Here is a 135383-nt window from a genome sequence, read left to right as displayed (position 1 = left end):
TGGATTTCGTTCCCTGGGCAAATTTTGGGGTCATGGGTGTTTTGGAGAGAAAAAGTTTCGATCTTTGAAAGAATGAAGGAGCGGAATTTAGGAATGAGGGTTTCGGAGAAAGAGATACGCATTTTAAGAGGATGAAGAGAAATCTTGGAAAATATGTAAAATAATAATTAGGAATTTTTGAAAACATTAAAAAGGGAAAATGAAAAGATAAGAGCGTTCAAGAAACGGTTCCCAGAAAAAAAAAAAAAAAAATATATATATATATATATATATATATATATATTTGAATAGCATTCCAAATTTTAAGGAATAAGCATAAATTAATTTTTCAATAAAATAAATATGGAGAGAATAAGGCATACCTGATTTCTTGCCAGTCATAGAACTTACCCGCCAAAAATAATCAAATCTTGTGAAAGATATCCAAATGACCTTGTTTGGAGGTATTATCTAGAGATCCTTCTTAAGCACTTTGTTCAAACGGGTTAATAATGCCTAATTCATTGCAAATGAAATCAAAAAAATTATTTTCTAATGGTTTAGTAAAAATATCTGTTAATTACCACCCGTGGTGGCGGCGTAGTGGTTGGGCGCTGGTTCCTTTCACGAGAGGTCCAGTGTTCGAATTTTTGCGTCGTCTGCCTTGTTGGAAAGGAACCCACGACTTACCCGAGGAGCAAAGGTGGTGGTAACTCTACTCCCTCCAGGGTTTACTCCACCACGAAGCGGCGCACGGAAGCTCCCTGGGTTACCAAAAAAAAAAAAAAACATCTGTTAATTGATCTTTCGAATCAATAAACTGAATATTAACATCACCGTTTTGAACAATGATAGTTGATCTCAATATGCTTTACTCTGGAATGCAAGATAGGGTTCTTGGTCAAATTGATGGTGCTAGTGTTGTCACAATTGAGTCTTCAACACCAAAATCTCTCAATTGTTGCTTCATCTCAAGGATCTAAGCACAGCAACTTATGAGTGCCATGTAATCAGCTTCAGCTAATGATAGAGCTACAATACTCTACTTCTTAGAGTACCAAGATACCAACATATTGCCCAACATCTTATATGTTCCAAATATACTTTTTCTATCTATTTTTCTCCTTGCATAATTTAATATGAATATCCAGACAAAATAAACTTTGACCTCTTTGGATGCCAGAGTCTAAGAAAGGGGTAAGTGTTGACGTATTTAATAATTCTCTTTACAGAAAATAAGTGTGATTACCTTAGGATTTGATTGAAATCTAGCAAACATGCCAACACTGAAGAGAATGTCAAGTTTAGAAGCTGTAAGATATACTAAAAGATCTTATCATACTTCTATGCAACTTTTGATCAACCTTGTTAACCTTCTCATCTTTGTCAAGCTTTGATGAGCAAGACAGTGGTGTTTCTATCTTTTCTGAATTTTCCATCTTGAACTTCTTCACAAGTTCTCTGGCATACTTTTTCTTGAAAGATGAAGGTGCTATAATTCTCGTTTTATTTGAAGTCCAAGAAAAAATACTCATTTCGAACTCATGTTGCATTAGACTCGAGAATTTCTTGTATAGACTTTCATTAGAAGATCCAAAAATAATATCATCAATATAAATTTGAACTAATAAGATATCATTGACTTCTCTTCTTACAAAGGGTGTAGTGTCCACATTACCTTTCTCAAAACCATTTTGGATGAGAAAGTTGCTAAGCCTTTCGTACTAAGCTTTGGGAGCTTGTTTTAGATCATATAATGCTTTCTTTAATCTGAAGACATGATCAGACTTTCTAGGTTCTTCAAATCCAAGAGGTTGTTCTACAAAAACTTTCTCTTTGATGAAACCATTTAAGAAAGCACTTTTCATGTCCATCTGAAAAAGTCTGAAATCATGAATGCATGTGTAAGCAAGTAAAAGTCCGATGGCCTCTAACCTTGCCACTAGAGCATATATCTTATCATAGTCTATTCATTCCTCTTGAGAGTAGCCCTTGGCCACAAGCTTTGCTTTATTTCTTGTGACTTTGCCTTTGTCATTTAGCTTATTTCAAAATACTCATTTTGTTCCAATTACTAGATGATCCTTTGGCCTCGACACTAACTCCCAAATTTCATTCAACTTAAACTGAAAAAGTTCCTCCTACATAGCTCTTATCCAAGTTTCATCTGAGAGAGCTTCCTCAAACCCTTTCAACTTAACTTTTGAAATGAGTACTAAAGTGTTGATTGTATCTTTCAGCGTAGATCTTATTATGATATTATCCTTGATGTTCCCATTGATGAGATCATTCGGGTGGTTGGATTTGTGCTTCTAGTATTTGTTGTATCTATCATTAGATTTTGGAATTTTTTCTGCATTAAATTGCTTCTTAGGCTCATCAGATGTTTGAACTTAAGCTTTTGATTCCGGTATCTTTTAAAGCTCTTACAATTGCTAAATAGACTTGCTGTTGAGGAGTTCTAGAATCTTCTGGAGAAACTTGATTATTCTCATCAAATTTCATATTGATTGATTCTTCCACCGTGTGAGAGTTTCTATTGTACTCTTTGAATGCCTTGTTGGTGGACGAATATCCTAAGAAGATTTCTTCATCTAACTTTTCATTGAACTTTCCAAGCCAATTGTTAGCATTCTTAAGAATAAAACACTTACAACCAAATACTCGAAATATAAGATGTTTAATTTTCAGCATCTCAAAAGCTCGTAAGAGGTTTTATCTAAAGAAGATCCGAGAAAAATGCAATTTATAATGTAACGTGCGGTAGAAATGGCTTTTGCCCAAAAATATGATGCAATTTTTCTTTTGATTTAAAAGAGTTCTTGCTATTTCTTGTAAAGAAAGGTTTTTCCTCTCTACAACACCATTTTACTCGGGTGTGTAAGGAGTCAAAAATTGATGCTTGAAACCATTTTTTTGTTGTTGCAAAAATCAGAAAAACTTTTATTTTCAAATTCACCCTTGGTTTGTTTTGATGCAGGAAATCATGTAACCTTTTTCATACCCTTTTTGCAAATTTTGAAAACTATGAAAAAGCTTCATGCTTACGTGTGATAAAGAAAACCCAAGAATACCCAGTGTAGTCATCGACAATGACTAGATAAAACCTTTTTCTCTGAAGGCTCTGAGTTCTTGTTAGTTCAAAAATGTCCGTATGAAGAAGCTGCAATGCATGTTTAGTAGTGACATAATTAATGGGTTTAAAGAAACTTCTCGCCTGTTTTCCAAGAGCACAGACTAAGCAAATCTCCAACTTTTCAAATCTAATGTTCAATAGCCCTCATACAAGTTTCCTTGTTGACAGCTTTAAGATTTGTTGATGCTAAGGTGCCAAAGATCTAACTTGTCCTTGATAGATACCAGACATTGTATATCATCATACTTTATGTCTAATATATATTCATGCCTTCTTCCAATAAAGGATTGCTTGTTATCTTGACTAATTCCGGAGCACTTGTTCTCTTGGAAGCAAATTCTGAAGCTGACGTCACATAGCTAACTGATGCTAAATAGGTTGTAATTCAGCCTCTTGACTAGTGAACCATCTTTTGTTGTAAGACTTCATATTCTAATTGTGCTTTTGCCGATTATCTTTCCTTTGTTGTTCCCATTGAAAGATACACTTCTACCATTGTATCTTGAAATTTCAACAAACTTGGATGGATCTTCTATCATGCTTACTCATCCATTATCTAGGTACCATTTATTATCCAAGTACCATTTATTTCCCATTTTCTTTGGTACCTGCAATCAACAAAACAAATTCAAGCTTTCTTTAGTACCCATATTTGTTCAGGTCCTTTTCGATTAGAAAGTTTAGCCATATTTAGAAAATTTCTCCAAACTGGTCTCCAACCTTTTGGGCAATCATTTTCAAAATGATCCAGATTCCTATAGATTGAGTACTTAATGAAATTTCAACCAACAGATTTTACAAATTGTTTTTGAAAATGGTGTTCGTAAACTGTTTTCAAAGGTCTTTGTCTTACTCTCTATCTCTCTTTATATTTTGGAAAATTGTTTTGAAGATCATTTGTGCTTTTGCAACCCAGACTAGACTTGTTGTAATAAGGTATTCGAATCAAAAAAATATGTTTTAAAGTTTTTGAACCTATGGAAGATCTTTTTGTTACATTGAAAACTTCTTTTCAAACGCTCATTTTCTTTCAAAACAAGGTCTTGATTCTCTTGAGATTTGGAAAGATTTTTCTCGAGAGTTTCAATCCAATCCTTTTGAGAAAGATCCTATTGTTTCAATTTCGAATTTTTCTTTTTCAATTCAGAAAATCTTGCCAAGTGTAGCTTTATAATCAGAGTATAAATCATCTATGTAATTTGAGACTTCTTTAGGTATATTAAATTTGTTTACCTCAATTTCATCTTCTGATTCTAAATTTGCCATCAGATATATGTTAGCATATTCTTTATTGCTTTCTTCACACTATGTGTCACTCTAGGTCTCAATCTACAGCGCTTTCTTACCTTTCTCAAACTTGTTTTTTCTTTTTCTTTAGAAGAGGACAATTTGGCTTGATGTATTTTCTCTTCTTACATTCGAAGCAAATCACATTCTTGTTATCTCCTCTTTCACTGAAGTTCTTTTTTTGATCATATGATCTGAAAGGTCTTTTTCCCTTTGAATTATCTTCCTTTTTCTAGCCATCTTGTGAAATTTCTTCACCATAAGAGCCATTTCCTTGTCATCTTCTTCATCATCCTCTAAATTTGTATCATCAAAATCACAGTTAGATTTCAACACAATCATTTTCTTATCTCTAGATTCTCCTTCCCCATTCACAGTTCCACTTCATACAATCGAAGTGTTCCCATGAGTTCGTCTACGAAAAGTGGTGAGATCCTCTGAGTTTCACGAATGGACGATTTGATATTGTTCCATTCCTTGGATAACCCGCGTAGGATTTTGTTCACTTTCATGGGATCCGGTACTGGTTGTCCTTGTTGTGCTAGGTTGTTGATGATGTCAGTGAATCTGCTGAACATGGCAATCATTGATTCATTTGACTTCATTTTGAAAGATTCATACTACCTAAGCATAATGTTTATCTTGGTCTCCTTGACTCAGTTAGTGCCTTCATATGTCACCTGTAACCTATCCCAATTTTTTTTAGCGGAAACACATGCTGATATGTTCTTATATTCCGTAGGAGATAAAGCACAGTATTAAGAATAAACTACTTTAGCGTCTAAAGCTTCTCTTTTGAATAATTCTATCTCAGACATGGCTTTGACTTTTGGCTTTTTGCTATCCGTATCCTTTCTTGAAGAAGAAGCTTTGGGCCTTACATCCTTCAAAACTACATCTCACTCTAAGGGATCCTTGGATCAGATGAATGCTTTCATTTTATTCTTCCAGATGTTGTGGTCCTTTCCATCGAAGTATGGAGGCCTTGTATCACTTTGTCCTTCCATAAGTCTTGGTGCAATAATGCCGACCATTGAAAGATCGTCAACTCAGAAGTAATGAAGCACTTCAATAGAGAGTAACCGAGCTTTGATACCACTTGTTAAGGCTAGATGGATCACTTAGTCCAAAGTAAAATAAATTTAAAACGTGATTGCAATACAACGACAACCAACGACAAACCGTTCTATGATCAAATTTTATCGATGTACAATGTATCACAAAATATAAATAGAAGTTTAGGAATAGATAAAATTGCACACAACAAAGCTACATTGGTTCAACGTTTACAAGCCTACGTATACTCTCCTACACTGACAGTTGATTGGCTAGATTCCACTAGAATGAATCTGTCAAATATTACAAAGGCTGAGTACTTCCGACTTAAGTGAGTGTAGTCACTCTTTAGATCTAACACTCTAACAACCTCTAAAAGATTACATAGTTTAGCTTACAAGAAAAGCAAATTTGTAAGATTAAAGATCAAGGAATTATAAATTTTGAAATTTTAGCTTCTTGTACCCTTTCAGCATCAAGGCCTTCTTTTATAATCTTCATTGTCCACGCTGGTCGTTGGACAAAACCTCAGAGGATCGCTCATCTAATCTACCTGTTGGACTTGAACATTGTCAAAAGATCTATACGCTTCAAGGTTGCCAAAATTGAAGTCTCATTGATTTTACCGCCCATAAGAAGAGTGCTTCACTTGGAAAGAATATTCGCCTCTCGTAGATTGATTTATCCAAATCTTACTATATTTCACATTTAAGGATTTGATTTGATAAACTTTCTTCTTGGATAAATCTCATATATTTAGCAAAGACTCCACTAAATTACTAGACGTTGTGCAAAGATTACTTTCCCGATCAATATCTTCAATCAAATAGTATCAAATATCAAGGATATGATTTTCTCCATGAATCTTAATCTAATTCTCTTAATCTGATGAGTAATGTTTGATAATACTCATTAGAGTTTCCACCTCAAAAATCTTACCACAAAAATCAAAGAACGATTAAAGAAAGTTTTGTTAATCATCAAAACTAATAAATAAATTTTCCTCAACAATAAGTTGTGGCATTCCATATCCTTTACATCCATGAAGAAGATGGAATCCTCTATGAAGAGTAAATGGGAAAGCATGAGGCTATACCTGTAAGGACCCAAGAGCTACGACTGTATACTATTGTCTGCTTTGGGCCTTTGGCCCTTACGGTTTTAAAACGAGTTACATAGAATAGAAAACTCAAGCCTTATAAACTAGCCTAGTACTCCCCCCCAAGTGATATGGGACAGGAGACATGTGCCTAACTTCTTGGGTCACTTGTTGGCGTAGCCTCCCCTGCTATCTCGGCCACGCCCTCAGGGTCGCCACATTAAATTTAGTCTAATTCCTTGGAAGCTCTAGTCATCAATTGTTTTTTTTTTTTTTTTTTCATGAGTGAGGAAAATGCATTTGCCACAATAATGAATAAATATGAGGACAAAGGGTCTCTCTGGCAAAGACCCTCTTTAGGGCTTAAAAAAGGAAGGGGTTTCCCATTAAACTTGACGCTAAGAGAGGCGACGGAGTCAAATTGCACAATCCAAGAAACCCATCTTGCACTGAAACACATCTTTATCATTAAAGCTTCTAGGCAATCCCATTTAACTCTATCATAAGCTTTCTTCATGTCCAGCTTTAGAATGGCGTGAAATCTATTTTTCCTCTTCTTGATTCTAAACTGGTGGAGGACTTCTTGTGCCACAAGAATATTTCCTTGTATCTATCTACTACGACGTAAGCACTTTGTTCCGATGCTATCAAATTAGGGAGCCAAGGCTTTAGACGGTTTGCTAAGACCTTGGATATAATTTTATAACTAAAATTGTAAAAGCAAATGACCTGAACTTGTCAATCCTTTCTAGGTTTGGGTTTTTGGGGATGAGAACAATGTGGGTTCTATTCAGATTTGGGTCGAGAGAGCTGGTGTCAAAGAAAGACCTCACCATATTATGCACATTGTGCTTGATGATTTCCCAATAATGTTGATATAATTGTTCATTTAAATCATGAGGTCCCGGTGCTTTCCTGGCACCTGAAAAGTTGCATCCTTAACCTCTTGCAATGTTACACTTCTCAGTAGATTCTGATTCATCTAATCCTCCATTAGGGTGAGACACTAATCAAGTACTGGCTGGAAGTTACTTATAATAGATAATATGAATATATTTGTATACGTCACTCATTTGACATTGTTTACAAAAACCATCTCTTTCACCGAGAGGGATTGATTTGGGAGAAAGAAGAAAAAAGGGAATCAATCTTGACAAGATGGGCTTGTGCTGATATGTGAATGATGGAAGCTATAAGGACAAAAGGTAACCGTTGTTTATGGATGCATTTGGACTTGGCCAGCAGTTTCTTTGCACTCCAAAGGGCTAGATGCTTATAAAGATTCATGTGTAATTGACTATCTGAGGGAACCAAACTTTTAGCTAGGTTGAAGTTTGATTTCCTCTGAACAAAAATCAATCAATTAATTGAGAAGTCACACGAGCAATCAATTTATTTAACCCATGAAAAAAGGGCGGGGCGATTTCGGCGCGCCACAATAATTCATAATAAACATGTATGCATATGTGGCTACTGACGTCACACCTAAGTATAGGTTATTTGTACCTTATGTTTGAATGACTAGGGCCACAAAAAAAAATCATTTTCTATTCAAACGAGACACTCATTTGATTATGTCAAAATAAAAAGATGGGTCATAAAGAAGACCGGCTTTTCATTATGTCTGAAAATCAAAGATGGCCAAAACTAGAATGTCTCTTCAGCTAACCAAAGAATGGCTTATTCCCAACTTGCAATCTTCATTTTTGCTCTTATTTTTAATTACCACGTTTTGCCAATCAGTACTCACCCAAGTTGGTTTCTTGCGTAAGTGGAAAATAACTATAGCAACAACATGGTTGGTAAAAAGGCTAGAAAGCCCTTTGAGTTCAATGCATCTGATATTGAAGAGATTAATCAACATCGAAAGGAGCTTAGGGCCGTCTTCTTTTTGTCATTTAATTACTCAGGGAGAGGCTAAATTCCGCGAGCCGTAGTTGACTTTTTGACCGTGCCTGTGCACCTAACGTTAGATGAAACGCATGATCTAACCTGACCCTTGGCGCTTATTGGTTCGAGTCACTTTCTAGCTTACGTGGGTTGGGGGAGTAATCTAATATCGTGTTGAACGACAAACAAAGGTGCCAAGCGAGACAGGATGGATTCCGAACGTTTTAGGAGGAATCTTGCGGAGATCAGCGACCGCGGAACGATCGGAACCGATTTTTCCCGCCTGAAATTGATTAGCAGAAGAAGCGTTCGGTAGGGATAAAATATGTTGTTGGAAAGATGCTTTCGGTTGATGGAAAGTATTGAAAGGCGAACAGACAAGAAAGAAATCGGTGGATAGACGATATCCAACTGAGGCAATAATGATTTGGGGACGTTGAGGTCGTCTTGAAATTCCTATCAGTCTTTGCTCATCATGTTCAGCTAGCCTTATTCTAAAGTTTAAGAATTTGTCGTGCTAAAGTGCCAAAGTCAACAGTGATGACGGAAAATGCCTGAACTTCATTGTTTGGGACAATGATAATTGAAAGTTTTAAATGGGTCAAGAGAATATTAACAGCTCACGAGTTGAGACAAATCGGGCATATTTTCAATAATCAAAAACATCTGTTGAATAAGACAAGCATCATAAGAAGCTTCTGCTTTAAATATTAAATCACGTCTTCATTCAATAATTTAAACTTTATTTAACAATTTAAACTTTTAAAATAGTTAAAAGTAGTCCTATAAAATCTCACTGTCAAACCAATGAAACCTACCTCCAGCAATTATCAAGTTGATAAAATATTGGGTAGAGCTGTGAGTCTAGCATGGCAAAATTTGAGTCCATTCATGGGTCGACATGTGTCACATTTGGGCTGACCGTCAAAAACCTCTGTAACTTGCATCTCTCTTCAACTTATTTTTTTTCCTTCTTTTTCTTTTTTCCTTTTTTCTTCTTCTTTTTCCTCCTTTCACTCCGCAAGAGATACAACGCCTCAACTCAGACCACTGTCAGCTTAATCACGTGAATTGCCTTCCACCATCACCTCACCACCGTCAAGCTTGACCAATGAACTTGAGCCTCAAATTTCGGATCTTAGCTTGAGTGAGCTCTAGATATGGAGCTCTAGATTTGCAATCTAGAGCTCAGCTTGACCATGAATCAATAGACTCAAGGTCAACCAAGGTCGGCATAGGTCGACGTAGGCAATGGATGAGGCGAAGGCACCATTTGTCAATGCGGCAGAGGGCCTCGAGCTCCTGGCTGAGGCAATACCGATACGGAGGGCGCAGGAGGAGTTGGACAGGAGGCAGCGATGCTAGAGGTCGGATAAGAAGTGGGCGAACATGGCAGCAAAGATGGAGACGACGCGCCTAGAGAGCATTTTGAAAAAATGAGGGAGGGCTTTGCTCTTTTCCTCAGAAATACAGAATAAATAAGAGGGAGAGTCATACAATTGGAGAGGGAGAAGATGAAATACTAATTGAGGAGAGAGACAAGTTGCGGAGGTCTCTAACAGTGAGCCCAAATGTGACACATATCACCCAAAATATGAACTCGGATTTTGCCACGCTGGTGACACGGCCCACGGACAAGCATGATCCAAGATCGTCCGTGAGGGACCGTGTCACGCACAAAGGGCTGCCCGGAAGCAGCCCACAAACGACCCATGAGCAGAACGAGCGGAAGGCCCATGCACGGCCCTTGGGCGACCCCTGAGCGATGCTCGAGTGGCCCGTGACGGTTCAGGCTGGTCGCGTGTCGACCGACCCGCAACCCCGATCTTGCTTCGACGCACGCCCATGATCTGCCCAAGGCCCGACGCGCGACCCATGGACTTCCCAAGGGCTGCCGGGTGCGAGACCATCGAGTAGCCTTCGAGTAGTCTGTTGTATAGCTTGTAATGATTATACGGATTCAAAATGGACCGTTGGATCGGAGGGACGATCCACGGCCGAGATGCGACCCACTCTTGTATAAATATGGATCCCTCTCCCACAATGTAATCAGTTCGTTCACAAGCAATATACACTCTCTTTGCCCATTCGGTTCTTGTGTTCGAGCAAGTGTGTGTGTGAGGCTGACTTGGGATCACCGATCCTAAGGCCGCGCGGTGTTTGATCGACCGAAATTGATCGACCCGTGCCAAGTGGTATCAGAGCCATCATTTCCAAACGAAATGGCCAATCCTCGCGCTGATGTTCCGATCGTTCAAGACAATGAGCGTGAAGATCGTGGGCGTTCAGCCAGGAGGGCTAACCGGTCGAGAAAGGCCCGTGCTACCTCGTGTGCGAGGGATCCGAAGAGGGATCTGGAAAACCGTCTGACGGCCATAGAGGAGACCGTCACAGACGTCCAGGCGTTCACGGACGACCTGCACCAGACCATTGAAGGAGCGGAAGCTGGTAGGGAGGAACTCTTGGCCGAAGTGCAAGAGCTCCAAGCCAGCATGGGAGAGCTCCGTGTCGAGGTGCAAGGATCCTTCATGCACGAGCTGCAGCAGCGAGATGAGACTTGGGAAGTCGCGATGGTGGCCATAAGGGCGGAAATGGCGGAAATGAAGGGCAAGCTCGTGGAGCTTGAAGCAGCACGCGTGAACGGGGTGATCACCGTGCAGTCCCGTGCCGATGCACCCAAACTAAAGGAGTTCAAGGGCTCCGGGTGGCAAAGGACGTGGACAACTTCTTGTGGTACATGGAGCGATACTTCCAGACCACGGGGACAACCGACGACGTGATCCGGGTAAACACTGCAGCCATGTATTTATCTGATGATGCGCTGTTGTGGTGGAGACGTCGGTCGGATGGTAGGAATATCGAGCCTATCGTGACCTGGGCTCGGTTCGTCGAAGAGTTTCGGCGAACCTACTATCCCGCTTATGCGGAAAAGGAAGCCCGAGGGGAACTCAAGCGCCTGGAGCAGAAGGGCGGAGTTCGTGAATATGTGAAGCGATTCTCGGAGCTGCTGCTCCAAATCCCGTCCATGACCGAGACGGAGGCGTTCCACCAGTTCATGGGCGGACTCAAACCTTGGGTCAAGCAGGAGCTCAAACGATGCAATGCAACGGACCTCACAACAGCTACTTCTGTGGCCGAGTCCCTTGTTGAATACAGGCCGGCAAACACCACCAAGCCCGACTTTCGACCGAGAGAAAAGACCACTGGTGGGGGAGATCGAGGCCGGTTCCCTCGACCAAATGCTGGCAGGCCACATCCGACTCCTCATAGGAATCAACCCGAGTCGAGCAACGCAAGGTACCAACAAAAGGCACGCACATACAAGTGCTTCTTTTGTGACGGTCCCCATATGGCTTGGGATTGCCCGAAGAGGGGAAAGTTGGCGGCCCTGTGCAAGGAGGACCAGCCACGAGAGGAGGCGCGGTTGGGATCGTTGCGGATCCTTGGAACGATCAAGGCCTCCAAGAAGGCCAAAGAACCAAAAGGAATGATGTTCGTAGACGTCAAGATCGGGGGTACCACGATGAGCGCACTCGTGGATACCAGGGCGTCCGATCTGTTCATATCCAAAGAGGCCGCGAAGAAGCTGCATCTTCCGGTCGAGGCGAATGAGTCCGGTTGGCTCAAAACGGTGAATTCCAGAGAAGTCCCGACCAGCGGCATGGCCAAGGGCGTGGAGTTTCACCTAGGTCCTTGGACCAGCAAAGAAGATATCGAGGTAATCCCCCTTGATGACTACGACTTCGTACTCGGTTTGGGATTTCTCGATCGGATCAATGCGGGTGTCATGCCCTTCGCGGATTGCATATGCATTCTGGACAAGCGGTGCCAATGCATGGTCCCGATCTATCGTGAATCGGGACGCGATAGGAAGATGTTGTCGGCCATGCAGCTTGCTAAAGGGCTGAAGAAAGGCGAGGCGACCTTCCTAGCGGCCTTGAAGGAGGAGGGCGCGGAGGAAAGCTCGGTACCGGAAGAAGTATCCCGAGTCCTCGATGCCTTCCAGGATGTGATGCCGCCCGAACTGCCCAAGAAGCTGCCCCCTCGGAGAGAGGTCGACCATCGGATCGAGCTGGTACCCGATGCTCGACCACCGGCCATGTCCCCCTATCGCATGGCCCCGCCCGAGTTGGAGGAACTGAGGAAACAGCTCAAAGAGCTGCTGGATGCTGGATATGTGCGCCCATCTAAGGCCCCGTTCGGTGCCTCGGTCTTGTTCCAAAAGAAGCACGACGGATCCCTCCGTATGTGTATCGACTACCGGGCATTGAACAAACTGACCGTCAAGAATAAGTACCCGATTCCCCTTATTGCTGACTTGTTCGATCAGCTCGGAGAAGCCCGCTGGTTCTCCAAGCTCGACCTTCGATCGGGGTATTATCAAGTGCGGATTGCTGAGGGGGACGAGCCAAAGACAGCATGTGTGACCCGCTATGGATCATACAAGTTCCTTGTCATGCCATTCGGCTTGACCAATGCGCCGGCTACGTTCTGCACACTCATGAACAAGGTACTACACCCGTTCCTTGATCGGTTCGTTGTAGTTTATCTTGATGATATAGTAATATATAGCCGGACGCTTGAGGAGCATGTTGAGCATTTGAGTCGAGTTTTTCGGACCCTCCGAGAGAACGACTTGTATGTGAAACGTGAGAAATGTGCCTTTGCACAAAAAGAGATTCCGTTCCTTGGGCACATCGTTGGGGGCGGACGTGTGCGGATGGACACGGCCAAGATCCGTGCCATTGTTGATTGGGAGCCACCAACCAAGGTGGCGAGCCGAGATCCTTTCTTGGTCTCACGAACTACTACCGGCGCTTCATCCGGGAGTATTCGCGTCTCACCGTGCCACTCACGGATATGCTGAAGAAAGAAAGGCCGTGGGAGTGGACGGATCGGTGTCAAGAGACGTTTGAGCGGTTGAAACGAACCATGACCAAAGAGCCGGTACTCATGCTGCCCAGCTACACCAAGCCATATGAGGTGGAGACCGATGCTTCTGATTTTGCCATCGGGGGTGTCTTGATGCAAGAAGGTCATCCAGTGGCCTTCGAGTCCCGAAAGTTGAATGATGCCGAGCGGCGATACACGGTCCAAGAGAAGGAGATGACCGCGGTGGTGCACTGCCTTCGCACATGGAGGCACTATATCTTGGGGTCCCGGTTCGTCGTGAGGACCGACAATGTGGCTACGAGCTACTTCCAAACTCAGAAGAAGCTCAGCCCGAAACAAGCTCGGTGGCAAGACTTCCTGGCCGAGTTCGATTATGTGCTGGAGTATAAGCCCGGAAAGTCCAATTCCGTGGCCGACGCCTTAGCGGGAAGTTCGAATTGGCCAATGTGGTGAGCAGGCCCGATTGCCCGTGGGTTGATCGTATTAAGGAGGGGCTGAAGCATGATCAAAGAGCCCAAGCCCTCCTTCAATACGCACAAAAGGGCTTGACGAGGATATTTTGGCTAGAGAATGGCCTCCTCTACACCAAAAGACGGCGACTCTATGTGCCGCTCCACGGGAAGCTTCGGAAGGAAATCTTAAAAGAGTGCCACAACTCCAAATGGGCGGGACATCCAGGGATCCACCGCGCCATGGCGCTCGTTGAAGATCAATACTTCTTGCCGCACATGCGGGATGATGTGGAGACATACGTGCGGACGTGCCTTGTCTGCCAACAAGACAAGATAGAGCAACGGCCTCCCGCGGGGCTCCTTGAACCGTTGCCCATCCCGGAACGTCCATGGGAGAGCGTCTCCATGGACTTCATTGTGAATTTGCCCAAGTCCGAAGGGTGTCGGGCTCTCATGGTTGTGGTAGATCGCCTCTCCAAATATGCGACGTTTGTGCCAACCACGATGGAATGCCCAGCCGAGGAAGCTGCCAAACTGTTCCTCAAGCACGTCGTCAAATATTGGGGTGTTCCACGCACGATCGTGAGCGATTGCGACTCTCGGTTCACCGGACGGCTTTGGACCGAGCTCTTCAAGTTGCTGGGGACGAGTCTTAATCTCTCCACCAGCATGCATCCGCAGACCGACGGACAAACTGAGCGAGTGAATGGATTGCTGGAGATCTACCTTCGGCACTATGTGAGCAACACGCAAGCGAACTGGGCACGACTGATTGACGTGGCCCAATTCTCTTACAACTTGCAGCGGAGTGAGTCCACGAGTCAAAGCCCGTTCGAAATTGTGACCGGGCAACAGCCGCTCACGCCAAGCGCAATCGCTTCGGGATATCGAGGAAGTAGCCCGGCCGCATACAAACTCGCTAAGGAATGGGGTGAGCACGTGGACTTGGCCCGGGCATGTCTGGATAGGGCCGCGAAACGAACGAAGAAATGGGCTGACCGAAAGCAACGGCATGTGGAGTTTCAGGTCGGAGACTTGGTGCTAGTCAAGTTGCACCTCGTCCTTCGGTACAGAAACGTGAACAAAGGGCTGATCCGTCGCTATGAAGGCCCATTTCGAGTGATACAACGGATCGGAAATGTGGCGTACAAATTGGACATACCGTCCAAGTTCAGGCTCCACCCCGTGTTCCATGTGAGCATGTTGAAGCCGTTTCACGTGGACGAGGATGATCCGGATCGGGGCACATCACAGCGAGCGCCCCTTGGGGTGAAGACCTCCTATGATCGGGATATTGAGTGTATCCTAGCGGATCGGACCATACGGAAGAAGTATCGGGCACCAAGGAAGGAGTACCTCGTCCAGTGGAGAGGCCTTCCTAAGAGTGAAGCAAGCTGGGAACCCTCCGAGGCTCGTGGGAATTCAAGGGGCACATCGAAGCCTTCCATGCCACGGACGCGACGAGGCGTCGCCAGATTAGGTGGGGGAGAATGACACGGCCCACGGACAAGCATGATCCAAGATCGTCCGTGAGGGACCGTGTCACGCACAAAGGGCTGCCCGAAAGCAGCCCACGAACGACCCATGAGCAGAACGAGCGGAAGGCCCATGCACGGCCCTTGGGCGACCCCTGAGCGATGCTCGAGTGGCCCGTGACGGTTCAGCTGGTCGCGTGTCAGACCGACCTGCAACCCTGATCTTGCTTCTGACGCACGCCCATGATCTGCCCAAGGCCTGACGCGCGCGACCCATGGACTTCCCAAGGGCCTGCCGGGTGCAGACCATCGAGTAGCCTTCGAGTAGTCTGTTGTATAGCTTGTAATGATTATACGGATTCAAAATGGACCGTTGGATCGGAGGGACGATCCACGGCCGAGATGCGACCCACTCTTGTATAAATATGGATCCCTCTCCCACAATGTAATCAGTTCGTTCACAAGCAATATACACTCTCTTTGCCCATTCGGTTCTTGTGTTCGAGCAAGTGTGTGTGTGAGGCTGACTTGGGATCACCGATCCTAAGGCCGCGCGGTGTTTGATCGACCGAAATTGATCGACCCGTGACACTGGCCTCAAAGCCCTACCCAATATTTTCTCACTTCCTTGACTCACTAAACTCGAGAGGGACCATCGATTAAGGCGCTCGGATAGGTGTTCTGGCTCCTGGCACAAGCTCCATCTCACGATCCACCGATTCACGAGGTGGGAATTCCTTCGGAAGTTTATCTCGCATCGTAGATTCATACTCAAAAGTAACGCTTCCCTGATCTCTAAGGTGGGTTCTTTTCGCTTCATCCGTGCTCAAGTTGAAGTCCCGAGATCATCATTGGGTTGCTTGCTTGGGTCACTGTCATGTCTCGACCTACGCCCTTGGGCGAGCGCAATGCATGGTCCATCCCCCATGAAAGCAAAGAGTCCACGAACCGATTGGCCAAGACACGTGCTTGTCTCGAGAACTCGATCCCATGAATGATCGAGAGAAGTCATGCAAAGTGCATAGCCGGGAAAGCGAGCATCCCTCTCCACGGTATTGGCACATACCATTTTGGCCAAGCTGGGCACGTTCATGGCCTTGCTCACACTTAATGGAATCTTTATTGATTTAATTTCTTTTCTGTTCTTTTCTTTTGTTTCCATGCCGGTCACTAAGCTAGGGTCATGAAGCCATTGCTGGTGGTGGGCGAGGGCCGCAACATCATTGCCAGATCTATTAAGGCAAGGGTCTCGCGGCCCTTGCCCAAATCCAATAAGGGTTGCGAGCCTTGCTTGCAGCCGGCAAGAGCTTCATGGCCCTCACCCATGGACCGGCTAATGCTTTACTAAACCCATACCATTAACTTTCAATTACTTCCCAAACCCTTCCGAATTTGTTACAGGTTTCGATACAACACCCCCAAAGGTTCCCATAGAGTACCATAACCAACAATAGTATTCTGTAATAGCCATATTCCTATGTTAAATATATAAAACAAACATACAAATTTACAGAAGCCAGCATCGAATCAAAGCTCATGCATCATAAATCTCCGATTATAAAACTACAAAGTCCGAAGTACAATATCGGAAGAATTTAAGATCAATTAAAATGGTTGAAGCATACGTGGCTTACCCTCTGTTCTAACGCACCTGCATGGCTAACTCCATTCCCTTTCTCTCATCATCTTCGATCCGATCGAAGAAGACAACAGTAACCCCAGAAGCTGAATGACGAAACAATTGACAAATCAAGCGACAAAATCTCCTGAACTGATCACCCATTGACTTGGCCATTTGTGATCGTAGCTCGGCCCTTGAAGTTGTCAAGATATCCATCAATGGAAAAAGCAACTAAACTAGCCATTCAGATTCCGACCATAATAAAAGAAAGAAAACTACCCATTCAGTGGACGCTTTTGACCTTTGCAAACATGCCTCATTCTCTCCATTCTCTGTCATCTCAATCACCATTCAGGTGTCAACTCTTAGTAAGTAAAAAAAGTGGAGCGGCAGTCCTAAAACTTCTCCCTCCAGCACCATAGATATTAGATTTCCCTTCTTTTATAGATAAGTTTACTTTATTTTTATGAGTAGGATGATTACTCACTCCAGCTCTGCTAAACTGAATTTGGGCTGTTGGTGGCGATTTCCCCGCGTGGAAAACAAAAGAGCTGACTGGACTATCCTGTGGCTGAGCCCGGGCGTGCGTTTGCTCACCGTGGGCCCGACATGGGGCCCAGCTTTGGGTAAGCCGGCATTGCACGCTTAAGGCTGTGCTCATCTGCATGCAAACTGCACAATGTAAGCCGAACCTGCCCCCTCTATAAATTCGCGCGCCCTCCGATGATGCCGCTTCCAAATCTCTCCTAATCCCAACAGATTTGACCTTTCACGGGAGGGAGAGAGAGAGAGACATTATACTCCTACAGAAGAAATTCTCTGATTAGTCGCTGTGTTCTTGCTCCTAGGTTAATTCGATGTCTGAAGCTGGAGGCGTCGCTTCCCTCCTTGTACTCTTCTTCCATGTCCTCGTGTTTTCAGGTAAGACGTTAGCCAACTTCAAGATTGTTCTGTCCAATGTTCACCGTCACAAGACTGTTGAATTTCTCATTCTCCCAAACTTGCAGGTGTTGTGGATTCAGCAACCTTCACGATCCTCAACCAATGCGCCTACACCGTCTGGCCCGGCATCCTCTCCAACGCCGGCACCCCGCAGCTCCCCACCACCGGGTTCGCCCTCCAGCCCGGCCAGTCCAACGCCATCTCCGTGCCCGCGTCCTGGTCCGGCCGCCTGTGGGGCCGCACCCTCTGCGCCCAGAACGCCACTGAGGGCCGGTTTGTCTGCGTCACGGGCGACTGCGGCTCCCCCACCGTCGAGTGCTCCGGGTCGGGCGCGGTGCCCCCTGCCACGCTGGCGGAGTTCACCCTCGATGGCGCGAACGGGCTCGACTTCTACGACGTCAGCCTCGTTGACGGCTACAACCTCCCCATGTGGGTGGTGCCGCGGGGCGGGAAGGGCGGGAACTGCACCGCCACGGGCTGCGCCGCCGACCTGAACGCCGGTTGCCCCAAGGAGCTCCAGGTGGACACCGATGGCGGCGGCGCCAGCGTGGCTTGCAAGAGCGCGTGCGAAGCGTTCGGGGACCCGCAGTACTGCTGCAGCGGGGCCTACTCGACGCCGGCCACGTGCAAGCCGAGCGGGTACTCGGAGTTCTTCAAGCAAGCGTGCCCGACCGCCTATAGCTACGCGTACGACGACGGGACCAGCATATTCACCTGCGCATCCGCCGATTACGTCATCACTTTCTGCCCTTCGCCGTCGTCTAGGTAAAATTCTCCTTCGCCATCCGTCATACCGCCGGCTTACATACTTTGACTTTGGAATTCCTGTCTTTACGTAGCTGTCATGAATTTAAGTGGAAAATCCTTTTGAAAAAGTGTAATTTCTATATACAAAAACCAAGTTTAGACCGATCTTCTGACTGATCATCCCGTGCAATGGTTGTTGGCGGCAGTGTGAAGGCGGCAGGCGATCCAGCGCCAACGTCCAACTCATCGGCCCCTGCAGCATTGATCGCGTTGCAGACCTCCGCATCCAACCGCACGAGACTGAGATCCCGGCCATTTGTCGCCCCGATGGCTTTGGCGGCAGTTTGGCAGTTGTTGCAACTACTTTCTATCTGATCATCACTGCTTGCGGATGGCGACGTACCGCCGGCATCCGACTCATCAGCCCCCATGGCATCTATCACGTCGCCGGCCTCTATATCGGACCACACGAGATCGAGACGCCCCGCCCTTTGTTGCCCCGGTCGCTTTGGCTGCAGTTTGGCAGTTGTTGCAACTACTTTCTCTCCGATCATCACTGCTCGCTGACGGCGGCGTCCGGCCGGCCGTTTTACTTCCGACTCCTTTTTTTTATTTTTCGGGTGGGCCCTTCCTCCTCTCGGAGGCCCACAACAGTTTTGGCTGGACCGTACCAGTTATTTCAATGGACGGCCCAGTTCGGAATCAAAACGTCGCCGAAATTGTCGTTTATTCTTATTTTTATTCGAAGCCGGCAAGATAAACGGCCGGTGAAATTTCGTTTTATGTGAATTTTTTATTAGGAGTTGGTAAAATATTCGCAATTTGGTGGAAGATGGGATGGGGGCTGGCTTCATATGCACGTAAGTCCTGCGTCATGAGTCACGTTTTCTCTTCACAAGAGGAACACGCCTCGGCTCGTGGTGCGGTCAATTCTTGGCCTTTAATTTATAAGCGTTGGTTCGGAAGAGTAGAGCGAGCGACAATGATTACTAGGCCGAATTGTAATATATATTGGTTGTTTATTTTCTGATGTTACCATTCTCATTATTATATATATATATATATATATATATATATATATATATATATATATATATATATTATCCGTCGATTCAACATGAGTTATCAATTCAGAATTTCCTTTCGGTGGCGGCGGCACTAGTAATGTGTAGACGCAATGATGCTTCAGTTGTCAAGGTGAGAACAGTGTTGGTGCTTGCTTGTGTTTAGTAAGAATGTGTCTAATACCTATAAATAAAAAATAAATAAAAAAGCCCCTCAACTTGCTAGTGCCCTCAGAGGTGGCGGCAGCACTAGCAATGGGTAGACACAATGATGCTATAGTCATTGGGTGGGAACGTTGGTAGTGCATGCCTATGTTTAGTAAGGATGAGCATAAAACCTTAAAAAGAAGAAAACCACCCCTCAATTTTAGGCCCAGTTCAAATTTGGCCATAAATGTTTTTTTGTATCATAAAAAACCCTTAACAATAAGTTTAGTCTCAATTCTACCATAAACAATTTTTTTTATCTCATTAAAAACCATCGACTTTTACTTGAGTCACACATTATCTTCTGTTAACACTCCATCAAATCTTACCCTCAGTGACATGGCATTTCCAAGTTATAGCTCTAGTTTTTATCCAAATTTTGGAATTAAGAAGACATTTTCTAGAGATAAAAGTCAGCCCAAACGACGTTTTCTTAGATATGAAATTTGGTTAAAAACTAGAGCAATTAGGGTTGGCCTTCTTCAATCGCTCATTCTTGTAAGAGAGTTCTCATTGGAACTTTGCATTCATCATTCAATTCTTGTGCTTGGGAGTCTTCCATCTCTCATGATTATAGAGCTTACACTTGGGAGTCTTCCATTTCTTGGTTGTCAAGAGAAATTTTGGACAGAAATTTAATGAGGGCAAATTTGAAATTGTCGATTTTTTATGACACGAAAAAATGTTAAGGGAAAATTGGGACAGGACTTACAATTGGGAGTTTTTATGGGAGAATTACCAAAAAAGTCCTAAACCTATTGTAATTGTGCCAATTCAGTCATAAACTTTTTTTTTGGCCAATTTAGTCCTAAACATTTTACTTTTGTTCCAGTTCAGTCCATCCGGCCAAAATTGGCCGGCCGGTTGACGGCAGCCCGGCCGGTGCCGGCGAGCTTTTTCTAATAATAATTTATTTTTAAAAAAATTATTAATTTTTTTATTAATTTTTTTCCTTTTTTTTCCCTCCTCCCTCCTCCTTCCTTGGGCTCCGCGACCAGCCCGGCTGGCCGATCGTCGGACTAAGGCAATCCGGCGGGGCGGAGGCCTCGCCGAGCGCGACGGCGAGCCCCCTCACCGTCGGCGGGCGCGAGCTCGCCTCGCGCGGGGGCTCGACGTCGCGTCCGGCGAGGGCTTGCCCCACCCCGCCGTCGTTGGGCACGAGCTTGCCTCGCGGTTGCCGAGCGAAGAGAGCCCTCGCCAGATCGGCAAGGGGGCTCGCCGTTGCGTCAGCGGCGAGGGCTCGCCTCGCTCGACGACCGTGAGGCGAGCTCGCGCCCGGCGAGCCCCCTCCCGGATCTGGCGAGGGCTCGCCTCGCCCAGCGACCGCAAGTCGAGCCCTCGCCGGATCCATCCGGGGGGCTCGCCATTGCGTGCGGCGAGGCGAGCCCTTGGATCTGGCGAGGGCTCAACTCGCGGTCGTTGGGCAAGCGAGCCCTCGCCGGATCCGGCGAGGGGGCTCGTCGTCGCGTCGGTGAGGCTTCCTCGCCGGATTCGGCGGGGGCTCGCCCGCCGGATCGCCTCGGTCCGGCGACCGGCTAGCCTAACCGGTCGCGGAGCCCAAGGAAGGAGGAAGAGAGAGGAGAGAAAAAAAAAGGAAAAAGAAAAAAATATTATTAAAAAAGCACGCCGGCGCCGATCGGCTTTGCCACGTCACGCCCCGTCGGCCGGCCAATTTTGGCCGGATGGACTGAACTGGAACAAAAGTAAAAGGTTTAGGACTAAATTGGCAAAAAAAAAAAAAAATTATGACTGAATTAGCACAATTACAATAAGTTTAGGACTTTTTTGGTAATTCTCCCGAGTTTTTATGGGACAAAAGAGAGTGTATAGTAGAATTGTAATTAGACCTAAAGTTGGGAGTTCTTTATGAGACAACAAAAGTTCAGGGTGACATTGAGATTTGACCTAAAGTTGGGAATTTTTTTAAGGTATTAGGCCCCTAAGAAGAACAAGAGATGAAAAATTAAAAAGAAAATGGTAAAAGGAATAGAAAGAAAAAAATAATATATCTCAGCGCTTCAAAAGGACTAACGTAAATGTGACGATCATGGGCTGCAAGTAAAATTAAGATGTGAAATTACCCTCTAAATTTATAGGACACTCATATTCACAAATCATCAGCTAACATCTTATCTTGATGCCAAAACTACACATCGGATTCTATTTTTTTACCCACATTATCGGCTCTAGTTTCACACGAAGAAGTCCAATATAAAAACTCAAGTCGTTAGGTGGAGAGAGATATTATAAATCTTGCATGGCATTGGACTCTCAATTCGTGTGGATTTTTTTTTAATAAAAATAACAATATATGAATTATATAACTTGAAACATCCTCTTATTTTATGTCATTATTCGGGTCATTTTATGTTGAAACTCATTTTCAGCTCGGTGGTTCATATGAAGCTTCGCCTTCCTCTTCCTCGCAATCTAAAAAATTGGATAAGAGAGGTTATTGTGTGGATAACTCGACCCAACATTTTTCTTTTGTATGTTAGAATCTCCAATCCCTACGTCCTAACATAAATAATTTAAATGAAAGGGGATCAAGACATACGGATAGTTCTTACTATCGTGTTGAATTCGAATAACTGATCCTATTGTCGTTGTTCAATAGCTCAGATGTTGTCATCGCGACTATCTCCCTCGCTATTTGTCTCTGTGGAAAAGAAAGAGGCCGTCTTCCAATCACAATCTATGCTCCAAATCGGTTCTCTGCTTGTTTCAAATTACGTTTTTTTATATGTCTAGGGTTTGGCCAAGAAACATCCTTTTTCCTTCCATTTCGTGTCGAAATGGGATATGCCCAAATTTCAAGATGGCATATACTGGCTCAAAATTGTGATCATGATGGACAGGAATCCCTGCTTATCGGAAACCAATTTCCAGGAAAGTGCGTGAGTCCTTTTAAGAGTGATCCACAGCATATTATCTATTTGAAGGTATTAAAAACAGTAATTGTCGAGATCAACGCTGCATCAACGATTGCATAAGTGACAAGGAAGAAAGAGATGTATACGCTTCAAGATGGAGTGGGACGTGGGAGTCTCACCTTAAGAAGTGTATATAGCCAAAGCGAAAGCTTAAAGAAAGCCAGTGAGGACCCCGTTAGGATTTAGTTACGTGGTTCGGATATCTTGTGTCCTATTTTATAATGCCTGACTATTTTCTACGTGACTTGGAATAGAACAAGCTCATCAAGTGGCTCCGTCGCCTTGATGCACTGACAACATGCGACATGCCTGACCGGAGCGATACGTGAGAGGTTAATCACTCAACGCAGCACGTCAGGTGTCACTGTCTCAAGTCTCTATAGGTCGGACTGAGGTATTGACACTGTAATTTTTTGGTGGCCTCCACACCATGAGGGTCTATCTTGTAATTTCATTTCAACCAATCAACCCTGAAACGCACGTGCTACTCCCCCTCATGGGAAAAGTTCTGAAAAAGTTCTAAAAAAGATTACATTTGTACTAATTCAGTCATAAACCCTTTCAATTTGATCAATTTAGCATAAAGATTTTTACAATAGTACTCATTTAGTCGATTTAACTAATTTAGATTGATAATTACTTATATGGACGCCAACCATTCTACACGACACAATCAATATTGACATAAACAAATATCATGAAGTTTTAAATTTTTTTTGAATTTTTTTATTAATTTATTATTCTTCTTTTTTTTTTAATCTTTTCTTTCATTTTCTTTCTTTATACAATCTAAGCTGGCGACCCCTATTTAGTTTGGCCAAGGGCCCCCGCACCCTTGTCAGCCATAGGTGAGGATGTTGAGCCCTCGCTCAAATATAGGCAAGGGTCGTGATGCCCTTGCTTGGTCTAGGCAAGAGCGTCATGGCCCTTGCCCATCACAAGCAAGGGCTTTTGTGCCCTAGCCTGGATTTGGGCAAGGGTCCAATAACCCGAGGTGGTTGCAAAGACCCTCACCCAAAACTTGTTGGCCCATAGTTGGAAAAAAAAAAAAAAAAAGAAGAAAAGAAAGAAAAAGTAAAAAAAAAAATCAAAAAAACTAAAGAAATATTAAAATATTTCCGTCGACCGATCGCATCACATAGGATGACCAACATTTTTTTTTTGATCGGTCCTACTTTATTCCTTCTTCAACATTCACTCTCAGACTTTTGTCATGTTTCATTACAGGACGTAGGAGTCAAAATCCACTCTTGAAACTAAATTGTCCTCACCCCAACCCACATGAGAATGTGGGGATTTGAACCTCCCACCCCCCCTTCTAAGTTGAAAGAGTGGCCACTGGGGTAAACTTCAATAGTTATGATGGCCAACATTCACATCAATAACTTTTAAATCTAATTGACCAACATTCAGTAAGTAAATCTCGAGCCCGTGCTTCCAGCAACTAATCTCATGGATGAGTTGTTTTCTCTTGATGGTATGGAAGAACATTTCCGTGGCATGCGTGAAATCAACACAGAAAAGTCGCATCTTTAATCATCATTATCAAGCAAATCCCAGGATTTAGGTTTGGTCTCTAAATTTAACAAAATACTCGGAAGCACACATCAGGCTTCATTGGTTCTCGAACTTGCCTCCAACCATGTTCATTTCGTACATTGTGTGCAATGGGTAGTGGGTGATTTACAATTTGGTTCTATGGGAAACAAGCATTCCTCACTAGGTGGCACACATATCGAGAAGGATATGAGTTCTTCACAAAAAGTCGAGACCAATCTAGCATATAGTTACACACGCGTCACTATTTGTCAGGAAGTCCCTAGAAAAGGTGAGAACACAATAAGACGCCATATCCATTTTTGTTTGAACAACTCTTTGAAATTAAGTAGTCGAGATGGTTCGATCAATAATAATGTTTTAGATATAAAAACTTATTCAAAAAGCGATTTCATAGATTCACATGGGATGCTTTGATCTGTGCCTACATGCTACATGATCAACTTTTGTAAGCTGGTCCATGTACTCCGACATTGGCCCATGGAAGACGTTACATTGCATGACATCAAAAGGGGAATGGGATAATGCAAAGGACAGAGTAGTCGTTTTTCACGTTGGCTGAGGGTCAATGATGGTCGAACCCGGATTGGGAAGAATTTGAGATGGGCCGCAACATTTATAAAGCCCATTGGGCCTTTCTGGGGGAGAGGGTTTCTAGAAATTGACCAAACTTATAACCATGTTTGGTAACCTTAATTAAGGGCTGACTTAAAAAAAAAAAAAAATAGGACTGACCGAGATAAAGTTTATGGATGGAAAAGTACCCCAAAAAAGAAGTCATAAACCTAGACATCAATTCAGTTTAAACCTTTAAATTAGACCAATTTAATTCTATATATTTTTTACATATCTATCAATTTAGTCTATCCAATCAATTTATGCAAGAAATAGCTAACGCGAATGACGATTCTCCTAAGTGGCATGGCCATCAAGATGTGGACATTTTTAATAATACTTTCATAATTTTTTGATTTTTTTCTTTCCATTTCTTTTTGCGAGTGGAAAAAAAATAAATAAATAAACACCCATTTTAACGCTAGTAGTCACCGACCATACCATGTAGGACAAACAACATTCACATAAGCGTTTTTCAATATAAACTGGTCGGGTAGACTAAATTGGTACCCTTGTGAAAAGATTTAAAACTAAATTGATTTTATTGAAAAATTTATGACTAAATTGATATTACTAGAGTGGGTTTAAAAAAAAAAAATTGTACTTTTTCCCTTAATGGATTCTAAGTAAAAAGTGACTTAATCCGGTAAGTAAGGAAATGCTAGGGAATAAGGATATTAGAAGCACTACAAATTTTTTATGGCACTCACTTTAGTGTCAAAACTTTTCAAGCGATCACTTGAGAATTATATCGATGGAGAAACAATCACCTAAATTCCTCCAACAACAAATTCTGGCAAATTGTAATATATGTCTTTTTACTAAAAATTTTATTCATATGTGGCTTTTCTTATTAAAAAGAAAAGGAAATCAAACGTATCCTTTCTCTCTTTCTCTCGAGTTCCTTAAGATTGTATTTGGCAACTAGGATAAAATTAAAAATACGATAAAATTTATCCAATCCTATGTTTAATGTCTACTAAAGACAAGATAAAGTTGGATATAAGAGGATATGAACTAAATAAAATTATCTCATAAGAGAAGTGGAATAAAGGTAAATATGATTTTTAATATTCATAATAGGAAAATTATTTTTCTCAAATAAAAAACTTCTTAAATTAACAAAATTAAAATTATATTGCAATATAAGTATTATTTGAATTCTAATATAAGAAATTCAAAAATAGAACAATTTAGTTATTTTAATTTAATCTTATTTTTATGTATATATTGGAATTTAATTCTAATTTATATCAATATTTAAATATATATTTGTATTTATTACATATTTTAGGTATTGTAGCATTTTAAGTATATTAGTACCTTTTACTTTTAATAAAATTTTATTAGAGAATGATGGAAGGGGAAGTAAAAAATAAAAAAGAAATTAATTTTGAAAAGATAGAGGAAATAAAATAAAATAGGCAAGAGTGTCAAGAGAGATTTTTACCATCTCCATTTTTAAAAAAAATGGTTCATTTATACTAATATGCCGTTGATATGATACGAATATCTCTGATTTTATTATATTTCATATCTTATCTTGCCTAGTTCTATTCTAGTTAAAATTTCAGATGACCAAATGTAGCCTAAGACAAATTCTCTTTCATAAAGAAATTTCTAGGGTCACCGTCTCAAGTTTTTATAGGTTGGATTAAGATGTCAACGCTGCAATTTTTCAATGGCCTCCACACCATGAGGGTCTATATCGTAATTTCATTTTGACCATCTCAAAATGCATGTACTACTCCCCCTCATAGGAAAAGTTTCAAAAAAGTCCTAAGGCTAATGCATTTGTACCAATTCATACCAATAATTGTTAACATAAATGTCGACCATCAAATATATGACATGGTTGGTGCTGATGTTAACAGTTTTTTTAATATTTTTTCTATTTTTTAATTTAATTTTTCTTTTCTTTTATCTTATCTTTTTTTTATTCTTTCTTCTTTTCACACTCAAGCCAGCGAGGTCATTGTCTGACCATCACCGGCCACTAGCGAGGGTTGACAATTGGGCGAGGGCGACGCCCCCATGCCCTTGCCCAAACCTAGCCTGCCCATGGTTGGGAAAAAGAAAGAAAGAAAGGAAGTGAAAAATAAACAAATAAATAAATAATTCAAAAAAGATCTAGAAATTTATAAATTTGTCAACATTAGTGCCAACTGCACCACTAGGACAGCCGTTATCTACATCAACAATTTCCGGCATAAATTGGGCAGATAGACTAAATTAGTACCAATGTGAAAAAAGTTTATAACTAAATTAATCAAATTGAAAGGTTTAAGATTTCCAACAAAAAAAAAAAAAATTTTAGATTGAATTAATACCAATACAATATGTTTAGCACTTTTTTAATAGCACAACCAAAATATTGAAATGAACACTTACTATAACCTTTATAAGTGAATTTCTTTTCTTACATATCGTTCCTCACAATGTTTGTCTTTTTAGGAGGTAAGTACACTAGAAGTGTCAAAAATTGTGTACGGCATCTATTTTAGTGTCAAAAGTTTTTTTCATATTACTTAAGTGTTACTTTTTAAAAATACGATCACTTAAGTGCCAATTATGAGTTAGGTCATCGGAAATCTGACTTGGTAATATTTTATTAATTTCTCAATCTACGTGGCTCACCGACATGCCTAGTCAGCATATATCCCTAAACGACATCGTTTAAAGTTGTAAATAGTAATCATTTAAATGCCAAAATTTATATAAAGTGATCATTTGAGTGCCAAATTTTGTTTAAAGTGATCACTTCAATGCCAAGCATGCCACGTGGACCGGACTTTTAAAAAAAATTGCCAAGTCATATTATAATTCTTAAATGCCACTAATCAATTTGGTTGGAATTTTTCACCATTGGAACTTAAGTGATCTTTTTTTTTTCTCCAATTTAGTACTTAAGTGAGTCAATGAAAATTTTAGCACTAAAGTGAATATTGTATACAACTTTTGCACTTCTAGTATACTTGTCCTTCTTTTTAGCTAATCTCTAATTTTTGTAATGAGGAGCAAGTCTACTTTAGGTAAATAGATCTCGAGCCCGTGCATTGTCCCAACTAATCTCGTGGATGAGGTTGTTTTTCCTTGATGGTATGGAAGAATAAATCTGGGGCATGCGTGTAATCGACACTAAAAAGTCACATCTTTAATTATCATTATAAGAAAATTCCAGGATTTTGGTTCGATCTCTAAATTTAACAGCATACTTAGAACAACACGACCTTTGAGGTACAATAATAACACTTTTAGTAGGCATTTTTCAGGGTTCATTGGTTCTCGAACTTGCCTCCAATCATGTTCATTTCGTATAGTGTGTGCAATGGGTAGTGGGCGATTTACAATTTGGTTCTCTGGGAAGTAAAGATTTCTCGCTAGGTGGCATGCATATCGAGAACGATCTAAGATCTTCATGAAAAGTCGAGAGCGATTTAGCACATAATTACACATGTGTCGGTATTCATTAGGAAGTCCCCAGAAAAAGTGAGAGCACGAAGACGCCACACACATCGTGTTTTCAACAATTCTTTAAAATTAAGCATTCGAGATGATTCAATCGGAAATCGCTTTACTTTTTTTCGTCAAATCAAATTTTAGAATAATAATAATGTTTGAGATATGAAACTGATTTAAAAAGCAGTTTCGCAGATTCACGTGGGATGTTTTGATGCGTACCTACATGCTACACAATCAACTTTTGTAAGTTGATCTATATACTCTGACATTGGCCCACCGAAAACGTTACTTTGCATGATATCAGAAGGAAAATGGGATAATGTGAAGCACAAAAGAATCGTTGTTTTTCGCGTTGGCTGAGGTTCAACGATGGTCGAACCCGGACTAAGAATAATTTGAGATGGGCCGCTACATTTATAAGCCATTGGGCCTTTCTGGAGGAGAGGGTTTCTAGAAATTGACCCAGCCTAGATCATGTCTGGTAACCTCAATTAACAGCTGATATTAAAAAATTTACCGACCGAGATAAAGTTTATGGATGGGAAAAGTACCCAAAAAAAAAGTCCTCATTCTAGATGCCAACTCAGTACTCAACCTTTAATTATACCAATTTAATTTTAATTTTTTTTTTCACATTGGTACTAATTTAATACATCCGACTAAATTAAACTAAAAATCACCGACGTGAATGGCGGCTATCTTATATAACACAACCATCACTGACAATGACATTTTTAATAATATTTTAATAATATTTTGATTTTTTTCCCTTTCTTTTTGCTAATGGAAAAAATAAAAATAAATCAAAAATTAAAAATTAAAAAAATACCTACATAGCGATTTCCAGTATAAATTGACCCGATGGACTAAATTGGTACTAATATAATAAGATTTAGAACTAAGTAATCCAATTGAAAAGTTTAGGACTAAATTAGTACATTGCAATAGGTTTAAAACTTTTTTTTGTACTTTTTCCCTTGATGGATTCAAATAAGTAAAAAGTGACTATTTGTATTTTTTATGGCACTCACTTTAGTGTCAAAATATTTTAAATGATTTATTTGAGAATTATATTCTGGAAAAATGATTACCTAAATGTCTCTGGCGACAAAGTCGACAAATAGTAACACGTGTCTATTTTACCAGAATTCTTACTCATACGTGGCTTTTCTTATAGATAAATAATAATAATAAAAAAAAAAGGCCAACGTGGCAACACGAACAAATCCCTCTCTCACTCGAGTCCTCTAAGAGAAATCCTCTTTCATAGAAAAATTTCTAGGGTTCTTCACGCTAGTTATCACCTTCAAGACATGAACGAGATTGATGTCTATACGATCAACCGGAGTTTCTCAGCTCAACCATGTCATATATTGAAGTGAAAACGATGCTCCAGATCCCAAGCTCATCGAATCCTCATCCCCTGCTTTAAATGTCTTCCAACACCCACGAATGGCTCGATTTTGGTCTGGCACTCTCCTTTTCGGCTGTTCCGCCGTCGTCCTAATCGTAATTCCCAGCTAGTTTTCCTCCTCCGTCACATTCGCGAAGGCTGGTTCTCCGTAACCGACGTCAACGAATTTCTCTTCAACCAGGACTACTCGCTGCCAGCGCCGCCTCCTTCGCCACCGCGTTCACCGTTTGGATTCCCCATGTTAGGTTCTTAATGAGGTGATATTACCACATTGGGGCAAAATCTCTGAACTGCGTCATCTAGAGTTTAATTACCAACTTCATCCACGTTGGATGTTATATACTTTTGCATGTTGGACTTTCCAGCAATCCATATCGATAATGATACTACAGTAATCATTTTTTACAAGAGTGGTACTTAAGTAATCACTTGCAAAGTTCTAAAATGACGTAAGCGCCATACAAAGACACTTATAGTGTCATTTTCCCAGAATGACTTCATTTTTACCTCTTGACCCGTCCTCAAGATCTATTTTTAAGTAATGCATTGACGCAACATTGTATTATTGGGGTCTTAGAATGGTTTCATGTGATAGTACTTTTTAACGTTGAGTCCGCAAAGGAACATAGACGCGTGGTGTTAAAAGGTTAAGTTATTAGTGAACGACGGGATTGAGATCTGTTCAGTGTCTTTACGCTCCCACAGTGAATGACCTAAAGAAAATCCAAAAATGGGTGAGATAGGTATTAAAATTCAAACTCACCATCTCTTGCAGGGCCATCTCTTCTAAAAGCTTAACCTACGAGAAATTTAGGCAGATTCATTTGGTATCGTCATGAGCAATGAATTATTCATTTCCACGCAACTTATAGAGTGCATGAACTAGAACATATTCTCGAGTTCTTCTAATATCTTCTGCATTGGAATTGCAATAACTATCATGGAGCTAACTAGACATCCTGTAATTCCAAGACTAGCTAGTCTTTCAATAATCAAGAAAATTACGTCTGCTATGGTGAACAAATCACCAGCAAAAGGTACTTTAGAGAAACGATCTTCGATTGGGCTTTGCCAAAGATGCATGTTGTACTTTTGTTCATTTTCCACATCATCAAATCGTTTTGAGCCATCAACTTTCGCAATTTCTTCCCCACTGCCCTACTTGCTTTGTCATCCTCCAACCTAACAGGCCACATTTTGTCTGCTCTAATATGTCAAACCCTAAATTCAATTTTCAATGTGGATAACCATTCTTATCCAAGCTCTCTTCCTAAAATTCAGTTGGGAAAGCAAGAACTGTTTGTGCAAACAAAAGGGATTGGGCAAAATGCTTTCTTCATAACCATCGACATCAACCATAGTGGTCGACGTTTGTGCTTTATCAGGTAAAGAGAGAATGCTGGAGATATATAATAAGAAAAAAAAAAGATTTGATTCTCATTGAAAAGGAAAAAGCAAGGAGAAAGAATAAACATTATCCAGTGGTACTTTACACCTCATAAATGGAATCAATGGGTCCATGATGGAAAGGAAGTATTATTTTACTTTGAATTTTGAAATTAAAGTGAAATTTCGTTGGAGAAAATGAAATCTCATCTCTGTAAATATGGTCTCCTTAGCTTTTCCATATGCGGGTATTATTTTAATTTCGGGTTATTAACAACTGTGGATTTTTTCAGACAATATATGCACTATCACCGTGTAATGAATCCATTGCATCACGAGCATCGTTAGAGAGATACAAGTCGAAATTAAGATTTTCTTACTGACATCAAATGTGTGACGAAAACCTAATTCCAAACGGAGACAAATAGAATAACCTAGGCAATTCATGATTATTGGAAAAGCAAGAGCAGAGTCTGTTAACATTTATTTATGTGCAAAGGTGATGAGGCGTAATTATTCGGTCGGCTAGCTGAGGATTAGACCTATGCTTAAAAATGCTGGGCGGCTATGATGCTCGGGCCATTTAGAATGTTCTTAATGACAAAGCATCATAGCACTATCATGTCAAATTTAAGCGCTACCGAGTCATTTTTTGGCACCTAGCACATATTATCCCCTCTCATTACAAAACTCTTTTTTTTTTTTTTTAAATAATAGGTCCATCGGGAAAAGTACCAAAAAAGTCATAAACTTATTGCATTGGTACCAATTCAGTTCTAAACTTTTTCTAAACTTTTTAATATTGGTACCAATTCAGTCCATCCAGCCAATATTGGCCGGCCGACGACGATGTGGATGTCGGCCGGTGACCAAACGCTAACGTGGCAATTTTTATGATTTTTTTTTTTTTTAATTATTTTTTATTAATTTCTATTAATTTTTTCTTTTTTTCTTTTTCCTTTTCTTTTATGCTTCTTCCTAGCAGTGGCTAGTGAGCCTCCGGTGAGGCTCGCCGCCCACCGGAGGCTCACAGCCCGGGCAAGGGCCGCGAAGCCCTCACCTGGCCGACAAGGGTCGCGGCCCTCGCTCGGCCTCTCCCAAAGGCTGCCGGCGAGGCGGCTTCACTCGGATTTGAATGAGGCTAGCCTCGCCCGCGGCGGCAAGGCCATGGTGGCCATCACTAGGGTGGAGGCGAGGGTTGCGAAGCCCTCGCCTAGCCGGTGAGGGTCGCGGCCCTCGCTCGGCCTCGCCTACAGCTTAGCCTAGATCTAGGCGAGGCCAACCTTCGCCATCGGAGCAGCTGGTGGGATTGCTCGCGACTTTCTGCTCATGGAAAAAGAAGAAGAGCAAAAGCCGGCGACAACGAAGAGGAGGAAATCGAGGTCGGGAGCTAGGCTAAGTTGCGAGTGAGGATGAGCGAGGGCCGCAACCCTAGCCTCCACCCTAGCAATGGCTGCCATGGCCTTGCCAGCCACAAGCGAGGTTGGCCTTGTTGGAGAAATCCTCTTGAAGTGTTTTGAAGTTGACAAAACGTTTCCATCAGTCTAGTCTGAAGGCTTGTAGACTCTGCTATTTAAAGTCTGAAGACCTCTGGACAGCCAGACTCAAGACTCAAAGTCTATCCTCATTGACAGTTTCTAATCCGTTGAAGAAAGGCTATCCAGAACTTGATGGTTCATTAAGGATGTGGCCTTATCGACTGGAGAAGATTTCTTGGCTGGATATGACATAACGGAATCCTTTATTTGATCATAATTGATTTGAAAATTAAGGATCCGATGATTGGCAAAGTATACTTGGAAGGTTCTACTTATGGAAACCGAGATCCTGATTGTATGGACGAACATGATTGATGGGCTATCGACATGTTCCTTTAATAGCTCGAATGATCTTTCTAATTGATTCCGTCCAACGGGTAGATTGGAGGAATTCCTTTGGTAAGTGCCAACGGGTATGATGGCATGAAGGAGTATATAAGGAAGACGTTCCAATTGTTCGAGGGGGTGCACGATAGAAGAATTCCAAAGTCTGAAGCTCATTGTTTCTAGTCAATTCATTTGTTGAGCAAAATCGTGTAAACAAAAGAGAGTCTATATTCATGAGAAACCTTGAGGAAGTGTGGTAGAAAATCTACACTATAGAATCAAGGAAAAGCTGTGCTGTAACTTCTCTTTTGTTCATAGTGAAATCCAGCCGGTGGGCTGTCAGTGCGGAAGAGTGGACGTAAGCTTGGAATAAGCCGAACCACTATAAATCTTGTGTTCATTTCTCTCTTCCCTATCCTTTACTTTACTTTGATCGTATTTTCTTTTCTATCGATTGCCTAGAATTGCTTCCGTATCTCGAGAATTTGTTTGTTCACCTATTCACCCCCCCTCTAGGTGTTTATACTAGCTATCTCAATTGGTATCAGAGCATGTGTACTCACTTTTGTTGAAGTGTTTTACTTGAGTTAAAGATCCATGGCTAGTATGTTGGCTCCGGATCGGTAGAAGGGCAAAGCAATACCAGACCACCTTACTTTGATGGAAAGGATTACAATATATGGAAAAACAAGATGAAAGCATTCCTAATATCAAAGGATCCTCTGGAATGGGACGTTGTAGAAAAAAGAATTATTCCTAAAGCTGCATCTGTCTCAAAAAGAGGAAAAGATGTTGTTGAGTCTAGCGAAATGATTCAGGAAGAGAAAATCAAGAGACAAGCTCTTGATACAAAAGCAATTTATTATTTATATTGTGCTTTATCCCCTACTGAATATAACAGAATATCTTCTTGTGTTACAACTAAAGAAGTCTGGGATATATTACATATTACCTATGAAGGAACCGATTGAGTGAAAGAGACTAGAATCAACATTCTCCTCGGTCAATATGAAGCCTTCAAAATGAAACCAGGAGAATCTATAACGGATATGTTCGGTCGCTTTCTTGAAATCGTGAATGGTCTTGAAAATCAAGGTCAACCAATTTCGATCCCATGAAAGTAAACAAGCTCTTTGCGTGGACTCTCCAAGGATTGGAATCACATAAAGACCTCAATCGAAAGACCCAAAGAATCATGCCACTATCTGTTGATGAGTTGGTTGGGACTCTTCAGCCTTATGAAGTGGAACGAATCAATGAAGACGAAGACCCTAAAGGTAAGAAATCCATTGCGTTAAAATCTAATGATGATTCTGATGTTACAGATTCTGAAGACGATATGAATGATGAGGAACTTGCTCTCATGATAAGAAGATTCAAAAAGCTGAACAGAAAAGGAAGAAGATTCAATCCAAAGAAACAAAGTTTTCAAAAGCAACGGACTAAGTCTATTGAGGATGATGAATCAAACAAAGATGTAGTTGCTTTGAATGTAAGAAAAAGGGACACATCAGACCCAACCTGTCCTCTTCGAGGAAGAATAAATGAAAAACTGAAAGGTACCGAAAAGCTCTTAAAGCTAAAACCTGAGTGATACAGAGTGTGAAGAAAGTGATGATGATTATGCCAATATATGTCTAATGGCACAATCGGATTCAGATTCAAATTCCGAGACAGATTCAGACTTAGAAAGCGAATTTGAGGTAAGTAACTTCAAAATCCCTATTAAGGTTTCAAAGTATATTAATGAATTGTGTTTCAGTCTTAAGACTTCTCTTAAAAGAATTTTCGAACTCAAGAAAGAAAATTTTGCTCTAAAACAACAAGAAAATATTTTGAAAGAAAAAGTGAAAAGTTCAGACAAGAATGTTTCTTCTCTTAAAGAAAGTGAAGATAATTTGTTAAAAGAAAATGCATTCTTGAAAAGAGATATCTCAAATATTTTCAAAAGATTTTCTATAGGATCTCGAGAAACTGGAAAAAATTCTTTCTGTTCAAAGACCTTATTTTAATAAATATGGTTTGGGAATGACTGATGAAACCATTCCTTTAATTGATTTTCCTAAGGTGAAGGAAAGAATCAAACAAAGACCCACAAAAGATGCTTACAAAAAGCATTTAAAAAGAATCTTTGTAAAACCAGTAGGTCGCAATGCTCTCAGATGCTCAAAGTGCAATAGTGCAGATCATTTTGAAAAAGAATGTCCTATAATTTGGAAACCTGTTAAAAAGGTATGGGCAAAAACCGCATATCATACTAACACCAATGGACCCAAGAAAATATGGGTACCAAAGAAGGTTTGAGTTTCTTTTTTAAATGCAGGTTACTATCAAGAAAAATGTAAAATGGTATCTAGATAGTGGATGCTCAAGACACATGACAGGAGACTCAAATTACTTCATAAAGCTTGTTCGAGTAAATGATGGAAAAGTTTCTTTTGGAGGAAACAACAAAGGAAAAATTGTGGGATTTGGAACTGTAAAGATTGGAAATCTCAAAATCAACAATGTTTCCTTAGTGGAAGGGCTCAATTACAAGTTGTTCAAGTATTAGTCGGCTATGTGATACTTGGTTTCAAAATCAACTTTCAAGAGGGAATATGTTCTGGAATTAGTAAAGATTCTACTCGAGTCATTCATGGGTCGAAGACATGGAAATATCTACCTCTTGGATGTGAAACCGGATGAATCACAATGTCTAATCTCAATCCAAGACGAAGCAAACTTATGACACAGAAAACTTAGGCACGTCAATATGAAGCAAATAGCCAAAATCTCAGCAAAGAAGCTTGTTCGTGGTCTACCCAATTTATCATACCAAAAGTCTGATCTATGTACACCATGTATATTAGGAAAACAGGTAAGAAATTCCTTTAAACCAATAAATCAAGTTTCCACTAACCGTGTACTACAGCTTCTGCATATGGATCTATTTGGACCAACCAGAACACAAAGCATTGGAGGTAAGAAATACTACCTAGTAATTGTGGATGATTGCTCACGATTTACTTGGGTATATTTCTTGGCAAGTAAGTCTGAAACTTTCTCTTACTTTGAAAAGTTTGCTAAAAATGTTCAAAATGAAAAATGATATGTTATCTCAAGTATAAGAACAGATCATGGAGGTGAATTTGAAAAGCATGATTTTACAAAGTACTGTGATGAATCTGATCTTCAGCATGTATTATCTTCTCTATATACTCCAGAGCAAAATGGAGTTATGGAAAGAAAGAATAAATCTCTTCAAGAAATGGCTAGAACTCTTTTAATTGAAAATAACATCTCTTCACGTTTTTGGGCTGAAGCAGTTTCTACATCATGTTACATTATAAATAGAGTCTTTCTAAGGCCTATTCTGGAAAAAACCCCTATGAACTATTCAAAGAAAAGAAGCCTATTGTTTCATATTTTCATGTATTTGGATCCAAATGTTTTATACTGAAAAATGCAAATGATCGAGTTGGTAAGTTTGAAGAAAAGTCAGATGAAGCCATCTTCCTTGGATATTCAACCACAAGCAAAGCATACAGAGTCTACAACAAGAAGACTCAAACGGTGGAAGAGTCAATGAATGTTAAATTCCAAGACTCTATGCAAAATGAATCCATTCAGACTCATCTTGAAGAATCTGAACCTACTCCAGACTCTACAAAGTCTAAAATAGCTCAGACTTTGAAGGACCAGCAACAAGTGATTGTTGAAGATTCAAGTGAAGGAAGTGACCATCAATCTGACAAATTAACCAGCAACTGGAAACATAAGTCCAGTCATCCCAAAGATCTTATTATTGGCGACATCAATGAAGGAATTCGCACAAGATCCAAAAAGCGCGAAGAGTCTAGTGATGTGGCTCTTATTTCTAAAATAGAACCCAAAAGCATAGAAGAAGCTTTATCTGATGAAAGCTGGATTGAAGTTATGCAAGAAGAGCTCAGGCAATTCAGTATTAATGATGTATGGGAATTAACTCCTAAACCAAAAGGTAAGTCCATATTGGAGCTAAATGGGTTTCGGAACAAGATGAACGAAAAAGGAAAATTCATAAGAAACAAGGCAAGACTCGTGGCCAAAGGATACACACAAGAAGAATGGATAGACTATGACGAGACTTACGCACCAGTAGCAAGGTTAGAAGCAATTCGATTATTACTTGCTTTTGCTTGTTATAAGAATTTCAGGTTATTCCAAATGGATGTCAAAAGTGACTTCCTAAATGGATTCATCCAAGAGAAAGTCTATGTGGAACAACCTCCTGGGTTTGAAGACCCAAGGAAACCAGATTCAGTATTCAGACTCAAAAAGGCTTTATACTGCTTGAAACAAGCTCCTCAAGCTTGGTATGACAGACTGAGTAAATTTTTAATTGAAAATGGATTTGTTAAAGGTAAAGTAGACACTACTCTTTTCATTAAAAGAAAGCAAGAGTTTTCTACTTGTTCAAATATATGTTGATGACATTATTTTTGGATCATCTAATGAAAGTACAGTGCAAGAAATTCTCTAAGACTATGCGGGATGAATTTGAAATGAGCATGATGGGTGAGCTAACCTTCTTTCTTGGACTTCAAGTAAAACAATTGAAGGAATGAACTTTTATTCATCAAGAAAAATATGCTAATGATATTGTGAAGAAGTTTGACTGGACAATTGCAAAAAGCCGATATACCAATATCAAGCTCCGTGAAGATAGATAAAGATGAAGGAGGAAAGAAAGTCGACCAAAAGTTATACGGGAGTATTATCGGTTCACTTCTTTATCTTACTTGCTTCTAGACTGACATTTTGTTTAGTGTTTGCATTTGCGCCAAATTTCAAGCGGACCTAAAGAATCACACTTAAATGCTGCAAAGCGTATTATCAAATATATTGCATCAACTTCAAGCTTCGGTCTCTAGTATCCTAAAAGGGGGACTTTACTCTTCTTGGGTACTCGGACGCAGACTTAGCCGAATGCGAGTTGATAGAAAGAGCACCTCGTGCACTGTGCCAACTACTTGGAGGCGGGACGGTGTCTTGATTTTCAAGAAAGCAAAGTATAGTAGCTCTCTTTACAGCAGAAGCAGAATATGTAGCTCTTGAAAGTTGCTGTTCACAAATTCTGTGGATAAAACAACAGCTAAGAGACTTCGGAATTGAAGATTCATGCACGGAGATAAAATGTGACAACACCAGCGCAATAAATCTCACTAAAAATCCAATTCTTCACTCAAGAGTAAAGCATATAGAGATACGACATCACTTCATTAGAGATCATGTTCAAAATGGAGAAATTATGATTCAGTTTGTTGACTCAAAGAACTAATGGCGGATATATTTACAAAGCCTTTGGAGAAAAATCAATTTGAAATTATCCGTTCCAGACTCAACATTTTGAGGTTTGAAGAAGTTAAAGTCTAGAGACTCTCAGACTCAGACAAATAAGACTTTGACTGCAAGACTTTGACTGCAAGACTTTGACTGTAAGTTATTCTCTCTCTCTAATCTCATCTTGAAAAGGTACGTTCATCAACTGTGTTGATTATTGTTATCTCAATCGCTATCTTTAATTGACGAAATTATTGCATCGTTTCCTTTAGAAAAAGAAGTTATTTTGATGTGACCATTTTTCGAAAAATGCAGTTATTTTTTAAAAGGCATCCTTTCACTTTCCATTACGACGATTGGCATCCCCTCCTTACGACTGTCATATATACAGTCGGTTTCTCCTCGCTTAACTCCAAAACCCTAAAAAGCACCAATCTTCCATTCCTGTTTTCTTCTCTTGTTTAATCTTCGAAAAAGTTGTCATCTTTCTTGGGAAAGTCAAGCAAGGAATCTTTCAAAAACTAAGAAAGATATCGTCTTCAAGAAAGTTTTCGAGGATCGCAAGTAGGGGACCACGGCCAATAAGTGAGGGGCCTACGCATTTCGATCTCTTGAAGAAGAAGTGTCTCCAAATCGTAGCGAGCCCACAACATTCTCAGCAGCGTCATTCTCCTCCATCTAGTCTTCAAGATGTTGATCATCATCAAAATGAAGAAATCATTGAAGATGTAGACCCTGTAAGAGTTCAAAGGCCCTCTTTTATTTATAAGCTGTATCGTGCTTTAAAAGGGACTGGTACTCCATTGAACTATGTGGATGATTTTCTTAAGGACAAAGGATATGGAAATGAATATATCTTTTTGCGAAAAATGGAAAGTTTGGGAATTGCTCGTAAGGGGGTGGCAGAAGAAACCCTTGCGAATATCCCAAGTGACCCTCGTGATTGGGGATTTAATCCGGTGGATGGAAATGATGATGACAAATTATACGGCAAATTTCAACCAAGAATGGGAGTTGCGGCAGAAAATCGAGGAAAAAGGGGAGAGTTGTTTAGATCGAAGGAACAAAATGATCTATACTCAAAATTGCTTAAGCGTGAGGTGATAAACCCTAGGAGTGTGGATTTTGACTTTCTGGATGTTGTAAATGTGAACTTAAGGGAAAAATTCGGTCATCTTCAACTTGAGAAATTTTGCTCTGACTCCACAGAGGCATATCCTCAACTAACTGCTTATTTCTATTCAAATCTTAGTTTCTTAGATTCGAATAGATTCTCCTTCAGTGTCAAAGATCAAGACTTTGTTGTGGATATGGATATCTTTGGCGAGATGTGTTAGGAGTTGAGAGAGGAAGATATCAACGGATCAAAGTTTCTATTGCTCGTACTACTCGGAACTTGTTAAGGACAGGAGAACAAAGGGAAAGATTTCCTATTCAAGGATGAGTGTATTTAACATCTTGCTGCACAAAATTGTAATCAATTGCCTCAGACCGAAATCAACTTCCAAGACTGATGTCTCAAGTTCAGAGGCAAAGCTAATGTATGCCATCATCACTGGAAAAAGGTTTTCACTTCCTCACACTGTTATGTTCCATATGTATAGAGCTATGATGAAGGACAGAGGACAACTTCCTTATCCAAGTCTTGTGACGAAGTTATTCAGACATCTGAATATTCAGCCTCCGCAAATTCTTTGTACTCAATCATGTGATCATATGGTGGTAGGACTGAAAATGGTGACCAAGATGCGTCTAAAGGAACTAAGCAAGGCATTGGAGAAATTTAAGGAGAAGACTCCAGTCAAATCTCATCAATTCTCTTCTGCAGGAAAAATGAAAGGGAAGGAGCCCATGGATGCTCCATTTAAGAGAAGAAGAGCTCTCCTCGTTGAGGATGAAGATGATGAGGATAACATCACTAACTCTGCAATGGCTTTGAAGAATCTCAGTCGATCTGTTCCAGAGAAAGAGTTAGAACAACAGACAGAAGAAAGAGCAGAGAAAGAAGTAGAGGAAAAAGAAACGGAGGAAAGAGAAGAAGAAGAAGAAGAAGAAGAAGAAGAAGAAGAAGAAGAAGAAGAAGAAAGAGATGCTGAGCAAGAGAGAGTTGAAAAAGAAGAAGAAGAGAAAAGAGATAAAGAAGAAGGAGAACATGAGGAGCACTCTCCACGAAGGCATGAACACGGGGAGACCAAGAGAAAAGAGGAATGTCCTCAAATCCCGCAACCAAAGGAGGGAGTCGGGTCGATCCCCTCCAGATCCAGAGGAGGTTTTTGCCTCTCAGTTTCCTAAGGAAGGTCATGAAGTTTCTTCGCCAAATCTGCGTGATTATGCTGATCTACCATCGTCTGCATTTACTCCATCAGATCGTGCTAATGCCAGTACGCAGACCGACAATTCAGCAAAGTGATGGATATTCTCTTGAAGATGCAAGGTCAGATATATGCATTGGGATGTGAAGTTCAGAACTTGCAGAATGCAGGACAAGTCTCTTCGGGTTCATTAAATGATCAAATCCAAGCCCTTTCTCTTCATATTCAGGCTAATGCTAAGGGTGAGGATGTTGCTCAGCTAAAGGAATACTTTAAAAGGTTGGAAGGCATCGTTCAGTCGATGGGAGATTTTCAGCTTGTTCGTGTTCCCAAGAATCCTTGACTTCATTTTCATCTCAATCTTTTTTATGCTGACAAAAATGGAGAGAGTTGCGAGACTTGAAAAAATTTGAACTTAAATTTGTCAAACTTTTGGTTTGTTTTGTGGTTTGTTTTAACTTGACTTGTGTGTCTGGATATGGACTAAATTTGGGATTTGGATTTGACTGCTTATTATTAACTACTATTGATATCTTATGGATGGCTTTATTGCATACTGGAATAACCTATTTTCTGTGGGTGCAGATTCTAGTGTTATTCATTTAGCCATTTATCTATAAGATATGCATATGTGTTTGAGAAATGTTTTGCGGGTCAAAGTTTTCCAAATCTGCAAGAAAGTTTTGTCACCATCAAAAAGGGGAGATTGTTGGAGAAATCCTCTTGAAGTGTTTTGAAGTTGACAAAACGTTTCCATCGATCTAGTCCGAAGGCTTGCAGACTCGCTATTTAAAGTCTAAAGACCTCCGGACAGCCAGGACTCAAGACTCAAAGTCTATCCTCATTGGCAGTTTCTAATCCGTTGAAGAAAGGCTATCCGTAATCGGATGGTTCATTAAGGATGTGGCATTATCGACTGGAGAAGATCTCTTGGCTGGATATGACATAACGGAATCATTTATTTGATCATAATTGATTTGAAGATTAAGGATCCGATGATTGGCAAAGTATACTTGGAAGGTTCTACTTATGGAAACCGAGATCCTGATTATATGGGCGAACAGGATTGATGGGCTATCGACATGTTCCTTTAATAGCTCGAATGATCTTTCTAATTGATTCCGTCTAACGGGTAGATTGGAGGAATTCATTTGATAAGTGCCAACGGGTATGATGGCATGAAGGAGTATATAAGGAAGACGTTCCAATTGTTCGAGGGTGTGCACGATAAAAGAATTCCAAAGTCTGAAGCTCATTGTTCCTAGTCAATTCATTTGTTGAGCAAAATCGTGTAAACAAAAGAGAGTCTATATTCGTGAGAAACCTTGATGAAGTATGGTAGAACATCTACACTGTAAAATCAAGGAAAAGCTGTGCTGTAACTTCTCTTTTGTTCATAGTGAAATCCAGTCGATGGGCTGTCAGTACGGAAAAGTGGACGTAGGCTTGGAATAAGCCGAACCACTATAAATCTTGTGTTCATTTCTCTCTTCCCTATCATTTACGTTACTTTGATCATATTTTCTTTTCTATCGATTGCCTAGAATTGCTTCCGTATCTCGAGAATTTGTTTGTTCACCTATTCACCCCCCTCTAGGTGTTTATACTAACTATCTCAGGCCTCACCCAGATCCGGGCGAAGCCGCCTCGCCGGTAGCCTCAAGAGAGGCCGAGCAAGGGCCACGACCCTTGCCGACGGCAGGCAAGGGCTTCGCAGCCCTTGCCCAATGGCCGGTGAGCCTCACTAGAGGCTCGCCGGCCACCACCAAGAAGAAGCATAAAAGAAAAGGAAAAAAAAATTAAAAAATTAATGAAAAATTAATAAAAAAATTCGAAAAAAATAAAAATAAAAATTGCCACGTCAACGCCCTGTCACTGGCCGATGTCCACGTTAGTGACGGCCGGCCAAAATGGCTAGATGAACTGAATTTATATCAATATTAAAAATTTTATGATTAAATTGGTCCAATTGAAAAATTTAGGACTGAATTGGTACTAATGCAATAGGTTTAGGACTTTTTTGGTACTTTTCCCTAGTTCCATCATTAGAAGCTTAGAAAGCCACTAGTCATTAGTTCTTATGTGGTCGTGAACATTCTCCAAATGTTTGTGAAGCTTCTTTTGGACAAACAAGCACGTAAATTTTGAATCTTTATTCTGTCTACCACCTGTCGAAAGTACCATTCATACCAAAAGAGAAAAAAAGTGCTAGGGTTATGATTAATATATTTGTAGTTAAGATGAGCGCATGCCAAGAAAATTATTCAAAAAGTCATAAATCTATTTATGGCAATCAATTTAGTATCAATTTAGTTATAAATTTTTTTATAACTTACCAATCGAATTATAAAATTTTTAATTATGTTAATTTAGTCCTAATATTTTTAATGATTTGTCAATTTAATCTCAAACCTTTTAACTATTAGCCTTTTGATCAATTTTGACAGAAACTGCTAACGTAGTAGTCTAGTCATCGCCGAGCATCCTACATGGTATGATCGGCACTAACATAGATCATCTTTGCAATTTTTTTTCTTTTTTTGTTGATCTTATCTTATCTTTTTATTTTCTTTTCTTTATTATTTCTCCCTTCATCGCGAAGATCGTCAACCTCAAGCAAGGGCTGGCAGAGCAATGAGGCCCAATAATGGCTAGCGGAGAGAAAAAGGAAAAGGAAAAAATAAAACAAAAGGAAAAAATAAACATAAAATTAAACAATTGCAAAGATTGTCCACGTCAGTCAATCATGTCACGTAGGACGACGGTGTTAACTCGATCGCCACATCAACAATTTTCAACTAAAATTGGTTGGATCAATTATATTGGCAAATTCTTAAAAGGTTTAAAATTAAATTTACTTAAATTTAAGACTAAACTGACTGCCGTATAATAGATTGATGACTTTTTTGACAATTTTCCTTGTTGGCATCTAAAAAAGATTGCACTTTTTTTCTCAACAATGGGTAAAATGAAAACTTGTGAAGTCTTACATAACATGCAAGATATCATCCAATCAATAAAGTATTGCTTTTTTATGCGTGCACATTTATTAAAATTTATTGTGCAGTGAAAGATAAAAGTGAATGGAGAGAGCAATGTCTAATCTGCAATGAGAGAGAGAGAGAGAGATGCCCTCACTAAGAAGCAAGAAAATGAGAAGAAGAGAAGAAGAGAGTCAAAGGGGAAGCCAATAAGCAACCTTGAATGGGGAAAGTTGTGGACTTCATGTGACAAATCCCTTTGCCTAAAAGCTTTTGCTTTTTTAGTACACGTATAGAGACATCCCCCTTTGTCCTAATGCTATTCAGACATCACCCATGTGGGAATCTTAGAACCTTTACCATAATTTTCCACAGGAAAGAGAAAAAGCTCCACTTAAATTTTCATTTATCTTATGTTTCTTTTTCTAGTAAAAGGGCAAAAAAAAAAAAAAAAAGTAGGCGTAGTTTGACATATTTGGGTCATGCACAATAAACCCAAAAAAAAAAATGATTACTGAACTAGATAATTAGGTAGCTTCACAAGGAGTTTCCCTATCTTTAATCGATGCTATATCCTATTGACATTTTTAACTTAGGATAGCAAAGAGAAAATTGCTTATTTGGATATGAGGCAGTTCTTTCATCTCAAAATTCACGGTGAACGTACATAAAGACCATAATCATTCATTATCTTCAAGGAGACAAAATGTATTAAAAAATAAGAACCCAATGAAAGTTGCTGATAGATGACAAGGCGTTCTATTTATTTAATTTTTTTCATTCTGGCCATGGAAATTAGTTAGAAGGTGCTTGCAAGAAGGGCATTGACAACTTCTTTCTCTATTGGAAATCCATTCTCTATAATTGCATATCATCATTAACAGTTACAAAATACATTCTTTTGGAAGCCGATATAGATTGAATGTCGGGTTTTTTTTTTTTTTCGTTTTGTGTTTCATTTTATTTTTTTTTTGAAAAGGGAAAGATTATAGGGGAACATTGCTTCATACTTTACACGATTTATTGTTGACCTCGGTCAACCATGTCCCTAATCAAACTTTTCAAAGAAGCACGACCGTCCATGTTCAGAAGATGGCCAACGATCTTGTGCCGCGTCACCAGCATTCCTGGACTTCCTCGCCGTCCAAATAGCACGGAAAGTCGTATCATGCACGGTGACTCTTCTACGCCACCAAAATGAAATTGTCACGAGCTTGATTTGAACCTACATTTATGGGATTAAAAGAAAGATTCGTGTGGAAATTTCCTTTCATTCGGATCGTGACTTCTGAAAGGACCTCATATAAATCGCTAATACTAGTCAATGCTATAGATGGATCCCCAAGAAGGGATGCTTGCTGGGTACAATAGCGGTACGACTAGCTAACTTATGATTCAAGCTTAGTAGGAAGGAAAGCTCTTAAAACCATTGCCCTCCTACTTGTGAAAAAAGTACTATCGAGTCAAGATAAGACAGAAGGAAGTCAATATACATTAAATAATATCATTAATTTACTTTCTTCACAGATACAAATTATGTAAAATGGTATTCAAGTTCAATGATGGCATTACACTTTTTATGCTTCCCATTCCTCGAAATTGCGTATCTAAAGATAGAGAAAGATAAAGTGTCAAATTGTTGGTCGGTACCAAATCATATTTTATCTTTATATGTTCAGATTTAAGCAACATGTAAGCTTATAATTATTGACTATGTTTTTCATACATATTGAATAGAGTGTATAGAATGAATCGTGGATTCACGTGGATTTATTTTTTTAATTAATTCATTGTAACAACAGGCTAGCCTCCTCTTATTAAGTATGTGGGGTAGCTGATCGAGAATCTTTGCTTTGATTTGTCTATTTTCAGCTTTTATTAACTTTGTGGAACTTTCCTCTCCTATAAAAGGGTCGAAATGCAGACGATTTGGTTTCTCCCCGCAACTTTTCCCTTTAGCTCCCCTCCTTCCATATTTGCATGCATTCTCCTCCTCATTCTCCCAACACTTTGCCTCTCGTTCGACCTGGCCAGCCTCTCCTGAAATAAGATCCCTCTAAGTTGCTCGTATTATGTAGAAAAATTGCTGATTTTTCTCATAATCATCTACACTTTGGTCCATTTTTGGGATATTCAAATTTTCAGTGGAACAGTAATTTTTCTACAGTTGTTTCTATAGTTGAACACTCTCACTGCTTTAAGTATGGCTGTCATCTCTTCTTGCTGCTTCCACTTGCATGCCCTGTTCTTGGGCCTCTCTCTTGTCTCCACTTTCAGAGGTAAATACATATAAACCCCATATTTTCATAGTGAGGAAAATGTATGAGTTAGGCATGTTTATCACTTGCACAAATTCACTGTCAAACATAAGATTCTATAGAATATTTTGAAGAACCATCTCCAATGTGTATTCATATGTAAATGTGATCTAATTGATCTTCTGGCAATACTGCTATGTTTCTCAGGTGCATCAAGTGCTACCTTCACTTTTGTGAACAAATGCAACTTCCCGGTGTGGCCTGGGATCCTATCCGGTGCAGGCAGCCCCCCGCTGGAAACCACGGGCTTTGAGCTTGCTAAGGGCGAGTCCCACTCCCTACAAGTGCCAGCTGGATGGTCCGGGCGGTTCTGGGGCCGGAGCGGGTGCTCCTTTGACAGCTCGGGCCGGGGATCGTGCGCCACAGCCGACTGTGGCTCGGGCGAAGTCAAGTGCAAGGGAGGCAACGCAGCCCCTCCAGCCACCCTGGCGGAGTTCACTCTAGGAGGGTCAGGGTCTCAAGATTTCTATGATGTTAGTCTTGTGGATGGTTACAATTTGCCCATGGTCATTGATGGCATTGGTGGTTCAGGTAATGCAAAAAATCAAATGCCCCTGATTCTCTTTTTTTCCTTTTGAGTTAAGGCTGCATTATTCTTATCTCATTGCTGGCATGACCCAGTGAGAGGACAGTAGTAGATCAATCCTTTATGCCCAGCTTACTTTTAATGTCCACTTCACAGATTTCAAGTTCTGATTCAGCCAAGTCTATTATTTTTGCCAGGTAAATGCGTGTCCACGGGGTGCACGACGGACCTCAACCGCCAGTGCCCAGCGGAGCTGAGGGCCAGCGGCGGCATGGCGTGCAAGAGCGCCTGTGAGGCCTTCGGGAGTCCCGAGTACTGTTGCAGTGGCGCGTATAACTCGCCTTCCGCTTGCAAGCCATCTCTGTACTCCCAAATCTTCAAGAATGCTTGTCCCAGATCGTATAGCTACGCCTTTGACGACGCCACCAGTACTTTCACCTGTACTGGTGCAGACTATACCATCACATTTTGCCCTAATTCACCAAGGTATATCATCATCTCTCAATAATACTTTGGTTCTCTAGATGACTATTGGATTTACTAATATAGTTATTCACCTTAGTGTAATCTATTCGGTTCTGATTTAATACTGGGGCATTATATGGATACATTCAGAACAACAACAAAAAAATTACAGATTCGTATAGGCGGCTTATGTTTGTATCTTTTCTGACATCATGCCTGGACTTTAGATGTTCTTTTTTCAGTGTCAAATGACATGTACAAAAACAAAAGACAGCAAATCCGCTTTGTCACCAGCTCAGCAATTAGAGAACGATTTGCTTCCATAATAGTCTATATCTTCGAAAAGAACGCACCCCTTAGCACAAACACGGAATTGATAATTACTAAAATGGAATAATTCGTGGGCTCGAGATTATTCCCGTGAGATGGCTTCGGTGGTCATGAATAAACTTGTGAGGTCATTAGCGCATTCTAACTTGGAAATAGGTGATCGTAACGCGCTTTGAGGTTCTCTTGATACCAGCTGAAAAGTCATAGTAGGCTTGCGAATGCTATATTCTGCAGAAGTCGTTGCAATTGACAGTTGATTCAAAAACTCTGTTTCTTCTGCAGCATCAAATCTGCAACGGGCTCCTCTCCCAAAAGCACACAAGCGACAGATAACTCAGCAACAGCCGGGTCCGGACCAGGGTCGGATTCAAATCCAACCCAAGACACAGCATTTACTAATTCATGGCTAGCCAATTTGGCCATAGGCGATTCACCGCGCTGTCTTCCTTCCTCAATTATTGGGATCACACTCACCGTGGCCATCTCTTTCTCCCTCTTGCAGTTTTTGTAGCCAGACAGGAGTCCATAGATAGAGACCAAAGTGAGCTGGCTAATTGCCTTTTGACGAAGAGAAAATAGCTGAATCCATATTGTAAACTACCTACTTCCGAGTTATGCACAACCAATAATTGTAGCTTTACATTTCATCATGTCTTAAAAATATATAAAGCATTTTGTTTGGATGTAAGAACGTAAAGGAGTACGCTCTTACAAGAATTTCGTATACACTTTGTTATACCATCTGCCCAACAACTGATTTTCTCTGACCTGTGATCCATGTGCGAATATATTCTCGTGAAGGCTAAACTTCGAATCAGAATCCACTCTTTCAAAGAAAAGGTGTACCTACCATGCATCTACTCTGCCCATGAGAATCGAACTCTTTCGTGAACTATGTATAACATAGAAGTCCATTTGATGAATCACACCGTGAGGGCCAAAGCCAAGCCGATAGGCAACTCAAAGACGCATTTGAGTTTATAGAATTTCTCATTCCCAACGTAAAATTTTCCAGACATGCTTTCTAGTTTCTGTGGAAACTAAACACTCATTGTACATCAAATAGAGGAGCAAATAGTATATTCCCACCACGACAGAATCACATTCGCTCATCAATTTCCTGAAAGTGATCATCTTTTCGGTAAAAGAACATCGTTACCCTAGAAAAGCAGAAGCTTTACAGAATGATCAAATAAAAATAAAAGATCTTTCTTCCAATCTCATGAAAGGTTTGGGATGCCTAAATGCTATGTACAAGATAACCAGTGATGCTATGATTTAATCAGCCAAACGCATTTAATAAACTGCAGAGAAGCCGTAGCAACTAAGCAATGGATTAATCACAAGACCAATACTTTTGAATCTCTCCACAGATCACTTAATGAACAGTAGTTTCAATGAATTGGTAAAGGCAGGAGGGTGAGAGGACTAGGAATAAGGCTCCTGAGATTCATGCATAATTCTGACAAGTAATGGGTAGCAATGATCTTTCTGATAGCCAGGCCAGGAGTCATCACCATTGACAAAGCCTTGATGACGTTTCCAAATTTCTGAGTCATAGTTCTCTGTGACGCTGAAGCGTAGGCCTTCTTTAGCTATTAAGTACAGAAACTTGTCCAGTGAGTCTCCTCTTTTTGGACTGAGAAGTATAGACTCTGATGGCCCAGGTTGCTTCAATAGGGATTTGATCATCCGAGCAAGGTCAGAGTGAAATTCCTTAAAAAAGGTGCTGCGCCAATGTGATGCCCAACGTCAACGATTTCAAAAGGAGATAAACTTTGGAAAAAAAAAATGAAAAGAGCAAGCTTCTATACATTATGCACAAGGTAACAGTAACACACATGTAGTTTATTCAGGAAATTGCTCACAAATCCTGACAATGCCAGGTCATCAAGCATTGAAAAATATTGAGAACATCAGCAAGTTTATCAACTCTGATATAGGAGAAGGTAGCAGTAGCACAAGATGTCAGGATGTGGAGTAACTCAAGCAGGATTCAGACAAGCAACCATCTTTACCCAATATTAAGAAATACAATCACATTTATACGAAGAACTATACTTTTTATAACATTGGAGTAATGGAAGCATATAACAAATACAAAGGTAATTTTTTGTTACATAAATCAGAATTAGAAACTATTGTAATATTTATAACCAACCAAATATACCGCGAAAGATGATAGAAATTACCAGTCACTAGCAACGATAATGTCGTAACTGTTGGAGATTTCAGAAACTCCCGTCTGATTCCAGTGCAACATCATAGGCATTACTTTTGTTCCACCGAACATTTTCAAGTTGGCATCAATGTTGCATTTGATATCTGGATGATAAGGACCAACACCAACAGTGAAAAAACAGAATGTAGAGATGATAAAAGTCACTTATTGAATTCCGGGAACAAAAAAGATGACAATGATTGATCATAGTAGAGGAGTGAGACTTTTGGTCTTGTTTGAATCAACCATATTAGTGGCAACCACACTTTCAATCAAACAAGTAATTGCCATTAGTATAACTCCTCTCATGCAATATAGAGCATCATAAGATTAGATACATTTCCTTTTTCCTTCTACCCTCAGTTAGAAATTCATCAATCCTTGCTATTGATGGTACTGGAAAAACAAACAAACTTAGGTTGACGCATCATCTCTGTACTACTTCCTATTCTAAATTGACTTTCATTAAATGATCGAACATGTTACTATTGGAAGCACTACTGAGATAAAAATGAAGCAAGCAGTTGTAGGTGCCCGTCAAGTGCTTCCTATTAGTTTTTGTACAGTGAAGTACAAGAGTCATTGTTCGGTTCTTGATAGACTGAAGAAATTCAAAATATTATTTACATTACTGTTTCATATTTGAGCACCATCGGCCAAGAAGGATACAATCAACTACTTGAGGGTTTCCATCAGATATTACCACTTCTGATGCTTCAGTGGCTGCTGCAATGACTAACCCAGCTAAGCCATAGCCTGAACCAAGCTCAATAACTTTTTTACACCTAGAGAATTTCACAGGAAGGCACTTCAAAATCAGTTTCCTGATAAATTCACGAGAAGGAAACAGTTTCAGCAAAGTGGTTTGCTAGCACAGAGGATTACCAACCGGAACATGTCTGCATGTGACAGACAAAAATAAGCGAGTACTTCTTCTGATGGCCAAGAACCTAACATCAATGAGGAAATGGAAGTTATCATCAGTATAGCTATAAAATTAGACTGAAAATGCTCAAAAATCATGATTTTGAGGGAGTCTAGCACTCCACAATGACACTCCAGAGTTGCAGTGCTAAATTTATGTCAGAGGAACAGAGGAAGTCTTCAATAAAAAAATGGAAACAAAACATCAGGTTTGCGAAGTTTTGAATTCCATTACTCTTCTCATTTTTATTCAGTTGCTTCATTGAAACTCAACACTTCTACAACTTCGAGCAAAAATGAAGGCGAAAATGATTGCATAAATGAAATCTGACTTGTAAAACCTACTATCAGAAGACTGTTCATCTTCTTTTCCCTCGTCATTAACGACAAGAAACCTTACTTTGGTGCGCAAACCTCAGGCATTATAAATATCCCACTGATCACATAGAACATGAACTCAAACCTAGGAGGGTAGCTTATTGCACTTGATGTTATGGGGAATTGTACATATGCCGTGCACCTAAAACATATGAACAAGTCCATTCCTAGGGGTTGGAAATTACAATATCAAGTGACTGACAGTATGTCTAACAAATTCATACTTTGTATCGAGCCAGATATTGTCACCATGTCCCTCAGACTATGGACCAAGATCTAGGTGCTTCCTAGGCCACCTACCTTAAATGTATCGATCACTCAAATCACCGCACAAAGCTTTTAATGCAGTCAACACAACATTAATACGTTATAATCCAAAACAATTTGCCTCAGGGCGGCATTCAAACATGATGGATCGCAAACCATTAATCTTTTACCCAGTCTATGATAAGTCATTGATGCATCATAGCTCTTGGGAACAAAACTGAGTTGCAAGAAAAAAAAACCACTCAAGAATCTAGATAAACATTTTAAAGCTAATGGAGTAGAACGAACTCACAAACAAGTCCGGTGTTGTCAACATTATACGTATTGCAGATCTCAAAGTCATGAAGATCAGCTTGATTCTCCAGTCTTTGACTGCATGGAAAATAGAAATTCAGAAACATCAGTTTGCAAAATACTCCTGATCCTCGCTGACAAAGTGATGGCTCCACAGAACTCAATCTTGAGAAGGTTTCACTCTCTAACTAAACCCAACAAGCTACCATCTTCCAATTCATGAGTCAAAGCACGTCATTTCCCACACACTGCATTCTGGAGAAGAACCCAAATAGGTACCAATAGTTCGATGAATTATTACATGACTAGTAGCCAAATCAGGCAAAGAAAAAGTCTTTCTGAAATTTCAGTACCGGGAATGGTCGTTTACATTCATCTGCTAACTACTTCTGTTAATGCCGCTGTATGAGATTACTTCATAATCAAAGAACAATTCGGAATAGATTAGTTAAGAGTCCTGAAGTTGCCAAGCAAATTTCACCAGGTCCCTGCGTTATAATTAGTGCCTTATTGAAGTGTAACTCTTGAGTTTGCAGGAGGATTGCTCCTATGCTTTTGCGCTGCTAAAATCTCTTTACCCGATCGGAAAATCCTCAAGAAACCCAGATGAATATGAAGAGCTCCCAACTCTAAATCAGGGGCGAAACAAATCGAAATCGAGAAGGGAAAAGAAAAAATCCAATCTTTAACGTCAACCACGTAGAGACAGCCTCAAGCAACAACTTTTAACACCCCATCAACGGACAAAAAAGAACAAGACGAGGAATTCAGAGAACTCACGTAAGCAACAGCCCGGGAGAACCATCGACGGGCAATGTGTAGCGAACCACGGCACGTCCCGCTTCTGCCGTCGACGGAGAATCCGGATCGCCCCGTTGGGTCACCGCCTCGAAGGGTATCAAGTTGAAGCCGCGGCGGCTGTTCTTCCTCGAAATGTGATCCGCGTCAGCTCGCGACTGCTCGTCTGAAAGAAAACGAGGAAAAGGGAATGGGTGGGTCAGTCGTTCGAGCGGGATCGCTCCGGCGAAAATCTGTGGGCAGCTGGCGGCGGAGGACGACGGTACCGTCTTGGGGGAGACGACGGTGGGGGAGGAGAGCTCGCCGGAGGATGCTCCATCGCAGGGAAGGAGGAGAAGCCTTTGTAGTTTTCTCCATGGGAGGGGAGGAAGCAGAACCAGCTCTCTATTCTCTCTCTCTCTCTCTCTCTCTCTCGTCACCTGTCTCTTCGTTTCTTGCCCCGCCGATCTTCTAGAATTATTTTTCCATGAAAATGTATTTTATGGAATCATCATCATCAAGATCGACGTTGACAGTCGTTTGGCAGCTTCCCTGCCCCTCCTCGACAGTCCAGATTTTCGTCTTCAAAGTCTAGTGGACATCTTATCCGATCGATGGGACAATTATGGGTGGAAAGTTGAGAAATTTTCAAAATTTTTAAGATTAATATCATAAAAACCATCGAGAACTAATATATCAACCGTAACGTTTTCTGTTTGAAAAATAATTTTTGAATAGAAATAATTTTTTTATTTTATTTTTAGAACAATTTTCGAAAGTATAAGAATGTGTTTGGTAATTACAAAAAAATTTCTACTCTAAGAATAAAAATGTGTTTGATAAACTTGTATAATTTTATTAGTTCTTTTAGTTTTTCAATATTTTTTATTATATTTTTCGTTCTTTTTTTTTTTTTTTTTTTCCTTCTTTCTCTTTGTGGTAGGCCACCGGCAGCTAGCGATCAACTGGGCGAGCTCGCGGAGCCTTGTCAATGGCTGGACGAGCTTGGCCTTGCTAGATTTGCGCGAGGTCGACCTCGCCTGGCCCAGGGGAGGCCGAGCCTCACGCAGCCACGACGAGGCTTGGCATCTACGAGAGCCGACGACGCTCCGATGAGGTCGCCAGTCGCCGGCATTGGTCATGGCTAAGGCCAGTAACCAAAAAAAGGAAAAAGAAGAAGAAAAATAAAAAAGATGAGAGAGAAAAATTATTTCTTGAAATTGTTCTTGGAACAAGAAATAACTTTTTTTTTACTTCTTGTTTATATTCTAAATCTATTCCCGAAAACAAAAACAAAAAAAACAAAAATTATTCCTCGAAACAAAAGAACACCAGAGAACAGAAACAAAAATAAACAAACAGGGCTTTACCTTCCGTTAGCTTCGTTTAAATTTTACCATTAAATTACTAAGTTAGATAAGATGTTGCTATTGACATAAAATAATTTGGAATTCTACCCTTCGTTTATCACGAGTATAATGACTTGTGATTTTTCGTGCTATTAATTCAATTTAAGAAAATTAACAGGAAGAAAATTTATCACATATATTTGTCATAAATATATCAGTTTGAAAGAAAAAACTTGAATTAAAAATTTTCTTCCGAAGTTTCCATTCCACCCCATTTCATGTATTTAAGGTTGCCAAAGTCCCATCAAGATGCTAGCAGCCAAAAGATTTCTCCATACGAGATGAAGATATACCGCACACTAAGGTAACGCCGTCTAAAAAATTTCAAAGATTTACTCAAGACCTGAATTGAATTCACGACCTTATAAAAGAATCACGATCTCTTTATCACTAAACCAACCATCTTAATAACATCTTAGATGTTAATTGAGCTTAAGTGTATTATTGAATTGGATTCTTATTAATGCATGGCAGTCAGAAAAGAGAAAATGTCCCCAAGGCAATCACCCAATACTGGACCCTGACCCAACTCTAGCTCTTCCACCCCAGAAAGGCACATGGTCGATCTCACCAGGCGAAGTTAAAACGAAAGCACCCTATGGGAAGTAGTGCAACTGACTATTTAAGTTCAAGTTTCAAAGATCGTTTTATCAAGCATAGAAAAACTCACACCAATTTGCATCATCCCTGAAAAGAAAGACAAAATTTCTGTGCTCTAAGCTCATGGAAACTTCAAATTACTAAGTACAACAATCTACCGATCCATCACCACTGCAGTGTTGAGCACTAAGGTCCAGGAATCATAAATAAACTTAGTCTAATTCCCTCCTAGTCACAAGCCAACTTTTGTAAACTTCGCCACAAAGAGTCCACTAGTTTGAGAAGTTGAAGGATCAAAGCGCAAAGTCTTGGGTATCCTACCACTCTTGCAGGGCCAACTTGCCGCAGCATCAATCTCCTGCAGCACTGCCAATGGAAGAAGAGCTAAATTGTTGAAAGAATAAAGGCTTTGTTGAAAGAATAAAGGCTTTCCTTCCAGTTTAATATCATTACTTGAAAGCACTTATCACAAAAAGACCACATGTCATCAATAGTCTTCGATTATTTCCCCTTTAACTTTTGACTTCCCCATTAACTTTTCACTTCGGTGCAGAAGGGACTCACCAGCAGATGCGTTTTCCTTGAGGAATTGTTCTACCACATCTTCATTTTGAGCAACTGTCAAACTGATAATAACAAAAACAATTAAGAAATTGGACCAAGGCTGCGTTTTCACTAGAGGAAAAAGATTTGCAAATGTGAAAAACCTGCAAGTGCTGTAGACGAGTGTCCCACCAACTTTCAGCAACCTGAAGCCATTGATTAAGAGCTTTAACTGCAAAAGAAGGATCGTGTGCCGATGACGGATCACAACACTTTATAATTGCTTGTAAAATACCAACAAAGCCCAATTCCACAATTGGAACTTACAGAACTCCATAACGACGCATAAAACAACAGCAAGCAAAGAGCACCAGAACTAGTTTTTTCAAGAAGTTACTCTTTCACTCTATCGTATCCTCAGGCATACCATCAGAAGAAAATTCCAAAGATGTTAGTGCTGTTTTGTATCCTATAACTGAAATATGCAATTTTTCTAATCTTTCCTAAAAGAAATATAAATTTTAAGGTGTGAAAAGACCGAAAAGAAGGAGACACCCAGCCTTGTACCAAACCTAGCAAGAGATTATCAAATTACCTGCAGCAATGTCAGGTTATCGGTTCTCTCCGCATTCAGTACACGTTGTTGAAGAGTTTCCCATCCCCACTGCTCAAACTTCTGAATGTGTCTTATCGAACCATCATGAGTGCATTCTGCATCAACAAGAACCTAAAACCAAGTTGAACCAATTAGTTGCATTAACTAACATTTCATTATAGAGATCAAGCAAAAATAAGGAAAGGAAGATGGAATTAGCAGGTTCAAAGAGGAAACAAAGGATGTAGATACGCTTTGAACCTTGTCATAGCCGCAGTTCAGAAGCTCATTGTCAGACACAGTCCGATACAAGTCATCTTTGATAAGGCCAACAACTCCAGAATGCTTCCCGTAGAATATAATCTCAGGATATTGAAATCCCAGGCGAGACTTGGAAGTAGCACTTTGTCGGGCTTTTGCCGCTCTTTTCCTCTCTTTCCATGGCCTCCTAGAAGTCCATTCTTGGAACGTTTGAGCCTTTTCATTTGTCGTGGATTTGCCTGCATAACACTAGACAGGATAGAACATCAAATATGGAGTCCAACACAGTATGTACTACATGTTCAGGATGTCTTTCAGGTGGATTACATGATTTGTAGGAATGAACCCTAGCAGGAATGACAGAAAACGTTGTTCCGTCAGCAACAAACAATCGGCACCAGTCACCTATGGCATACTTCTGCAGCATTGTTCTACAAGCTGCCAAACGGTGTTCAGAAACATCAACACCAGTGACGGACCCTGAATCGCCAAGAGCATCCAGCATCATGCAAAGTTTAGCACCTGAAAATACAAGTTGAGTCATCGCATCAGCTACTCAATGGAACTAAGCCTGAAACCCAAAAGCATGAGCACGAGCCAGAGAAAGCTTCGAGCGCAAGCAAGCTGCCCATGCACGCAGAATCAGAATAATAATTTCTAACGATAAGTAAGACATTTTGACTCGCTTCTCATTCAAAACAAGGCATACAACTGCATTTATCGGGCATACAAATTGATGACGAGAATAGACGACAAAATTCTCACCGGGAGCAGCGCAAAGATCGAGCACGTGATCTCCCTCAGCGATGCTCAAGGCCAAAACAGCAGCTCCAGAGGCAGCATCAATCCCATAAAGCTACATCACCAGATCACACCTAAAACCATCAATCCCTAGAACCCAATCCCCCGATCAAATCATCACCAAAACCATAAGATTAAAACCTGCCAAGCTTCTTACTTTGCCTTCGCGGTACGCTTTTGTACCGGCGATCTGAACCCGCGGCGGAAGCGAATAGAAACCGGGCAACCAATCGACTGTCTCCGGCTCGCACGCGAGCTCGCCTTCGAGCTCTCGCAGGCACGACTCGCTTCCAGGTTTCACCCTGACTCCCAAAAAATCGAAGAACACACTCATAGCAACGCGCATCGCCCGCAACGGGAACAGCTACCGACGAAGCAAAACGGCAAAGATTCGAAGCGGCGACGGGCGGCCGATTACTTACCTCACGTAACGAGGGACGCGGTCGCCGGCGGCGTAGATCGAAGGGTCAAGGCCGTTCTCGCCAAGGAAGTCGAGGAATTCTCGCGGCAAGGGCGCAGCCGGAGCTCCGTCCATCGGGAATCGCGGCGGCGGCGGCGGCGGCGCGACCAGCTACGAGCGGACGACGCCGCCATCGAAGAGAGGGATTGAAGCTTTTGTATTCGTAAATGGGCCGGGCCGGGCCGGGCCTAGCCCGGCCCAGTGCATTGTACTGACCGTCTAACGCGGGTTGTGCAACGAACTCTCCTATTCTCTTGCTAAGTTATATCCCCATGAATACAAAACTGGTCTGATCATCTCATGTTCGAGATCTCGTTTTGTGATATTCAGACATAACCAACCAAAGCAATGCCACCATTCTTGATCTGCCATGATGCAATCACGATCCGTCTTTGCGCAGAGATTCAGTTTCAACTTTGTATTTATCAGTCTGTGTTCTTGAACTTTCAGTCCTTGAGGGTAATCTGTGTGTTTGAATAGAGCTTGATTATCAGCATGGAGGAATGGGGAGGTCCGTCACTCGCCGAAACGCCGACCTATGCGGTCGCAGTTGTGATCAGTGTCATGGTCGCGCTCGGTGCCTTCTTCCAAAATTCCTTGGAATGGTCTGCAAAGGTTGGCAATCATCACCACCTCCTTCTTCTGTCACCTTTGTTTTTCTTTTCCCTGACTTCTGATCATTTTTCCTGTACATTCAAGGACAGATGTGTCATTGTCCTGATTTTTACCCTTAATTTGATGTCAATGTCTATTTGCTTGTGCTCAGAGGTTGGAACAGAACAAGAGGAAAGCCCAGGTTGCTGCTCTAGAGAAGATCAAGGATGGTATAACCCATCAAAAAACTCACTACTTCCCTCATTTCTTTTCCTTTCCTTTTCATTTTTTTGGAGCAATGTGTGCTTCTTAAGAGGTTCTTGTGCGTGAAACAGAGCTTATGCTTTTCGGGTTTCTCTCGCTGCTGATGGGTCACTGGATCGTGTACTTCGCAAAGATTTGTGTCAAATCTTCGACCTTGAGCAGCCGGTTCCATCCTTGTGTGAGAAAAAACGTAATCATGGCGGTGGAGAATGTCGTCTTCCCGAGTTTGAAGAAGTTAAATGAATCGGGTTATAGCATCGAAGTGATCATAGGGAGGCAGAATCATTGTCCTAAGGTCACTCATGTCGCCACATCCCTTGGGTTATATAATTCATAATCCGTGCATAACCATGCTGTTTTGTTCGATATGTTTTTGCTCTCTGTATTTCTGATTCTTGAGAGCGATGGTACAGTTAGCGATGCCCTACTCGAAGCAAAATTGCATTTTAAATGTCAGTACTAAATAGTAAATACCATCTTATTTTGCCTTCTCGAGCCACTGCGAGCTGCAGGTGTCCCTAGTCTAAACATCATAGAACTATTTATAACTTAAAGAGGTGGTGACAGAGTTTCCCTCTTGTGATGTCTCATGATCTACTTGCTCTTCATGTCAATGTCTATGAGACCTTTTCAGAGAAAAATGTAAATTCTTCTTCAGGGACATGAGCCTTTCGTTTCATATGAAAGTCTCGAGCCGCTTCATCGCCTTCTGTTCGCTCTTGTCATTATTCATGTATCTTACAGCTTTGCAGCCATTGCCCTGGCAATTACTAAGGTAACCAACGTTGTCAAGAGGATAACTTCTTGTTGAATCCCATAGTTTTTCTCTGTTCTTTATCTAAGAGTTCTTCATTTCTACCTCTTTTTTTTTCTTTTTGGCCAAATCTATTTTCGCTGAAAAGATATACAGTTGGCGAACATGGGAGATCCACGCTAAGAGAATGACCATTAAGGAAGGTAAAGGTGCTCTGGTTTTCCCTCAGAAGTTGTCAATCTTCTGATATAATGTTTCAGCTAATGGTTACATGCTGAGGCATTTCTTCATGCATCGTCCAGGTTCTCCAAGCACGATGAGGATGATGAGAAAATCAACCTTCATTTTCCACCACAACTTGCATCCTTGGAGCAAGGACAGAGTTCTCGTTTGGCTGGTATCAAGATAAATAACCGACTTTTCACACGTTCAGTAGCACATATGGCCTGTGAATGTCTGGACAACTTTCATCCGTGATGGCTTTGCTCTGAATACTTTACTTGGACTTGCTGACATTTACCTCGAGAAATTTCAATAAGCCATCATACTTTGCAGCTTTGCTTCGGCCGCCAATTCTGGAGTTCTATTAACCGAGAGGACTACATGGCTTTACGGTTGGTCTTCATTACTGTAAGTGCTTTTATCAACAGAGGTAAAGTTCTCTTGCTAAGCTGACTAGACAGAGTGGTTGAGTGCTCTTTCTCTTCCTAGCCTTTGTTATTTTCTGATGGTTTGTCTGAATTTGTTTTGCACAAGTTTGGCTATCTTTTGGTAAAGCAAAAGAAAGCATTTTACCGTAGATCATGATAACCTTGAGGATATGCAATTGGGCATCTGCTTTTTTTTTTTTGGGAAGAAGAAGAAACTTGCATTTTGACACCAACTTTTCTTGAATTGTAGACACATAAACTTCCTCTATCTTACGATTTCCATAACTTTATGGTCCGGAGCATGGAGGAGGAATTCCGTGATATTGTTGGCATTAGGTAACCTATTTCTCTCTACTTGAGACAGGCTTGTCTTCAGTCAGTGTTAAACTCTTCGCTTGATTTATTAATTTGACCATCTGCTAGATTCTACTTTGTCTACGGCAGGCTACAAAACATACTTTCATATGCTCAAAATGCTCAACTTTGTTCTCTGATCATCAAGCTTAATGTGGTGTGTCAACAAAAAGTAATTTTTATTTTCCTTGATTACATTGATCCTTACACTGTTTGGACAAGAAAATCATGGTTCTTCAGATGCTATTCGAATATCACATGAAGAGATACCAGGATAAAATATTTAAGTCATCGAATTTTACTCAGCAAAGTTGCTCTATAGCTGCAGCAGTTTGCTGTTCTCAAAAATAACTCTAGACATTATCTACAAGTCTCAAATGAAAATAGATAGAACTCAATTGATTGTGTATAAGGAGTTTAACCAATTAGTAGAACACTGAGAACTGGAGCAGGAAAAAAAAAGTTCTCAGACATGTAATAATACACTTCTAGAGAAGCTTATGCGGAAAAATGTATCGAAACACAGATATGTGGCAGTTAAGGTAGGTACTTGAACTTTACTCTTTCAAGATGAATGTTATGGCGTAGTTTATTCAGGGATCAAGGCATTCCACAATTGTTTCTCTCTTCAGTGCAGCGTTACATCTTGCAGATTTCTTCATTTCTCAGCAATAGCTGCAGCGAGTCTTGTTGCTTGAGCTAATAGGAGCTGTCTTTTGAATTTTTAATGCAGTGTGCCCTTTTGGATATATGCGATATGCTGCATACTCTTAAATATTCATGGTAATGCTCTCCTGATCAGCTCGCATATCTTGGGAGGCTTTACAACGTTCGGAGCAATACAACGAATTTGGTCTCACTTTTCAGACTTCGACTTTGCTTTTTCTTTTATTCACCAAAACCTTTCTGTACCAACAAGTATGAAGTATTTATACAAGACATTTGTTTCTCTGTAAATAAGTCTTTGCTGAAGAGAATTTGGTGGCCTTTTCAATTTTTTCCTTTTTCAATGTTCATGGGCATAACCTAATTTCATGCAGTTCATTACTCTTGATAAAAGGATATCTATCCTATTAACGAGATAAGGCTCAGTCTAGTGTTGTTGTTGCTTCTTAAGCTTGAATCTGAAGTGTTATTTTTGTCTTGATGTACTTTTTCAGGAACCAACTTCTACTTCTGGTTTTCCTTCCTTCCAGCAGTTGTAATGTCCCAAACCTAACACAGTCTCCGCTTTAAATATACTAATCGACCGCATGGAACTTTTTTATGTCGCTAAATCCTTTTCATTTGTGCGTGTGGCACAACAGCTGATCCTTCTAGTTGGCACCAAGCTGCAGCGCGTGGTGGCAAAGTCAGTGGTCGAGATCAGGGACTCCTGCCCAGCCAGAGGACATCATCATCTTAATCTGAGGGATGAGCTCTTCTGGTTCGGCAAACCAAAGCTTCTCTTGTGGTTGGTGCATTTCATAACCTTTCAGGTGAACATCATCCAGAGAACTTATCTGTTACCTTAAAACTAAAGACTACTCTTAAATGGAAGCTCAAATCCCACTTGTCCTCTTTGACTGACAGAATGCATTCGAGATGGCGACTTTTATTTGGTCCCTGGTAAGAACCCAGCAAACTCTCAAGACTCCTATTTGTGAAAGAATTGCTGCTTGTTCTTTTATCGATCGGATGGGGCACACCTTTTTGACATCTCCAGAAGTCAGTATCATCTTCATTAGCTGTACAGAAATATAATGGGTGCTGTACAGCTTAGGCTTTTGAATTGAACTGTCCGGACCTCAATTTCGAGCTGGCATCAGAGCCGTATAGAGTTTGATTCCTTAAAACAGTTGGAGCGCTGCCGTCATGTGAGAACATATCGGCTCTAAGGGTTCCTTTAATATGTTTCAGTGGGAAATTCAGGGTGCTTCTTGTTTCATGGACGACACCAGATTCCTGGTGACCCGGTTAATATTCGGGTATATCCATCACTTCTACTTTAACTTTCTACGCTGCTCATCTTCAGAAACCGGCACATGATAGCATGATAGTTGTTTTTGGTGCTTGATTCAGACTCATCACATACACTCGTTCTTTGAAACTTGTTGCAGGATTGTTTCCCAGTTCTGGTGCAGCTTCGTTACTTTCCCCCTTTACGTTTTGGTCACTCAGGTTTGCTCTTCTCTAGCCATTGTCATCATTGGTTATTAAAAATTTGAATGGTTTTGATATGGATGATAGTTTGTAGTTTGATGACATGTGCAAGTGTATGTGTGTTCAGTCTAATTGATGTTAAGATGAACAAGGATAGGATTCGTTGAGGATTATAGACAGGGTTAATGGGACAAAAATATTTTATCTGGCATAACAAAATACTTTGGTGGAGATGTGGTTTAAGAGCTACGTGATACAGAGTTTATTTTCATGCTCCTCACACGCTCTTACAAGGATGATTCCCAGCCCTTTTATAGAGGGTCTCCACCACCATTTCAGCAACAATTGTCTTCTTCACCGCCATAGATAGAATGGACTTCTCTTTACAGCTCATTTCCAGCCATCAGCTCGCAGCCATTCTTTTATTATTCAGCCACCGCCTAGGACTCTTATAGCTGGCTTTACTTGCATCACACGTACAACCTTCAAGCTGGAGATTTTGCTGCATGCTCTCTAGGCTTAACTAGTTTGTTGTTCACAACTCTTCTTTCTTCATGATTAAGCAAGTATGTTTCCAGATTTTGTTTCTTTCTTCGCGATTAAGCAAGTAGTTTCCAGATTTTGTTGAAAATGGATCACAATTTCCAACAGCTTTCAAGTATGAGATAAGCTATTAACTAGGCTTCTCTGGGGTTTGTTGTTCACGACTTTCTTTCTTCATGATTAAGCAATAGTTTCCAGATTTTGTTGAAAATGGATCACAATTTCCAACAGCTCTCAAGTACACACAAGAAACTACTTCCACGATGATTTCATAGACTAAGCCGGACTTCACATGACCACTGCATAATCTTCGGATTGACCCGCATCACTACCCCATCAAGATCACTGCAGTTCCAAAATCAAATTAGCAGTTTTCACTACATGCTTTGCCACTTGCCAAATCTAGACTGTCCGGCTTGAATCAAAGGGAGAACTGGACTCCTTGTAGGGAAGTGCAATCCAAAAATTTAAGCTAATGGATGGTGGGAGATCATGTATATATAAAAAGCATATAAACCCAAGATCAAGTGACCATATTCCAACATCTGAAAATTCTGCAATTCCATGTTGCTGCAGATGGGCTCGAGTTCCAAGCAGGCCCTGATCTCTGAGAACACTAGGAGATCGCTCAGCATGTGGAAGCAGCGGGCCAGGAGGAGTTGCACATCGTCCAGCCAGTCACTTCTCCACGAGACCTCGGCCACGTCGACGGACTGCTCGCTGGCCAAGCGGGCCAGGAGCTCCAGTTTCTCAGGGTGCAGCATGGAAGGAGGCGGTTCTTCGGGGACCAACCTCCCGTGCCATGAGGCTGCTCTATCCGCCGGAGGGAGTCACAATACCCTGGAAGAGCTTATGTCGGGAGATGTGTACCATTGCATTCCAAGTTCCGACGAGTACAGCGGTCACGACGAGTCGGACTGCGAACGAACCTGAAAGCTTCATTCCGGGGGAAGTCAATTTCAGAAGTTCTTGCTCATCTATCCCTTCGTCGACATTAGAGAAAATCAAACTAGTTTTGTGATATCATTTACTTCCAAACCCAATCCATCTTGTACGAACCTTTTCACCATTGACGAGCGGCGAAGGGACAGGAATGAACTGAATCTCACATCGCTAGAGATGGTGAGATAATATCCTATTTAAGGAGTAGGACCAATCTCAACTATCAACAATGTCCTCGTAACAATGTCCTCGTTGTGGTGGCTTCCGCTGCACAAACAATACGGCCTCAGGCCGCAGGATTTCTCTTGAAGATTTGCGAAGAAGACTGGAAGATGATGGCCCCATGATTGTTGGGGCATGCTACTCCTCAAAAAAAGGAGAAGGATTCAGTGAATTATTTTGTACAATGACAGACTCACAAATTTAAGGATGGTACAAGTGAACGAGGAAAGCAAAATCGATTAATCTTTGGAAGAAAAGAAAGTAAAATAAATAAAGAATCAAAAGAAAAGGAGGAAGATTCAATTGATTCTTTTGCATAAATAACAGACTCACAAATTTAAGGAAGGTGCCAGTGAAGGTTCACAACAAAAGTAAAATCGATGAATCTTTGTAAGAAAAGAAATAAAGTAAAGTAAAATAAATAATCAAAAAAATGAGGAGGATCCAGTGAATTTTTTTGCATAAATGACAAACTCACAAATTTAAGGAAGGTGTGAGTGAACGAGGAAAGTAAAATCAATGAATCTTTACGGGAAAAGAAAGAAAGTAAAATAATTAAAGAATAAAAAAAAGGAGGAGGAATCGGTGGATTCTTTTGCATAAATGACGGATTCACAAATTTAAGGAAGGTGCGAGTGAACGATGAAAGTAAAATCAATAAAAGGTGCGAGTGAAGGACGAAAGTAAAATCGATAAATCTTTGCAAGAAAAGAAAGAAAATACAATAAATAAAGAATCGAAGAGAGGAGGAGGATTCGGTGGATTCTATGCATAAATGACAGACTCAAAAATTCGAGGAAAGTGTGTGACCGAGAAAAGTAAAATAGATAAATATTTGCTGGAAAATAAAGAAAGTACAATAAATAAAGAATTGAAAAAAGGAGGAGGCTTCGATGGATTCTTTTGCATAAATGATGAATTCAAAAATTAAAGAAAAGTGCAAGTGAATGAGAAAAGTTTAATCAATGAATCTTTGTAGGAAAAGAAAGAAAGTGAAATAAATAAAGAATTGAAAAAAAGAGGAGGATTTAGTTTTTTTTTTTTTTTTTTTTTGCATAAACTACAGCTCATAAATTTATGGAAAGTGCAAGTGAACAAGAAAAGTAAAATCAAAGAATCTTCATAACAAAAGAAAGAAAGTAAAATAAACAAAAAGCAAGAGACTAAAGAAGTAAGTTCGATGAATCGATGTAGCAGTACGAAAGCTTCATCATTCGCAATAAGTTAGATGAATCAGTAAAGCAATTGGAAAGCTTCATTATCTGGAGTAACATCTGGAATAGGTGGGGCACGAGAGTTTACCAGAATTTAAGTTTGCATATTACTTCTTTAAAAATATATATATATATATATATATATAAATTAGTCTGATATGGAGACTGGATGGATGATCTCCTGTTCAATTTTGTAAAATTGGGAATTGGACTAAAGCCTCTTAAAATTGCCGACGATTCTAATTCAGACAGTTCTGTATGCTACGTCGGTACGTCCTATATTCATCACCCCGTCATGTCAGAAAAGGATGCGCCCCCATCTCCTTTATCTCGAATGACGCCTTCCTCCTCTCATCTTTTCCATTATCCGTAACGAAGCATCTTCGCCAAAAACAAAAAAAAACAAAAAAACAAACGGAAGAAATTACAGAAACGGAAAATTACAAAGGTCAAGGTCAAGGGTCAAGGGCCTATTGATAGAATATTGGATTCTTTTGGCTGTTCTGGGAGCGCCACGTGGGGGCGGGCCGCACTTCATCCACTGATCAGCCGCCACGTCTCCAACCTGGGGGGCCCCACTCTGCAGATCTTTTTCTCAATTAATCCAATTGAATTGATTATCCATAAAAGAAATTCACCGGTAAAAGCGCGGGAATCTCCCGAGGACGAGACGGTTGATCGTACGTAACCACCGCCCCCACCCCCTGTCTCCTCTCTCCCTCTCTCTCGTACGCGGTCCGCCCACGTTCTCCGACGCTGTCTCCCCACCATCTCCATCTCCATCTCCATCTCCATCTTCATCTTCATCTTCATCCTCTTCCGCCATCTCTCTCTCTCTCTCTCTACTTTTCCTTCACTGCAAAGTCTCTCTCCCTCTCTCTACTTTTTCCGATCGATCCGTCCAATCGCCGCCGCCATGTCGTCCCGCGCCTCCAAGCCCTCGCTCTATCCGGACGTCCCCCGATCCAACCCGGACTCCTCCTCCCCCTTCGTCTCCAACCCTAACAACCCCCGACCCGCCTGCCCCCTCCTCCAACCTCTACCCTTCCCTCGACATGAAGGACCTCCACGAGAACCTCTTCCCCGACCCTAACTACGGCTACGACCCCTCCTCCCACCGCGGCGGCCCCGGCCTCGACGCCGACGCCGCCGCCGCCGCCGCCGCCGCCGCGGCGGAAGACGCCCTGCGGTCCCCGTCCGCGCCCCCCGACTCCTCCGAGGAGGTCCTCCTCCGCGTCCCCGGCGCCATCCTCCACCTCATCGACAAGGAGTACAGCGTCGAGCTCGGGTGCGGGGACTTCTCCCTGATCGCCCTCCGCCAGGGGGAGAACGCCGTCGCCGTGCTCGCGCGCGTCGCGGACGAGGCCCAGTGGCCCCTCACCAAGGACGGGGCCGCGGTGAAGGTCGACGACTCGCATTACTTCTTCTCGCTCCGCGCCCTGGAGAAGGCGAAGTCCGGGTCCGACTCGAGCGACGACGAGGGGAAGAAGGGAGGCGGGGCGTCGGATGATCCGTTGAATTACGGCTTGACCTTCGCGTCCAAGGGGCAGGAGGGGGTGTTCAGGGAGTTGGACGCGATCTTGGAGAAGTACAGTGCGTTCTCGATACAGAAAGTGTCTCGAAAGGCGCAAAAAGGAGAGGCCTTGGATGCTACCGTGGCGAAGGAGACTTCGCCGGCGGATTTGCAATCGGACGGGAAGAAGAAGGAGATCATGGAGGATAAGTGTAGGGCATATTGGACGACGTTGGCGCCGAACGTTGAGGATTACAGTGGGACCACAGCGAAGTTAATTGCAGCAGGGTCAGGACAGCTGATTAAGGGTATTTTGTGGTGCGGAGATGTGACTGTGGATAGATTGAATTGGGGGAATGAGGTAATGAAAAAGAGGATGACTCCTGCAGAGAAGGCAGAGATCGATAAAAAAACACTGAAGAGATTAAAAAGGTATTAAATTGCGTTGGCGCTTGAGCAATCATACTTGTGTTTTTGGCTGCATTCTAGATTTGTACATTAAATCTCATTGTCTATTGCTCTTATTGGTGGATTGTAAGTTGGGACCACTTCAATACATACTTACATGTTAGATATTAATGCGGCCATTTTGATTTTCATTTAGAAACAAGTTCATGGAATAGTACTTGCCTTGATGAATACCAATTGATTATTTGTAGTAACGTGGCCTCATTTTCCTTTTAGGGCAAAGAAGATGACAAGGATGACTGAGAAAGTAGCAACAGGTGTTCTATCTGGGGTTGTTAGAGTCTCCGGTTTCGTCACAAGTTCAGTTGTAAATTCTTCAGTGGGCAAGAAATTTTTTGGTCTACTACCAGGGGAAATGGTCCTGGCTTCACTTGACGGATTTAGTAAGTGAATATGTTCGAACTGCTAATGTGATTTAAGCAGATACTCTGCTAGCACCTATTCCTGTCTGTTAGTTCTTTCAGTTTTCTTCACCTTTTTTAGCCCGTCTTTTCTATTTTTCACTATTCACTCTGACAACTAATCGCCTAATCAGTCTCATTGAAGATCCTGTGATAAGGGTTGAATCCATTTGCTGACGTTACAAAATGCTTCAAGCCTTCAAAAGCATTATATTCTTACATACATATTGCTAATTCTCTTTGTTACTAATCTTGAATATTAACATTTTCGATTTTGCTTTGATGCAGACAAGGTGTGTGATGCGGTCGAAGTGGCTGGAAGGAATGTCATGGCTACGTCCTCTACTGTGACAACTGGACTTGTATCCCATAGGTACACTGTAGTTAAATAATTTCTTTTGAAGAATGGTTACTTTGAATATCAAGGGATAGGATTCATAAGCACATAGTTCAGCTATAGAAAGCCAAGTAAGCCACTAGTCAAGGGACAAGTTGTGGAATGCAGTGTAGGTTATGATGACTTTTGTGGTTTACCAGTGTTTTCTAACCTCATTATGGATGGTATACATCATGGTCAATATATCAGAAATTTCGAACCCACTATGTTGTATCTCCATTTGCCCATCATGGAAATTTTGATGAAGTAAAATCCCATGACAGGGGAAATATATTGTAAAGTAAAAAGGATAAGTAGTTTCTTGTTACCATGTTTCTTCTGTGGGGTAAAATAATGTCTTGTGACATTTTTTTTGGGGTAAGTGCATCTCATCAATATAAACAACAACACTATGAAGATTAAATTTGCTACAAGCCCAATCACTCTGTAATTATGTTGCTTTGTTTTAGTAAATTTTGTATGTTAATTTTGTGAGTTGTCCACATTGCAGGTATGGAGAAGAAGCTGGCAAAGCAACACATGAAGGGCTTCATGCGGCAGGGCATGCCATGGGGACAGCATGGGCTGTTTTTAAGATCAGAAAGGCATTTAACCCTAAGAGCGTTATTAAACCTTCTACTATTGCCAAGTCTGCTGCTAAAGCTGCTGCTGCTGAGGCGAAAGCTAAAAGCAAGAAATCGAAGTGATTCCTTTATGGAGAGTTTGAATTGGTGATAGGTTAGCAGGGTTTGCATTGCCTTTTTCGTTGCTGAAATCAAAATTGAGATTCAAGCAAATTGTCATATACCTGTGTTTTGTTAGTAGGTAGTGCATGAATGGTTTTGTAGCTAACTTCTGTTTTTTCCTTACCAATTCTATTGGTTGTAAGTTGATATAGGAACCGTGGAGGAATTCCCAGATTTGATGTGTTTTAGGGATAATATCATAAATTTCTTGATGTCAGTTGGGTTCTCTTATCTGGGATGTTGACATTAATTTATGTTCATGAAATGACTTTCAGGCATTTGATGGTTTTGATCTCTCGAACACAGACACTGTGTAGAGTGTGGATTTAGATAAAGCGCTTCCATTGTGCCGACTATAATGTTCAAAAAGAAATAGAGAGCTATAAGTTAAAGCATATTCCTCCAACTAGTTTTAAGCAAGGAAACTTGTTTTGAACAATTCGATGGGTGAAAAGCTTCCGAAGCTTTAATACTGCAGGGTTTTGAATCCTTATACCTGTTGGTTGGTCGAAGGAGAGGCTTTCGCAATTTTGTGCTCAATTTTCTTTTCTCAGTCCATGTGCCCCACTTCACAGCCATCTTAACTTTTACATTCTGAAGATGAGCAAACATCTGCTGAGTATTGTTTCTATTTTGTATATGCCTCATCTGCTTTTATCATGACCAACATATTAGCTGGAGAGATGGACAGCATACATCAGGGAATTAAGGTCACTCATGCAAAAGCACATTGCTAATGTTGTCGTCTCTGTACATTATATATCAATGCATGGGAGGATGTGGACCATGGACAGTTGACTGGTCAATTTTGCTTGTGTTGTATTGGAAATGCTTTAGAAACAGGTGACCGATTAGAGCGCCGGGTATCGACCTGAGCAGATATTCCCGAGCTGGTTTTTATCTGAAACCAGGCTAGAGAGTTGAGTTCCATTCCTCATTAGTTCCAATGGTAACTTGTGTAGCCCCCATGGTTATGTTTCAGTGTATGGAAGTTTTTGGTTTGCTCAGCCATGGCTGAACTGTCACTGGGAGAAACAAAAACGACAGTGGGGAACACGATCAACCCACATTGCATGGAGAACACGATCATCGTTTTCTGCAATTGTATCTAGCTACAGGCATAAAGGAAGTTTCAAGAACTGATGTTTCTACTGCACGACCCATCACTGGTCGGCCGACATCACTCTCTCGGCCAGCAATCTTCACATCTAAGAATGATTTTGCCCTTCTTGAGCTTGACTTCCATGGCCATCAAGACCACCCACTTGGGGGACAATGCTTAACGTGTCTTCTACTCCAGCTTGACTTCCATCGCCATGAATGGAGCTTCCACTCTCTCGCAAACACACACCATCCGCCCCACCAATGGGAAGCCGCGACCAATCGCATGAAGGGTTTGCATGTGTAAGGTGACTGAGTGGGAGTGGAGTGTCGACTGCTATGGAATGCCTCTATCCTGAAAGAAAGGCCATTGCGTTGCTCCACTTTGAGGAGGTGTGCGTGTGCGCCTGCGCACAAAGTCAAGGCCAGCGATGTGGAATCTCGTGGCTCACCTTACTTCTCTTTAAACAATGTAATGAAAATAGGATTCGACTCTTATCTAGATTTCATTTCAACTCTCCGATCATTACATGAATCGAACCAAAACCAGAGTCAACTAGAATGGATAATGATTTCAGCTCGAATCGTTTCCGTCCATTTCGGAAAATTTAAAAAACGTGGTGATGGTTACTCGTTCCCAGAGACCTTCGGTTTATTATTCGACACGCTTCGTAATTGATGCTCCAACCACCAACATCGTACGGTACGGAAAATTGTGTGATGTGGGTCTGCCTTGTTCCTTCAATTTGCTCCACTGGCTCTCATTCTCCGTGGCCCCAGAAATTTCCTTCTTTTATCTCCTCTGAGTTTGGGAGCCTTTGCCACAGCGAATCAAATCTTGCTTTTGAGTTGATTTTGTTCAGCACAGCATCTCTAGTCGATCTGATTTGTCTGATCATGATAAGGAAGAGCTGAGGCCGGAAGATATCTTAGAGGGAGTCTTGTTCTTGAATTTGGTAGATTTGACTCAAAGCGAACTGTTTGGGGGTTCTTGCAATCTGATCATATCAAGACAAAAGTCTAGTTGCGAGAATGAAACCAAAAGCACCATGTGAAGGAATCTCTCTCTAATTTACATGATCTCGTGACAAGTCATTACAAAAAGATCCAAAAGTTCTGATTTTGAGTCCCCCCATACATTGAATGTATGCCCATCGGTAAAGGTAACTGCTGTCCATGTACCCTTCAAAATACGATGACCTTTTGCCATCGGATTGACACAAGAGTCATGCCAGTCGCTCTATAAGATGCAAGTGGAGATTAGTTGAGTTGAAAAATCGAATACTAGCTTTATAATATTGAAATTCCTATCGCTAGCAGCCTGTTCTTGTTATCACTATGTCCTATGTTGGAACGCTTATCGTTACGGAGACATGTGCATTCTCTTTTAGCTTGCTTACAATCATTTGTAGCTACTGTCTTAAGAAGCGTTCGGCTCATGTTTCATGTAGTCTATCAAGATTCAATCATAAGAAAGTTGTTCTTCAGGAACGTCTTATTTACCCACCAACCAAATACTAATTACAGCTCGCCACATCGCTTTTGAAAGCGAATCATACAGCGAGTTCATCTTCATATACCGAACCAGAAGTACATTGCACCTAAATGGATGCTCTGGATGCTCTTCCTTACTGGGTTTCCACCATTCACTAAAGCCATTGAGAGAGAGCACTAGGGTTTCTACAGCAAACGTGCTTCAAAGGCACAAGTAAGACAAACTAAAGTTCCAAGTGTCTTTTCGACAGATACGGTGATGATTGTTAATTCAAGCAATGAGATGAATCACAAATTGGGCCTTGGTTCTGTGGTTTGTGATGTGGAGTCACAAAGCTTGCATCCTAGAGGGTAAACTGTGCCAAGTGATGGCGTATTAAAGTACAGAAGGGCCAAAGGCTCTCCGAGAGACCCTTAATCAATATTATCAAGCCGCCCTGAGCATTAGTCTTCAGACATTTGGATAGCTATGAACCTAACCACCCACTCACGATCTTTATAAGCCTTCTTTTCATGATTTTTTACTATTTCTCCTGGGTTCTCGTCCTGAACTTAGATGCTCTCTTCAGTGAGTAAATGTAATATATTCAAAAGATTTTTTTTTTATATTAATTTCCAATCATTTTCGCCTTTCACTTTCTAGTACTACGACCAACCCAAGTTGCATCATACCCACATGATAGATTAATCCTTAATGAATTTCACCATCCTTCTGCATGCACTTGATCTTAAAGTTTGTGTTTTTCTCAATTAACAAGAGTGATTAGCAGGTTGGCAAGAATTCAAGTGGCTGAGGACAGGTGTAGCTGTTTATTAACACTCCATATGGGCCATATCTAGTCACTGGATGAAAAGAACAGTCGTGTCCTCACTGGAAAGTCTTTTCCAGTGACATTGAATTCAAGCAAAATTTAAAAAGAGACATTGATTTTATTCTACTTGCCAATTGCCATCTATTGCGAAAGCATGATACCTGAGACACGTAACGATAAAGCATGCCCTTGAAAATTCATCATCTGACGGAGAATGCCTGTGACTGTTTTTTTTTTGTTTTGGGACCACAATGAGTCCTGAGTGTGCAGTGTAAAAGGTTTTCATCAATGGTGAAAAACTAGTTGAACTTCTTCAAAAGAATGGTCCAGTTAGATCTCTGACATTTCTCTCTTGTCATTGCTCGATGGGATTAAGTTGACACTCCACATTCCATGCACATGGTCCGGCTTACACATAATGAGGCATGACGATATGTATTTTTTATATCTAGCGTATGCACGTCTCTTGCCAGTTTAAACTTTTTCGGAAAATCTCCGTTCAACCGTCAAGTCAACAACGCAAAAATGCAGTTTCGGTTTCTTTAACAAAAAAATAAAAGGTTGTTCAAAATTGCATTTGAATGTGACTTGCAGTAGTTCAGAATGCTTGAAGGGGCCTGCAAGTGCAAGTTCAATTGAGACCAGATATAATTGGGGACGTTGGTTCTCATTTGGATTCTAGATCAAGATAAAGTTCCAACATTCCATTAGTTTTTTTATTGTTGATTTCTTTATTCATCATTTCTTTCCCTCTTTCTCTGTAGGAACATGTAAGTTTCAGACCAAGATTCTCCCTCAGTCTTGTCCATTAATTTTTCAAAAGGAGAAGGGCTTTTGACTTTTGACTTCATGAATCGATTCTGTTCTCGGGAAGCAAAAATCTTGATTGACACCCTCTTTTCCGGAGGTAATTTTGATGCTCTCAAACGACTAGACAAAGCCAAAACTGTTGGGGCAAAGCAAGATGGTTCTGCCCAACACATAGCAGATGACAAACATTCTTTGCTATACATTAGCTTTTAAAGTTCATTGACATTTTCAATTATTTTTGGCAGCTTTTAAGAAGCAGCTTAATGGTAAAGTCGACATGCCCAGGAAGTGTTCTCGTCCGAACATTCTGATGTCAAATTTCAAAACCAGAAAGAAGAGAACTCTAGGCACAACCACTTCCTCTCAGTTGAGTTTTGAGTATTCCCAAGAACAACATGGTAAAATATTTTTAAGCTGTTGGAGCTAGAAGAAACTCTGTACAAGAAGCTTGGCACTATTGTGGTCACCAAGAGGAAGCTCGTTGCCTTGCCTTGTTTGTGTCATGGTCATGAACAGTGTTACTTATGAAACTTCTGCTACACTGAACCTCCGGTTCAGCTCCAGCAGTCGAATTTGCCGAACGCGGTATGTGAAAAGACGTGAACCGAAAGAAATTTGCACTAAAGGTTGTTTGTGGGTGGAGGGGGAATATAATATCACACCCCCTCCCTCCACAATTTGAAAAAAAAATTGCACCATCGAGATGTGCCTTGTCTTCAAAAAGTGGGAAATGACTCAAGCAGCTGTATACTTAACACCACACAACTCTCCATCTCTCCCTCCCTCCCTTCCTCCCTTCCTCTCTCTCTCTCTCTCTCTCACACACACACCACGCACGCACGCACAGCCACCCACCCACTCATTTCCACGCACGCATGCACGCATAGACACAGAGCAAAAAGCCTTTTCTTTCTCTGGAAAATGCATACTTAATGAGACTCAGGAGTGAGTGAGGCACCATGGCAGAGAGTTTTGGTATTGCAACACCAACGACCATATGCTCTGATTTCTCGACCCCGCCTGTTTCGCCGATGGGGACGCCTTTAAGGAAGGTGTTCGAGAGGATTTCGGGCCTCGCCTATCCTTGGAGAAGGGGGAGGGCGCCACAGGGCCGCCATCGGGTTTTCCGTAGAGATGTTCAGCAAGATGATTTTCAGTATGCAAGCGCTCGTTGCCTGTCGTCATACTACAGCGTCTTTGTGGCTCGCTTGGCCATCATGGTCAGTAAAAGTTTTAACTACATGGTCTGTTTAATGGTGTGATGAATTAGTGATCATGTGCTTTGAAAAAAAGGGATTGATTTTCGGATGAAATGAGCGACTGTCTAATATGATATTACTCATTGTCCGTGTGATATGTGTTGCCATTATAGTGAGTCATAGTAAGTAAATGTAGAATTTATAATAAGCATGATCATTCGGTTGGTAAAATCAACGAGCATAACAAGGAGTTCCAGAAAATGTCCATTTCTCAGCTACCTGAACTGTGTAAGTCCTCTGTTGCCTCGATTCTGTTTTTTGTGCCATGACAAAAGTTCTTCCAAAGCACATGGATCGGTCAAAGTTGGCATCGGTATGCAAAATTCATTAATTGGCATGCTGCTTGTTTTGTATCAACTAGCTGATCATGCGAATGAACTTAGGCCATACACGTTGGGAAATGATGGCTGCATTAAGATCTTTGACCATTTGATTTGAATGAACAGAGAATACAATTGATATTATTATATCATTTACTTCCCGGAACTGAAAAATTGCCTGAGATCTTGTGTTCCACTTTTGCGAGCTTGGAGATAAGGATTCCAAGGTGAAATTGTAGTTGACAATAGTAATTCCTCTGTTCTCAGTCCATTTCTGAGATTCTTTATGCATCGTTTCTTCTGCCTTGATCAGCAGCGACTTCTAGTCTTGTTAGAGAGTCTCGTGTTTTGCTTCGAATGTGAACAGAGAGAAAATGCGTGTGTTCAGCTATCAATTAAAGCGGACTGTCACATTCTCGCAGGTTATGCTGGCAATTTTAATTGGGTTGCTCACAATACTAACATGGCATATCACCAAAACCTATACGACAAAGTCTCTGAACAGCTTAGCATACGGACTGCGTCATGAGCTCTTACAGCGTCCCATATTACGGATGTGGAACATCCTTAATTCCACTGTTGAAATAACAACTGCTCAGGTTAAGCTCTCGGAATATGTGATCCGGCGGTACAGTAAACCTGACACTCAGGCCGAACAAGTCCAGGTTTGTCTTCAAAGACCTTTGGTTGTAATTAGCAACCACCCAACAAACTTGAGGTTTCCTTAGTGATACGATACCTTTGTCATTAACTACCCATTCTTTGGCAGCTGTATGAGGCAATGAGAGATGTCACATGGGCGCTGTTTGTGAGCCGTAAAGCGCTCAACGCGATAACAATCAATTACCGGAACGGCTTTGTCCAGGCTTTCCATAGAGATCATAGGAGCAGCAACACGTTCTACATATACTCCGACCTGATGAACTATTCAATCAGCACCAGCAGGCCTTCCAACCTCAATATGCTTTCGTCACTCCATGGATGGAACGACCAAACAATCCATGGCAACACATCGGCGACTTGGTACCGTGTATCTCTCGACCCCGTCACAGGCGAGAGGATAGGCAAACCAAGGACAATACTGCCCGATGATCTCATCAACATTGCTGGGCTTTCTCAAGTCCCTGATGGGGTAGCATCTTGGCACGTGGCTGTGAGCAAATACTCGGACTCGCCGCTGCTTTCGGCAGCATTGCCCGTGTGGGATCCTTCCAATGAGAGCATAGTGGCGGTCGTGGGTGTGACCACAGCGCTTTATAGCGTCGGCCAGCTAATGAAGGAGCTTGTTGAGTTTCATAGTGGGCACATTTATTTGACATCTCAAGAAGGTTACTTGCTTGCCACTTCTAGCAACACTCCTCTCTTGATCAATTCGACAAAAGGGCCGAAGCTTATGATGGCTAACCATTCTCAAGATCAAGTCATACAGTTGGGAGCCGAGTGGCTGCAGAGGACCTATGGAAACAGTTTTCCTGCAAATCATGAAGTTCATGTAGAGAATGCCGAACTTGATCGCCAGCACTATTACATTGATTCCTTCTTTCTGAATTTAAAAAGACTCCCGATGGTAAGCCTAAAGATATATGTACGTGCATCATACACTGTACACTTGACAGAAATAAAGATCAGTGAGACCAAATTGCAGGGAATTTCCAAATGTTGCGCTTTCCTTTCCCACAAAATCTGTCCAAATGCACACACATCACTCTGAACATTTCGCAAAGGAATGAACTGAGCAACAATTTTTGCAGGTGGGAGTGATCATCATACCAAGAAAATATATACTGGGGAAGGTGGATGAGAGAGCCTTCAAAACATTGGTCATACTCATATCTGCTTCGCTATGTACCTTGGTGATTGGATGCCTCTGCATTTTTTACTGACAAATGGAGTATCAAAGGAAATGAAACTGAGAGCAGAACTGATAAGCCACCTTGATGCAAGGAGGCGAGCCGAGGCATCAAGCAACTACAAAAGTCAATTTCTGGCAAATATGAGGTGAACCTCAATCTTAATCTTCAGAAATTTTTTATCATCATCAATTTGGGCATCAATGGTGATGTTAAAATGGAGAATATATAAACTTAAGTTAACAGATACTAGGCCGTTCTATTATTTGGATAAAAGCGGGTGCTGTGGAAATGGATTTCTTAGGTTCTATCGAGTGCCAGCAACAATATGATTGATATATAGGACTATTAAGGTCATTATCACATACATAAATCTACCTTCTGATACACATATCTTGTGTTACAGTCACGAATTGCGGACGCCTATGGCTGCAGTAATTGGATTGCTGGACATTCTTGTTTGTGATGATTGCCTAACGAATGAACAATACTCAACAGTCACCCAAATTCGAAAATGCTCAACCGCTCTGCTCAGGCTGCTGAACAATATATTGGATCTTAGCAAGGTCAGATATGATAGAAAAGCTAAATCTTGCCTTTAGTGAGTATCTGCAGCAATACAAAAAAAAATGTGCACCTATGAGAAAACATGGTAAAGGTTTGTGCAGGAACAAGCAAGCGCACACATATGGAGATAATATTATATGTTGCAGATGAAGCACATACATTGCACTTCTTTACTCTAAATGTCTTCTGTGTGTCATCAGGTGGAGTCTGGAAAACTAGTGCTGGAGGAGGCGGAGTTCAATTTAGCACGAGAACTGGAAGGACTTGTCGATATGTTCTCGGTGCAGTGCATTAATCACAACGTGGAGACTATCTTAGATCTTTCTGGTATGACCTACAAGCATGAACTCTTCTATCCAGCAGCAGTATGCTGAAAAATCCTCATTTAGCAGGCCTCATCAATTATCTTTTCCTTGCAGATGATATGCCAAAGTTAGTTCGAGGGGACTCCGCTAGGGTTGTCCAGATATTTGCAAATCTTATCAGCAATTCACTCAAATTTACTCCATGTGAGTATTACTAATCTCACAAGGCCTGATTGCATTCTGGAGTTTACAACATAAAGCAAACAGAAAGTGGTAATTTATAATCAGAATTTCAGGGCAACAGAATTTGAGAATAGTTCAGGACAATACACGAGTTTGCAAAACAACATAAAGAACACCTTAACTTTCTGTACCAAGAGTAATTTACCATCTGCGGTGATTGCCAGCTGGTCATATTATTATACGAGGATGGTGCGGAAACTCAAGGACCATGAGTGACTTTGTAAAGCTTCCTCTTGAGCATAAAATATCCATTTCTTCACTTAAGACAAAGTTGAAGCAACATGGTAGTCACGCAAGAAGGGCATCCAAGAAAGACAACAAAGTGACCCTCTGGTTCGAAGTTGATGACACTGGCTGTGGTAAGGCCTCTAAATTTCTTCATACCATACTGCATAGAATTAGTTCCTGTTTTTTTTTTTTTGGTTTGGGGGCGGTTGTTCTTGGGACATCCATTGAGCATTTTCTCTTGTTGTAGGAATCGATCCAAGCAAATGGGAATCTGTTTTTGAAAGCTTTGAGCAGGCCGATCCATCAACAACTCGATTGTGAGTCCTTCAAATGTCAAGGATAGTAAATTCAATTGAGAGTTCTCATGATAGATGCTCAAGTTAGTTTTTGTAGGGCAGATTAATCAAAAAAAGGCTTATATAGGAGAGATATCATCTAAAATATAGATCTTTTGCAATATCTTACTCTTCTTCTCTGCATATGTTCAGACATGGCGGGACTGGTCTTGGCCTATGCATCGTACGAACCTTGGTGAGTTGATTTCTTGTCAAATCTCTATCATGTGCAGCAAAAAGATGGCAAGGCGTAAAATAGAAAGCTCACATTTACAAGAAAGACAGCAAGAAGAAGAAACTGAAGTTGAAAATCAGAACAAAGGACACTTACTCCACAAACTACACCATAACAGATTCAGCTTTTTAAATAAGCTTTTTTTAGAATCTCTCCTTACAAGCATGTGATTACAGGTCAACAAAATGGGTGGAGAAATCAAAGTCATCAAGAAGAATGGCCCGGGAACTCTCATGAGACTTTACTTACTCCTCAATGCACCTGTTGATGGCACGGAACATAACTGCTCAGTGGATTATGCCGTGCACAACATAAGAGTACGTACTGTTCTTTCCAAGATTCTCTAACTCTCGGGTGCTTCAAACTAAGAATTAAAACGTCAATGACCGTAAAAGTACCATTATTTCAGTCTTTCCTTCTTAAAATTTGACTTTGACATGGATCAAAGGTGAGAAGACAGATTCATCGCACGCACACAACTTTTGTAATGACAATGGTCCATAATTTGGATGCAGGTGCTACTCGCACAACATGGAAGCACGGGTAGATTTATAATGTCTGGATGGCTGCGCAGAAATGGAGTTTCCACTCTGGAAGCATCTGGATGGAATGAATTGACCCAGATTCTTCAGGAACTCTACCAAGGCAGAAATTCAGGTGCTCCATACAGGACTGTCAATACGGAACATGCACATGAACTCCCGAGATCAGAAGTGACAACTTTCGATGATATTCAAAGTGAGATCCTCATCATAGTCGTGGATATAGAGCTACTTGACCTAAACACAGATATATGGAAGGAACAGCTCAATTTCCTAGACAAGTACCACAGGAAGGCAAAGTTCGCATGGATGCTAAACCATGACACCTTCAATGCCGTTAAGGTGGAGCTCCGAAGGAAAGGACACATGCTGATGGTCAACAAGCCACTATACAAGGCCAAGATGATTCAAATTCTGGATGCTGCCATAAAGGAGAGGAACTCTGAACTCCTGAAAAGGGGCTCCAATTCTTCAAAAAGCATGAATAAAGAAGAGGACTTGCACGAGTGTCTAGAAATCGACTCTGAGCACTATGAGGGTGCGAGCTCTGATGAACTGGACACAGTTGAAACATCACGTTCTGGTTGTACCAATACATCTCCTGGTGAACAAAAGCAACAGGAAGGGATCAAAACCCCTCCTGCTCTACAACACAGGACATCGAACTATCACTCATTCAATTCTACTCTGCTGTCTTCCGACTATAACAATTTAGGGAACGAAGAAGAAGCATGTCCAACTAGTCCCCCTTTGGACTGCCCAGATAATGCCGAAGGCAGATTCAAGTGCACGAGGAGCGTGTTTTCTTCAAAAGAAAAGGAAGATGGAAATTCAGAAGCACAGGAACAACTTCTGATCAGCAAGCGTCCTCCAGCCAAAGTTGATCCGTGTTCCAGTAAAGAATTGGACCAGAAAGGGTCTCTGGAGGGCCTGTGCATACTACTTGCCGAAGACACGCCAGTGCTTCAGAGAGTTGCTACGATCATGCTGGAAAAGTTGGGGGCTAAAGTCATTGCTGTTGGAGATGGCTTGCAGGCGGTGAATGCCCTGAACAGCAGTCTAGATGTAGATGCAGAAGACTTCAGGACGACGTTGCATTTGCAAAACGCGAACAGGATGCCTCAAGCAGGAGCACGAAGTTGGCAACCTTACGACCTGATCCTTATGGACTGTCAAGTAAGAGATGAATGCTCTATGACTCTTTCTTTTGGTCACGAACCATACTGCTTAGTGTGTTATCTCCAAACTTGCAAGCTTTCACCGGAGGAACCAATTCAAGCATGACAAAAATGAATTATTGATCTGTCTCCAAAACGATAGCAAACTTAATCTCCAGAGATTCTTCCTAGAAAAGGGTACTTTTGTTTGTTCATTGTGTCGTCCTGAGACAACACTCTTGAATCTGTTTAATTACCTTTGCCTACACATTCTCTCTTCCTTGCCATGCACTGCCCATTGACCGTCTATTGATACTAGATCTGTTTCCTGCAAAAAACACAGATGCCCCAGATGGACGGGTACGAAGCAACGAAAGCAATCAGAAGATCCGAGGCCGGAAGTGGCCTGCACATTCCGATTGTTGCGCTGACTGCGCATGCCATGTCATCAGATGAAGCCAAGTGCTTGGAGGTGGGAATGGACGCATACTTGACGAAGCCAATCGACTATAAGCTTATGGTGTCCACAATTCTGTCGCTCACCAAGGGAGTCAACTGAGAGAGCCTGCTAAAACAACTTAGAGAGAACCAAAGAAAGCCAGATTCTAAAGTCTACACAGTTTTTGCTTTTGAAATGTGAAAGAATCAGTATGATTAACGAACTGGGCAAGTATACCAGTGACCCCATCTGCAATCTGTAAAGACATCTGAGTTTCTCTAGCTTACTTCTGAGCATATTCGGAACATGAATCTCCAGGAACGGCGATCATCTGACTCTGTCAAACTTAACCATATCACAGCAACAGAGCAAAGCACTGGAAACACAGCATCAAGATCCTCGAGACTGCTAAACTGTCATTTGCAAACATATTCTGAAGTAGAAGTCAAAGTAGCTATTGGCAAAAGCAATTAAAAGACCGAATCTTCGTTGTCTCAAGCTTCACTCCAAAGAGCTGTCCATCGAGTTTCCATGTTCAGCTTTGATTTTTCGCGACAAAAGACGTCCATAGAAACTTTCGAGATCTTGCAGAAATTATTCACTCATGGGTCATGAACGATGGACCTTTGATGTATCTTATTGAACTTCATCAATGGCACGAACCATGCACACGAGCGACACAACGATACAACCCATCCCAATGAAGCTCAGAAACTGGAACATCATGAGTTATGTTACTGTCACAAGAGGAGAATGGGGATTTATTTTTGCTGGCGGAAATAGGGGAAATTGCAATTTCAGTCCTTGTACTTCGAGGGAATTTCACTTTTGGTCTTAATACTTCGTTCGGTTATAATTATGGTCCTCCTACTGTTTTCCGGCGATCATTTTAAGTCCTTCCATCAAATTTCCATTCAAAATATATCAAAAACTATCGAGCCGACACCGAAAACCGACACGTGGAGCCTGTGTGGAAGCCGCTAAAACAAATTACAATTTTGATCGTTATTCTTTTTCAAAGTGTTCAAATTTAGCGATTATGTTTTCGCGACGGTACTCGTCCTTGTACCATTGATTGCCGAATTTTAAGTAAGATTTTTCACAATTTGCAACAATATTTTTTTCTTTTTTTTGGCCTGGCAACAGTACTAGTTAACGCTAAAAACCGACAGGAGATGCCTTTGTGTATAAGCCTCTTAGGCAAACTACAATTTTGACCGTAGCTCTTTTTCAAGGTGTTCGAATTTAGCCACTATACTTTGTTTTCGCAACAGTACTATTACGAGATTTTAAGTAAGATTTTTCAAATTTTGCAACAGTGCTAGTTAATGATGATTGTTTTATTAGTAATTAATGAAGAAACTTCTTTTAATACTGTAATAGTATTCAAGAGTCGAGATTGAATCATAATTTTTCATAAATATTCTACAATATTTCACTATTACACATTGATATGATTAAAATATGTAAAAGTTGTTTTCCTAAAAATAGTTCCGGATACATCTATTTAAATTTGAACTAAAATTGAGGAAGTCACTATTGAATGTGGTGGAATTTATCTAACGGGACTTTCACCAGATTGGACACATTTGTTAACTTAGGAATCACCAATCAATAATTGGTCTTGATTTGAAATTTTCATAAGATTTTGAATGAAATTATGATAAAATAAATTGAGTTGTTCGGTGAAAAATAACATTGTGACTACTTACTAAAATTAAGCATGGCGAACAAAAGTGCAATTAATTCATAAGCATGCATTCATAGGTGCCACACGTCAATGCCCAATGCAGACCGACAATTTCAGTAGAATTTGAACGAAAATTTTTAAGAGAAGAACTTATCAAATACGTTTGTTAACCTTTCTATTTTCAAATAAAATTTCTATTCTCAAGAATAAATAAGTAGATTTTTATTTTCTTATTTCCATTCCAAATCAATTCCCTGCTTTTTAATTATTAAAAATAGAAAAATTAATTGATGTAATGAAACGAATTTCTATTTTTTTTCTGAAGAAAAAGAATGGGAAAAAAAAAACATGATACTCACCCAACATGTCTATATTTTCTAAGCAAAGATCACATGAAGGTTAAAATTGTAATTAAATAAAGCATGAGGGCCAAAAGTGAAAATTTCCAGAACTGAAGGGACCAAAAATGCAAAAAAAGAAAAAAGTGCCTGCTGCATATTTCTTGATGCCTAAGCCTAGTCACTCTGTACAAAAGAGGAGAGCTCGACGCAGAAGAAAGTCGCAGACGACGAGCACTCCTTGAGAGAGAGAGAGAGAGAGAGAGATCGAAGGTCGGAAGGGTAAAACGCTCGGAGCGCGAAGGATCGGAAGGCCGCCATGGCGAGGTACGACAGGGCCATCACCGTGTTCTCCCCCGACGGCCACCTCTTCCAGGTGGAGTACGCCCTCGAGGCCGTCCGCAAGGGCAACGCCGCCGTCGGCGTCCGCGGCACCGACACCATCGTCCTCGGCGTCGAGAAGAAGTCCACCGCCAAGCTCCAGGACTCGAGGTGGGTCCCCCCGGCCGCGCGGGGGTTCGCGCGTGCGTGCGATTGGCTGTTTTGATTTCGGATTGATCTGGTTTTTTTTGGGGGAAATGCGAGTAGCTAGGGTTCGTTCGGTTTTTGTTGATCCCCGATGGTGTCGATGTGGACCGAGGATTGATTGAGTTGGTGAGTCGATTGGGGGTTTTAGGTCTGGGGAAAGCAGGAATTGTCGGGTTCTTTTTTTTTTCAGCTGGGATCAGATCGTTTGTGGAAATCATGCCCTGCGAATTCTCCGATTATAACATGATTGAACATGAGATGTTATCTTAGAAAGAGAGTTGCTTTCTTCGGTTTCGGAGTAGAAAAGTTTAGCAGAGGAGGAATGGAGTAATAAGGAAATGGAATATTCAGGTTTCAACTAGAAAGTACTGAATTTTGCTTTCGAGATTTTGGAGTTGGAGCTTTACTTGGACTGGTGGAACTTTGTGCTATCTTGGGGCTGAAGTGCTGTCTGAAATCTAACTAAACTATGGAAGCTCAAAGTTGTGGTTTTATTTTCTTATGCAAGGACAATTCAACTAAGCCTATTTTAAAGATTGTAGGATCACTGAGATTAGGTGGTAAATCGAGTTTAGCAATGATATCATGTATCTTTTAAGATCATGACCTAAAAGACTATCCAACAGTTGTCGCTCTCTTTTAGTTGCCTGCAACTGATTTTTTTTCTTTGAACACATGTCAAGACTTTGAGGCTAAAATGTCCAGTTCAAATTGAGAGGATTCACATGTTTAGTAATTGGTGGTTAAATATTGGAGGATGTTTATTCATCAAGCTTATAGGTATGGTCATTAGTTAGGTGACGCATCATCATTGGCAAATCCTTTCAATGTTGACACACTGATATGATTTGATTTACTAAGGAAGCTTATGCTAGGTTGATTTATGCTGTTCGCTGTGACTTGTTGGTATCTGATTGACCTAATGGTAGCATGTAACCATATGGACTGGGGGTGCACATTAGAGAAGGCGACATGAGGCTTTTACCTGCAAGTGGTAAAAATTGTATTAAGACGACCAAGTGTACGTGTGTAAATAGATTTTTCCACCGAAATCTAAGTGGTATTTTGAAACTTGAATCTTGGTGACACATAAGCACGTAAATCTTCTTTACAACTGAAAATTGTTATCAACACTCTCATATTGCTCTTTCTCTTTCTTTTGTTGGTTGAACTATGCTCTTTGACATATATGCTTCCTCTGTATACAGATCGGTGAGGAAGATTGTTAGTCTGGATCAGCACATTGCATTGGCCTGTGCTGGCCTTAAAGCAGATGCTCGTGTATTAATAAACAGGGCACGAATTGAATGCCAGAGTCACAGACTTACAGTTGAAGATCCAGTGACTGTTGAGTATATTACACGTTACATTGCTGGTCTTCAGCAGAAGTATACACAGAGTGGGGGTGTGAGACCATTTGGTCTTTCAACTCTGATTATTGGTTTTGATCCCTACACTGGCGCACCATCACTGTATCAGACAGATCCATCCGGGACATTTTCAGCCTGGAAAGCTAATGCCACTGGTAGAAATTCCAATTCCATAAGGGAATTCCTAGAGAAAAACTACAAAGATACTTCAGGGCAGGAAACTGTGAAACTTGCTATACGTGCATTACTTGAGGTAAGTTTCTCTGCGTTATTTCAGAGATGTGTTGACCTGTGGACTGTCTTGTTGATTCATTAGTGTATTCATTTGGATATTAGAGTATTTTAAAAAATTGGGTATTTGGCTGGTGATAGTTGCCTTTTGTCTTTATAGCCCTTTTGCTCTTGGACATGAGTTTTACATCCCCTAACTTGAACCCACCTATTTTCCAACTCATGCATACATCCGAATGGATTTAATCCCCTTATTTGTGTCGCTCTTTATCTCTCTGTCAGCCTCAGGCACCTTCCTTGGAGAGTGTTTGCTTAGCTTTCTACTTCCGTGGCAGTTTTTCCATTTGCCTTTTACTTTTCGGCTAGTTTATATCGATGCGACAGTTATGAAGAAATGTTGTCCTTAGCAATCCAGCTGACTGGCTGATCAGGTTTTGGATGAATAGATGTTTTATATACATCAACTACAACATACATAGACAATGCCTAATCAGGATTGTTTTGTCTAACAATGCTTCTTAGAGATATCCAAGCCAATGGATAAGTTTTGTGAAAGCTACCTACAGTTGCATGATCAAATAGTTACTTACTAAAAGTACTGAATTTATTTCCAGGTTGTCGAGAGTGGGGGAAAGAACATAGAGATTGCTGTGATGACAAGAGAGCATGGCCTGCGACAGCTCGAAGAGGCTGAAATTGATGCCATTGTCGCCGAAATCGAGGCTGAGAAAGCAGCTGCGGAGGCTGCGAAGAAGGCCCCTCTTAAGGAGACTTGATTGCCTGCGGTTTCTTCCTGGCCCGTGACATTCTCATAGTTTTTTCCTCTCTTTACTCATCTTCTGTCGCTAGATGCAAACTGAGGATGATGCTTTCGCAGCTTTTTAAGGTCCCGAACATATCTGCTTCTGATTTATAGTTGTGTTAAGGACTCGTGTTCACGTGTGGGGAAGAAGCTGGCCTTCGCTGCTCCCTGCATTGTAGTTGTTGTTTTCTGCATGACGCCGTGAAATTCTATTGGAGAAACAGCATTTTACGTTCCCGGTCAAGGTTTGATTGGGCTAATCGATGACTTTTGCTTCCTTTTGGAACGCGTTGCAACGAGGATGCCTTCAAGTTCACTGAGAGTTCTGCCAAATATTTCCCAGAGGAAAACCATTGTCGAATTAAATTTTAATTGAAATCAGCTACTGAAGCAATTAACACGCAGTATCTCTATAACCTGAGCATTTTGACGTGTCTGATAAGATGCACATGGTGACACGTTATCGGTGGATTTTGCCCTAGTAATTCGTGTGCAAAGGTGCTGTTTTGCCAAACGATTACATATTTTTGTGCACTTTCACTGTGAGATACATTAGATCGATTTTTTGTGTTTTTTTTTTTTTTCTTTGGTCTAAACATTAGATTAATAGGGCCATGAAAGAGGGAAATATTTGATGTGGACCAATGGCTCTCAATCTCTCCCCGTCTGGTACAATTTCCAAAAGAAGGGACTCGTACAGAAGTAAAACACTTTAAAAGGGAAGGACGATGGAAAATTCAAAAAGGAAGTTTGGCCCATGCAGGTCTCGAACCTGCGACCTTCGCGTTATTAGCACGACGCTCTAACCAACTGAGCTAATAGGCCTTGATGTTCAGTGGGGCTAGTCAAATATATAAAATACAATTGATTCTTGATCAACTTACCGTGTGAGAGGTTATCATTGCTCCTTTCGTATAATTAATAAGACAGCCCCGGACCGTTCATTTACAGCTAATCTTGTCTTTCCCATGTGTTGATTTTCCACATGAAGAATCGACCCAATAGTCTGAACGTGGGCAACGCATCAGCATCTTTTTCACCGAAGGTTAACCAGGAGATAGTATATATGATTATCAGTTGCAAATTGAACGTGCACATTTCACATCTTGCTAGTAAACTGCAGTAAGCTGGCGAAGCTGTATCAAGTTTAACAGATGGCTCAAGAAAGGATTTTAGTTCGCTCATAACTTGTCAAGATCAAGAAAGACCTACGATTTGATTTTCCCTTTTCGTTTTGCTCTGCATACAATCTAACTTTCCTTGAAGAAGTAAAGGACGAAATACACAAAGGAAAACTCCAAAATTTTACTCAACCTAATGCTATACAAGGAACTCTGTTTGGCAAGGCGACATAGCTCAGTTGGTAGAGCTCTGCTCTTCCAATTGGGTCGTTGTGATTCCGGGTCGTTGTAATTCCAGGTTGGATTGTCTAATGCAAGCAGGAATACACATACAGACCCATAATGAGGATACTGTACATACTAGGGGAAGCAAACCACGGAGCTCTTGCACATTATCATGAACAGACTAGACTCCAACTCACCACTCCTCAATTTCATCATCAGATGTCTTGACTTCTCGGTCATCTAAACTGATCCCATCTTCAATCTCAGTGCTCAGCATCATCACTTCATGAGCTTGGAGTCTATGCTGAAGCCATTTACACGCAGGCATGTACTCAGTAGCTATTACTGACGTATCAATTGAGCTAACTCCATTATAAACCATGAATCTCTGTCTTAACATCTCATCCTGCAGCCAAACCGTGACAAGATTTCAAAGGTATAAATTTTGCATGGCCAGAAAAATAATGGTTAAAATCTCATCCAACATACTTTCTATGCCAACCACAGAGGGTGACATCAGTGGATATTGTAGAGTAATATAAGTGGCTCCGATCCTTATGAGTATAACAGTTACGGGCTGTTTGGAAAACAACAATAATAAAGCATCGAGTGCTTTCAAGGTCCAGGGTTTTTATTTTTTTAATTAAAGCATTTGAGAATTCAGTTATTACACCATGCGAACGGTGGGGATATAATTGCGACTTATTTAAGGAAGTCCAAATGACAAAAGCAGAAAGATCATGTTTGCAAAGTCTAACAACTAGAGGACAAATATCTGCTGTCGCAGCTGGATGAAGGCAGCATGAGTAGACCCAGCAAACTTGGGATTGTTCTCTTGATGATTAAAAATCGAATGCTACATTTCAATAAGAATTAGAAGGGGCACAATACAAGCTGCAAGCATGCCAAATTAGTGTGCCAAAGGAGTTAAAATCTGTGAAGATGACAAGCTTAGTAAATTTAACATTTACTTGAAGGGCACGCATTTGCTTGAAGGTCATTCTTCTACTGACTTTGCAATTTTCAATTTCAGAAATCCTCAAAAAAAAAAAATTTAAATAAATAAACAGCAATCATGATGAGTAGAGAGTTCCTTGATAAAACAAATGGAAGATGCAAAGCGTTAACGCCAAGCATACCTTGTTGTGCAAAGAGAATTTCTCACTCTGCCAGAGTTTCGGCTTACGAATGGAATGCCACCTGCACCTCATAAAGGATTGGCAGGTAGTTCATATAAACATTTGAAATTACTCAAAAAAGAAAAAAGAAAGACAAACGTAAATAGCATGCTCAATGTGTATAAAGGGAAACCTGGGGGGCAATGGATGAGAGTTTCCAAAAAGCACCCCTCGAACAGCAATTGAAGCAGCAGCTGACTGTACAACACCCTCTGCCTCATAATTTCTAGCTACTGCTCCATGAAAACTGTGCAAGAGCACATCAGCATCACCCAAATAAGAAAGCACAGCAGAGGCATCATCAACAGCCTCCTCATCAAGAAAGTCTAGAACTGCAACAGGAATTATAGAAAGAGTCCATCAGCAGTAGAATGGTCGTTGCTAGCAATCTTATCTCTTTGTTTTTCAAGAAAGCACAGAGCACAGCTATGTTGGAAGGGGAGAAGTACCATTTTCATGCAGAAAATCAGCAATTGGTCTTGCTTGCCCATGTGCCTGAGAAAGGACCTTCTCTGGAGCATCCATCTTAAAGGGTAATCTCATAAATTTCTCTTGCATGAGGTGTGGATCTTTCCCTACAAAACAACAAAAAGCTGGCACACAGGTAATCACACAGAAACATGCCGTGCAGTAACCTTAACCTTGCTTACACCCTACTAAGTCACATGCAGACAGCACAAGCACATGCCAAGATGTCTCCCATCAATATATCATGATAAGAAGATTGTAAGTGCAGTGACTGGAGAAGACAGTGCCATCATGGGGCTAAAGCTAGAAACATCCAAACGAAATCACAATAAATCTCAAGCCTACATCAGAACTTACCTGATGGAGAAACACTCTCTCTTTTGTTATGGAGAAACTTTCCCAGGGCATGGAAGAGAGAGATTGTCTCATCTCTGCCAAAATTAAGATCGTATACTGTAGTTGGACTGGACGAAGAAAAGGATGGCCAGTCCACCTTAAGACAAAAAAATTGTAAGGCTGTGATTGCATGTCGGATGTCGCCTCCACTTGCCTTCGCTATTAAATCAATCTGTTCGGAAGCCACATTGCGCTTCTCCTGTCTACATATTTTGGAAAGTATCCTCTTAATGGCATTACTGGTGATAGGATTAAATGCAATCTGAGAATTTCAAGGAGATAGGCTACAAGTCAGGCACACGAGTAAAATATGTATATTATCCAAGGATAACTGTAGAACTAGTTCAAGAAGCTGACTTTACGAGCTCCAGCACTTTCAAGGGACAAATGGAGTTCCTCTAAGAATCGTGCTTCCCTGTCAGCCGAATCCACTCGACCATAATCAGTTATTAGAATAGCTGTTGGTATATGAGTAGATTGCACAAGAAGATGTAGACAGTTCTGCAGTCTTCTACATGCAACATTCCCATGCGTCATGGGTAGATCATCAATGAGGAGTATTGCTGATGATTTTGACTCTCCAGCAGATGATTGAGAAATCAGTCCATACTTTCTTGTTCTCTCAACAAAAGCTTCAAACTCATCCAACTTAGATACATACTGCCCTGACAGTAGATCAAAATAACTCATCAATAAATAAGGAAATTTTAGAATCTTAATTGCCAGTTTGACAACAGTGTACACATACTTTTACCCTTACGCCAGAGCAAAATCACTGCCTGTTCAGAAGTATTTATGAGCAGAGACAGTCCAGGCAAAAAAGAGGGAGTGACATGTGTTCACTGACAGAACTTAACCATGAGAGATTCAATAAACCAATTGATGTTTATATACCTGTGTTACTGTTATGGACATATTCCTTCCAGACTGTTGGAGTAGGCGTGTTCCACTCACACAATGTGGCTCCTAGGTGAGATGCAACAACATAAATAGTAGCCTGCACAACAGATCTCTTATTTCAACATCGCAATGCTTGAACTTATAGGTGCCAGCACTAAGTGCAGAAGTCATGAGACAATAGTCCAATCAGGTGAGAAATAAAAGAGCATTTTTTCCTTTATCAGATACAAGAAGGTTAGAAGAATCAAATGAAAAACAAAATGCAGGCAGGGGCAGACAAAAAGTATCATTATCCACTAAGCCAAATGTTCCCCAAAATACACTTTTCCTCAGATTCCAAGATCGTGCATTTATTCAGCAGATGGCCGCAGATCAGTTTAAAAACTCAAAATTAATAAGTTAGAATGAGTTAGTGTCAAGTCCATGTCCACACTATCAGGTAGAGATCCAATCATAGGGAGATAATAAGGGCTTGTTCAGTTAGTTAAGTTCAAGTAGAAAGTACATTTTGGCTTTCTCGCTAAAATTTAGAAAAAAAATCCAAGTTTCAAAAGATTGTAAAAAAAATACATGTGAATCTATGTGTCAATATTTGTATGTCATGAAAGTTTTGGGTGCTTAGTGCCAAAAAAAAGTCGACATGCATCCGCCCCCAGATTTAGATTAAGCAAAAGTAAAAGTCTATACAGACAGACCTTAAAGCTAGGCATGATGAAATAGTCAAAGCAGTTTCTGCATAACCTGTCTGAGAGATTAAATAGAGAATAATTTTCGCGGGCACATCCAGTTTCAGAAAGCAAAACATTTTCAAGGTTTGGACCAACTTCACATTAGATTAGAAATAAACCACAAACAAACCAGTCAAACCAACAATGTTTGTGGTCTAAACTAGTGTCTCCAAGTCCAACTTCATAACTATGCCGCTTCAGACACAAGAATGCTGAACTGAAAATGCATCAATATATTCACCCAATATAATTACAAGAAGTATGCTTGAACTGGAGATACGACTAAAGCTCACATCTTCATTAAGATGTTTGTTTAATATAAGAGAAAGGAAGACATACAGATTTTCCTACACCAGCTGGCCCAGTAATAACAAGAACATGATCACCGAGGTTATCCTGCAATTTAAGAATGTGGAGCATTAATTTTCACAAGGAAGGGAAAGGAAAACAAATTTTCCACAGGTCGTCCTTTTAGTGATTATTCTATTATGCAGAAAGGAACTAAATTTTTGTTGCCAAAACATCCCTATTTCTTGGAGACTTAAATCTGTCTTTGGAATGGATACCATTATGTAATATTTCATGGAAGACACCAGAACCACATGGACCATAACAATCGTTACAATCACAACCACCATCACCACTATCATCGTCATCATTTAAGAAAGCTTCCGATTTATGTGTGCATGAATTTTGTACCCATGCTGATAGTCAAACATTTGCTGATAATAAGCACAAGGTGAAAAGTTGAAACGGCTTATGTTGTATTATACACACTCTTATGACCATCCACCACTTAGTTCAACAGCAGCAGAATCACCCATCAATCCTAAACACGCCCACATGCAAAGACAGCACCAGATCACAACAGTTCATAAACCTTTGTCAATAGTATTGCTAAGAAGACTCATCCTGAACAAGTTTCCAACTAAGTGTGTGGTGAACACCTCATATTGGTAGCCCTCATAAATAACGGAAGTACCTTTGAAGTAATCAATCGTTCCTCAAACCATGATTTCACTTCTTCAACCTACAATCAAAGAATAATCAATATCATGACATTCAGTCTCATACACAAAAATTGAGCAAGCTGGATCAACCTTTTTCTTGTGTACTGCAAGCTCTTCAAAAGTACATGGTTTATACTTATCAACCCATGACTCCTTGGCAGTGCTCCTACCAAAACCTGCTCCACATACCATCCAGAACAACTAAGGGCTACCGGATAAAGGAAACAATAGAAACACACCAACAAACAAAAGCAGATTTGTGAAACAAAATACAGTCTGAAGCTCAAACTTAGAGAATAAAAGGACCAATATCATCTAAACACCTCAATGATAATATAAAGCGCAATTAAAGACTGTAGAGCTTTTGTTTAGTGAATACCCCTAGATGACAGTACTAAATCATCTCTATTTGCGAGGTCATAATCCTTTCTCAGTGTTATAAAAAACTTCCTTCTAAGATTGCACTTTAGCCCCTCGAGGCTCACCCTGTATCAACTCTTGTTTGAAAGACCGGCTAAGGATGTGACAACTGGCATACAAAGTTGCATTGCTTTGCATCACATTTCACTTGGGCAGTCAATAACCCATTCCAGTTGCTGAACACTGAGAGCCTTCCACTATCACTAGATATCACCGAAATAAAATATGCAAGCGACGAAATAATGCTTCCCAAGCAACAACATAGTGCATACTAAAACTAGGGCACGATAAATATTTTTCGAAAAGAAAAAAGGCAAGGGCATACCCGTTGTTACCTTGGCACCAGTGAATACTTCATTGAAGTCTTCCTCTAAAAACTGAAACTGCAATAGGTTAAACCCAAAATTTCAGAAAGTCCAGTAGCAGGATCAACTTCAAATTTTTCTTTTTGTTTCCCCTCATGAACTACTTCTATTGCCGACATTCCTTAAGCAGACTAAAAGTGCCATTTTCACTCCATCTTTATCGGCAGTTCTCCAGGCAGCTTAAGTCTCACTAGCCACCACTGACCGGTGACCATAAATCCCCACACTAATACGAAGGACTCACGTACTAAGTTGAAACGCAACAAATACATCGGACGTAAGAGCCTTCTCCTAATTGGAAAAAGACGGAAGATCACGGAGAAATGGATGACGTCGGAGCAACTATACCTCGTCTACGATGGAGGACTGCCTGGACGACGACGATCGGGATCGGGAGCCCGAAACCCGAGGCTTCTTCGCTCTCCTCGGCTCCGACCGAGCAACGTGCGGCTTCGCCGCCGGCTTCGAGCGGCTCCGACTCGAGCTCAGCGCTCCTTCGCCTTCGCCTTCGCCTTCGCCTTCGTCGCCTCCGTCGTCCGACGACAAAACGACGACCGCGTCCCTCTTCCCCATCGCGAAGCGCCAAGGTCCGACGATCGCCGAACGGCGTAAGCTCACGGCATCGTCGGCGGTCGGCGAGGCTCTCGGATGGGAACCGAGCGAACGGCGATTGCAGAGAATGAAAATGGCGGGATTGGGTAGAGAGAGAGGCGCGGTTTTCGCGAGGCGTGGGTGACAAGCCGAGGGCGGAGGGTTTTGCTCGGGTGTGCGACGGGAGTACCGTTGAAGGCGTGAAACCCGAACGAAACGACACCGTATATCAGGCAATTATTCCACAATGACATTATAATCAAGTTGACATGAATTAATATATATGATTATGGAAATTCAATCACTTCTAGATTATATCAGACAATTATTCCATATCAGTTGACATGAATTAATATATATGAATTGATTTGGACTTTGACTCGATCACTTTTTTGATCGAAAAATCAAGAGTAATGCTGACACGTATGACTTTCGTCGGTAAATTAAAGTGTAACGACTTTATCTATCACGAATCTCGTATGATTTCAATATACACACAAAAAGCTATCTATAAAGTTTGAAGATTGAAATAGAAGTGGTGGATTGCTTGATTCGTACTTAGTTAATAGATTTTTTCTTCTTTTTTTTTAATCAGTGACAATATGGTTTAGTGCAAAAAGGTGCATTATTTTTGTTTAGGGTAAAACCTACTCGAACAAAAGTCTTGTTCACAAAAATAACAAAAATGAAGTTTGTAAAAAACAGTAGGATTTCACGAAGGAAATGCCTAAGACGCTTGTTAAAGCGACTATACCAAGAAAATTTACAATACTTGATAATTCGAGAATCGATATATTTCTTTATAAGATATTTCGAGGCACTAACTTAAGGACCCAATCAGTATTTTTGAATTTTATCACATGATTTTTTTGGTCGAAAAAAAATTTTGAGATTCCACATGAATTGAAATTGTCAAAATTTGGAGCTGAAAAATCAAAAGGCTTGCTCGAACTCTTCTTCCCAAAGGCCGTCGACTGCAACTAGCTCGTTCCTAAAGGTCCCGCGTCCCTGTCCTGTTCTCACGAATCTCTACCTTCTCCGGCTTTGCTCGGCGCACTCTTCCCGTCGCCGCAACGCACCTGGACGGCCAGCATCTTCAGCACGTCGGGGCACAGACTGCCCGCCTTGTCGAAGTTCTTTCGCTCCACCTTCACGGAACACTTGCTTCTTCCCAGGCAGCGCTGCTCGAGCACACGCAAAATGCGGACGAGTTGTTAAGTGCACGAGCAGTTTCTCAGCTCGAAAGTTGAACAGACGTCGACAGACTAACTGGCAGACTAGGAAGAGAAGCAAGTAGATTTAAAGAGAACGAGAGATGTCGATGTGGGAAATACTTGCGCAGCATTTTATTCGTTGCGACGGCAATGAATTGGTGCATGCGCGTGTACGTTCGTGCGGGCGTGTGTGTAAGAGAGAGGTAAGAAACCTGCTCAACGACTTTCTGGCTCTTGGCTGCCGAACAGTTGCCGACGCCGTAACTTCCGCAAGCGCCAAACGGGTTGCCGTAGCTCGCGAACTCGACCTTGACGATCTTCTTGTCCTCCGGGCACTGCAAATGAGCCCTCGGCTTCATGTCATCCGCAACAGTTCGAATCAGACCGCCGTTTGTTTTCCACGATTTCACAGTCACCGGATCGCGTTCATGGATGAAGCTACAGACGACATCTCGGCTCACTGTCAAGATCTTGACACCTTCAGGATTTCCTCCGATTTCCTCCAACAGAACGAGAAGGTTGTCTGTCGGCTTCAGGAACGCTCTCGGAACATGGTATCTGCAAAAAGAAGTCATCCATTTTTCTGTTTTTCTGTTTTTTTATTGCAAATTGTGAAATACTTACACATCCTGGGATGGCCTCTCTAGAGGACTCAGGTAAGACGACCAGTATCTGCCAATGCTCTTGCCATTGACCCAGGCCATGCCCTTCGACATCGTTCCAAGTTGCATCACCACAGGATCGTTTCCTTCAGGAGCATCGAAATAAGCCTAGGAATCGGCTAAAATCTATCAGAACATTTTCGCACGAATCTTCTTCTTCTTCATTTGGCAATGAATGGGAAATTTTGTCTCTGATGTACCTTGTACCAGGTGAGAGGTTGTCCGTGTTTTTTAGCTTTCGTCCACTGTACCCTGTGAGAGCCCCCTTGTCTGTAGACATGGAGTTTTTCACCGTCCAAGCCTACCTGCAGCATCAGGACTGAGCCTGGGTTTGTCTTTGTGTCCCAAGACTTTCGTGTGAAAAACTAGCCATGGTTTGATTACCTTATGCGCCCATCCATTGAGCGACAGATCGAGGGTCCCGGTGTTGAGGCCTTTGAGTGTCACTTTGTGGACTCCAGCAAACCGGTGCTCCATGTAGGCTCCGCTATCCTGAAGCATAATGAAGATTGGGAAGTGACAACACGTCTCTCACGTCATGTTTGCAATGTAAAGGAGAAAAAGACACCAAGACAGTAGAAGGATTCGACCACGTTATTACCGGTAAACCAACTGTCGCGCTCAGCAGAGATATGTTATTGAGTCCAGGTTTTAGTTCGATTGGTTTCTGTAAGACAAAGCTCTTCTCTATGTTGCTTCCATGACCGGACCCTGTGAAGCAGGCGAAATGTACTCGTGAGAAATTAAAGACTACTGAGTATTTGTCACATCCTCCTTCTCCAGGACTGTACCAGATGGCCAGAGAATGTCTGGACAAGTAGCCCTTTTGCCGAAAATCCTTCGAAACAACGAGACTGAGGATAAAATGCAGTACCTATATACTCTCCGTTGACAAAGGCATGCATCAAGTGGCCGAGATTCGCCACCTGAAGGACTGGAATGATGTCCTTTCTAAAGGGTAAGTCGGTGGGATACAATTTAATGCTGCCAAACAACAAGTAAGGACATATTGAAGTTCTACTAAGTAGTAAGGTAACTAGGGATGCATTTTAGCTTCCCAGGTTTTACTTCTTGGAGGAATGCTTAGTTGCTTACCTGGTAGCATACCACAGATAATCTGTCGTGTCTTTTGTCGTGCTCATCAATTCTAGAGGACTCTTTGACTTAATAGGAGCATCGCTGGTCGTCGGAATATTGTCCCGCCACATTTCCCACCGTAGATTCTTGTTAGCTATCTCTGATTGATGATATTTTCTCGAACTGTGCTGCGAGACAACCTGATAATACATAGACGTATTACAACTTGCATAGACCTCACTAAAATTCACTCGAGTGAAAGAAACAAGAGCTGGTCTCCAGTGGTACCGTTCCCGTGTTATAGACCACAGTCTTGCAATCGACAAGGATGCTGATAGATCGCTGAGGTAGGTAATACTCAATGCCCTTGAACATCACTTGTCTAGGAAGCCGAGTACTATTGTTGGATAGAAAGGCGGCACAGATGCCAGTACCTGGTTTCTCGTAGACTTGGGCCTGCAATGTAAAATTCGCTCAGCTTTGTCGCATCTCTGTTCAAGGGTAAGCTGAATCTACTGAATATATCAGGTTTCAGGTTTGGCCCACGCTTTCGTTTCCTATTTTTATACCTCGAGTCCTTCTCCCAAATTTTGGACCGTGGGAGTCCCCCAAAGCAGGGCTTTCTTACACAACCTCAAAGCCGAATGCAAGTCTCTTAAGTGACCCCATTTCGGCTCCCTCAACAGACCTACATATAGTAAATCACTGCTTCAGTACAACCTTATCCAATGATTCAACCTAGCCATATCCTAAAGAAAATAAATCGCCATAGCTGGTAAGCTTTGTGAATTTTCTCGATGACTATTCATTGGAAAGACCGAATTTTTTTAGGCAGAACCGTGTAGTCCAGAAAATAGGAACGGCATAACGGTAAGTTCAGTTCTTATGGACAAACAGAGGTTCAATCGAACAAAGAACCAGGGAGACTTACCGTATTCATCAATGGGAGCTTCATCGTAATATCTAGTAGTTACAAAAGAGGATGGTGTTCTGCCGAAATTTGTTCCACCGTAGTACTGCCAGACACAACAATACAAGTAGTCCACCGTACCAAAAGGGTCTTAAACCATATCGACCTACTACAATTCATGTTAATTCTGTGGAGATGGGCTTAACATACCATGTAATAGTTTGCCAGAGTGCCGTTTTTGGAGAAGAAACGAGCGACAGAGTATGCGAGATCTTCTGCAGATCTTTGGGATGGAGGGTCACCAAACACTCTGTATCTGTTATTTGGCCATTGCCTTGGTTAATGCATATGTAGAGCAAGTCTGAACGGATCTTACTTAGTCGTTACAGAACTTATTCATCGTGAAAGAGTAGCATCTACGATACAACGATTTTGATCTGCTAAGGCCGTGGAACATATATGGAGGAGAAAAATCTGATGTTTTGGAAATACTTACTGAGCAGTCCAGTTCTCGGTCCACAGCCTAGGTTTATTGGGACTGTTTGGACCGGTGAAGGTATCCCCACAGTTTCTGCCGTTGCATGCGTTGATCTGCACTTTATGTTTGTTTCTCGGCACGTTACAAAATGCTTAGGCATTCGCCGTGAACAGATGACATATCAGGAACGAAAAAAAAATATCTTACCACAGGATCAGGAGCGTCCTTCTGCATGCACATAACCCACGGAACTCCTGTTTTGAGCCCCACGGCCATCTTTCCTGCCCACTGGATGTATCGAGTTCCTAGCATTTTATAAGCCAGCTGAACGTTGGTGTACTCGTTCTCAATCTGCAGTCATCAACCAGGAAAATTGAATTTTCTTGATCTAGCAAAAGATCTTCTGGATTTCTTTTAAGTGCGACGCTCAACCTGAGATAAGATAATGGGGCCGCCTTGAGAAGCAAACAACTTCTCATCCTTCATCTTCTTTATGATTACTTTGGTGAACTTTTTCATGTGGTACTGCAAATTGGAAGAAACCCCGAAACTTGTTAGGCATGCCCACTCCATCCAAGAGAACTATGAAGAGCATTATTTACCTTGAATGGTTCATTGTCGGTCCGAAAGGTGATGTTCGGTACCTCTCTCAACCAATACGGGAAGCCTCTGCACAGAACACGATCACGAGACATGATAGCTGAAAGTCATAAGAGGAATGAAAGTGCAGAGAAATCAGATCATACCCGAAATTCCATTCAGCTTCTATGAACGGACCGACCCTTAGCGTTGCATACATTCCTAGCTTGCCGATCATTTTGATGAATTTGACCAAATCATAGTTTCCATTGAAATTGTACTGCAGGATAAGCTCAAACTGCGTAAACATCTCAAATCCTAGAAACAGCTCACAAAATAGGCAAACCAGCGAAGCTGAAGTGCTACCTGACCCTGCACTGGTTCATGAACGTTCCAAAAGACGTAAGTCTGAATCACATTGAGACCGCCCTTTTTCGCCTTGTGTAGAATGTCTCCCCACATCTAGTTCCAAAAACAAGAACAGCATCTGTCGGTTCCGAATTCCAATTGAAATGACCTCAAATGAATATAAATAGAAACACGAGATTTACCTCGGGGGTACTACGCGGGTAATGGATGGAACCCGAGAAGAGAAGCTCTCTGCTTCCATTGATGATCAAAGACCTTGCATCATAAGTCACTCCTGGAGCTTTGTCGGCCACTGCAGAGAGCACTGAAATGAAAGCCAGGAGCGCCGCGAGAAACACCTGGCCTAATTTCAACATCTTCTGCTCTTGCATTATATTGCCAAAACTACCAATCTTGCTTAAAAATGTCTGTGGCTTCCTTTTCCTGGAACGCGTTTTTGCTAATGGGAAAGATCGAGACTTCCTGGCAGAACCAGATGAAGACGCGGCCGGCATGGATCGACCCAGAAAACCGTCTTGCGAGAAGATTATTCTCCTCAGACTATATGAGGATGCTGAAGCGTAGGCAATCCGATGACGAAGAAGAAGAAGATAGTTTAGAGAAGAAGGTGGTGGGGTGTGAGGCAAGGGTCACTTCACGTCATGTTCAAGTGAATGGTCTTGAATTTCCGTTTATGTCGTTTCTTCTTTGATTCTCTTCCTCTTTCAAGCTACTGTTCTCTCTCCTCTCGCTCGCTAAATTTGGGAGATGATGACCAAGTCGAGAAGCGATCCGAATTTCTGGTTGGTAGCTGATGAACTCCTGAGGATTAGTGGAGGGAAATGCCACACATTGAATGAATTCCCCCAATGACAAACCTTCTCTAAACTGATCTATTTTTATGATGATAAATGTCGATGAGTTTTGGTAAGTGCCAAAAAAAAAATCATTAGTAGTAGGGGGAAAAATAGAAAAGAAGGACCGATGACTTTTTTTCTGGGTTAACTTATTAGCACTTTTATGAAATCACCAACTCTTTTTTTTTTTTTTTTATAATTTGCATATTAGTAACTTCTGTATTGACCTACCAATTTTTATTTGCATAACTTGCCGACGCTTCGGATTCATTAACTTTTATATGAATTAGGAATCTGAATCAAAGTGGCACGGTAGCTTTTATTATATTAAATTACCTAAAAGCATATTTACGTATCTAAATAATATACCAAATCCTAATGATGTTTTTGGCTTGGGCAATATTAGATTAAGGTGACATTAGAAGTATAGTGCAATTATAAATTTAGGATATTACGAACCAGCATAGAAATGAATTAAGTATATGATAAGTTTAAATCCTTATCAATTTTATCTTACTGCAAATTATATTAATAGTTTTATATGAATTGGATCAAATATATCATTTAAAAAAATTGAGTCAATTTTAAATATTTTTGTGAAACTACGATGAAAAAATTGGACTATGTTGTTTAAGGATATATTTGACGATATCCGAAACGCCAGGTTGTTTTTCTTTATCCACATTATGGAAGTGTATAATATCAAGATCATTTCACAATCAATTAATTATTTTTTTCCTCAAAATTGTTAGATAAAAGGGGAAAAAAACTGTAGTACAACAATATAAAACTCATTATCTCTCAATATCACCTAAGATCATATAATCGGATTAATAAATAAAATAGTATTCCTTAAACTCTGTACTTTTTAATTTACAAGATGTTATTATTAGTGTAATAAGATATATGTACTTTTAAAATTATACATAAGTTCAACAAAGTAATTAATTTATTTCAAGATTTTATTTATTCATTAAATTACAATTAATAATAGATAAATTCCAAAGAGAATATTTTGGAGAAGTAATAGTAACTTATTTCAAGATATTTTGTGTTTATCTCTGTTCTCAATGTTAATCAAATAAGAGAAGGTTTCAAGAATAATAAGTCAATAATCTTCGACTTATTAGTTGATTAGGGTACCATGGTGCGAATTATGTATTTCAAGATGTTTTATATTTTAACTTTTGGAATCAATTAAAGAAGAAATTGAAAAGAAATGAAAAAAAATTGGAGTATATATTAAAGATAATCTTTTTTTATCCGTATTTTTATATCTAAACCCAATGAAAAATAAAAATTTAAGAAAGACAAATTGATTGTTGAATGTGTCATGTGGCGAGACAATGCCATGCGCATGCCACATAATAATCACAGAGGTTGAGTGATATGTTGTGCATTATTTAGAAAGGATCATATTAACAAGTGTCCTCAAAACTCCATCAACCAATGTCCAACATGAAAATCACTCGGTTTTCAGCGCGTGCTTCGAAATCCCCTGCGAACTCCAATTCATTCATTTCTTCTTGTTAAGCGAGAAAGAAATAATTATCATACTCCTGCAGGTGCATCTACATTGCTCAAAATAGCCAAAAGAATTTTAATACTCCCATCTACTCTTCTATCAAAGATAATGTTAGAAAATCCAGTTTGGGAAAGTTGTCAACTTCACCTAATATGAAATTGTTCAAAACCTCCAAGACTATAATAAACTGCAAGCATCATTCAATTTGGTCATTTAATAAGTGATTTCTGAATCAATAGCTAACAAAATATTTTCAAAAAAAGCACAAATAGGATTTTCATATATATATATATATAGAGAGAGAGAGAGAGAGAGAGAGAGAGAGAATGACAGACGAAAGACAGAGTAGAAGCAGCGGGTGGATTTGTTGGCATCGATTGGTTCGCTCAACGAACGCTTCAACTGCATTTTTTCCCGCACAGCTCCAACGAACCTCAAAATCTAATCTTTTCCTCTCTCTTCTCTCTCTCTCTCTGTCCCTTTCTCTCTCTTCCTCCCTCGCTGCGCTTCAGGGCAAATTTCGATCTCGCCCCCGATCGCATTCCGCCTCTCCCTGCTCCGCATTTCGAGAGCTCCCTTCTGGGTCTCCCTAGGGTTCCCTCTTCTTGAGCTCCGCTCGCTCGCTCGCTCGCATTTCTTGCGTTTCTTGCCTCGTTCATTTCTTGTGGATGTGGAGGAGGAGGAGGAGGAGTAGGAGGAGGTGAAGAGGAGGCTGGGCTTTCTCTGCGTGATTCGATCAGGTCTTCGCAGCTCGTCCGGGGAAGAAGATCTGAAGGAGGAAGGAGTGGGGGTTTTTTTTGGGTCTCTCTCGCGTCTTGAAAGATGAGCGCGTCGAGGTTCATAAAGTGCGTGACGGTCGGCGACGGGGCGGTGGGCAAGACTTGCTTGCTCATTTCCTACACCAGCAACACCTTCCCCACGGTGGGACCTCCCGTTTCCTGTCGATTTTTTCCCCTTCTTTTTCTTGGACGGGTTGAATCTTGAAAATGTTCTCCCCTTTTTCGATGAATTTTTCGTAGTGCTTCTTTTAGGATGATTCTTCGGAATGCAGGTGAGACTTTCCGTTGTTTTCTGCTTTTTCTTTCTTTTTAGCTATGTGGGTAATTGAGGAATTGGATGAACTTGAGGAAAAACGGGACCTTTCTTTCTTTTTGTTGTTTCAAGTTTTCGGCTTTTATTTGATGCCCTTTGTCTCTTTTGTCTTCCTTTCTATATTTGAGCTGTGGATTAGATTGTTTTGTTGATGTTGTCCAATGACACTCTGAAAGTTGTACTTGATACCGGCAGTGCATGGATCGCGGCAGATTTTTTTTTTTTTCCCTAGCAGCTTCTTTTTGTCTTGGTTGATGGCGGCATTATCTTAATAGTACCATTTCGTGGGCTGCACCTTCGCCTGATTCGAATGCTTCCGTTTCCTGTGACAGTTCTATAAAAAGTAGTGGTGGAAGGTAAAGAAATGTGGTTAGTTTTGGAAGTAGGTTTAGGTTCATTGGTTGGTTCTGCGTTATTGTTATATTCTTGTGGGCCTTTGGGTACACCCGCAGCTGTGCATGCCTTCTGTGTGCGCGTGCGCGCGCCAATTGAGCAAGTCGTGGACCCATGGTTCTATATGGCTTAATTTGTATTGTGCCATTGGATGATTTTACTGTAGAACGCAATCTTGTTTTTCCTTAAACATGTGACCTTTAGCATCTTCTTACTGGACTTTTTGTTGAAAATAGGATTATGTGCCCACCGTCTTCGACAACTTCAGTGCTAATGTGGTTGTCAACGGAAGCACTGTGAACCTGGGACTGTGGGATACTGCAGGTCATTTTCTTTGATTGACTCCGTGTTTTCGTTAGCTTAGATGTTTTGCTTTTGCCTCCTGGATTAATTCTTCTTTTTGTGTGGAACAGGACAGGAGGATTACAACAGACTAAGACCTTTGAGTTATCGGGGGGCAGATGTTTTCATTCTAGCATTCTCTCTCATCAGCAAGGCCAGCTATGAAAATGTCTCTAAGAAGGTCAGACAAATGAAGCTCTCTCTCTCTCTCTCTCTCTCTCTCTCTCTCTCTCTCTCTATTGCTGATAATTCTATCTGTATCTTTGGTTTCATTACCAGTGGATTCCGGAGTTGAAGCATTATGCACCTGGTGTCCCAATTGTTCTTGTTGGGACAAAGCTTGGTAAGACCACTTCTCATTACCATACAGGGGCAGCTTTTCTCCTCTTGTGCTGCTCCTTACATGTCTTCACCAGTATCTATACATTGCGGCAATGCTATGTTGCACTTTCTTTACCTTTCTTTCATTTTACTTCATGAAGTGTTTCTGGGGTTAATTGATGTAATAGCACTTAAGTTGTCACAATCCCACAAGCTTTACTCTGGATCAGTTGGCAGTTGAACTAATGGTTCCAGGACCCTGGTGGTATCTGTCACGAAGTCACTGCTCTCCATTTATGCACATTACTTGGTAGAAAATGTCAAAAGTTGCATAAATTACTTTCCTAATTGTCAATATGACAAAGGCAAGATAGTTTGAGGACTTTCAGAGTCTTGAATAGGTTGGTAGCATGGAATGCTGATGAAGATGAATTACCTGTCTATCATGCAACCTTACGTTTTTCCATAGTGATAGCTTTGCTCTTGCATCTTTGTATCTTGAATACTGCAAGTAGTCTTTGGTTGCAGGAAGATGACGCCTGTTTTATTTCTGGCAAATGCCATATCTGTCTACCTGTGATAATATTTTTCACTTTGAGCTAAGACTAAGCATGCAAATTTCAGCAATTGTTGAAACTCTAATCTGCCTTTTATGGTGGCTCTGTTAATCGTAAATAACTTGGTTGTTTTGGGTTTTGAATGAAATCTTGCCAGATCTTCGAGATGATAAGCAGTTTTTTATAGATCATCCTGGTGCAGTGCCAATTACTACTGCTCAGGTACTTGTAAATGCTGGATTTTTTTTCTCACGAGTGACTTCTTTTTCCAACTTTTGTCCCCTTTCTGAGTCCTAATAATTGATTTATCCTTCCTTCAAGGGAGAGGAGTTGAGAAAGCTGATTGGTTCACCTGCTTATATTGAGTGCAGCTCAAAGACACAGCAGGTACTTGTGCATGTAAAGTAGAACTTAGCATCTTTTTCTAGAATGCCTTTGTCGGTCATGTCTTGACATGGCCACGCTTTGTGACTGCAGAATGTGAAGGCAGTCTTTGATCAAGCCATAAGAGTTGTCCTTCAACCACCCAAACAAAAGAAAAAGAAGAGCAAAGCCCAAAAAGCCTGCTCCATATTGTGATTGATAATAGCTTGAAGATAGAACAGCTGGTTGCTCTGCCTGTATCTCCTCCGTTCTTGCTTTGCTCTTAGAAGAAGATGTTGCTGATTTGTTGTGCCAAGTGACAAGACTTTCTTTGTGAAGCATCAGACCATCCAGTACTGCTCGATTGGCGTCATGGTGATCTAATTCTTGTGTTTGTCCACGTGTCGTCTGCAATTCTTGACTTTGATATTTCTATGTATTAACGAACCGCATTTAATGAGAGAAAAAACCTTTCTTACATGGACCACGTCTGTATGCTTTTCTATCAGTACAGCTTGTGATCACTTTATGATTACAAAATTGGTTTATCTTGATAGCCGCATCCGTTGACCGTCCCTTTTCTTTTAGATCGGAAAGTGATTCTCTCTCCCTGTGGGTCTGCTTTTATTCCATGAGATATGAAATGGTTGAATTGTAGGCCTTAGGATAAATTAACGGTGGTCAACACTCTTCCATGGTATGTGAAAGGAGCAAAGTTGATCAGACCAGACGCCCAGAATCTCGCCTCAAAACTCATTCCTTTCCCACTCTTTTTTTCTATTCTGGTCCTTCAGGGAAAAATATAAATGTTTTTTTTGGAGTTTTACATGGTGGTGCTCTTGTATCAAGTATTCAACTCTTCCTGTCACAATCTTGCTATAATTTCTATGTTTCAGTTGAGAAACTTGTATTTTGTTTGTGCAGTACTCGCCATGTGAATTTCTGGTATGTCAAATAACTTTCTATCCAGAGACTTTTGTCTGTCAATGAGTTTATGGTAATAATCAGTGCAAGTCATCCATGGTTTGTTCGCTCGTTGGTGTTCTCATGGCTTAGTGTGATCCGCCTTCTTTTTGGCCTAATTGGCGATGAACTGGAATCGTTGATGGTGATGGAATGGAATCTGCATGTTGATGAGAGGTCTCTGTGCAAGGATACTCCACTTAAATGTCAACTTCACATGTAAAAAGCACATTGAATGAATCCATTGGCGGGGTAGGAATTCTTCATAAAAATCCACAGGGAATAATTTAAAGTGATTTACCTTTGAACATTTGCACCCTGTCCTGAGCCGAAGCTTCTGCCAAGTAATGGGGTTTCTACTAGTAAAAGACAGTTGGGTTAAAACCTCTTTACAAGTTTAACGTCAGTGGAGATTTCTACCTTTCTTTCGCCAAATATGAACCGTATGAGGCCTTCTGTCTTACCATATGTGGGACATACATGGTTCATCTCATGACCCCAAGCCAGTGATTCTTCGGAAATCCTACTTATCAACGTCGACCGGTGACCGACCAAAAAAAAAAAAAAATGTCGACCGGTGTAGAAATATACTGCACAAAGGCAAAAGGTGGTCATCGAGAACGGTCGAGAATTTATCAAAAATCTCTATTTTTTCTTCTTAAAGAAATATGACCATGGAAAGAGAGAAAGAAAAGGCGTCTTTGATTCTTGTGCTGCCGCTCCCTTTGGAATTGATACCTCTCTAGGAATCCCTGCAATTTCTGGGCTCGTTCATTCTTTATAATTCCACAGGACCACAAAACCACTCACTCTTCATATATAAAGCTATATATCCAGGTTCATTGTGAGCCGCAGGTCTGTCTTCGACGAGAAACATTTGTCATCCGTCCGTCCCGTTGAATTAGAGAATCACGTTCCCAGCGTCCACAAAGAAGTCTCCTCGCCATGGCGTCGAAGAGAATCCTCAAAGAGCTCCGGGACTTGCAAAGAGATCCTCCAACTTCATGCAGTGCAGGTGCTCCTAGTTCCTGTCAACATTATCAGATACTCCTCCACAATGTTTTCCTTTTGAGATTTCCTCAATCCTTTAACATGTGCAATCTCTTCATCTTACTTAAAAGTGATCCTACTACTCCTAAAACTCGATGATACTAATGCAAGATGGCGCGAGAGCCTCTTGTCATTCTCTTTTCCATGAAAGGCTTAGCTTGTGGAATTAGGGGATTGAAAAGGAATTAAAGGGCAAAATGTCATATCAAGATGCATATATAATACCTAAGTTTCTCGAAGGCTTTGTTTCTATATTCTGGGACTCACTTCGATGGTGTCGGACTTAGGCCCTATTGCTGAGGACATGTTCCACTGGCAAGCGACCATCATCGGTCCGAATGACAGTCCATATTCGGGCGGAGTGTTTCTGGTGACAATTCATTTTCCACCGGACTACCCTTTCAAGCCTCCAAAGGTGAATACTTTTTCTTTTGGGCTAACCCGAGTTGTTAAATTTAAATGAGCATTTTGCCAAACAATATGAATGTGAATTTAATTTTTTTGATATTTTTGGAAAGTAGGTAGCTTTCAGGACCAAGGTATTCCATCCAAACATTAACAGCAATGGAAACATATGCTTGGACATTCTCAAGGAGCAGTGGAGTCCTGCCCTCACTATATCCAAGGTGCTTCCTTCTTCTTGCAGATCCTATTTCGATTACTGAGTCGTCGAAATGCTCTGGGAGAAAGTTCAGAGAACAGACTATTCCGGATTCTAGATTCGATGGAAAAAAGCTGCGGATTTAACGATGGGTTCCTGCAAATATGCGATCATACACGAAGGAAATGTTCTAAATTTGCTCGGTATTAGCAACCGAACCCATGTACATCGGGCAGTTCAATCGGACGGGTCTACATGAGTCCGACACAGATGTCCGTTGCCCCATACCTTCTCAGTTCATAAATTACCCAACATTCTCTAATTCAACATGATAGTACTGCACAATTATTGAACAGCACATCCTTTGCTAATGTGAAAGTGATTCCCATTCAACATGCAGGTTTTACTATCCATATGCTCCCTGCTCACGGATCCGAACCCGGACGACCCGCTTGTGCCGGAGATCGCTCACATGTACAAGAGCGACAGACCCAAGTACGAAGCTATGGCCCGGAGCTGGACTCAGAAGTACGCCATGGGCTGAAGCTTAAAACGATCAAACAGAAAATTAAAGAGGGGCAGATGGATAAGAAGTCGCTTTTTACTAGAATAAAACTCTCTTACTTTTGGAATGGAAAGGTCCCTTCAAATTCGATTCTTTTTAAGTGTCGTTTCTGGGGTCTTGATTTCGACTTTTTTGGAGCCCAATAAGGTGATGGAATTAAATTCTCTCATTTCCGCTTGAATCGCCTGGATACTTAGTTTGTTCCCTTCGTTTTTCTTTCGGTGAACCGAAAAAAATAAACATTTCACCCGGCAACATCACGGATTCAAAACTCCGTGACATCAAAAACTCGGCGTAGTAGTAGCTAGAAAGATAGAAAACAGAAGTAGAAAAACAAGAAGAGCAATAAGAAATTGCGGCGAAGATTCGCTAATGCAACCGTCCTCTTTCTCGAGTTCGCCAGGCTTACAACGCAGTTGCCCATTCTACGGGAGTACCACGCCCTGGAAGGAGTTACGGTCAATTGCGCAAACGAGCGACAACCCCTTTGTAGAAAAAGGAAAAGGAACATCTTTTCTGGGCTTGTTAATACCATAATTTGCAGCCATAAACGGACCGTGCAAGATGGAACCTGAAAGACTGGGTTTATGGTATGTTTCAACAGAGAACGCACAGCGCCTTGTCAATGAAAATAAGTGACCAACCTGGGGAAAAATAATGTCCAGACGCTAAACACCGAGCGCATGGAATGTACACAGAGGCTTCAGCAATCGGAAAGAGCTAAGAATGTGGAATTCTCTCAGAATTTCAACTATCAAAGAAAAGAAAACTAACATGAGAACAACAAACAGTATTCACAGCGGCGGCAAATACTTGCCACTACCCCTCTTATCTGCCTTGTAGAAATGGGGCGACTCTGGCTCACAGACGAAGGTAAGGATTACTCTCTTTTAAGGTCCCTGGCTGCACTAAAGGGTCAGCGTTGTATTTTCCTATCACAAAATCTATTTACGCGTGGATAAACGGCAAACCGTTCTGTAGCAGACAAGCTCGAGCAGTGTCTCTGGAGCAAAACGTTGACTGTAGCACATTGACTGTAGCACATCAGCAAGCAGATTAACTCATCAGGAATCCGACAACTTGATGGTCCCGTACTTCTCGCTAATGGCACCTCCCTTCTGTTTCTGGAACTGTATGTAACGCAACGTGCTGGCAAAGAAAGCATCGGCAGCTGGATCTTGGGTGGTAGTGTCACTTTGCATCTCGGTGGTAATCAATTCCATCAGGCTTTGAATTGAAGCGACAGTTATCTGCGGGTTCCCCTTCTCAAAGAAATAAATATACCTGCCAAAAATGACGTATGGCCCAACTCATAGAATTAATATAGATATAAACAAGAAAAGAAAAATACCACGAAATGTGCAATGACCGTAAATTATTACTTGTTTAGAATCTCAACAAAGAGCATCACTGAACCAGTGCTCCCTCTTGTTGCATTGGACATCTGTTGCGCAGCATTTGCAATTCTCAATGCACGTTTTAGGCACAGCAACACCCTGGAACAAACAAAGCGAATGAAGATAGAATCAGCAACATAAAGCCGATAATGATCTAAATGAAGCCCCTGTATCCCAACTTCTTCCATGATTTAAACAAACAGGAGAGTTGGTCCACTAGGTCTTCTATTTTGTTATTAATCAAAAGAAAACAAATACTTTCAAAAACAAAGAGCACGATGACTAGAACAATCTATGTTATCCTCTTCCCTGTCTTCATCCTTCCCCTTTTGGTAAAAGAGTCCATTGGAAATGCATCACTTATTTTTGTGTTGTAATTTAACATTGTACAACATAGCAGATTTCGTCCTTCACAAAAAGGACCAACAACTTTGAATGGGCCTCTTTTGTTCTCCCTTTGCAATGAGAGAGGAGGAGCATTTGGTCAAATTGATGGGACACTCAAGAACGCTTTTAGAACACACACAGATTAGCATCATAACAATAAAGAAGATAAAAGGACAAACTTGGCAAGAGAGAACGTATAAACTGGTGACTCTTCAACATCAGGATAAGCACATGGCTCCAATTCTTAGTACAAGTTTCCCAGAAAAAGCACAATAAAAATGCAGAAAGCAAACAATGGCAAACCTTTCTCCATCTTTCAAGTTGTCTTGATCATCCACCCAAAACAGATGAGAGCACGCGTATACAGCTCTGCATTGATCAGGCTTCTTCAATAGCTTAGCAGAGTACTGCCGATGAAAAAGAATTATGTTATGATACACCATCCATAAGGTAGGGCTGTTTATAATTTTTAAAGAAAAACTTGCTAACTACCCCTGTAGCTTTGTGTGTCAAAGTATCTCTGTTCTCAACACCGAAAACATGCATCCTCTGAAGAGTTCCTATTATTAGATGCATTGCAGTCACCTGCGCTCTGGAGTCCTATCAAGAAGAGGAAAAGTAAAATAAGTCACGCATCTTCTCAAGTCAGAAGCTTAGGTGGAAAATTATATTTCCCCAAGGGAAAGGAGATCATAATCATTCCAAGGGTTGCTGTCAACTTACAGATATTTCCTCCTCATATATAATATATGCCTGAGTAAAAAATTCATACGCAACCGGCTCCAAGTCACAGTCATTTGCAGCCTGAGAGGATAGGATGCAAATATGTTGTGAGACAGATCAGAATAAAACCCTCATTATTATTACATTTTGATTGGGATACCTCAGCACATTGCAAGTACAACCGCAATGCCAGATCAGGTGCCGGAATGCTGGACAATGCCTCAACAATCTGAGTGAAATTAAAGGAAGCTTGGTAAGTATATATAGCTACAAGATGCATGACATCACAAACCTTCACATTACGATGAAAAAAAGTGGCACGGGCTGAGGCGGACCTCTGGGAGGACTGCTTATCCAAACAAGTGTACATAATACGTGATTCTTGGATAGTGTGAAACGTCTTTCCAATTCTCATGCATGAACAAGTTGGTAGGGATTTTAAGAAAAACGCAAACATCATAAATATAGCTGACAGTTACCTGATTCAAGAGCTGAAAAATCTTTTTGGTTGAAGTTGACTCGTCATCTCCAAAAGGGTTTTCTTCTTGGCCTTGCAATCGTCTGACCAACTGGACACCTCAAACAACATAGCATTAATAAGGGTCCTTGTTTGTAACAGTTCTTGTAATTCTCTTTTTTTATTATTCTAAACAATGATAATGCTTTGAAAAGATGCTAATTGTCCAGAAACAAACACTCCCGTACATAGGCACATAAATGGCAACACATGCACAAACATCTACAAGCAAAACGCCCGACCACACACATGTGACTGGGAGTGAGTAGAGGATATACTGACTATGCAATGATGAATATACAACTGTAAGGAAACCAATGTAAAATTTTCATCTCTTTAAATAGAAAGCTTTCAGCAGAACACAACATAGATACGGAAGAAACAAACCTTAAGAGAGTTAAAAACAAGCGGAGGAACAGTGAAGGATAAGCGTTTTGGCCCTCCAGTCAAGATATGCTTCTTCACAACACATATAATCTGCAATAGAAAGAAGAATATGAATTTTAAAGTAGCATAGTCTTGTCACTGATGAAAAATATTAATTATAGAAAGTGAAAAGTACTAGCATTACTGCAACGATCTCATGTACAAGGATTAACATGCCAAGATTAAGTACATTAAAAGAAAGTACTATATTGGATGTGGTAACCAAAGTAATCCACTTTGAGATCCTCCAAGTCATTCATAGACATGCTGAATAATATGCTGTTAGACAATCTTACAAAAGTTTCAAGTGTGACCACCATATACAGTTTTCTTGCTTGTGGTGAAAGTGGAGTGAGCTACAAATACACAAAAAAATAGGTGCTTTTAACAAAATTACAATCTTCTGATTCATTATAAGTCACGGCAACTTTCCTCCCTTTATGGACATTTTATTAATTCTAAGGCTAAACCTCAGCCAACTGAAACAAAAGAAAATCCTAAATCCAAGAACAACATATTAATTATGCACAAAACCCAGCGCCCTTCAACAAATTCCCTTTTTCTTTATTTTGAGTCGCCACAGTTGGCCCATCAAACTATCATAAATTTTGTAACAATCTGTCTGCTGTCGCCAAGGAACCATTGCAAGAAGTACACCTTAAGTCGTAGAAGTCTGAACAAGATTATCGTCTGAATGAGTAGCCAACTGATTTGGACAAGAATTAATTTTTCTTTGTGTTCGCTTGGATGTGCAGTGTCAATTCCTGTCCATTAATCTATCTATATATCTTCAGCTTTTATTAATTATGTACGTGTTTTTGTAATGCCAATCAAAATTACTTAGTTGAGCAGAGAATGATTTTTTTCCCAATAACGAGTTTTAGATCTTTATCCAATAAATTTACTTAGGCAGTGTTTCTCACATTAACAGAGTCTTCTTTCATTTCTTTTTGGGCAAACTAACCATACCTATCCAAAAATGGATAAAATTGGATCACTATATTTCAGTAACAGACCAGATAGCAGTAAAGATATCATCGAAGAAACTACTCACATGCTTTAAATAAAAGATTTGATAGAGGTCCTAAAATTGCCTTTTTCTCTTGATATACAACAACCAGAACTAGTCTCATTTACCCCAATGACTTCTTAAAAGTAGCTTGTGAAATTATCATTGACAGGCCATAAGGCAAAAAGAGCAGCGGGGTGGCCACAGGTACGTCCATTTACATGGAAGAGAAAAATTTGAAGTTGAATACCACTAGAGCTATTAAAGAATAAAACTTCCCTATTTAGAGTAGCTTCAAATTGGCAATAACAAGGGCGAGAAAAGAAAATGGTGCTTAAATGACTTGTGATGGTACACTAAGCACGTAAAAATTTAATGGTCGAAAAGAAAAGATAAGAGTACCTTGAACATCTCTTCTGGATCTTCATTATGCAACATCTGAATAAGACGCGCAACAGAACATTGTTCCTCCTTGAAATCATCTTCATCGACCTAAGAGGTAATATTGCTTTAGCAAGGGTGCATATTGCCTTAGTTTCAGTAGTTTGATAAGTCAAAGCATGTATATGATAAGAGAACGGTGCCAAACTACAATGCAGACAGTGAAGATTTACACTATAAGCTCAAAAGAAGAACACGAGCGCATAACATTCAATCACCTCATCATGAAGAGTTTCATCCAAATCCTTGATAAGTCCCTTTATTAGTTCAAACAATGCCTCAACCTACACAACAAGCAATCCACATTATATCTCATAAAATCCACATAACCAACTATATCAAGTACTCTGACCAGGAGGCAAATAAAAATAAAAATAAAAACCTATGCCAAGTACAAAGATACCTTGTCAGCAGTCGAAATATGTGTATTGTTTTTCATAATGTTTTGAATAATAACAGTTGCCATCACTTTATTTGTTTCATTGTCAAGGTACTCCATAACACAGGGATAGTTCGAAAGCTTCAACGCAGTAACCACATTATTATATTTCTCAAGTGGAGCACTTAATAGAGCAACAATCTGTTTTGTGGCTTTGCTGTCTTCAATCTTTCCTTTTCCAGAGAGCTGCTTGACACATGATCCCTGAAGGAGAAAGTTGAAATGGAACCATATTGTTAGTCCCAAATTAGGCCTCTAAAACCTACTAGAAAATTGATTGCACAATCCGATACAGCTTGAAGCAGGTCCATTTTCGAAGCATAAACTAAAACATACATCTGCTTTAATAAAGGTAAAGTATTGAAATACCAACATTTCCAAAAACATTAAGACATACAATGCACACTCATTCTCCAGTTTAAAAAGATCAACACCAGAAAGGATGAGAAAGAAGAAACAAGTAATCATGGAATCATCCTATGGGGTGCAAGTAATAAATAAGAGTCTCTGTACTACAATATAGTTTAACCAAAAAAAAAAAAAATATATATATATATATATATTGTGTTGGGAGGAGGGGGGGTTGGGTTCTTTGTCCTGCCCAAACACTTGTGCTTCTTCCTCAAACAATGTAAATAGCATTTCAGCCCGAAAAAAAAAAAAAGGGAAAGTTGATGGTAGAAAAGGGACAAGAAGGATGTTAACAACCTTACTTAATGAGCAAAAATCACAAAAGGAGGGAGGACAAAGCAAACTGACACATAAAGTTCATTTTGTGGTAAATCATACCAAGACTTGATCTGCATAATCAAGACGATCGGGGTGAACATGGAGAGAAAACTTAAGAAGAGATGAACATAAGGTTACAGCTCCAACAACTGGCATATCAGGCTGTGCTTCTATCACCTGTACAAAAAACAGAAGTACACTTTAAATTGCTTGAAAAATATAGGCGACTGACCAAACTAATCAACAAATGAGATATAGCAGGTACAAAACTAATTCCAGTACATAAAAAGCACTCTCTTCAGATAAATAAAACCTGATCTACGCAACAGAACACAGACAACCGGCTAAATATATCAGAAGAAATGCAAAATGTGCAAAACAGCTTTTGAGGCAGCTGGGCTAGGTTGCCTTAACTCAGCCACTCCTATGAGTCGCCCGCCCATTCTTCAATAGGCAACCGGTCAGAGCCCCAACAGTCTCCTCCCACTGCTTGGGAGCTGCTCAGTAATACATTGAGTTTTTTATTGTGATTTAAAACGATCTGACTAGTTTTCCTTGAGCCCCATGTTTTAGAGCACCAATCAAGCTTTGAAACTTCGATCCCATACTAATCCATATCATTATTGATGTATAACCAAGTGACATCTTAGAGGAACCTTTTCTTTTTTCCACCAAAAGCTGTGTGGAGGGGTGATCCAATTTGACAACTCTCCCTAGCCATGACAATGCATTGCCCTTCTAAAACTACTAAAAGTCAAATAGGCTTAAAACACTTCATTTACAGTTTGCACTGCCATAGCTTCACGGAAAGATGCATGAACCTGATTAAGCCATAGCAAAGCACAATCTAAGTGCCTAAAAGTATCCAGCCTCATGTATGAGACAAATAGGAGTTTGCCCACTATTGATCAAATTTCATTGTCCCTATGCTTTGAGCTCCCCTTCAAACTATCAATATCAGGCCCACAGCCATTAGAAGGTACATCGCTTCGGAACTCACAAAACCCTAATTTCTCTTTAACAAGTGATTAATAAAACCTTTGATTAATCACAATAAGGTGCAACTCAATCGTCCATGGGATCATTTAAGTCTTTCTCTACCTATAGCATCCAAGTATCATTATCTTTATTGAATGAGTTTAAAACCTAAAACAGCATGGAGGTGATCATACCCATAATATCATCAAAACTAGAATTTTGTCAATGTTATCGCTATAGAGACAGGCCCACTGATAAGTGGCAACATCTGCTGAAATCTGAGCATAGGAAGACAATCCTTCCTAATTTCTGAAATGTCCAGTTATCTTATGCTACAAAAATTAGATAGCTTTGATCCTACAAGCCCATTAGAAGAAATTTACCTTCCCAATTGCACTATTCAACTTTGAGAAAGCTTCAACCTGTAAGAACTCAGGCAACACTTCAGAACTTAAAGCAGCATAACTTGCAAGCCTTTCCATTAACTGGGATAAGACCGTCTTGATGTCCACAGATGCCTGAAAAAGAAAACCAAATAAAAGAGAAATGTGAGATAGAATATTCAGAGTGGAGCTCAGGAGGGAATATAAGCACGTGACTACTTTAGTGCAATTAACAATATTGTACATAGTAACCACAATGTGAAAAAAATTAGACATCTAAAAAAATTACACGAAGACAAGGAAAGAGGGAGGGAAGGACGCGACAGGGTGTGGTCCTACCAAAGATTTGTTACCTGAAGCTGGGGAAATGCACTCAACAAAACCTCAAGTGTCTGCAAGTGATACTCGTCAGGAAATACTTGAATAATGCAATCCATCAAGTAATACTGAGCAATCTCATCTTTACAGTTGACAACCTGTATTTGTCACAAAAAATAGCACATTGGTAAACAAGTACTATTCACATGTTAGGCATCATAAGAGAAATAAATTTAATAATCAGAGATATACCTGCTCCAGGATTCTAGGAAGCACAGTATCTTTGTACATGTCAAGGTCGATACCCTCTATCTGACTAAGGACGTGCAAGTTTTTCCCAACCTGGAAAGAGAAGGGGCCAGATAAGCATATTCAATGAGCACATACTCAATTTCAGCTCTCAAAATCACCAATCATAGGTCACTGATTTTACAAGATCACGCAGCTCGCTTCTTTCCTTCTCCCGTCTCTCCTTTTCCCGAGCAGGTCCCTGCAGACGAGAAAGCCCGACACCAAGCCTCAACTCAGGATCACCAAGAGTATGAATCATACATAAGCACTACAACACCTGCATGACCAGAAATCATGCCCTCATGGTACCATATTACCTTCCTATCATGCAAACACATTGACTCTAAGCATATCCAAACATGTAACAATCAGCAAGTAGCTCTACCAACCTGATGCTGCATCCGCACCCAAAGTTTGTTCATCTCAGTAAAGTTTTGGATTACAAATTCCACTGCATCCGTAATTGTATCAGCATCACTGCAGGATTCGAGAAAGGCAGTACAGAAAGGCTTAAGTTTTTCAGCATATATTGGCAGATACATCAGAAAGCCAGAAACAGAATAGCATCAAGATGATGCAAATTTGGAAGTCCATAAAATTGGATGCCTAGCTGTGTCTGTGTTCTACATATACATGTACATACGGATATATAGATAAGTACACAGGATGTTTCGACCAAATGGATACATGGCTCTAAGCACTCTGCAAAATTCGTTTTTATAAGACTTTTTAGCACAGTCCATATCCAATGGAAGAAGCTGCATAATTATCCGATTACAAAGTCAGGTTGGCATTGCAACTGGATTTCACAGAATATGGACACGAAAAGGTGAAATGTCTCTAGACAACCCAGGAACATGCCAGTGAATTCAATGAACTTAGTAAAACAACTTCAAATCTAACAGTAGTACTCCCGTTTAATTTCCTTACCCTTCATACTCGGAACCAATATCGGGTAGTTTATCCCTACTAAGTTGAGAGAGGTAGCTCCTCAAGAAGAGTCCACGTAAAGGATGCTGGATACCTCGGCACATTTCCACAAGATCTTTCAGAATGTCCTTGGCAGGAGCCTCTTTAGATTTAATGTAAACGGATCCTACAGTGCAGAGAAGATACCTGACAAGGCCAGAAATGGGAGATTCATGGCTAAACTAGAAAACACTTACAGATGAGGATTAAGAAAAGATTTACATTGATCAATGTTTCTTAACAAACCCAAATGGAGACCAAGGATTCTCACAAGGAAATCACAAGGACATATCAGACTAGGCATATGTCAACATGTGCTGTGCTACCTTCTGTATATTTTAGGTGTGCACAAATGCATAGCCATTCACCTCTCAGCTTGTCACACTGTTCAAGACAAAACTCGTAACCTAACTCGACAGATCACTAAATGTGCCATCGACGTACAGGAAATAAGTCTTGTATACTCAACATCCTAAAATGACAAAACGTGCATTTGATAAGACGAACTAAGAAATCTTTATAATCGCGAAAAAGCACCAGGATAAAATATCACCTGATACAATAGTAAACCAGGAAAACACAATTTCTGCTTAGTGCATATATTTAGAGTTTTTGATAGCACACGGAAAGGCATCTAAAGTTCCACTTCAGGGAATCATTCAGATCTTTATCCAAGCAATCTCTCCCCATCGACTTGTACAATCTATTAAAAATGTACCCAAAATTCCAGCAGTCAATGCCAAATGCAATTTAATTAATCCGCTAACTCTCACGTCCTGCCTTATTATCCCCACTATCTCTGCTTTCTTCCCCTTCACGACAAAAATGCCCTCCCTTTGAGTCAGGGTTCCAAATCTTCCCGTGCTTATGTTTGTAGTTCAAACTTAAAGTCACTCCCTCCCTCGAGCAGGGGAGAGAGACGACCCTTCCATCATTCAGCATCACCTTAACTTCTTCCTTCCCAAGGGTCTGCCCATGGCTGCCACACTCCTTAGACCATCATTTCTCTAACAGCGCACATTCGCTTGAGCCATTAATATCACACAGCACAAGCAACCTAATCCTTAACATGCTTCCCCATCTAATCTTTCAAATCACGACCAAAATGCACACGGCAATTTAACGCCCAATTAACTACAGCCGAGAAAACAAATCGCACTTTCCCAAGTCCGGCAAAAGCAGTTATACGAAAAATCCACCATATCACGCAGCTAAACTCTCACTTACAATCTGGGCAAAATATTGCCGGCGTGCTGCACGAGCTCGTAGAGATCCACGATGGAGCACCCCCGCCGCGTCTCCTCCTTGAAGAACATCTCCAGCTTCCTCAACTCGTCGAAAGCCCTCATATCTGGCGCACGATCAATCAATCAATCAATCTAAAAAAAAAAAAAAATCCAAATAAAACGACGCGCATTTCGGCCTCGACGACCGGAAAAGAAGCCGCGAGATCAGGCGCGATGACCCCCGGGATCGGATTGGGGAGGGGGCGGGCGGCGACTTACAGAGCTCGTAGTACTTGTGGGGGGACAGCTTGGAGGTGCGGAGCTCGGAGAGCATCTGCGCCGAGTACTTGAGGGCGTCCCGGAGGTTGTTCGAGTCCTGAGAGGCAACAGCGAGATCGAGGTTAGGGCTTTCAGCTCAGCCAAGTCGGTCCCGCGCCGGGGGGGCGAACGGTCTTTCGACCGCCGAATCGAAGAGAGGGAATCGGCGAGGGGAGGGAGGAAAGGGAGGGGGAATTCCCGGTGGGTGGGCGGTTACCATGGCGCGGTGCATGTAGAAGGCGTTCTGCTGGAGGCCGGCGATGCCCGCCGCGAGCCATTTGTCCTCGTCCTCGGCCACTCCGGTCATCATCGTCGCTCCTCCGCCTCCGCCTCCGCCTCCGCCTCTCTCTCTCTGTCTCTCTCTCCGGGAGATCAAAGTTCGCGTTTTGACTCGCTTTTTTTTTTTTTTTTTTTTTTTGTCGATCTTCTCTTTTTCTTTGGGGAGGTTCGGGTCTGTTTCGCCCCCCTCGAGGCTTCAACGACGTGTCGCGGCGCGGTGGCTGGGATCGGGAGCCCCGGGGCGCACCTGCTTGTGATGGGCCCGCGCCGTGCTCGGCGGGTTCTCCTCGGGTGGTCCGCCTCCTTCCTTTGTTTCCATTCGAAAAAATTTCGCATTCGATCCGGGGCTAAATTCTTTTTTTTTTTTTTGGGCGCAACGCGATTCTCATGATCGTAACTAGTTCAATTAAGTCTTCAAATTTCATATGATACTGGGATAAGTGTGCTAAAAGTCTTAAACCTTATATTCATAACTAAAGTGCAATTAAGTTTTAAATTTTTCAAAAAGTGCAATGGTATCATATAACTTATTACACAAGTACAATTAAATTATAAAAAATATCGAAAATTACAATTAAATTTTAAAATTTATCAAATTGGTATAGTTATACTCTTCCATTAAGTTCATTCAACTTGACAAATAGAAATTGAACTTGATTGGACCAACTTAATAAGTTATAAAACTTGATTGCACAAAATTGAGATCTAATTATATTTTTTTTAAAGTTTTGGGATTTAATTATGCCCCTCTAATCAACTTTAAGACTTTCAATGGATATATCCGTAAAATATTTTTATAGTTCCTAACTCTAATTCTAATTAATTGAACAAATCAAAAGTTAAAACAAGCCAAAAATTCAATGCGTAGAAAATTAATCCGTCAAAAAACAAAGCTTTCATGTAAAAAGATGATTAAAGGAACATGGGATTTTTGGACTCCATTGCGTTTTCGTCATCAGATTTAGGACTTTCTATACATTCATCTATAAGATATTTTAACAAGTCCCTAGCTCTAATTCTAATTAATTGAATTCGAACTCAGTTGTCAATCAAAAGTCAAAAGAAACCAAATATTGGATGCATAGAAAATCGATCCATCCATCGAAAAAACTTTCGCGTAAAAAGATGTTTAAAAGAGCACGGGGTTTTTCAATTGAGCGTTTATGAATCAATCGGCCGATATGTTAAAACTAACAAAAATTTCATTCAAACATCTAATTGTTAAGGAAAATTTATCAAAGGAATATAAATGAATTGATCGACATAGGTTTTTCGGACGAATTTCTTGTAACTCTTTGCGGGACAAGAAGTAAAGTTATATGTTCTCTTTTCTCCGACTTCTCATTAATAAGTTGGCGGTTCGATTTATTCAAACGCATATTTCGCGTTGCGCTCATCAGTTTTATAAGCACAATCATAGAAATAAGCCATCTAGATAAAATCCATCATCCAATTTAGGTCACCTATATGACATGATTTTGAATATAAACCTGGAAAAGAAACTGAAATCTCTGGAAAAAGCCCGACTATTTAAACCCACAATTCGAAATACTAAAATCAAACAACAACTATAATCAGGAAAACAAAAAGTGGATGACTGAATCTCTTTAAGCTAGCTATATCCCACTTCGCTAATTGTAGGATCATGCAGCGCATAAAGTAATTGCAGTGCATGAAAAATGTCGTAACGCATGTCTTTTAAGTGAGGTCACGAGACCAATCAAGCATCTTTTGCAGATGCAGAACAAATGACAGATACACAGCATTCTAGCTAGGGACATCCGAAAGGCATATTCTCAGCTCCCCTCGAGCGAGTCCAAGTCTTTCCTTGCTGTATCGACCGGAGAGCTTTACCCGCTTGCCCATTTGCTTTATACTCGAGCGTTGGTTGGCTTTGCCTTCCCCCAAGCCATGAAAGTGGAAGCAGCACCATTGGCAGGTAGCAATAAAAGAACAAAGGAGGATATGCACAACACTGTGAAAAGAGTGGGAGAAATAGCTAAAGATCAAACCCCGAATGACTGAGAACCTAAAAGCTATGTGTAATTTCTTTTTTATCATCGTTAATAAGGGGGGAAAACCGATCCGTGTCGCGTCATTACAATTAGGAAAACCCCGCCATCTGCTCGCAGCCTTTTTCCCACTTTCCTTTCTATCATAAGAAACCCTCATGCAAAATCTACGCCCTCCAAGAAATCCGTATACCATTAGGACTGCTTCAAAGATCAAACAGGTACGATCGCAAGAAACGGTTAACATCCAAAGGAAACATTTCCTCCATTCCTATAAGCTGGTTGAACCCCTGCTGCTCATCTTGCATCACATGCAATTTCAGTAGGGCACCGTGTACGGCAGAGCATACATATCAACCTCCGGTAAGTAATGCATGCGTGGCCACGGACTTGGGCTCCCATATGTCGAGCCATCGTAATCGGCTTTACAATTTCCAGCATCACAATTGAGCTGCTTTCTCCCAAAAAGCCAGTCCTGATCATCAAGATCGGCACATCCACTGTGGAATGAGGGTGCCACCCAATTTTCGATCAGATTTCTGTATTTTATTTCTGATCGAGAGAGGCCACGGTCATCCAAGCTTGGTAAGGACGAAGTCCCATTCTTTTGGGAAGATGCTTCAGCTACTCCAGAAGAGGGACACTGCTCCATCAAGCCAAGCTTAGAGGCAGTACCTTCGCCTGCACTCGAAGAAGTTGAGCAAAGATGCTCTCTCCGGTCTGTGCTAGATCTAGGAGCATGCTCATGCTTCTCGTGATCAACAACATCTGTCCTCACTGGGGCAGAGCAAGGCTGTTCCCCACTGGGTAGCATTTCTAGATCTTTGTGCCTTTGTAGAGGCAATCGGATCCGAATAATGCTTGCTTCACATTAATAAGAAGAATTTGAATTACAAGTATCAATGACCATGTGAAGAGCAGAAACCCAACAAGTGAACAGCCTGCCCCAGTCAAGGAATAAAAATGAACACACTCACCAGGGTTTAGCCCGCCATCTGGAGGCAAGATTTGCTTTTGCTTTTTGCTGCTGTTCATTGTGCTGTCTGTAGAATTCAGGGAATTAACAGGTTTCCCATGTTCTTCAGTAAGGTTGCTCTTCTCCAAGTGTTCAGTGTCATGTTTTCTTTTCCTGCGATGGTCTCCTGCCTTCTGGTCAGCTTGGGTCCTCTTGTCCTCATTCCTTCTCTTATGACTATGCTTTTTGTCTTTAATACCTCCATTTTCCAGGGCTGCCTTCTTTTCTTTCTTCTCCCGTTTTTTGTCTTTTTTCCTTTCATTCTTCACCTTCTCTACTTTTCTCTAAACCCACATAGAACCAGGATAGCCATCAGTTTAAGCACCAGCTGAACAGTAAGATAATGCAGACAAGCAAGTACATAGACATAGAGAAACACAAGCAAGTCTACAACTGTGACTATCTCAACAGAAGACTAGCCAAACCAAGACTAAAATATCTTAATAGACTAACAGTACACTGACAGTTGCAAATAGAAGTAAAACAAGACAAGCAGCGTGATGACAAGCCAAATGTCAAAAACAGATTCAGGAGACTGGTGCAAGAATTACAACTCATAATCCTATTTGGAGTCAACCCTTTTCAAGGAGAGTGTTGACTAGATTATTGGATCTCTGAATTTATAGAGGACCATTCATTATTGTATCCCTATAGTTACAGTAAAGTAAGCTCTATCCAAACAAGATACTTCAAAAGAAACAAGTTGCTCATCACACCTTTTTCTCACACCACAACAATACATTGCCCTGTGCTTTGTTCTCCTAGGCATAACAAAACTCTAAAGGCAAGATAGCAGACGATGGCACTCTATTAGCCAAAACACCATAATCCACCATTTGTTCACAAACTCCTACAGAATCCACTTCCTCACATTAACTAGAAAGTACAGTACTCCGACCCCAGGATGCTTGACCTATTAAAAGGATCTTTATAATGCAAAACCGCAAACAATTGTTGCAAAACCAGATTCAAGTAAAACATCTATTTCATCTTGTCAATGACCAAGCCTCACCGATAAACAGCATGAAACTCAAAACTAGACTGTCACTGTGCCTGTCCTCTGCCCAAAATTTCCTACGGTTACCAAGATTTAAATACCATGCAGATTGAGTTCTCAAATTTTAGTAAGGAAGTACTTCATCAGGATGTCATATGGGAAAAGGCAAGCATGAATTCATGAATTCCACTTCCGCCAAAATCATACCACGGCAAAAACCAACTCACTCAAACACTATATCAGTCATGTCAAATGCTTCTGTTTAGATAATAGCTGGATTCAGTCACCAATCTCTTGCTTTCAGCATGCATGCATCAGAAAAAGTCCTGTACTTTTATTAACCAAAAGAACTAGGAAATTCATCCGTCCTATCAAGCATTTGAAAAAAAATTCATTAATTTTGACACAGAATTCTTTCCCTCGAGGATTTCGCTTTGTGTTCCATACATCACCCCCACATCATTTTATCATGTTCAATGACTTCTGCCAGAATGACATTCCCTGAATTTTTGCGACTCTAAGGTAGGTAACACAACAGAGTGATGCATATGTGGAAACTAGATAGCTCCAGGCAACCACATCACCACTGGAGCTAGGAACAACTAGACAGCTCCTAGCATCCTCAGAACAAGAACTGATCACACAAGAACTCAACCAAGCAAATGCAACTTCAGCGTCACATTTCGCAACAACTAATTGGTGGGTTCAAGAACCACCTTAGTGTCACGATCTTCCAAAAGCAGGAATATTCACAAAAACCCAAAAGAAGCATCACTTCCTCTGGACCATGTGGCTATTACTTGCTTCAAAAGAACACACATTGTCCATTTTGAACATGAACCCTCTTATTCCACACGTTAGCGCTTCACACAAACCCACACCCAGAAACACACATGACATGTTTTGTCCATAGAATATTTCCACAGCATATGTTGCAGCGTTTCATTAATACCCCAGTTAGTTCCATCCCTTCTCGGTCGGCCCCAAAAAGGTCCAACATTAGTTTTAAAAAACAAAGTTCCATCCGGCCTTTCTTTTCTTTTTGTTCAATCTACCTCCGTTCACCAATAAAAAGATAACAGTGCATAAAACCAGCCGAGTCTCGGGCTAAGCGGGAACAAAGTCAGTCAGCAGCACAAGGCAGAAAGCTTAACCACCGAATGCCGAACGAACCTTGATCGATTCGATCAGCGCCTCGTCGCGGACCCCATTCCTCGCGTACCCGGGAGGCGGGTACGGGAAGCACCGAGACATCCCTAGAAAAACCACACACACACAGGCACGCACGCACGCACAAGCGATTATCAAAGAGACCCCTCCCGATGTAGGGAGAGAGATCGCAACAGGAATCTGGGCGCAAACCTAGCCCGCCCCCCGGCCCGAAAGACAAGGACGCGAGGGATGAATCGACTGGGAATTGCGCTCCGGAACAGGAGGGGAGGCGCGGATCCGTCCCGCGCGAGTCCGATTCGAACGAGACGAACGAAGGCCGCGCAGAGCTCGAGAGCTCTCGAGAGAGGATTCGGAGCTCGGGAGGAAGAAGAGAGACCTGAGATCCGAAGCAACCTCTACGGAACCGCTCGAGGGGGGCTTTTATAGCGCGAGATCTGGGCCTGGTGCGGATGGACTGGCTTGTTTGGAGACGAGGATAGTCAGATCGACGTGCTCGGACAAGGGTTCCTATTGGCTGTGGGGGCCCATGGGATCTCGGAGTGTTTGGGAAGCTCGATTGCGGTGAACCGCATTGCAATTCCTTTTCGGTTCCGTTCGGTCTCGTCAGTTGGATTCTATAATTTCTTCTTTTTTTTGGGGGAGAAATTTATAATATTTTCTTTAATTAACGGCCGTGAGAATTCTGTGATAAACACTACCTCATAAGAAGACACATATGACGAGAAAAAGGGACCCCTACTACTTCACGAAATGTTCAATTTTTTTTTCGCGAAATCTTCTCGATTATAGTATTTTCTTTAATTAATGATTACACTACATCATCAGAAGACAGATATTACGATCTATATAGTAATGTAGAGAAAAAGGGACTTCCTACTACTTCGTGAAATGTTCAATTTTTTTTTCACAAAATCTTCTCGATATATTATATTATTTAATGAACGCTTAGATTAAATTTTGTTCCGTGTCTCCCGTGTTGCAACGTGCAACATGCTTTATATACAGTTTCTTGCCATCAATAGTTTTTCAAAGAAACTGTGTTAGTATCTCTCTCTCACATAAAAATCTTCACTTGCACGCTCTTAGCTTAAAGCTGAGAGCATTTGCTCTACTTTTCTTTTCTAGACCTAGATTTCCATTTTCTTTTTTACTTTCCTGAAATAATTTGAGAGTCTCTTTTTCATCTCATTTGGCATCTTCTTTCACTTTTTGTTGCTTTTCTTTGCGTCATGGTGAATTAATTTTCTTGCAGTTGAAATTTTTGTGAGAATGTCTTTGCTAAATCAACCAGCAAAGTGACATGGTTTCATGACTTCTCAAAGATTCGGTGGAGACTCGCCTCTCCTGATTTAAGTGTAAATGTAAATCCAAGAGTTTTTTTCTTTAAATTAAAATCTAAATTTAAGAATTTCTTAGAGGCATTCGATTTGTAGTAATCATTTCCGTATAGAGATAATATTGAGGATATCGAATCTCGGCATACACTACGAGCCTAGTTTCCAAAGGGGAAATTCTCGACGATGGCATGTGCCCTAACTAATGATTTTGGTGATTGACTAATAATTTTTCTTTAGACTGTGATAAATTTGGTCTTTTGGATAAGAGCATGCTCGTAACTACAAGTTGTATACTTTTAGTTTCTAAGGCTCCATTCGTTTCGTGGAAAATATAGCGTTTTTAGAAAATATTTTCCGCGAAAATGCAATTATTTTCCGATATTCAGATGAAATATGAAAATGAAGTATAAAATATTTTTCACTGTTCGATAAAGAAAATCTTTTCCTCTGTATACTCTATTTCATTTATTTTATTTTTTAAAATGGATTTTTCATATTTTTAAAAATCAATTTTTAATTTTTTAATTTTTAAAATCGATTGTTTTTTTTTCTTTTTCTTTATTTTCCATCTCTTTCTTTCTTGGCCAATTGCCGGCCATGATGGTAGCTCCCGATCGACCACGGCAAGCCTCAAGCTAGCCAATGAGAATGAGGCTCATCGCTCACCAAATTGGTGAGCGCGAGCATCGAGCTCGAGGCTCGCAAGATCGACGAGCGCGAGCTTGAGATCGATGAGCTCAAGGTTCACCCGACAATGGCCAATGACTAGTCAACAAAGAAGAAGATGGGAAACAAAGAAAATAAAAGGAAATTAAAAATAATTCGAATTAAAAAAGAAAAAGAAAATTAAAAAATAATTCGAATAAAAAAAGAAAAGAAGAATAAGAAATGGGATGAGGAAGTGAGGATTTATAGAAGTGTGAGATAAGAGAGATAGAAAAATATTTTTGACTTTTCAAAAGTGGAAAATATTTTCCCATAATTTATAAGACTTTTTTCCTTTCATGGAAAACATTTTTCCTAAGGAATTCATTTTCCGTGAAACGAACGCAGGAAAATTCGGAAAACGTTTTCTTGGAAATTATTTTCCGCGAAACGAACAAAGCCTAAAGGGTCCATTTGTTTCGTAGAAAATTGGTTATTTCCGGAAAATGTTTTCCCATAAGTCATTTTCCAAGAAAATAACAATATTTTTTGGATTTTGGCTAAAACCTTAAAATGTTTCGGAAAATATTTTATGATGATCGGTAATGAAAATATTTTCTAAGATTTCACCACTTAGACATGCAATACTTATTAACCTATAAATCCATCAAATATGAACTTGCCTTAATTCGGGCAAACTTGCTTCATATCTTTGTTCCCTCATTGTCACAAAATGCTTATCTACTCTAAAAAATGTTTGTATGGATTTTTTTAAAAGAAACAAAGAAGAAAAGAAGCAAAGCATGTACAGCTCTAATGAGAATCTTTCGTTTGAGCAGCATGTTCTCCCATACGTCTTTTGTGTTCCAATAAACAAAAGAAAAAAAGAGATAAAATATATAGAGCCATTTACTTGGGCAATATACAAAGTAAAGTAAATAAAGAAAAGGATAAGAGCGCGAGCTCGAGATTGACAAGCTCGAGGTTCACCTAGCAACGGCCAACGACTAGCTAAGAAAGAAGAAGATGGGAAACAAAGAAAAGAAAAAAATGAAAAATGAAAAATGAAATTAAAAATAATTCGAATTAAAAAATAAAAATAATTCGAATAAAAAAAGAAAACAAAAATGAGAAAGGGGAGGAGGAAGTGAAGATTTGTAAAGCTGTGAGATAAGAGAGATCAAGAGAGGAAAATCTTTTCCACTTTTCAAAAGTAGAAAACATTTTCTCATAATTTAGAAGAATTTTTTTCCTTTCGTGGAAAACATTTTCCGCAATGATTCATTTTCCGTGAAACGAACGCAAAAAAATTCGGAAAACGTTTTTTTTTTTTAAAATTATTTTCGCGAAACAAAAGGAGTCTAAGTACGATAAGGAATACTAAATCATTAAGCTTTTGAGTGAAGATATGTCCAAATAAAAATGTTAACGGACTTGGATTTTGTCTTCCTCTTAGCAATCTCCCTGAGTGAAAAGAATTTGGTGCAATTTATGAGTTGTGGGCATTATGCTATATCGATGTGAACTTGATAGCAGACTTTAAGGTTTGGTATATAGAAAAAGATTAGGAATGAAGGAGAAGACCTAGAGTAAAAGCGCAGACTTCGTGGTTCAAACTAGGAAAAAAGACCAAGGATGGAGAAGAATTATAGGGGGAGCGAATCTAATACTAGCTTATATGTGAGTTGAAGTAATAAAACATTTAACTATAATAGCATGTTTTTATCTAACAGTTTAGACTTTTACTTCAATCAGGAGTGATCTTAGAAAACCTGACAATACGGATAAATAAAATCACACACAGCTATTGAAAAGTAAAATAATATTATAAATATGGTCAAGAAAAAAAAAAGCTTATATCCCACTTTAGAGATCAATTCATCATTCGACAAACATCGTAACTTAGTTCATTTTGCCATCCCTTTTGCACAAGAGGTTAGTTTTACCTTGCAAACAGTTCTGAAAACTTAAGATTTTGCCTTATGCTTAATGAATGAAAATATTTAATTAGGGAAGCAAATAGAAATCTAAAAAAATTCGAACTAAGTATATTTTACTCCATTTCCACGTCAGATTTTATAGGACTATCGTCATTATTTAAAAAATTTAAGCTATTTAATGGAGACGTAACATTATATTTGTATAAACAGTTATTACTTGGCAATCGAAGGATCACCTATCCAGAGAGCACCGTTACTCGGGAGATATGTAGCCGCCGCGTTTCAAAAGTTGGTCTTCGGAATCATGGGATTGCCGTTGCACGTACGGTAACGAAACACATGGAAACGCACACATTCTCCCTCTCGGAAGCTTCATCGGACTTCGAGTCGCTTTCCTTCGTCGTTGAAATTTCGTGGCGTGCGTGCGATGCCCGGACTGGACCGCGTCCTCGGGAACTTTCTAGGGAAGCCCCCCGAAAGTTCAAAGTGGGGAAGTGATAGGGACCTTTTTTCCGTTTAGAAAAGAGTTGTCATGGACTGGAGGATCCTGATGGACCCAAGGGCAACGTGATTCGCATCTTCGGCCCAAAGGCCGCCTCGTGAAGGTGGAGGAGGCCCAATTCCCATCCTCCGTCCCAGCCCAATAAGGTAAGAAGAAGTCCCTAACGTTTCACTCGCCGGCCAATTAAGCGCTAACCGTGCTTAATTTCGGTTAACACGGTCGTGAACGTTAAAAAGACAGTGACTCGTATATGGTCCGACATGGCTTATGGTAATGTCGATGACGAGCGCGATAAGGATTTAATTGTACATGTTCAAAAGTTAGGCTCTGTTGACCAAATTTAGCTTCATTGACTATTGGACTAAACTTTTTTGGACTTTTGCCATTATGGGCCATGCAGCCCATGCCGGGTGACATCGTCTCCTTAAAAGGTTTCTATAAAATGTAATCCATATTTCCTAAAGTCAAAGGCCGCCCTTTAAATCTTATTTAAGGACGCTTTTGAAGACATGACAGGAATAGATGGGTAATGATAAATTTAAATTGATTTTTTAATCTTTTTTTTTCCGTTTTCGCTAGGGTTCAGTTTTTCTCGTAGGGGTCCTCTTTAAATGTGAATGAGTCGATACACTCCAACCTTCGGATGGTCTGAGTTCCAATTAGCCCCCGTTATAGTGATCTCACTATGTCATGGTACTCCCATGTTTAAATTTGTCACCGTGCAAGCTTGCGTCGGTCGGTCCATCTGCCAGATGCTGACGATAAAAGTTGCCGGCAGCGATGCACGTCCATTCCCCATGCCCAAATTTCTTGGCCGATCAGGTACATGATCATCCGAGATGAAAAATTCATACTAAAAACAAAGACGAGAGGCGACCCAGCCAAAGTGCCGAACTCGAGGCGGCCGATGTCGGGCTAGTAGCACAGAGAGTCTCACTCAGAAAATGAGCCCACTTCAGTTCAGGCCCGTCAGGGAGCTCCCTCTCCCCCCGTCCTGAAGATTTCAGACGTTCCAGAATAGATAAGATCACCTCTTCTTTGTAACCTAACTTGCATTCCCAAATCGTGAGATCGGGTTCTAGCAAGGATCAAGTTGGATTACGCTTGCGAAAGAGCCATGAACACAACGGGAATTTTTTTTTTTTTTTTATAAAGATTCTCCATTGGATGAAAAATAGGAAAATAGAAAAATCTAAATAAAGACATGTACGCATGAAGGGGGCCCCACGACTTCTTCATTCAGGAGGGGAAGGAGACAAGCCTCATCACTTCCCACAGGGCGAGAGGTGCACCTAACCCACCTATCCACTCATCAATCACGGTGTGCAGCTTACTTGCACCGATAGACCCCTATCGTATTGGAATTCGGCGCCTATCTTTTTACTTTTGTCAAAAAATCTCTAACATGTTCGGTTCTACTCTATGTTAGAACATTTCTGTGAATACTATTCTGATCTAAGTGGTCATATTCTATGTCCCTACCTAGGAAGTATTACTCTTCTTTTCATTCCAAATTCAAGAGTACGACGGATACAATTGATTGGTTTGTGCACCTCTCTTATTACTTTTATGTATTCCCTTGTTCCTCGGTTACAATTGGCCAAATCTCAATTTGTGGAAAGCCTTTGATGGCTTCCTTATGAAAACATCAATTTTTATTTGGATATAGACGGCATCTCTTTATTCTTTGTGATATTGACCACATTTCTGATCCCTATTTGCATTTTAGTGGGAACTATATGTAGTGATATACCTTCAGACCTACAAAAGGGTTCTTTTCGGAAGATGTTTTGGGAGTCGGTGTAGCTTTGTCGTCTATTCCCAGGTCAGAGGATTTCGCCTAATCTGCTGCCCTTCAATAAGGTATATTAAAATAGGATAGGATGTTTTATCCGAGTTGGAGGAACCCACCCTATTTCCATAGTAGCCTTTCCACTGGGTCTTTCCTAAAATGGAAGGTAAGAAGTCACTTCTACTATCAAGAGTAAGTCCTAAAAGAAAGAAATTCGATCACAGTGCCACTTTCTTTTTTAGTATATTATGGACCAATTACAATAGATAGAGCAGGGACAAGTAGAGCTAAAACTTTGTTGTTCTTTCATTCCAGGAAGATAAGGGATTGATGGTGTCCAGATTTAAATGAAAAATCAAATACGTGGGTTCTTCAATTTCATATTTCTGAAACAAAAATTTATTAGCATTTGAATGAACATTTCTGTGGCTTAACTGGCCTTTCTCTAGATTCAACTTGAAGCGGAAGGCACCCGTCCTTACTCAGGCTGGGAAACTCCGTCCTTTTCCCCTCGAAAAGACTGGCTTGAGAAACTTGCTTATGAGGGAATGGTTATATGTGTCTTAGTTAATGTAGTCACTTGCGAAAGAGCCACGAACACAACGGGTTCTTGAAATTTTTGCAAACTTCTTGAATCTGAGAATCGTATATCATAGAACAAACTTCACGCCTCGTTCTGATCCCGTCCCATCAAAGAGACAAGGACCATGATCCCAGGCCCTTCGTGGGCCGAGCTGTGCGACACCGTCCCTTTCCAGAAGATGAAAATCGTCAAACAATGATTGGCACAATCGGCAGTAGCCGCAAATTCTCTTTCACAATCTAGAATAATCATTTACAAATTTTTCTTTTCTTTAGCAGACCAAGCTTTGACCTCACCAGAGACTTCAGACCCTAGACTCTTCCAAAGGTTAATAATACAGTGCAACTCTAATCTACACCCCAACTTCCAAAATAATCACGCGCAAACCCTGCATATAACAGCCATATTTATACACAAGAAGCTCCTCCTCCTGCTATCTACATGACCGTGCAGGCGTACGGGTTGTCGTCGCTGAAGGCAGTGGTGTACTTGACCTCGGTGGAGCTGGCGCGGGCGAGGGCTGAGGTCTGCGGGTCCTGGAACACGTTCCGGACGTACCCGGGGGGCGCCTTCTTGTCATAGGCCCCCGGGGCGTAGGGGTGGTCCACGATGTCGTAGGGCACGTAGGGCCAGAAGTCGCAGACCTTGCCGGTGCGGTGCCGGACCCGGCGGAGCACCTTCCCAGGGTCGACGTACCCGATCACGGTCAGCTTGTTCTGCTTGGGCTCGACCTCCACCTGGGTCACCCCCTTCATGCCCTCCACGGACTTCCGCACCCTCCGCACGCACCCCTCGCAGTCCATCTTTATCTTTATCTCCACCGTCTGAACAGAAGAAAGAGAGGGAAAACACCATCTCAGATAACTAGCAACACAAAAGATGCAAAACCGAAAAACCAGATGGAAACGTTAGAGTTACCTGGAGCTGCTTGCGCTTCTTGAACTTCTTGCTGTCGCTGCGTGGCGGCACGTAGCAAACGTCGGCGATGTAATCCAAGAACCCCATCACGTCCTAAAATCAACCGGCACGAACACTTCTCGATCACTGTTTTTTTCTTTTATTACAGAAGAAGGAAGAGGATTGCAGGAAACCAGCTCGAGTTCTTGAGTAGTCAAGCTCGGAGCTGCATCCCGTATAAATAAGCCAGCCCACCAACTGCTGCACCGAGCCACGTGTACCGTCCGATGCCGCGACACTTGTCGGCGAGACACGCGGACCAGAAGTGGAAGCCCATGTCATAGTAACGAGGAAGAGTGGGAGGTGGGGTCCTCTTGCCAGCCGACTTTTCTCTGTACCGCATGGGGGGGGAACTGGGGATCCGTGAGAGAGTAATGGGGAGTAACTGCAGATAGGAAAATGGCGGTTCGAGCCGATTGACGGGGTCGAGGGGAGACCGGTCGGTGGAACCGACCGACCACGGAGTCTCTTATCATCTTTCGAGTCGTGGGCCGTTTCGCACTTCGCTGTCCGAGGACGCTGACGCTGACGCTTCCGTTATATCCGACAATTGTGAAAAAACATGAATGACTCCATTCGGTCTTTTCTATTTCCGCGTTAACAGTTTGCTAGCATCTTGGATTCAGATACAACTTCGTAATTTTCTCCAAATTACGTTTGTCTTTAGGCGCGCCTAACGCTCGTTTGGACATGGGATGGTAAAATCATCTGTAACGTCAAAGCCCGTTGCTTCACACATGTTCGCACATGCCAAAGCCAATGATCTCAAGGCCAAGCGTGTTCTATCCAATGGAAATTCTTAACTTTAGTCGTGCAGATCTCGAAATGAAAGTCGGGCTATGTATTATGCGGAACAATAGTTTTGTCATATAATTGTTTAGTTATATCGGATTTTCATTGATAACTAGTCACTAGCCTGCTAATTTCGTAATGTATTGTATTTTCATAAGATCGCTTAAATACGGTAGACTGGTACAGTGCTTTCTTATAGGGTGAAAATCTGTGGTTTGATAAGTAGATGTCCTATATGCAAAGAACATGTTATTTCTAGACGGAAGTAAAAATTTGTTGTTAATATACATCAACATACTTAATCACTGCACCCTTGACCTCGCGCCCCCCTCCCTACAATTGTAGTATGTGGATATTGTTTGTCTTGAGATCTTCGCTATTCTAAGTAAAAATTAACTCAAGAATATGAAATAATCCATATTTGGTGGGAAAAAAGAAAAATAAAGAGATGACTCGTGAGCTTTTTTCCGAGGTTTTGATGAAAGAGAGTGAGAATTCCATGTCTTTTCCATCAACGACCAATAGGAAATGGTTACAGTGCGACCCTCCATGCAATCCCATCAAGAAAATCCGAATAAGTTAGGAATATGCCTATTTTGATCGGTCAACAAATAACTATTTGCAGTCAAATAAAATATACACGCTTGAGATTAGAAATTTGAGTTTATCAACCTGAAAAAATGAAAGAATTTTCCTGAAAAAGTGATTTCTTGAAAAGTATTTTTTTTTATCACGAAGTTTTCCCAAAATAAACACGTCCAAATGTGACCCTTTAACTATGTGCTTTGGATGCTCTCTGCTGAGAGAGATACGTCTTGCAAGAAACTCAGAAAGGCTGAGGTGGCATGAGCACATGAGACTAAAAGCTACTGACATGGATTTTTGAGAAAAATTAGATTTTTTCTTGAGCAGCTCGATTCTTCACTTTTTATATGGGAATATGCCTCTTTTGATCCTTTGAAGTATTAAATTTGCAAAAAAATAAATGACTCGACAAATATTTTTACAAACATAATTACTTGTATCACTCGAGAAATAATTAATAAAAAATATTATCATTATCGATATTAATTTATGTCTAGATATTTTCGAGAACTATAAAAATATTTTTTTACTCATTCATTTTGGTAAGTGATTCAAACGATTATTTTTTAGAAAATATTTTTTAAATAATTCATTTTCCACAAAACCAATAGAACCCAAATTCAAAAATTAACATTTGTTTTTAACAAGATAAAGATAAATTCTTTGGCATGATCACTAAATAATAATAGTAAAAGTACATATGCGTAAGTCTACAGCTATTCAAGGTATCAGTAAGTAGGAGAAAAGCATTCCGAACAAATAGAATTGCCTTCCGGGTCCTATATCGGAGGATGATCCAAAAACCAAGGGCATGGTGTGTACTAACACGTTGTGATCTTCAGAGTTCGTTTATTTAAATGATTTTTTTTTTTTTCTGGTGATGTTTAGATGACGAACTAATCGATTTATCCAGAATTGAAAACGACCTATTTTCCCCGAAAATGGTTTTGGTGGTGAAATATATGTTTCTTCACGGTGAAGCATTTTAGTTAGACCAACACATTTGTTTTGATCCGAGTGTTTAATGATGCTTCCGATATCAGATCGGCCACGTGGTGGTGGTCACCATTGTTAAATCCTCAATCGGGTCAGGTGATTTCGCGGTACCCATGATGAGAAGGTTTGAAAAAAGCCACGAATGACCTTCGGACAAGCGGGCCGATTGCGTGTTTATCTCAAGACGAGATTCACGTTTGAGTGTCCGAAGAGGATCAGGCGATAAGCATTTGCTTTTAGGGGCGGCCAGCGCCATGTTCTAGAAGGGCTGGTCCCGGAAGAATGGTAGGTTTTACCGTTTTAGGCAATTCGTGTTTGCGGGTGCCTCTGGCGGCATTCGCAGGGGCCGCGTACGAAAGGCGGCATTCCCGATCGCAAAAGTGACTGACTATTTTCATTTTTTTTCGCGAAAAGTGTTTCATGGTGGGTGATTTGCTTAGGATCATGAATTAATAGAAAACATTTTTCTAATAAAAAAACTTATGCTTAGATTTTTTAAAAAGATGATTTTCCTTTAAAGAAAATGAAAATCATATTTCAAAATATGACTATGTATTAATGATTGGGCTCACAACTCTATGCTTGGGTATGGATATCTTGATCCTATTTCCCGAGTACCCCCGCTTTTAGGATCAAGTCTCCTACGCTCGGGCCTAAGTCTATCAAGGTTGGGCCTATGACTGTGGGGTTGGTGCTTGGGACCCAATGCCCATGCTCGGATCTTTAGTGCTCGAGCTCGGACCCTGATGTCCACACTCAAGTCTATCAAGGTTGAGCTTAAGACCTAGACATCTATGCCTCAATCCTTGGCACCTAAGATTGAGGACCATTGCAATTGGACACAGGACTTCAATGCCAATACCCAAGTTACTTCAATGCCCACACTCGAGTCTATTAAGGTCGAGCTTGGGACCTAGGTGCCCATGCACAAGTTAGGGCCTGTTTGTTTATGTTTCTTTTTTTTCGTTTTTAAACACTTTTTGTGTTTTTTTGTTATTGGGAACAAAAAGGAACGAAACGCATTTGGGTGCGTTTTTATTTTTTTGTTCTTTTGTTCCGGGAACAAAAAGAAACAGAAATAAGAAACACAAATTTTGTGTTTCTTATTTCAAACAAATCTTAGAAACACTTTTGTATTTCTTCTTCTTTTTCTTCTTATTTTCTTTCTTTTTCTTTCGCCGATCGTCGGCCTCGACCATGGTCGGCGGCGCGACGAGGGCCGGCGGCCTCGCCTAGCCACGGCGAGGCTCGCCGCCCCGAGGGTCGGCCTCGCCCGGCCACGGTGAGGCTCGCCGGCCCCGGCGAGGCCGACCTCACGCCGAGGCCGGGCGAGCTCGATCTCATCCGGCGAGGCCGAGCTCGCCCGGGGCGAGGCTCGGCCTCGCCGGCGACCCGACCTAGCGGTGGCTCGGCGAGGCCGCCCGCGCCAGCCGGGCGAGCTCGATCTCGCCAGATCCGGCGAGGCCGAGCCTCGCCGTACGGCGAGGCTCGACCTCGCCGAGGGCCGGCGAGCCTCGTCGTGGCCGGGCGAGGCCGCGGCCCTCATCGGGGTCGGTCGTCGGCCATGGCGAGGCGGCTGACCGACCAAAAGAAGAAAAAAAAAAAAGAAAAAGAAAAAAAGAAAAAAGGAAAAATAAGAAAAAAATAGAATAAAAATATTAAAAAATAAAAGAAATAAAAAAATTATACAAATTTACCAAATGTGTTTCTGTTTATTTTTTATTCCGGAACAAATTTACCAAACGCGTTTTTGTTCAAAAATTGTTCCCGGAACAATTTTTAAGGGAACAATTTTTAAACAGAAACACAAACAAACGCACCCTTACTAGCATGGTCTAGATGGGTGACTCCTATCTTAAAATTGGAAATCACCCACTAAGGAGCGATTCCAAAAAATTGGAATCTGAAACCGTCCATTGGTTCCATGGACTCACCTAGGAATCAGATTGGCAATTCGATTGATTCTTGAGTGGATCCGTGGAACCAGTCCCATCAAGTCTTCGCGCACTCAATGCAACATTTTCCGAAAAGTCAAATTAAAGCAAAAAATAAGGAATTTCTCTATTCTTAATTTGAACATCAATAAAAAGATTAGATTCATATTAAAAGTTGAAAGTTGAGGTTGTGTGTGAGAGATAGAAAGACAACTCCTACAAGGTGAGAGTGAAACAAAATGAACACTCAATTAATGGGTGTTAAGCTTCATATTAGAGGTTTTAGAGTTTTCATTTTTCTTAATTTTTTTTGTCAGGAAATTTTTTCTTAAAAAATAAATATGTGGATGGGTGGGTGATTCTACACTTAGAACTAGGAATCGGACCGATACTCATCGATTCCAATAAATTGTAATCGAGAACCAAATTGGTTCCCTTGGGATCCACCGGTTCAGGTCTAGTCCATTCTAGGCAGTCTGAGTGGTTCCTGATTTTTTTGTACGTCTCTACTAGCTCCCAAATGATGTATGTGTATTAAGGAAAATTAAATCGAATTTTCTAAATGGAAAATTAAATTGAATTTTATAAATACTAAAAAATATTATCCTCTTTTTGCAAAATGACTTTCTGAAATGTCACATTTTCTTCGAAACAGACGGAGTTAGTTGATATGGGTTGTGACCCCCAAACCCCAAATAACAGATTGGTTAATCACTTGTAAACCTCTCTGCTAGATGGAGGCATTCCACTTTGTTCCTAACAGAAGGCCCGGTCCATTGAGCTTGATGGGCTGCCGGTCCATTGAAGTTTGCTTCGATGGATTTCTCATTTTAGACCCGTCCGTCCGATTATACTTAATCCTTTCTCTTTTGGCCAGAAATTATACTAGAATCTTTTGTACTTTAACCCAACAATACTAATCTTCTGATTAGTCACTTTAATTTATTAGATTACGTACTACTTACTAGTGATTTTTACTTTACTAGATTACTTACTACTTACTAGTGATTTTCATAATAGATTATTCCATGAACAAATTTATCATGAATGTTATTGCCAAAAGAGGACAAGATATGCGACTTCCGGAAAATGGGAAGATGTGTCTTTTCATTACGTACAGAATTGATTGGTTAATCCCAAAGAGTCACGGCTCTTACGTTTGCATAATCACTCAAAAAGCATGACCTTTTTAGGTGAAAAACTATAGCTTTGGAGGTATACTGACGTAGAGAAAGTTATGCTTGGAAAAGATTCCAAAATATAATGTTTATTTTGAATCATAAAGTGTAGATTACAATATTTTAGGCAC

The 135383-nt window shown here is 40.9% G+C and overlaps 15 protein-coding genes and 1 non-coding gene across 18 annotated transcripts; 8 read left to right on the top strand and 8 right to left on the bottom strand.

The window, feature by feature from the left end:
* Positions 1-17585: 17585 nt before the first annotated feature.
* On the top strand, positions 17586-19599 carry LOC104430735 (thaumatin-like protein 1). The gene is made up of 3 exons (XM_010043459.3): positions 17586-17809; positions 17896-18595; positions 18784-19599. Exons 1-3 carry the CDS (start codon positions 17746-17748, stop codon positions 18950-18952), a joined length of 933 nt encoding a protein of 310 aa, XP_010041761.1. The 5' UTR covers positions 17586-17745; the 3' UTR covers positions 18953-19599.
* A 26030-nt stretch (positions 19600-45629) lies between these two features.
* On the top strand, positions 45630-48052 carry LOC104419650 (thaumatin-like protein 1). The gene is made up of 4 exons (XM_010031370.3): positions 45630-45956; positions 46143-46526; positions 46719-47007; positions 47599-48052. Exons 1-4 carry the CDS (start codon positions 45881-45883, stop codon positions 47825-47827), a joined length of 978 nt encoding a protein of 325 aa, XP_010029672.2. The 5' UTR covers positions 45630-45880; the 3' UTR covers positions 47828-48052.
* Positions 48053-48379: 327 nt separating this feature from the next.
* On the bottom strand, positions 48380-52659 carry LOC104419649 (calmodulin-lysine N-methyltransferase). The gene is made up of 7 exons (XM_010031368.3): positions 52465-52659; positions 52181-52364; positions 51399-51478; positions 50427-50487; positions 50207-50322; positions 49509-49641; positions 48380-49045 (listed from the first exon to the last, which is right to left on the bottom strand). Exons 1-7 carry the CDS (start codon positions 52553-52555, stop codon positions 48745-48747), a joined length of 966 nt encoding a protein of 321 aa, XP_010029670.1. The 5' UTR covers positions 52556-52659; the 3' UTR covers positions 48380-48744.
* A 1533-nt stretch (positions 52660-54192) lies between these two features.
* Positions 54193-56983, bottom strand: LOC104419647. The gene is made up of 9 exons (XM_010031366.3): positions 56809-56983; positions 56544-56688; positions 56351-56441; positions 55913-56107; positions 55586-55824; positions 55325-55456; positions 54894-54961; positions 54751-54812; positions 54193-54552 (listed from the first exon to the last, which is right to left on the bottom strand). Exons 1-9 carry the CDS (start codon positions 56919-56921, stop codon positions 54419-54421), a joined length of 1179 nt encoding a protein of 392 aa, XP_010029668.2. The 5' UTR covers positions 56922-56983; the 3' UTR covers positions 54193-54418.
* Positions 56984-57031: 48 nt separating this feature from the next.
* LOC104419648 (MLO-like protein 4) lies at positions 57032-63399 on the top strand. Its single transcript, XM_010031367.3, has 15 exons — positions 57032-57461; positions 57613-57670; positions 57776-57999; positions 58363-58479; positions 58607-58661; positions 58761-58855; positions 59014-59088; positions 59359-59444; positions 60196-60245; positions 60623-60663; positions 60770-60940; positions 61035-61070; positions 61362-61429; positions 61562-61622; positions 62724-63399. The coding sequence occupies exons 1-15, from the start codon at positions 57342-57344 to the stop codon at positions 63078-63080; spliced, it is 1614 nt and encodes a 537-aa protein (XP_010029669.2). The 5' UTR covers positions 57032-57341; the 3' UTR covers positions 63081-63399.
* A 1798-nt stretch (positions 63400-65197) lies between these two features.
* On the top strand, positions 65198-68319 carry LOC104420788 (protein EARLY-RESPONSIVE TO DEHYDRATION 7, chloroplastic-like). The gene is given in 5 exon segments (XM_018862489.2): positions 65198-65546; positions 65548-66470; positions 66723-66889; positions 67196-67280; positions 67795-68319. Coding segments are annotated over 5 exon segments (1476 nt in total). The 5' UTR covers positions 65198-65441; the 3' UTR covers positions 67991-68319.
* Positions 68320-73033: 4714 nt separating this feature from the next.
* LOC104419646 (histidine kinase 1) lies at positions 73034-80224 on the top strand. Its single transcript, XM_010031365.3, is given in 14 exon segments — positions 73034-73466; positions 74248-74490; positions 74595-75392; positions 75577-75697; positions 75700-75823; positions 76082-76241; positions 76443-76569; positions 76662-76751; positions 76955-77149; positions 77266-77335; positions 77507-77549; positions 77765-77905; positions 78104-79306; positions 79631-80224. Coding segments are annotated over 14 exon segments (3792 nt in total). The 5' UTR covers positions 73034-73205; the 3' UTR covers positions 79847-80224.
* A 1719-nt stretch (positions 80225-81943) lies between these two features.
* LOC104419645 (proteasome subunit alpha type-7) lies at positions 81944-84962 on the top strand. Its single transcript, XM_010031364.2, has 3 exons — positions 81944-82246; positions 83491-83905; positions 84498-84962. Exons 1-3 carry the CDS (start codon positions 82074-82076, stop codon positions 84657-84659), a joined length of 750 nt encoding a protein of 249 aa, XP_010029666.1. The 5' UTR covers positions 81944-82073; the 3' UTR covers positions 84660-84962.
* A 474-nt stretch (positions 84963-85436) lies between these two features.
* Positions 85437-85510, bottom strand: TRNAI-AAU. Its single transcript has one exon. It is a non-coding gene; the product is annotated as a tRNA-Ile (tRNA).
* Positions 85511-85844: 334 nt separating this feature from the next.
* LOC104419644 (cell cycle checkpoint protein RAD17) lies at positions 85845-92232 on the bottom strand. 2 transcript variants are annotated; one of them, XM_010031361.3, is made up of 12 exons: positions 91845-92232; positions 91457-91514; positions 90802-90887; positions 90684-90731; positions 90041-90097; positions 88968-89070; positions 88431-88738; positions 88035-88335; positions 87659-87802; positions 87343-87541; positions 87171-87231; positions 85845-86437 (listed from the first exon to the last, which is right to left on the bottom strand). In XM_010031361.3, the coding sequence occupies exons 1-12, from the start codon at positions 92067-92069 to the stop codon at positions 86225-86227; spliced, it is 1803 nt and encodes a 600-aa protein (XP_010029663.2). In that variant the 5' UTR covers positions 92070-92232; the 3' UTR covers positions 85845-86224. The 2 variants fall into 2 exon arrangements, with proteins under 2 accessions (XP_010029663.2, XP_010029665.2); XM_010031363.3 differs by having other exon boundaries at positions 87659-87784; positions 91845-92231.
* Positions 92233-93106: 874 nt separating this feature from the next.
* On the bottom strand, positions 93107-97870 carry LOC104419643 (beta-galactosidase 13). The gene is made up of 19 exons (XM_010031360.3): positions 97559-97870; positions 97374-97469; positions 97175-97287; positions 97031-97097; positions 96861-96953; positions 96636-96779; positions 96447-96541; positions 96161-96266; positions 95972-96056; positions 95610-95728; positions 95329-95496; positions 95059-95240; positions 94838-94947; positions 94565-94674; positions 94348-94455; positions 94164-94268; positions 93926-94071; positions 93514-93859; positions 93107-93268 (listed from the first exon to the last, which is right to left on the bottom strand). Exons 1-19 carry the CDS (start codon positions 97868-97870, stop codon positions 93107-93109), a joined length of 2667 nt encoding a protein of 888 aa, XP_010029662.3.
* Positions 97871-100070: 2200 nt separating this feature from the next.
* LOC104419642 (rac-like GTP-binding protein RHO1) lies at positions 100071-103361 on the top strand. Its single transcript, XM_010031359.3, has 7 exons — positions 100071-100658; positions 101459-101546; positions 101636-101745; positions 101844-101907; positions 102600-102664; positions 102764-102829; positions 102920-103361. The coding sequence occupies exons 1-7, from the start codon at positions 100560-100562 to the stop codon at positions 103019-103021; spliced, it is 594 nt and encodes a 197-aa protein (XP_010029661.1). The 5' UTR covers positions 100071-100559; the 3' UTR covers positions 103022-103361.
* Positions 103362-104595: 1234 nt separating this feature from the next.
* On the top strand, positions 104596-106152 carry LOC104419641 (ubiquitin-conjugating enzyme E2 28). The gene is made up of 4 exons (XM_010031358.3): positions 104596-104783; positions 105106-105233; positions 105340-105444; positions 105820-106152. Exons 1-4 carry the CDS (start codon positions 104714-104716, stop codon positions 105961-105963), a joined length of 447 nt encoding a protein of 148 aa, XP_010029660.1. The 5' UTR covers positions 104596-104713; the 3' UTR covers positions 105964-106152.
* Positions 106153-106577: 425 nt separating this feature from the next.
* Positions 106578-116945, bottom strand: LOC104419640 (vacuolar protein sorting-associated protein 35A). Of its 2 annotated transcripts, XM_010031356.3 has the most exons (21): positions 116753-116945; positions 116497-116593; positions 116219-116342; positions 114953-115138; positions 114412-114499; positions 114165-114221; positions 113984-114073; positions 113767-113889; positions 113414-113548; positions 112113-112229; positions 111288-111527; positions 111103-111168; positions 110846-110935; positions 109396-109485; positions 108971-109060; positions 108652-108720; positions 108492-108572; positions 108261-108368; positions 108072-108175; positions 107367-107480; positions 106578-107268 (listed from the first exon to the last, which is right to left on the bottom strand). In XM_010031356.3, the coding sequence occupies exons 1-21, from the start codon at positions 116843-116845 to the stop codon at positions 107049-107051; spliced, it is 2382 nt and encodes a 793-aa protein (XP_010029658.1). In that variant the 5' UTR covers positions 116846-116945; the 3' UTR covers positions 106578-107048. The 2 variants fall into 2 exon arrangements, with proteins under 2 accessions (XP_010029658.1, XP_039157650.1); XM_039301716.1 differs by lacking the exons at positions 114953-115138; positions 116219-116342; positions 116497-116593; positions 116753-116945 and having other exon boundaries at positions 114165-114299.
* Positions 116946-118324: 1379 nt separating this feature from the next.
* LOC104419639 lies at positions 118325-122394 on the bottom strand. Its single transcript, XM_010031355.2, has 3 exons — positions 122012-122394; positions 119804-120125; positions 118325-119690 (listed from the first exon to the last, which is right to left on the bottom strand). The coding sequence occupies exons 1-3, from the start codon at positions 122090-122092 to the stop codon at positions 119146-119148; spliced, it is 948 nt and encodes a 315-aa protein (XP_010029657.2). The 5' UTR covers positions 122093-122394; the 3' UTR covers positions 118325-119145.
* A 6615-nt stretch (positions 122395-129009) lies between these two features.
* On the bottom strand, positions 129010-129927 carry LOC104419638 (heavy metal-associated isoprenylated plant protein 27). Its single transcript, XM_010031353.3, has 2 exons — positions 129729-129927; positions 129010-129634 (listed from the first exon to the last, which is right to left on the bottom strand). The coding sequence occupies exons 1-2, from the start codon at positions 129813-129815 to the stop codon at positions 129248-129250; spliced, it is 474 nt and encodes a 157-aa protein (XP_010029655.1). The 5' UTR covers positions 129816-129927; the 3' UTR covers positions 129010-129247.
* Between the last annotated feature and the right edge of the window lie 5456 nt (positions 129928-135383).

Source organism: Eucalyptus grandis, chromosome 9 (genome assembly GCF_016545825.1).
Source record: "Eucalyptus grandis isolate ANBG69807.140 chromosome 9, ASM1654582v1, whole genome shotgun sequence".
NCBI classification, from domain to species: Eukaryota; Viridiplantae; Streptophyta; class Magnoliopsida; order Myrtales; family Myrtaceae; genus Eucalyptus; species Eucalyptus grandis.
The sequence above is the reverse complement of the archived record's forward strand: the minus strand, read 5'-3'. Positions and strand labels throughout refer to the sequence as shown.

Coding starts and splice junctions, on each gene's coding strand:
- LOC104430735 (XM_010043459.3), top strand. CDS start 17,746: ATGTCTGAAGCTGGAGGCGTCGCTTCCCTCCTTGTACTCTTCTTCCAT. Junction 17,810..17,895: donor CCATGTCCTCGTGTTTTCAG/GTAAGACGTTAG, acceptor CCAAACTTGCAG/GTGTTGTGGATTCAGCAACC. Junction 18,596..18,783: donor TGCCCTTCGCCGTCGTCTAG/GTAAAATTCTCC, acceptor TGTTGGCGGCAG/TGTGAAGGCGGCAGGCGATC.
- LOC104419650 (XM_010031370.3), top strand. CDS start 45,881: ATGGCTGTCATCTCTTCTTGCTGCTTCCACTTGCATGCCCTGTTCTTG. Junction 45,957..46,142: donor TCTTGTCTCCACTTTCAGAG/GTAAATACATAT, acceptor TATGTTTCTCAG/GTGCATCAAGTGCTACCTTC. Junction 47,008..47,598: donor TTTTGCCCTAATTCACCAAG/GTATATCATCAT, acceptor TTTCTTCTGCAG/CATCAAATCTGCAACGGGCT.
- LOC104419649 (XM_010031368.3), bottom strand. CDS start 52,555: ATGGAGAAAACTACAAAGGCTTCTCCTCCTTCCCTGCGATGGAGCATC. Junction 52,365..52,464: donor CCGTCGTCTCCCCCAAGACG/GTACCGTCGTCC, acceptor GTTTTCTTTCAG/ACGAGCAGTCGCGAGCTGAC. Junction 50,488..51,398: donor TGACAACACCGGACTTGTTT/GTGAGTTCGTTC, acceptor CATTGATGTTAG/GTTCTTGGCCATCAGAAGAA.
- LOC104419647 (XM_010031366.3), bottom strand. CDS start 56,921: ATGGACGGAGCTCCGGCTGCGCCCTTGCCGCGAGAATTCCTCGACTTC. Junction 56,108..56,350: donor CGATCTTTGCGCTGCTCCCG/GTGAGAATTTTG, acceptor TTGTATTTTCAG/GTGCTAAACTTTGCATGATG. Junction 55,457..55,585: donor TGAACTGCGGCTATGACAAG/GTTCAAAGCGTA, acceptor ACTTGGTTTTAG/GTTCTTGTTGATGCAGAATG.
- LOC104419648 (XM_010031367.3), top strand. CDS start 57,342: ATGGAGGAATGGGGAGGTCCGTCACTCGCCGAAACGCCGACCTATGCG. Junction 58,662..58,760: donor GAGAATGACCATTAAGGAAG/GTAAAGGTGCTC, acceptor TGCATCGTCCAG/GTTCTCCAAGCACGATGAGG. Junction 60,664..60,769: donor TTTCCTTCCTTCCAGCAGTT/GTAATGTCCCAA, acceptor GTGGCACAACAG/CTGATCCTTCTAGTTGGCAC.
- LOC104419645 (XM_010031364.2), top strand. CDS start 82,074: ATGGCGAGGTACGACAGGGCCATCACCGTGTTCTCCCCCGACGGCCAC. Junction 82,247..83,490: donor GCCAAGCTCCAGGACTCGAG/GTGGGTCCCCCC, acceptor CTCTGTATACAG/ATCGGTGAGGAAGATTGTTA. Junction 83,906..84,497: donor CTATACGTGCATTACTTGAG/GTAAGTTTCTCT, acceptor ATTTATTTCCAG/GTTGTCGAGAGTGGGGGAAA.
- LOC104419644 (XM_010031361.3), bottom strand. CDS start 92,069: ATGGGGAAGAGGGACGCGGTCGTCGTTTTGTCGTCGGACGACGGAGGC. Junction 88,336..88,430: donor AAAGTGCTGGAGCTCGTAAA/GTCAGCTTCTTG, acceptor TGAAATTCTCAG/ATTGCATTTAATCCTATCAC. Junction 87,803..88,034: donor AGAGAGTGTTTCTCCATCAG/GTAAGTTCTGAT, acceptor CCTGTGTGCCAG/CTTTTTGTTGTTTTGTAGGG.
- LOC104419643 (XM_010031360.3), bottom strand. CDS start 97,870: ATGCCGGCCGCGTCTTCATCTGGTTCTGCCAGGAAGTCTCGATCTTTC. Junction 97,288..97,373: donor ATGAACCAGTGCAGGGTCAG/GTAGCACTTCAG, acceptor CTTATCCTGCAG/TACAATTTCAATGGAAACTA. Junction 95,497..95,609: donor ATTTGGGAGAAGGACTCGAG/GTATAAAAATAG, acceptor TTTACATTGCAG/GCCCAAGTCTACGAGAAACC.
- LOC104419642 (XM_010031359.3), top strand. CDS start 100,560: ATGAGCGCGTCGAGGTTCATAAAGTGCGTGACGGTCGGCGACGGGGCG. Junction 101,908..102,599: donor TCTTGTTGGGACAAAGCTTG/GTAAGACCACTT, acceptor AAATCTTGCCAG/ATCTTCGAGATGATAAGCAG. Junction 102,665..102,763: donor TGCCAATTACTACTGCTCAG/GTACTTGTAAAT, acceptor CCTTCCTTCAAG/GGAGAGGAGTTGAGAAAGCT.
- LOC104419641 (XM_010031358.3), top strand. CDS start 104,714: ATGGCGTCGAAGAGAATCCTCAAAGAGCTCCGGGACTTGCAAAGAGAT. Junction 104,784..105,105: donor TCCAACTTCATGCAGTGCAG/GTGCTCCTAGTT, acceptor TGTCGGACTTAG/GCCCTATTGCTGAGGACATG. Junction 105,234..105,339: donor ACCCTTTCAAGCCTCCAAAG/GTGAATACTTTT, acceptor TTTGGAAAGTAG/GTAGCTTTCAGGACCAAGGT.
- LOC104419640 (XM_010031356.3), bottom strand. CDS start 116,845: ATGATGACCGGAGTGGCCGAGGACGAGGACAAATGGCTCGCGGCGGGC. Junction 114,500..114,952: donor ATTGGTTCCGAGTATGAAGG/GTAAGGAAATTA, acceptor CGAATCCTGCAG/TGATGCTGATACAATTACGG. Junction 112,230..113,413: donor TGAATAGTGCAATTGGGAAG/GTAAATTTCTTC, acceptor TTTTTTGTACAG/GTGATAGAAGCACAGCCTGA.
- LOC104419639 (XM_010031355.2), bottom strand. CDS start 122,092: ATGTCTCGGTGCTTCCCGTACCCGCCTCCCGGGTACGCGAGGAATGGG. Junction 120,126..122,011: donor CGCTGATCGAATCGATCAAG/GTTCGTTCGGCA, acceptor ATGTGGGTTTAG/AGAAAAGTAGAGAAGGTGAA. Junction 119,691..119,803: donor AGATGGCGGGCTAAACCCTG/GTGAGTGTGTTC, acceptor ATTAATGTGAAG/CAAGCATTATTCGGATCCGA.
- LOC104419638 (XM_010031353.3), bottom strand. CDS start 129,815: ATGGGGTTCTTGGATTACATCGCCGACGTTTGCTACGTGCCGCCACGC. Junction 129,635..129,728: donor AGAAGCGCAAGCAGCTCCAG/GTAACTCTAACG, acceptor TCTTCTGTTCAG/ACGGTGGAGATAAAGATAAA.